The sequence below is a fragment of the Aegilops tauschii genome, chromosome 6 (genome assembly GCF_002575655.3).
Source record: "Aegilops tauschii subsp. strangulata cultivar AL8/78 chromosome 6, Aet v6.0, whole genome shotgun sequence".
Lineage (NCBI taxonomy): Eukaryota > Viridiplantae > Streptophyta > Magnoliopsida > Poales > Poaceae > Aegilops > Aegilops tauschii.
This window is the reverse complement of record NC_053040.3, coordinates 142890660-143034838: the sequence shown is the minus strand read 5'-3', so window position 1 is coordinate 143034838 and position 144179 is coordinate 142890660.

Here is a 144179-nt window from a genome sequence, read left to right as displayed (position 1 = left end):
CTATGCTCAGCTGAACCAGGTCTAGAGTTCTCCGGCTGAATTTTTGGACTTGCCGAAGAGTTCTTCCGATGCGGCGCAATTTTACCAAGCACAAGAGGGGTATGCAGCGGAGAAGCTTTTCTGGTCACAATTTGGCGCATCAAAGCGCCCTCTGTTGCTAAATGAACAGATGTCCCAATGGGCCGAGCTTCAGAGGATATCTGGCGACGCCATGAAGAACGTCATAATCCGGTTGTGGCCGAATGAGCCTGTTCCAAAGAGCTACTTTGGCCTGGTGCGGCGTCTTGTTGATGCGGTGCCGCGTATCGATGCTGCGAAGCGATCGGCGTGCATTGAAGGTGCACGGATGGCCTTTGCCCGAGTCAAGACGTTCTGGGGGAAGATGAAGGCCGTCGATGTTGCGGCGAAGAGTCCGCCCAAGGGCAAGGACCGTAGTGAGCCGGAGCATTATTTTGAAGACGTCCTGGAAGCTACCCTCCTGATAGAGGGTCAATGCTCGAAGAACATAATGTTCGAGTGAGGTGTATTAGAATTGTAAAAGACAATTTTATAATTGACCTATTTTTATATTTTTGCTCAAAAGCTTGAATTCCTCTTGTGCGGCCGTTTAATATAATCTGAAGGTTTTCCAGTCGTCGGCTTCAGCCCCCTCGTAGGAAGTACGGGGGTGTTCGGAAAAGCATTTAATCACTCTTTATCCAACTTCTTGGTCCGTGAAGGAGGTGATAATGCACCGAACCAGGCAATCGGACTATAAGGCGTTAACACTTTCACTTAGCCATAGGAGTTTTATGGTGGGACTACGACATAGCCCCTGGTATGTATGCGGCGTATAGTGCCTTACATATTTGATCTGAAAAAGATCCCTCGTGTGACATGGAGAATCGCTAAGGATTCCAAGAAGTCGTCAAGTGGTTGACCAGCTCTCGCCGCATCATGACAGTCAGTTTTCGGCTTTCTCTACTGAGGTGCTCATCCGGTTTAGACCAGGGCACAATCGCAGTAGTTCTCCCTTTACTACCCTAGCCGATAGAGCGGAACGTAGGGTAGCAAGCACAGGAGCCGGGCAACCCAACTATTGGCCCAAGACAATGATTCGGAGCTGATGCATATAAGGCCAAACTTGCGACGCCGAAGTATGCTATAGAGCTGTTTGGACTTTTGCTGGCAACTCATTCGTTCCCATACCGAGCCCCTGGCAGGGTATGCTGAGGTGCATCTGTAAAGCAGCCGTTGAGGCCGTACTCATTGTTGAAAGAGTATGAAAGATTAGTTCGGACGAGGTTTACTGTGAGCGGAGCAATATGCCAATGATGAATTTATGTATATATATATAAAAGAAACCACAAACCCGGCTATTTGACATGCTCGGGGTCGGGAACAAAGGAAAAAGGGCATAGTACAGGCTCGGAATAAAGTGTGCGGTCTACAAAAAGTTATTTTGGACCTCCTGTCGCACGTCTGCGCCGCCCGTCCTCGGGGAGGGGAATCCTTAACGGAAGTAGCCCCTTAGGTGAGTGTACGGATCCGAACTCCGATAGAGTCCGTTGTAGATGCTGTCGTGTTGGTCACCTGTTCTTAAGAGATGATACAGAAAAATAAGAAAAACAGATAAAAATGTTACGGGAATGCTTGCAGGGTTGTCCGTATTGTGCTTCCGCCGATGCCCATGGTATCTTGAGTGCGTAGTGTTGTACGCGTGGTGTAAATCTTGCCAGCATGTCAGGTGGGTGGCGGAAACCGAACTGCTCTTTTCGTTCCGGGAGTGATCGAACTTCTGAGGGAAACTGTTTCTGGCCCCTGGTGTTCGGCTGGCGAGCCGCTCCGTCGTCTTTATCGCCTGGTGGCCTCCTCCCCTTGTGATTGGCGTTAAGCTTGCCTGCCTGCTTGAGGACCCAACAGTTTTTGTTGGTATGATTAGCTGGCATATCAGGGTGACCGTGAATCTGACAAGGTCGGTCCAATATCCGGTCCAGGGTGGATGGTCCATCCTTGTCTGCCTTTAGTGGCTTCTTCCGTTGACCGGGTTTTGGATTGTGAAATCCGGCATTGATCGATGTGTCACGTAATCTTTCTGTATTATTGCGACTGTTGTGTTTGGTTCGTCGTGGCTTACCGTTGTCGTCTCAGATTTCGGAAGTGCCCGGGTCGCTGGCGCTGTTGCTTTTACGAGTGAGCCAGTTGTCTTCTCCCGCGCAGAAGCGAGTCATTAGAGCAGTAAGGGCTGTCATGGATTTGGGTCCTTCCTGGCCGAGGTGACGCGCTAGCCATTCATCCCGGACGCTATGTTTGAAGGCCGCGAGGGCTTCTGCGTTCGGACAGTCGACAATTTGGTTCTTTGTGACTAATAACCTAGTCCAGAGCTCCCTGCTGACTCGCCGGGCTCCTGGACAATATGATTCAAGTCATCGGCATCTAGCAGCCGAACATATGTTCCTTGAAGTTGTCTCGAAAGGCGTCTTCCAAATCTTCCCAGTTGCCAATAGAATTTTCTGGCAAACTATTTAGCCAGTACTGAGCTGGCCCTTTGAGCTTAAGAGGTAGGTATTTAATGGCATGAAGGTCGTCCCCGCGAGCCATGTGAATATGGAGGAGGTAATCCTCAATCCATACCGCGGGATCTGTTGTTCCATCGTATGACTCGATGTTAATGGGTTTAAACCCGTCTGGAAATTCATGCTCCATTACCTCGTCAGTGAAGCAGAGAGGGTGTGCGGCTCCTCTATGTTGGGCCACACTATGAAGCACCTCCGGCGAACTCCGTTTGCGGTGTTCGGACCGGGCATGGTCAGCTCTGTTGTCTCCGAATCGGTAACCATCATCACCGGTCGGGGCATGTCCCCGCGATCTGTATATCGGTTTTGTGTGTGCTGTTCTACCCTCCAGGTCTTGTTGGATGTCGCGAGTATTCCCCCGAGCTGTTTTGTTCTTGTTTTGATGGCCGGATGGGTTGGTATGGTGCTCTGCTTGGGCTGCTGCTTTATCCGGACCGAACTGTGGTCGGCCTGCCGCATTATTCGATGGTGGTGTGGGCTCCAACGCCCTGCCATCGTATTGAGGGAGCCACCTACTCTTGGGGTGGCTTTTGTCTGGGCTGCTAAGGCCGTATTCTTCGGCGGCCAAAACCTCGGTCCATCTATCATTGAGCAAATCTTGGCTCACTTGAAGCTGCAGCTGCTTCTTCCTTAGGCTCCTTGCAGTGGCTATGAGCCGGCGTTTAAAGCGCCCCTGCTCGAGAGGTTCCTTAGGCACGATAAAATCCTCGTTGCCGAGGATCTCCTCTTCCTCGGAGAGTGGGAGATAATTGCTATCCTCTGAATCTCCATATGTGGCCTGTTCATCATGGCTGTCTTGCCCGCCTTCCTGTTCCTCCTGTCCGGATCCTACCTCAACAGGGTCTTCATTGTCCAGAGTGTTATCTTCTTCGGTGCTGGTATTGTTTTCTCTTGAGCGACGTGACTTAGGGCGGCTTAGGACGCGCCGGTTTTCCGACTATGTACCAGGGGGTTTATCCTCGACTGGGTCTGCCTTGTCATCGTCGAGAGCATCGTTGGGTGTGTCTACCACACACACGTCGTACCATGAAGTGGCCAGCCCGCGTCTAGCGGGTAGTGAGTTCTGGCCTTGCCCCTCATCGTCGTCCATACCATCGATGTCTTCGGAGCCAGGGTCAAGTGTGTTGGTTGGGTCTTCGACAGTGGCTATGAAGTGGGTGGCGGGTGGGAAGCAAAATTCTCCATCACCCGCCGCAAGTTCGAACCGAACATAGTTCGGCGGCGAGTCATCTGCCAGGGATAGGTCTTTTAGTGAGTTTAGTACGTCGCTCATGGGCGAGTGTTGGAAGACGTCTGCGGCGCTGAACCTGAAGATCGATAACCGATTGAGTTCGGTATCCGCGGACTCGCAGGGTTTGGAACTTGTCACCGGAAACGAGTCCGGGGCTCCGTTGATGCAGATGTTATATGAAGTAAAATTTGTGTCCGGCTCCAATGCCGCGGGATCAGCAGCCTCCGCGACGGGGTTGAGCTTCCCATCTTCGGTCGACTTGATCTGCTCCAGATCTAAGGCCGGAGTTGTTGCAGGAGCTATCTCCTGGATGGGGCCCGATGACAGGTTTAGGCCATGTTCATCGGGGCGAAGGGGAGCGGTGGCCGTGGTTTTGAATCCATTGAAGATCAAGTCTCCACGGATGTCCATGATGTAGTTCAAGCTTCCAAATCTGACATGATGGCCAGGGGCGTAGCTATCGATCTGCTCCAGGTGGCCAAGTGAGTTGGCCCGCAGTACGAAGCCGCCGAATACGAAGATCTGTCCAGGGAGGAAGGTTTCTCCCTGGAGAACGTCATTACTGACGATCGAAGGGGCCATCGAACCTTTCATCGACGGCACAGTGGAACTCTCAAAGACCAATGTCGGTGTCAAAACCGGCGGATCTCGGGTAGGGGGTCCCGAACTGTGCGTCTAGGATCGATGGCAATAGGAGACGGGGGACACGATGTTTACCCAGGTTCGGGCCCTCTCTATGGAGGTAATACCCTACTTCCCGCTTGATTGATCGTGATGAATATGAGTATTACAAGAGTTGATCTACCACGAGATCGTAATGGCTAAACCCTGGAAGTCTAGCCTGTATGACTATGGTAATGTGTATATATCTATCCGGACTACGCTCTCCGGTTTATATAGACACCGGATAGATCTTGGGTTACACGGAGTCGGTTACATCAGAGGGAATCTACATAGTCGGTTGCCAAGCTTGCCTTCCACGCCAAGTAGAGTCCAATCCGGACACGGGTATAGTCTTCGGTCTTGATGTCTTCACAGCCCATCAGTCCGACCCAATGGATAACAGGCCGGATGCCCGAGGACCCCTCAGTCCAGGAGTCCCTCACCAACAGAGGCCCATTCCTGTGAAAAGGCCGGCCCGTGTGACTTGGTTGAAAGGTGGCGGGCTGGCCCACGGCAAGCCTGTTAACGGCCTGTTCGCATATAGCCCATTTACAGCCCGCTATCCTAGGGCCCGTTTACGGCCTATCCGAATTAGGCCCAGTAGCGTCATCTGGGCCGTCCAATATAATTCCAGCCCGTTTTAACTTCCGGCCCATGTATGGCCCATGACGTCTTTCGGCCCATATGAGGCCCTTAGTAACCCTCGGCCCTTAACGGCCCGTGGTAAAACTGGCCCGTAATGAATAGTGTATCACTTTATACCCATTAACGGCCCATTATTCCGTTGGGCTGTTTCCAGCCCATGATATCTTTCGGCCTTCTTAGGGCCCATTTATTCTTGGGCTCATTTCCAGCATTCGGTTACTTACGGCCCGTTACTATCATTGTCTGCTTGTGGGCCAAATTCAGCCCATGGTTACAGTCGGCCCGTTTGTGGCCCGTTAATACGTTGGGCCGTTTTCATGTCCAAAAAAACTCGTTGGGCTGTTTTCGTAGAGTTATCAAATACGGCCAATAAACGGCCCATTATTGTCCACGAATATTACGGCCCATGATTGGCGAAATGATGATACGCCCTGTAGAAGGCCCATGGATCCTACGGCCCGTAAAAGGGCCATGGATCGTACGGCCCGTAGAAGGCCCATGTATCCTACATCCCGTATAGAAGGCCAATGGATCCTATGGCCCATAGAAGGCCCGTGGATCATACGACCCGCAGGAGGCCCATGGTTACAAAAGTCCGTGTGTTGTCATGATTATTTTGGCCTAGTTTCCAAAAATAGGTTATTGTAGCCACTAGAAAAACACAGAAAAATAACTGCAATGACTACAAGCAAACAACTAAACAAGACAATAAGGAAATAAATAAGCAAGCAATTAACGCTAGCCTATTACCGCTATTACACATATTACATCCACTGGGCATCAAAGTTTGCCACCAGTGCAAATATAGGGAACAAAGCAGCATATTACATACACTGGCCGTCAAAATTGGCCACCAGTGCAAATAAACACGGCAGCAAAACAAGAGCATAACTGAAACAACTTCAGAAGAGCTCAAGAAACATGGTATCCACCATGCTGGCAATAAGCTTAGCAAGCTTATTAGCTTTGTCCTGTTTGGCGCTAAAATCCTCCAACGCTTGCTGTTGCACCAGAAAGTATGCATCTGAATGCTCCAAGGACTTCCGCAGTCCTTCCGCTTCTTGTCGCAGCACAACTGATCGATGTCTTTCAGCTTGTAGTTGAGACTCAAGAAACCGAACTGATTCAGACAGTGAGTTTGAATGGCTTGTGCAAGCGGTAGTGGCCAGTAACTCCAACACTAAACCAAGACAGGACTTTGGGGTTGTCTCACTGTCTTCGAGATAGTCTTCCTTAGCTGTTTTATCAGCTTTGTTGGAGACCAACAAGGATGTGTCACTATCCTGAACCTTATCTGCATTACTTCCTTTACCATTGCTTAATAAGGCACTCTTCCCCAATATTCTGTCAGCATTCTAAAAGAATAAACAAGCAGACACATAACAGTTTACCATGTACTAGTATATGAAACTTATTTCGGTGAACCAGTTCATTAGTAAGGTGGACAGGATTAAACTACCAAGTCTTTTATTGCCAAGTACTAGTACATAATAAAAGCATCAAACAAACATATAACTATGTCCTATGGTCACTGCATTGTCTTGCCAAATCAAAAAAGAGACACGGTTCAAATCATATCAGTTCAAGACAAAGCAGCAGTGAAAGAATACAAAGCGTGGGAAACTACACGGCACAACAAGATTTCAGATGGGTACCACGGGACTACATGTACAACAACACTATTGGCTCTCTTGAGATGCTAGTAATGTGCATGATATGAGAAGTCAACTGTATACACTATTGAAACTGAAATCAACAGAGCTATTTATAAGAGCAAGCCTGTTAAAGAAACATGCGTGAACATACCTGCTGTGCCATTGAAGTTTCGATTGGATCCTTCAATTTAAAAATAGGTTTGTATGAGTAAATACAGTGATACAAGAGCAAAGTAGTATGCACGATAGCAATCATAGTTAAAAAGGCGCGCCTAAGCGAGCGCTTAAGCGCTCCTAGGCTCTAGGCGCTTGCGAAACGCATTGCGCATAACTACGCTTAATCTGTGCATAACTGCGCATAAGCATGCGCTTTGGTCAGTAAAGCGCAAGGCGGTGGCAAAACGCACAATTAACGCCTAGCGCTTTTTTGAACTCTGATAGCAATGGAATCTTAAATTAGAACAATTGTTCTTCAGGGTTAGGCACTTGTTCTACATGAATAGAGTACAGTAAGACGCATGAATATAGTACTTAAAAATAGAAAATGAGCTCATAGACCTTACCACATTCTTGGTTCGGGACCAGTACAGAACAAGGCATTCCCAGTCATCGTCCAGTAAATGTGTCTCAGGAGAACGTAAGGGAATTTGATGAGTTTCTTTGCCGGTGAAGTACGTTTTCTTCAGGTAATTCCGATACTGCCACCAAGCATTCCTGAAGATAGCAGAGGTGTTAGCACAGGTTACCTCATCCTGAGTTTCCAAATCGGTCCTTCTCTATAGAGAAAAATGGGAAAATTTGTTGTATTATAACCATCATGGAGGTAGGATGTATGGGACAAAGCAAAGTAATTGCCATGAATAACATTACTTACACATAACTCCTGGACAAACACCTGCAACTGGTATTTTCCTTCATCTTCAGTATAGTATTTCCAAGATGGGAAGATACGCACATACGATTTAACAACATCAAATGCGATAGATGCTAAACTACGACTAGCTAGTTGTGCTTCCTCCACAGGAATAGGCGTACTAACTGGTGGAGTTGGGGTTCGCCGTGGTAGTACTGGCCCTTTGGGCACTGGAGCTGCCTTACTAACTGCTCTTGTTTGGGAGCTCTGTGGTGCTGATGGTGCTGTGTCAACAGGAACTGGGTTACTATCTGCTGGTGTTGGGGTTAGATTGGGTGAAGCTGGTTCTCTGTCCATCGCAGTAGGGGTACAATCTGCGGGAGTTTGGGTTATGTGTGGTAGGGCTGGTTCTCGTGCATGTACAACCGGGGTGCTATCTCCACCAAGAGGTAGCACTGTTTTATTTGAAGACCGTGTTTTTAGTCCACTAGATGCTGGCATCACCCGCTCCAATTCAAATGGCTGATAAACAGGAAATATAGTTGAATGTACACACATTGTATGAGAGACAGATGCAATAGATAGTGTGGAAAAAAGAGGGCATGAAATAGTTGACATGTATATTGTTTAACTAAAACGGATAGCATGACATAATTTCACATATATGATGTCTATCTAAACTGGATAGCATAGCATAACATAATTCAAAGATATGATGAATAACTAAATAAGACCGCATGACATAATTCACCTACATGTTATCTAAGTAATCAGGATCTCATCATTTAATTCACATATGTGATTTATATGCTAAACAGAGGGCATTAGATATGATGTCTGAACGAAGAACATGGTGTTGAATATTGTGTATATGATGTCTAATCTATGCAATGCAAGACACCATATGCATGATATGAGCAGTATAACCGTGCCAAGTTAGAGCATACACCTCGGTGGGGGAATAGGACTGGTCATCTGTCTCTGAATCCACCTCTGAGGAGCTATCGGAACCCAACAAGAGATCTCCTTCGACAGGTAGCACTGTCTGCGCTGAAGGCCTTGTTTTCACTCCAGATTTTTCAACTCCCACCCAAATGGCTGATTCACAGGAAGAGTAGTTTAATGTACAAACATTGTCGACAAATGGAAACGTAATGTCACATCCCTAGTTATGGTATGACCTAGGCTAGCCTTCATGTGTGCATCATGTTTAAATTTCAGTTAAATTTGAAATGGGGATTTGTGAAACCCTCAGAAATCATTTCTGGAATGACCCAAATAAAAATTGCTCCAAAAAGGTCCAAGAAAATGTTCATGTTGCTCTCTGAAAATATTGGTCATAGGTAAATCTCAAACCAATATTTTTAGGAGCTCATAAATATTTATCTTGGCCATTTGGAATTAATGCAATAATTATTTGCATTGGATATATATATGTTATATATTTTATATATGTCCAAAAATTCTGAATTTTGGTGAGGGGCTTTGGATTAATCCCTTAGGTCCCTGCAAATTGATAGAAGAAAATAAAATGATTTAGTATTTTACTAAATCAGAACAAATGTCAGAAAAATAGAAAAGAAACAAAAGGGAAGAAAACCCACCTGCACTTACCTCCCTGTGCAGCCTGGCCTGGCCCAGTGGCCAACAGGCCGGCCCAGCCGACTGGCACCTCAAGTCGTCGTCCTCCTGGCGCCAGGAGGACGAGAGGCACGCGCTCGCCGCCCGCGCGCATGGGCGCCACGCAACCTGCCTGCCTGGCCTCTCCCTCGACGCCCTGGCCGTCCCGAACGTCGCCACGTGCCGCCCCACATCTCTCTCTCTCTCTCTCTCTCTCTCTCTCTCTCTCTCTCTCGTTCTCCCTCCTCCCCTGGATCCCTCTCTCTCGACCCGCTTGAGCGCTGCCATCACCGCCGCTCGCCGTTGCCGTAGCTACCACCTCCCCCTCGCCTCTCCGACAAGTCCAACAGCTCCGCGTCGTCGTCCTCGTCCTCTCCGTCAAGCCATGCGTCGCCGGACGCCCCGTGGAGCCGTCACCGCCGTTGTCTTCATCATCGGCCGCCGGAGATCGTCACCGACATCCCGTCGCCTCCAAGCCATCCCCAAGCACGCTGAGATCACCGAAGGCCTCGCCGTGAGCTCCTCTACCGAACCCCTCTTCTCCCCCTCGTTTTTCCACGCTCCAGCTCCGTTCCCCGCTATGGCCGTAGCTCCTCGCCGCCGATCACGTCGCCGCCGTGGCCAGAGCCACCGCAGCTCGCTCCCGAGCGCGTCACCGAATTCGTTGCAGCCCCAGGAGCCAAACGCACCCGCTCGCAGCCCCTGTCGTGCCCCGTAGTGTCAAAACCACACGCCACCGAACTCCGGCCGCCACCGCGAGCTCTGCTCCGGCGAGCTCCGGCCACCTCCGTCTCTCCCGCTTGCTCCAGATGATGCAGACGAGCGCTGGCTCCTCGCCCGGGGTCTCCGCCGCCCAAATGGTCGCTGGAGCGACGATCCCGAGCCCCTCCGCCGCGTTCGGCCTCGCCGCCGGCTAAACGACGATGGGATTGACCGGGTCTAACCCCCCTGTTGACGCAGCTTTGACCCGTGTGTGTCAGTGACATGTGGGGCCCGGCCCTGCTAATTTTTAGTTTAGGATTAGTTTGACAATTAATTAACTCTATTAATTAACCATGACACTGACGTGTGGACCCCACACGTCAGGTTTGACCTGGTCAGCCTCGGTTGACTCGCTGACATCATGCCTCTGTAATGCTAACGCAATTATTCATTTTCTGGTATTAAAATAAATCAGGAAATTCCAAAAAATTAGTAAAATTTCTAAAATTCATAGAAATTCAACCGTAGCTCAGATTGAAATAATTTATATACGAAAAATTATCAGAAAAATGCAATCTATCCATCTGTACCATTTTCATGCATGGAAAACCAAGTTATACCTGCTGTATATGTGACAACACATTCATGGCATTTTAAGAGACTTAATTTAGAGTTGCATTTGAACCTTTGGTTCAAATGGACCTCTTCCAAATAGAATGCTTGATGCATTAGCACAAACAACATCACATATTCATGCCATGTTCATACATCAAATTGTTGCATATGCTTGTGTATTGATTGCCGACATCGTTCCTTCTCGATAGGTCCTGCTCCGGAGAGTGTTCCAGAGTACCTGTCTGAGAAGCAGTGCCCCTCTGTTGATCTATCAGGCAAGCAAACCCACCTTGTTTATTCCGATACAATCCCACTCTCTCGCCCCTGCTCTCTTTTATTGCATTAGGACAACAACGATTCCACTGCTACTTTATGCTGCGGTAGTTGAACCCATTCCTCTGCATGACCTGTCATTGCCACAGTAAATAGTTGAAACCCACTAGCATGTGTAGGAGTTGATTGAGCCTTGTTGTGTTCCTACCATGACATGCCTGCTATTGCTTAGAGTTGTGTCAGGTATGATTCATTGGGAATGAATTGGAGTGTTATGATATGTTCTGGTGCTGAGAGTTAAGTGTGTGAACACGATTTGGTAAAGGTAGCGGTGAGAGGCCGTGTAGGTGTACATGGTGGGTTGTCTCACTGGAACCGTCCTTAAGCACTGAGTTCTGTGTATGTTGTCCAATGACTAGCTACTACCACACATTGGAATGCTTAAGTGCCCCTCTCGACTTATTAACCAACTTGATCTCTGTCCAGGAGTTGCAATTAGTTTCTGGTGTTTGTAGGTAGTGTTAGTAGTCTACCAAGTGGCACCCGGCCAGGTGGGCTTGGGACAAACTAGGCACAGTGGCACGGTGTACCAACTGGCACCCGGATGGTGGGCATCCACATGAGGAGAATTATCCTACACATGATCTAGAGCTTGCATCCGTAGTCTATGCACTTAAGACATGGCGACATTACCTTCTTGGTAAGCGTTGCGAGATTTACACCGATCACCAGAGTCTCAAGTATATCTTCACCCAACATTTTTTGAACCTTAGGCAAAGACGTTGGTTGGAGTTGATCTCAGATGGTGGGCTTGGGAACCCTGCTCACATCGTTTGGGGCCGTGAGCGACACCCCGGCCGGATCTCCTTGCGGATGGAACCCGAATAGGCGATAAACCTGGACTAGAGTGTTGTGTGGTTAGTCAGGTCGTGGCCGACTCCCTCGCCAGGCTTCCGCTTGAAGGTTGCCGAGATACACGACGTGTACATGGTGGTAAGTGGCGAGAGCGTGTGTGAAGAAGTACACCCCTGCAGGGTTAACATGATCTATTCGAATAGCCGGGTCCGCGGTTATGGACTTCTTGGATGCTTACGTGGTACATAGACAACTTGAAGTGGATACTCTAAAATTCTCAAGATAAGTGTGAGTGCTATGGATGGCTTCTCGTAGTGAGATAGGAATGAATCCATAGTGGTGTATTGTGGTGGTGATTAGTGGACTCGTGTGCGCTTTCTTACCTCAAAGAAGTTACTCGTAGTCGTAGAATAGGTTAGCCACTGAGTCAAAGCTGGCTTGCTGCAACTGAACCCCACATTGCCTCCTTGATACTAATGCATGTATGATAGGATCTGATGTAAGTCTTGCTAAGTACCTTTGTACTCACGTTGCTTAATTTATGTTTTTGCAGATGAGACTTCTGTCTCAGTAGTAGTTCTGCATGGACTTCGACGACTAGCTTGTTACCTCAGCTACGGTCTTGTACCCTTGGGAGGGTCTTGTAGATAGTCAGGCTTCTCAGCTTTTTCTTTTGTAGTTGTCTGTACTCACACATGTAATGCTTCTGTTGCTTGTATGCTCAGAATGATGGGTCATGTGACCCCTGTTTGTATTTAATGCTATGTGGCTCTTCTGGGCCTTTATCTATAAGAGTTTGCATTATGCTGTGATGCCATGTTGTACAACACATACTTGCATGTTATGCGTACGTGTAACGTGTATTGCTATGTATGAGATCCGACAACCTAGTTGTCTATCCTTGGTAGCCTCTCTTATGGGGAAATGTAGTCTAGTGCTTCCACCGAGCCATGGTAGTCCGCTACAGCCCGGTTTACCGGAGTCCTGCTAGCCCAGCACTACTGCTCCGGAACAATTAGACTGGCCGGCATGTGATTCACTTCGTTCCTGTGTCCGTCCCTTCGGGGAAATGTCACGCGGTGACATCCGGAGTCCTGCCTAGCCTGCTACAGCCCGGGTTCCCGGAGTCCTGTTAGCCCAGTTGCTACAGCCCGGATTCACACGCTGTTGACCAACATGCTTGATGTTGTTTCATGTATGCCTGTCCCCGTAAGTTAGTGCCACTTTGGGTTCACGACTAGTCATGTTGGCCCGGGTTCTCTGTCATATGGATGCTAGCGACACTATCATATATGTGAGCCAAAAGGCGCAAACGGTCCCGGGCCATGGTAAGGCGACACCCGTGGGAATACCGTGCGTGAGGCCGCAAAGTGATATGAGGTGTTACATGCTAGATCGGCGTCACTTAGAATCGGGGTCCTGACAGCTTTGGTATCAGAGCCTCACTGCCTGTAGGATTTCCAAGCCAACCTGGTCGAAGTTGAGTCTAAAATTCTTTAGTTATATAAGGGAATTGATTGTGAAAGGGAACGTAAGGCTCTTTTTACTCCTTTTACCTCATGCCTTCTGATCTGAGTCATCCTATCTTTCCTACGGGGTTAAGGAACTAGGCTTCCTCTTCTATCTATCAGGATCACGTGTTACTACTCCGTAGTCTCTTAGGATTGGTTGATCAGAGTCATATTCCATTTTTCAAGTACTTCCGGTGTAGACTGTTTATTACTATCACAGAACCTTGAGTGATGATGTTGAGTATGGTACTACCCCATCGTTTGCGGATGTCTAATTCTGAGCATTTTACTGTCGTTATGCTGCCGGAATTGTCCTAGGAGTTCGAGAGATACTAATTCCCTTGTAGTACATTCTCCATCCTATAGTTGATGTTGATCCCGCCCTTGGTTTCGTTTCTCCGGATGTCGTCAGCTAACCGAAGTTCTATAGCTCTTAGTCGGAACCATGGAGATGGTAGGGATGAGGATCCTCGCGACCAGTCTTTGTTGGCAGAGTTCATGTTAGAGATGGAGAGGAACAAGCATGAGTCTAACCGCTTGTTAGCACGTATCGAGGAGAACACCGCACCCCAGTGCAAAGAGTCAGCGACCATCCATGATTTCATTGGTCTGAAACCACCCACCTTCCATCATTCCATTGAACCACTCGATGCAGATGACTGGCTCCGTAGTATCACACACAAGCTGCGTTCTACGAACGTAGCTGGAAGTGATAAGGTCACCTATGCTGCATATCACCTGGAAGGTCCTGCTAGTCTTTGGTGGCAGAACTATAAGGCTATGCTTCCAGCTGGCCAGATACCTACCTGGAAAGATTTCACTGAGGCTTTTCGCGAGCATCACCTTCCTCAAGCCCTCATTGATCGCAAGAGAGAAGAGTTCTGTAGTTTCAGCCAGAGTAAGATGGCTGTTGATGCTTACAGTAGAGAGTTTGAGAACCTCGCCCGCTATGCTACAGAAGAAGTGTCCACGGACGCCAAGAAGCAGGCTAGGTTCCGGAAAGGGCTAAACCCCAAGTTGCGTCGTGATCTCCACTTGCACCATTGCAATACATTCCAGGCTCTTGTGAACAAGGCCATTAATGCGGAGACAGCTCAGCTCACTTACGAGGAGTCTCGTAAGCACACCCGTGAATTGGGTTCTTCCTCCGGTTCTAGTTCTCAGAAGCGTCGGATTTGGGTTCCGAACTCCGCTCTTCCACCCGGATATTCACCGAGGCCATTTTATGTGGCGCCTCACTCAGTTCAGCAGTATGCTCCACCCAGGCCTATTGGTAGACCGCTTGTCAATGGGGGTCCACATCCATCTTCAGGGACTTGCTTCACATGCGGAAAGCCAGGACACTATGCACGTGACTGCTCTCAAGCCAATATTGCTCCACCCCAGCCCGAGAAGCCTATTGGCGATGGTAAGCCACCATGCAAGATGATCAGTGTCAGGTCAGCTCCCACTGAACGTGGACGTGTGCATCACGTCTCAGCTAAAGACGCTCATGATGATCCGGATGTCGTTCTTGGTACACTCCTTGTCAATTGTCATCCAGCATCGGTTTTGTTCGATACTGTAGCATCTCATTCTTTCATTTCTGAAAGCTATGCCAGCTTGCACAACATATCATTTTGTGATATGCCCTCTCCACTAGTCATTCAAATTCCTGGATCCAAATGGCAAACTTCTAGTGTAAGCCATGGTAATGAAATTCTTGTCAACAGACTTGTATTCCTTGCATCACTTATAGCACTCAAGTCTACAGATATTAACATCATCTTGGGTATGGACTGGATGAAAGCTCATTATGCCAAGATTGATTGTTACAACAGGTCTGTTCAGCTCACACACCCATCTGGCAAGATAGTCAGCGTCTCCACCAGAGTTGCAAAGCGTCAATCTACTCTCTTAATGCCAGCCCTCTTCCAGACCTTGAAGATATCCCGGTAGTCCGTGACTTTCCGGATGTCTTTCCAGAGGAACTGCCAGGTATTCCACCTGACAGAGATGTAGAGTTTATCATAGATCTTATCCCAGGAACCTCCCCAATTTCTAGGAGACCTTACAAGATGGCACCCTTAGAACTAGCTGAGCTTAAGAAACAACTTGATGAGTCCTTGCAAAAAGGTTTCATCCGTCCTAGTTCTTCTCCTTGGGCTTGCCCCGTTCACTTCGTCAAGAAGAAGGATGGTACGGACCGGATGGTTGTAGATTATCGTCCCGTTAATTTGGTCACGATAAAGAACAAGTATCCGCTCCCCAGGATCAACAACCTGTATGATCAGCTCGCTGGATCCTCAGTCTTCTCCAAGATGGATTTGAGGTTAGGCTACCACCAAATCAAGATTAGAACCGGGAACATTCCTAAGACGGCTTTTGTCACTCGTTATGGCCAGTACGAGTACACCGTCATGTCCTTTGGTCTAACCAATGCTCCAGCTACATTCTCCCGCTTGATGAACTCGATCTTCATGGAGTACTTAGATAAGTTCGTCGTGGTTTACCTCGATGATATTCCTATTTACTCGAAGAACGAGGAGGAGCATGCCGAACATCTTAGACTTGTGTTAGAGAAACTCAGGGAGCATCGCCTTTATGCCAAGTTCTCCAAGTGTGAATTTTGGTTGCCAGAAGTGACCTATCTAGGCCACGTGATATCTGGTAAGGGCATTGCTGTCAATCCCGAGAGAGTTCAGGCTGTTCTTGATTGGACTCCACTTGAAACAGTTAAACAAGTTAGGAGTTTTCTTGGTCTAGCCAGTTATTGTCGCCGCTTTGTTGAGAACTTCTCCAAAGTGGCCAAACCTCTCACGGAACTTCTCAAGAACGATAAAAAGTTTGAGTGGTCCCCACAGTGTGAGTACAGTTTTCAGGAACTGAAAAGACGCCTGAGTTCTGCTCCCATACTTGTGCCACCGGATTTCACTAAAGACTTTGTTATCTACTGCGAAGCCTCACGACAGGGACTAGGTTGCATTCTTATGCAGGATCGCCATGTGATTGCCTATGCATCTCGACAGTTGCATCCACATGAGGAGAATTATCCTACACATGATCTAGAGCTTGCATCCGTAGTCTATGCACTTAAGACATGGCGACATTACCTTCTTGGTAAGCGTTGTGAGATTTACACCGATCACCAGAGTCTCAAGTATATCTTCACCCAACCAGATTTGAACCTTAGGCAAAGACGTTGGTTGGAGTTGATCTCAGATGGTGGGCTTGGGAACCCTGCTCACATCGTTTGGGGCCGTGAGCGACACCCCGGCCGGATCTCCTTGCGGATGGAACCCGAATAGGCGATAAACCTGGACTAGAGTCTTGTGTGGTTAGTCAGGTCATGGCCGACTCCCTCGCCAGGCTTCCGCTTGAAGGTTGCCGAGATACACGACGTGTACATGGTGGTAAGTGGCGAGAGCGTGTGTGAAGAAGTACACCCCTGCAGGGTTAACATGATCTATTCGAATAGCCGGGTCCGCGGTTATGGACTTCTTGGATGCTTACGTGGTACATAGACAACTTGAAGTGGATACTCTAAAATTCTCAAGATAAGTGTGAGTGCTATGGATGGCTTCTCGTAGTGAGATAGGAATGAATCCATAGTGGTGTATTGTGGTGGTGATTAGTGGACTCGTGTGCGCTTTCTTACCTCAAAGAAGTTACTCGTAGTCGTAGAATAGGTTAGCCACTGAGTCAAAGCTGGCTTGCTGCAACTGAACCCCACATTGCCTCCTTGATACTAATGCATGTATGATAGGATCTGATGTAAGTCTTGCTAAGTACCTTTGTACTCACGTTGCTTAATTTATGTTTTTGCAGATGAGACTTCTGTCTCAGTAGTAGTTCTGCATGGACTTCGACGACTAGCTTGTTACCTCAGCTACGGTCTTGTACCCTTGGGAGGGTCTTGTAGATAGTCAGGCTTCTCAGCTTTTTCTTTTGTAGTTGTCTGTACTCACACATGTAATGCTTCTGTTGCTTGTATGCTCTGAATGATGGGTCATGTGACCCCTTTTTGTATTTAATGCTATGTGGCTCTTCTGGGCCTTTCTCTATATGAGTTTGCGTTATGTTGTGATGCCATGTTGTACAACACATACTTGCATGTTATGCGTACGTGTAATGTGTATTGCTATGTGTGGGATCCGACAACCTAGTTGTCTATCCTTGGTAGCCTCTCTTATGGGGAAATGTAGTCTAGTGCTTCCACCGAGCCATGGTAGTCCGCTACAGCCCGGTTTACCGGAGTCCTGCTAGCCCAGCACTACTGCTCCGGAACACTTAGACTGGCCGGCATGTGATTCACTTTGTTCCCGTATCTCTCCCTTCGGGGAAATGTCACGCGGTGACATCCGGAGTCCTGCCTAGCCTGCTACAGCCCGGGTTCCTGGAGTCCTGTTAGCCCAGTTGCTACAGCCCGGATTCACACGCTGCTGACCGACATGCTCGATGTTGTTTCATGTATGCCTGTCCCCGTAAGCTAGTTCCACTTTGGGTTAACGACTAGTCATGTCGGCCCGGGTTCTCTGCCATATGGATGCTAGCGACACTATCATATACGTGAGCCAAAAGGCGCAAACGGTCCCGGGCCATGGTAAGGCGACACCCGTGGGAATACCGTGCGTGAGGCCGCAAAGTGATATGAGGTGTTACATGCTAGATCGGTGTGACTTAGAATCGGGGTCCTGACAGCTTTGGTATCAGAGCCTGACTGCCTGTAGGATTTCCAAGCCAACTTGGTCGAAGTTGAGTCTAGAAATTCTTTAGTTATATAAGGGAATTGATTGTGGAAGGGAACGTAAGGCTCTTTTTACTCCTTTTACCTCATGCCTTCTGATCTGAGTCATCCTATCTTTCCTACGGGGTTAAGGAACTAGGCTTCCTCTTCTGTCTATCAGGATCACGTGTTACTACTCCATAGTCTCTTAGGATTGGTTGATCAGAGTCATATTCCAGTTTCCAAGTACTTCCGGTGTAGTCTGTTTATTACTAGCACAAAACCTTGAGTGATGATGTTGAGTATGGTACTACCCCATCGTTTGCAGGATGTCTAATTTTGAGCATTTTACTACCGTTATGCTGCCGGAATTGTCCTAGGAGTTCGAGAGATACTAATTCCCTCGTGCTACATTCTCCATCCTATAGTTTATGTTGATCCCGTCCTTGGTTTCGTTTCTCAGGATGTCGTCAGCTAACCGAAGTTCTGTTGCTCGTAGTCGGAACCACGGAGATGGTAGGGATGAGGATCCTCCTGACCAGTCTTCGTTGGCAGAGTTCATGTTAGAGATGGAGAGGAACAAGCGTGAGTCTAACTGCTTGTTAGCACGTATCGAGGAGAACACCGCACCCCAGTGCAAAGAGTCAGTGACCATCCATGATTTCATTGCTCTGAAACCACCCACCTTCCATCATTCCATTGAACCACTCGATGCAGATGACTGGCTCCGTAGTATCACACACAAGCTGCGTTCTGCGAACGTAGCTGGAAGTGACAAGGTCACCTATGCTGCATATCACCTGGAAGGTCCTGCTAGTCTTTGGTGGCAGAACTATGAGGCTATGCTTCCAGCTGGCTAGATACCTACCTGGAAAGATTTCACTGAGGCTTTTCGCGAGCATCACCTTCCTCAAGCCCTCATTGATCGCAAGAGAGAAGAGTTCTGTAGTTTCACCCAGGGTAAGATGGCTGTTGATGCTTACAGTAGAGGGTTTGAGAACCTCGCCTGCTATGCTACAGAAGAAGTGTCCACGGACGCCAAGAAGCAGGCCAGGTTCTGGAAAGGGCTAAACCCCAAGTTGTGTCGTGATCTCCACTTGCACCATTGCAATACATTCCAGGCTCTTGTGAACAAGGCCATTAATGCGGAGATAGCTCATCTCACTTACGAGGAGTCTCGTAAGCACACCCGTGAATTGGGTTCTTCCTCCGGTTCTAGTTCTCAGAAGTGCTGGATTTGGGTTACGAACTCCGCTCTTCCACCCGGATATTCACCGATGCCATTTTATGTGGCGCCTCACTCAGTTCAGCAGTATGCTCCACCCAGGCCTATTGGTATACTGCTTGTCAATGCGGGTCCACATCCAACTTCAGGGACTTGCTTCACATGCGGAAAGCCAGGACACTATGCACGTGACTGCTCTCAAGCCAGTTATGCTCCACCCCAGCCCGAGAAGCCTATTGGCCATGGTAAGCCACCATGCAAGATGATCAGTGTCAAGTCAGCTCCCATTGAACGTGGACGTGTGCATCACGTCTCAGCAAAAAATGCCCATGATGATCCGGATGTCGTTCTTGGTACACTCCTTGTCAATTGTCATCCAGCATCGGTTTTGTTCGATACTGGAGCATCTCATTCTTTCATTTCTGAAAGCTATGCCAGCTTGCACAACATATCATTTTGTGATATGCCCTCTCCACTAGTCATTCAAACTCCTGGATCCAAATGGCAAACTTCTAGTGTAAGCCATGGTAATGAAATCCTTGTCAACAGACTTGTATTCCTTGCATCACTTATAGCACTCAAGTCTACAAATATTAACATCATCTTGGGTATGGACTGGATGAAAGCTCATTATGCCATGATTGATTGTTACACCAGGTCTGTTCAGCTCACACACCCATCTGGCAAGATAGTCAGCGTCTCCACCAGAGTTGCAAAGCGTCAACTCTACTCTCTTAATGCCAGCCCTCTTCCAGACCTTGAAGATATCCCAGTAGTCCGTGACTTTCCGGATGTCTTTCCAGAGGAACTGCCAGGTATTCCACCTGACAGAGATGTAGAGTTTGTCATAGATCTTATCCCAGGAACCGCCACAATTTCTAGGAGACCTTACAAGATGGCACCCTTAGAACTAGCTGAGCTTAAGATACAACTTGATGAGTCCTTGCAAAAAGGTTTCATCCGTCCTAGTGCTTCTCCTTGGGCTTGCCCTGTTCTCTTCGTCAAGAAGAAGGATGGTACGGACCGGATGGTTGTAGATTATCGTCCCATTAATTTGGTCACGATAAAGAACAAGTATCCGCTCCTGTAGCGACCCGACCCGAATGGATCAAGTCTCTGTGCTTAAGTGTCATCCCTGGATCGGTATGCTGACACACACAGTACTCGAGGATTTATAACAGAGGTAAATCACATGTATAAAGTAACGTAAATACTATTACCTCAATCCAAATAGCGGAAGTAACAAGGTTGTGGATTCCCATCAACACCAACGGCAAACTTGAGTGTAGAAATCGTAACCCTAACGTATCACTTACTCGTCGTAAGAATCCTGCAACATGAAATGTTGCAGCCCGAAAACAGGTCAGCACAAGGAATATGCTGGCAAATTCACACCATAGAGAAATGATGAACAAAGGCTATCACTACATGCATATATGGCTGGTGGAAAAGCTCTATGGTTATAATGTTTTTGCGAAAAGCCAATTTTTCCCTACTGCAAAGAATAGATTTTTTTTACTATCATGGTGGTTGTTAAACATTGAGAAGGTACCTCCAACTCAATCCCAATTAAGAACGTGATTAACCCAATCAAATTAAATTAAGTAGTACGATGATGAGATTCACATGATAATCCAAGAACTAGATACTTAAGATGTCCATAACCGGGGACACAGCTAACCATGATTAGTTTGTACACTCTGCAGAGTTTTGTGCACTTTTCCCCACAAGACTCGATCTCCTCCGTTGGATTTCTCGCACTGCATGGTGTTTGAGAAACGGATGACCGAGACACAGTCTTTCAGAAGCATTAACTCTAACCCTGGGTAGACAGTACCAACCTACACCCCTACATCTACTAGCCTACCACTGGAAGAGGTCATGCAACATACTCAACTATGCTAGAGCCCATAATAGCCTGTGGATGCAGACGGAAGTTTCTAGCATGAATAATCTTATGATCCCTTTGAGTCTGGGTGGCGGTCCATAGGATGATCACACGGGTACTCCGGGATATCCAAAAAATACAGGCAACACTGGGTTCTCCAGGTGCCTCAATCCACCCAGATGTTTAGTTAAGTAGCCACCTTAAGTTGAACCATTAATTAACAATCTCACATCTGTCATGGAAATTCACTCAAACCCAATCCACGTCTACGAGCATAGCATAGCAATATAAGCAAACGTAGAAGTAACTCCCAAAGGTTTGATAATAAATAGGGCAATAGGTTCCTACCTCATCAACTACTTCCCAATACCCACGTGTTATCAATCCTACTCATGCAATGTTTGAGGGTTGAATCTAATGCATAAAAACTGGGTATGAAAGGGATATGATCAAAGTGTGAACTTGCCTGCAATGTTGATGAAGATGATTCGCACTCATAACTCTTGATAGATCTACTCGTCACACTCTGGTCAATCTATCGAGAGCAAGCAATAGTAACCACACATAAGCAATCACTCAAAAGATCAGAAAGAATGAGGAAAACAATTCGGAAAACTTCAAAACCAAGCAAATAACTCTTGCAACATAAAACAATTTCTAACAGTACCAAAATTATGTGAATTTGGCCTTATCAGAAAGTTTAGGTCAAGAGCTTTAATTTGCAAAAAGAATCAACTAAATCGGAGTTACGAAACTCAAGTTACGATCAAAAGAAGATTCAAATTCAAATCTGATCTAATTCAAATTTTAGAATTTAAAAAACATGTTTGAGTTGTATTACTGGATAGAGGGGATCATAACGAAGAAGTAACGTTGGTTTCGTTGGATTTGGACCAACGAGCAAAAAGTTGTGACCGTTTGAAGAACAGGGACTAAACTGTAAATAAAATCATCACAAATAGGTCCCTGGCGAAAAATAAACAGAAAAAGGAAAAAGCTAAATAATGAACGTTCGTTTATAGGATCTAAACAGTGGACGTTCGCTGTTTAGTAAAACCTAAAAAAACAGTTCTAGTCTAGGGTTTTTTTAAAACGAACTTGAAAAAAACCGGATTGGACCGGCGGGTTATACCGGTTCAGCAGCGGTTCGGCGCCGGCGGGGAAATTCCGGCGAGGCGGGGCAGTGGCGACGGCGAGCTCCGGCGTGGCGCGGCGAATCGGGCGGGGCGCGGCCTCCGGCGAGCGGTGCGGCGTTGGCGGGGAGCGACGCGGGGCGACGGAGGCAGCAGCGCGGGCGGCGCGGGGCTAGGCGAGGCGCGGCTGCGGCGGCGGTGGTTGGCAGCGGCGGCGGCGATGCGGCTCGAGGCGGCGGCAGGAAGAGAGGAGAGAGAGAGGGCCGGGGCTATTTATGGAGGAGGATGGCCTCGGGAGGCGTGAAGGAGGGGCAAGGGCAAAAGGCGGCGGGGCGCGGTGTCCGCGACGGACACGGCGGCGGCGGGAGTCCTGTCGGAGCTTGGGGACGCGCGGGCGTCGGGCGCGTGGGCCGGCTGGGCCGTGGCCTGGCGAACTGGGCCGGCCCAGTCCGGTCGGTCCAGAGGAAATTAAAAAAAAAAACAGAGGGAAAAGAAAAGAAAAAGAAAAGGAAATAAAATATTATATAGGCATATAATATATCAAAATTTTCAGAAAAAGATTTCCAACAACATGGACATTTTTGTGAAGTCAAATAAAATCCTCAAAAATATACATAAAGCAAAGAGTGCTACTGCCTTAATAAAATCCAATAAAAATCATTTTAAAAATACCAAAATGATTTCAAATTTATTTCTCTCCAATTTTCTGATGTAGGGAATCATGTTACCCTATTTTCTGTATATTTTTATTTTGGAGAAAAATAATTTGAATAAAACTCAAATAACTCCGATATTGGAAAATAATTTCAATGGAACTTTGAATTTAATCCTTTGAAACTCCCAACTCCTATTTCATGTGTTTTGAAGAAGTCATTTTATCTTCTCTCGTGAAAATCTTTGAGTTGCATAAAGTTTCAGAATTGGAAATATTTTCAAATGAAATTCAAATATTTTCAACACCCCTTGTCATTTAAATAAATGGAAGAAGTCATGTCATCTTCTCTCCAGGGTTTTGTGATGAAAAGAATTTGAATTCATGGGGATCATAAAAGCAAAATTAAAGTTTGGGAAAGTCCTTTTATTCCCTCTCATTTAACTTTCAAAAGATTTTGAATTCACTCACTTTCAGTCAATCAATCAAACAATCAATCCAATCTATCTGTTTATTATAACATTCCAAAATTTAGAATTTTGGGATGTTACAAACTACCACCCTTAAAATGAATCTCGTCCTCGAGACTCGGAGAGGCTAGCAAGAAATAGGTTTGGGTTTGGGGGTCTTCTCAAAATCCACCGATCATCACCGGGGTCTGGGGTGCTGCCACCCTTAGAAGCATGGTTACGTTCCATCAAAACTCATATACTCCATCCTTATTCTTGACAGGGTCGGTCTTCTCAGATTCTCGAGATAATTCCTACTCTGGGCTCTTCCGGTGGTGGCATAACCTTTACCAAAATTCTTCCGTCCTTTCATCTTGGTAAGGTTATTCCATGACTGGGTCTTCTTAGCTGACGGGTCAGGCGCGAATACTAAACAACTATTGACATCTCCTGGTGGTCAACAATTTATGGTTTTTCCTGCAGGAAGTGGGTCTGGTTGATCCTCACCGTATAACCTATGATTGGCATCAACTGCCGTGTACAAGGGAAACATTCTTATACCATTCTAAGGTTCAAGCAAGGTTTAATACCGTCGTCTCTCTACTATAGGTAGGTCACTCAGATTTACCAGCCCATATAGCAAAGCGAACAATAAGAGTAAGTCGGTATGGTGATCAATCCATCCCGCACCCAAATCATTACCTTGTATATGGTTTAGCGAATCTCGCATTCTAACACTCGGTCATCGTCGCAAGCATTGCAGAATTTCTCTTGTCAACGAACTAGGTTCGGATAAATCCATGGATTCTGCAAGCCAAACAAACATCTATCGTTCCTTCCCAACCCTCAGGTTTTGCGTAACTCCTATAAGATCGTCTGCTGATAAAATCGTAACTTCTTCCAGGGTTTTTCCTTCAGCAAGAATGTGCTTGCTTCTTGGCAGGTCCTGGGGCCTGCGGGTTATGGCCCATCTCATCAGTTGCAAACCTTGAACTCATCATCGGGGCAACTGATCATTATTCCAACATCCAACTTCCTAGTATTCTTAAATCCATCCAATTGTACTGTCTTCCTTCCTTCTATTGGCACCAAACTAGGACATGATTACTCAGACTCATCATGGAATTCCTTCGATCCATATTTCCAACATCATACCTCCTTTATATCCAATAGTACATCATATCTTCATCCTCGGGGAATATCCCACATACCGAGATAAAAAAAACTTATACTTATGAAGTCCATACTCCACTTCGTGGAACATCATTATCCTTTCCAGGGTCAAGCGTCCTTACAGGGGAATACTGGCCATCTCTGCATGGCACTTCTTCAACTGGGAAACGTGAAACACATCATGAACTCCTGACAGTCCTTCGGGTGACTCCAGCTTGTTGGCCACTTCTCCCATACGCTCCAAAACTCGGTATGGTCCTACAAATCTCGGGGCTAACTTTCCCTTAACTCCAAATAGTTTAACTCCTCGCAGAGGGACACACGAAGACATGCTCTGTCTCCAATTTCATAGACTACCTCCTTTACATCCAATAATACTCCATACCCTCATATTCTTGGGGTATCCAACATATCGAGATAAAACTCATACTTATTTTGTTCGAAATCCACTTCGTGGAATATCATTACCTTTTTCCAAGGGTCAAGTTTCCTCACAGGGTACTACCACCTTTAAAATGCACAATCTTCCATAGACCATATTTCTCATATCCTCGAAAATGGTCAAAATCTTTCTTCATAGAGTAACAACTCATAAAATCCAAATCAATACCAATGATGCTAACTTTATTGATTCTCAAATTATTACAATCTCCTGCATTCCATTAAATGCCTCAACCCGACACCTCACTAATAAAAGAAATGTCCACACTACTACTACTATTTTTCTCGTTGCACTCAACTATTTATCACAGGTCTCCGTCTCCTTGGGTCATTCTCTCGCAAAGTGCCCTGCTTCATCACAACGGAAACATATTACTTCTGACATATCTCGAGGTTTCCTTGTGATTATATAGCCTCCTGGGGTCCTCATCTTCCCTTTTGGGCAATCAATGAAGTAGCGTCCTGAATTTTTGCACCTGAAACATGTGATATGACTCAGGTCTTTCTTTGTAGAAATTGGGTCACACACTGGGGATGGAGCAGCAGATCCGGCTGGTATGGCCGCCGCCGCCGAAGGGGCCTCGCACTGGGGTGGAGATGTCGCCCGCGGTGCCGGCTTCAAGGTAGCCGCTCCATGGGGGTGCGGGATGGAGCACCGTCGGCGCCGGGAGGTCGAGCTAAGGAGAATGTGCGATGCGATGAGTGTACAATCTCTTTGGTGGCGCCGAGTAGGCCTTGGCTTCATCCGAGGAGTCGGTGAGGATGCTGCGGTTCTGATGGAGCAGGTTAAGGCGGTGCTGTGGGGATGGAGCAGCCGCGATAGACGAGGCGATCGTCGGAGCAGCTCCTTGGAGGTGGATGTCGGTGTCAAAACCGGCGGATCTCGAGTAGGGGGTCCCGAACTGTGCGTTGATACGTCTCCAACGTATCTATATTTTTTGATTGTTCCATGCTATTATATTATCTGTTTTGGATGTTTATGGGCTTTATTAAACACTTTTATATTATTTTTGGGACTAACCTATTAACCCAGAGCCCAGTGCCAGTTCCTGTTTTTTCCTTGTTTTAGTGTTTCGAAGAAAAGGAATATCAAACGGAGTCGAAACGGAATGAAACCTTCTGGAGAAGTTATTTTTGGAACGAAAGCAATCCGGGAGACTTGGAGTGCACGTCACGAAAGAAACAAGGGAGGCACGAGGCGGGGGCACGCCCACCCCCCTGGGCGCGCCCTCCACCCTCGTGGCTCCCCTGACGTATTTCTTCCGCCTATATATATCCATATACCCTAAAACCTTCGGGGAACAGAATAGATCGGGAGTTCAGCTGCCGCAAGCCTCTGTAGCCACCAAAAACCAATCGGGACCCTATTCCGGCACCCTGCCGGAGGGGGGGATCCCTCACTGGCGGCCATCTTCATCATCCCAGCGCTCTCCATGACGAGGAGGGAGTAGTTCACCCTCGAGGCTGAGGGTATGTACCAGTAGCTATGTGTTTGATCTCTCTCTCTCTCTCTCGTGTTCTTGATTTGGCACGATCTTGATGTATCGCGAGCTTTGCTATTATAGTTGGATCTTATGATGTTTCTCCCCCAATACTCTCTTGTAATGGATTGAGTTTTCCCTTTGAGGTTATCTTATCGGATTGAGTCTTTAAGGATTTGAGAACACTTGATGTATGTCTTGCGTGGGATACCCGTGGTGACAATGGGGTATTCTATTGATCCACTTGATGTATGTTTTGGTGATCAACTTGCAGGTTCCGCCCATGAACCTATGCATAGGGGTTGGCACACGTTTCCGTCATGATTCTCCGGTAGAAACTTTGGGGCACTCTTTGAGATTCTATGTGTTGGTTGAATAGATGAATCTGAGATTGTGTGATGCATATCGTATAATCATACCCACGGATACTTGAGGTGACATTGGAGTATCTAGGTGACATTAGGGTTTTGGTTGATGTGTGTCTTAAGGTGTTATTTTACTACGAACTCTAGGGCTGTTTGTGACACTTATAGGAATAGCCCAATGGATTAATCAGAAAGAATGACTTTGAGGTGGTTTCGTACCCTACCATAATCTCTTCGTTGGTTCTCCACTATTAGTGACTTTGGAGTGACTCTTTGTTGCATGTTGAGGGATAGTTATGTGATCCAGTTATGTTATTATTGTTGAGAGAACTTGCACTAGTGAAAGTATGAACCCTAGGCCTTGTTTCCACACATTGCAATAACGTTTGTGCTCACTTTTATCATTAGTTACCTTGATTTTTTATATTTACATCTTACAAAAACCTATATCTACCATCCATATTGCACTTGTATCACCATCTCTTCGCCGAACTAGTGCACCTATAAAATTTACCATTGTATTGGGTGTGTTGGGGACACAAGAGACTCTTTGTTATTTGGTTGCAGGGTTGCTTGAGAGAGACCATCTTCATCCCACACCTCCCACGGATTGATAAACCTTAGGTCATACACTTGAGGGAAATTTGCTACTGTCCTACAAACCTCCGCACTTGGAGGCCCAACAACATCTACAAGAAGAAGGTTGCGTAGTAGACATCAAGCAGTTTCTGGCGCCGTTGCCGGGGAGGTGAGTGCTTGAAGGTATATCTTTAGATCATGCAATCGAATCTTTTAGTTTCTTGTTTTATCACTAGTCTAGTTTATAAAAGAAAATTACTACAAAAAAATGGAATTGAGTTTGTCTCATACGCTTCATCTTTTTAATATCTTTCGTGAGAATGATGCAAAGGAAAATTGTGCCAAAGTATTAGAAGAAGAATGTGTTAGAATGTTTGGCACTAAATATGTGAATGATGAGCATGATTGCAATGTTGTTAGTATGAATTCCTTGAATATCCATGATGCTAATGATATGCAAAGCCACAAGCTTGGGGAAGCTATGTTTGATGAAGATGATAGTTTTTGTCCCCCAAGCTTTGATGAGCACATTTACTATGATGAAAGCATGCCTCCTATCTATGATGATTATTGTGATGACACGTATGCTTTAAAGAATAATGATAACCATGAAACTTGTCATCTTGATCTTAATTTTCAATCATATGATAGTTATTTTGTTGAGTTTGCTCCCACTATTATTCATGAGAAGAATTTTGCTTATGTGGAGAGTAATAAAATTTCTATGCAAGTAGATCATGAAAAGAATGCTTTAGGTGCTGGTTATATTGTTGAATTCATTCATGATGCTACTGAAAATTATTATGAGGGAGGAATTTATGCTTGTAGGAATTTCAATAATACCAAGTCTCCTCTCTATGTGCTTAAAATCTTGAAGTTATGCTTGTTTTGCCTTCCTATGCTAGTTGATTATTGTTCCCATAAGTTGTTTGCTCACAAAGTCCCTATGCATAGGAAGTGGGTTAGGCTTAAATGTGCTAGTCATATTCCTCGTGATGCTCTCTTTATGTTTCAATTCCTATCTTTTATGTGAGCATCATTGAAATCATCATGCCTAGCTAGGGGCGTTAAACGTTAGCGCTTGTTGGGAGGCAACCCAATTTTATTTTAGTTTCTTGATTTTTGGTTCTGCTTAGGAATAAATAATCCATCTAGCCTCTGTTTATATGTGGTTTTATGTTTTAATTAGTGTTTGTGCCAAGTAAAACCTATAGGATCTTCTTGGATGATAGTTATTTGATCTTGCTGAAAATTCCAGAAACTTTCTGTTCACGAAAACAATTGTTAAAAATCACCAGAACGTGATAAAATACTGATTCCAATTGCAGAAGATCAGTAAACAAATTATTTAGGTCTTACTATTTGGGTAGATTTTTCTGAGTTACAGAAGTTTGAGTTAGATACAGATTACTACAGACTGTTCTGTTTTTGACAGATTCTGTTTTCATTGTGTTGCTTGCTTATTTTGATGAATCTATGGCTAGTAAAATAGTTTATAAACCATAGATAAGTTGGAATACAGTAGGTTTAACACCAATATAAATAAAGAATGAGTTCATTACAGTACCTTGAAGTGGTATTTTGTTTTCTTTCACTAACGGAGCTTACGAGTTTTCTGTTAAGTTTTGTGTTGTGAAGTTTTCAAGTTTTGGGTAAAGATTCGATGTACTATTGAATAAGGAGTGGCAAGAGCCTAAGCTTGGGGATGCCCAAGGCACCCCAAGGTAATATTCAAGGATCACCAAGAGCCTAAGCTTGGGGATGCCCCGGATGGCATCCCCTCTTTCGTCTTCGTTCATCGGTAACTTTACTTGGAGCTATATTTTTATTCACCACATGATATGTGTTTTGCTTGGAGCGTCATTTTATTTTCTTTAGCTTTGCTTGCTGTTTGAATAAAGTACCAAGATCTGAAATCCTTAAATGTGGGAGAGTCTTCACATAGTTACATATTTATTCAACTACTCATTGATCTTCACTTATATCTTTCGGAGTAGTTTGTCATTTGCTCTAGTGTTTCACTTATATCTTTTAGAGCACAATGGTGGTTTTATTTTGAAGAAATAGATGAACTCTCATGCTTAAGTTATATTATTTTGAGAGTCTTAAACAGCATGGTAATTTGCTTGATCCTAATATGCTAGGTATTCAAGACTAGTAAAAACTTTCTTATGAGTGTGTTGAATACTTAGAGAAGTTTGATGCTTGATGATTGTTTTGAGATATGGAGGTAGTGATATTAAAGTTGTGCTAGTTGAGTGGTTGTGAATTTGAGAAATACTTGTGTTGAAGTTTGCAAGTCCCGTAGCATGCACGTATGGTAAACGTTGTGTAACAAATTTGAAACATGAGGTGTTCTTTGATTGTCCTCCTTATGAGTGGCGGTCGGGGACGAGCGATGGTCTTTTCCTACCAATCTATCCCCCTAGGAGCATGCGCGCAGTGCTTGGTTTTTGATGACTTGTAGATTTTTGCAATAAGTATATGAGTTCTTTATGACTAATGTTGAGTCCATGGATTATACGCACTCTCACCTTTCCACCATTGGTAGCCTCTTCGGTACCATGCATTGCCCTTTCTCACATTGAGAGTTGGTGCAAACTTCGCCGGTGCATCCAAACCCCGTGATATGATACGCTCTTTCACACATAAATCTCCTTATATCTTCCTCAAAACAGCCACCACACCTACCTATTATGGCGTTTCCATAGCCATTCCGAGATATATTGCCATGCAACTTTCCACCGTTCCGTTTATCATGACACGTTCATCATTGTCATATTGCTTTGCATGATCATGTAGTTGACATAGTATTTGTGGCAAAGCCACCATTCAAAATTCTTTCATACATGTCACTCTTGGTTCATTGCATATCCCGGTACACTACCGGAGGCATTCATATAGAGTCATACTCTGTTCTAGTATCAAGTTGTAATCATTGAGTTGTAAAAAAAAATAGAAGTATGATGATCATCATTTTCTAGAGCATTGTCCCAAGTGAGGAATAAAAAAAGAGAGAAAGGCCATAAAAAAAGAGAGAAGGCCCAAAAAAATGAGAGAAAAAGAGAGAAGGGACAGTGTTACTATCCTTTTTACTACACTTGTGCTTCAAAGTAGCACCATAATCTTCATGATAGAGAGTCTCTTGTTTTGTCACTTTCATATACTAGTGGGAATTTTTCATTATAGAACTTGGCTTGTATATTCCAACAATGGGCCTCCTCAAGTGCCCTAGGTCTTCGTGAGCAAGCAAGTTGGATGCACACCCACTTAGTTTGTTTTGTTCAGCTTTCATATATTTATAGCTCTAGTGCATCTGTTGCATGGCAATCCCTACTCCTTTCATCAACATCAATCGATGGGCATCTCCATAGCTCATTGATTAGCCTCGTTGATGTGAGACTTTCTCCTTTTTTGTCTTCTCCACATAACCCCCATCATTATATTCTATTCCACCCATAGTGCTATATCCATGGCTCACGCTCATGTATTGCGTGAAGGTTGAAAAAGTTTGAGATTACTAAAGTATGAAACAATTGCTTGGCTTGTCATCGGGGTTGTGCATGATGAGAGCATTCTTGTGTGATGAAAATGGAGCATGACTAAGCTATATGATTTTGTAGGGATGAACTTTCTTTGGCCATGTTATTTTGAGAGGACATAATTGCTTAGTTAGTATGCTTGAAGTATTGTTACTTCTATGTCAATATTAAACTTTTGTCTTGAATCTTATGGATCTGAATATTCTTGCCACAATAAAGAAGATTACATTGATAAATATGTTAGGTAGCATTCCACATCAAAAATTCTGTTTTTATCATTTACCTACTCGAGGACGAGCAGGAATTAAGCTTGGGGATGCTGATACGTCTCCAACGTATCAATAATTTTTGATTGTTCCATGCTATTATATTATTTGTTTTGGATGTTTAAGGGCTTTATTAAACACTTTTATATTATTTTTGGGACTAACCTATTAACCCAGAGCCCAGTGCCAGTTCCTGTTTTTTCCTTGTTTCAGTGTTTCGAAGAAAAGGAATATCAAACGGAGTCGAAACGGAATGAAACCTTCTGGAGAAGTTATTTTTGGAAAGAAAGCAATCCGGGAGACTTGGAGTGCACGTCAGGAAAGCAACGAGGGAGGCACGAGGCAGGGGGACGCGCCCACCCCCTAGGCGCGCCCTCCACCCTCGTGGGCCCCTCGTGGCTCCCCTGACGTATTTCTTCCGCCTATATATATCCATATACCCTAAAACCTTTGGGGAACAGAATAGATCGGGAGGTCCGCCGCCGCAAGCCTCTGTAGCCACCAAAACACATCAGGACCCTGTTCCGGCACCCTGCCGGAGGGGGGATCCCTCACCGGTGGCCATCTTCATCATCCCGGCGCTCTCCACGACGAGGAGGGAGTAGTTCACCCTCGGGGCTGAGGGTATGTACCTGTAGCTATGTGTTTGATCTCTCTCTCTCATGTTCTTGATTTGGCACGATCTTGATGTATCGCGAGCTTTGCCATTATAGTTGGATCTTATGATGTTTCTCCCCCTCTACTCTCTTGTAATGGATTGAGTTTTCCCTTTGAGGTTATCTTATCGGATTGAGTCTTTAAGGATTTGAGAACACTTGATGTATGTCTTGCGTGGGATACCCGTGGTGACAATGGGGTATTCTATTGATCCACTTGATGTATGCTTTGGTGATCAACTTGGGGGTTCCGCCCATGAACCTATGCATAGGGGTTGGCACACGTTTTTGTCGTGATTCTCTGGTAGAAACTTTGGGGCACTCTTTGAGGTTCTATGTGTTGGTTGAATTGATGAATCTGAGATTGTGTGATGCATATCGTATAATCATACCCACGGATACTTGAGGTGACATTGGAGTATCTAGGTGACATTAGGGTTTTGGTTGATGTGTGTCTTAAAGTGTTGTTTTACTACGAACTCGAGGGCTGTTTGTGACACTTATAGGAATAGGCCAATGGATTGATCGGAAAGAATAAATTTGAGGTGGTTTCGTACCCTACCATAATCTCTTCGTTTGTTCTCCTCTATTAGTGACTTTGGAGTGACTCTTTGTTGCATGTTGAGGGATAGTTATATGATCCAGTTATGTTATTATTGTTGAGAGAACTTGCACTAATGAAAGTATGAACCCTAGGCCTTGTTTCCACGCATTGCAATACCGTTTGTGCTCACATTTATCATTAGTTACCTTGCTGTTTTTATATTTTCAGATTACAAAAACCTATATCTACCATCCATATTGCACTTGTATCACCATCTCTTCGCCGAACTAGTGCACCTATACAATTTACCATTGTATTGGGTGTGTTGGGGACACAAGAGACTCTTTGTTATTTGGTTGCAGGGTTGCTTGAGAGAGACCATCTTCATCCTACGCCTCCCACAGATTGATAAACCTTAGGTCATCCACTTGAGGGAAAATTGCTACTGTCCTACAAACCTCTGCACTTGGAGGCCCAACAACGTCTACAAGAAGAAGGTTGCGTAGTAGACATCATGCATCTAGGATGGATGGTAACAGGAGACGGGGGACACGATGTTTACCCAGGTTCGGGCCCTCTCTATGGAGGTAATACCCTACTTCCTGCTTGATTGATCTTGATGAATATGAGTATTACAAGAGTTGATCTACCACGAGATCGCAATGGCTAAACCCTAGAAGTCTAGCCTATATGACTATGGTAATGTGTACCTCCCCATCCGGACTACGCTCTCCGGTTATATAGACACCGGAGAGATCTAGGGTTACACGGAGTCGGTTACATAAGAAGGAATACTCATAGCTGGTCGCCTAGTTTGCCTTCCACGCCAAGGAAAGTCCAATCCAAACACGGGTATAGTCTTCGGCCTTCATATCTCCACAGCCTATCAGTCCGGCCCAATGAGTAACAGGCCGGACGCCCGAGGACCCCTTAGTCCAGGACTCCCTCGGTAACCCCTGAACCTGGCTTCAATGACGAGGAGTCCGGCCCGCAGATTGTCTTCGGTATTGCAAGGCGGGTTCCCCTTTTCCGAACTCCACGATAGTCTTCGGATGCGATGATTGTATCTGGACCTGTAACGCATAACACACACAACCGCAGAGAGAATATATATATTTTTACATGAGTTCCATCCACTGACAACTTTTTCGCAGCACGACATTACGTCCGACCGGTCATATTTCTAGACCGCTTTTATGTTCGACGCCCCACGTCCCAAGACGCGGTTGCCATTGGCACATCTTGTCAAAGCAGAGATCGTGTCCCCTTATCGCGGGATTCTCATCAATGCGGGCATGGGTAACCCAACCGTGCCGTTTATACAGCCCTTGGGAATAGGCGAATCTTAAGGTGAGTGAGGAGGCGTTTAATATTTGCTGCCTTTATAAGGGGATAAGGATTCCCTCTTCCTCTTCCCTCGCTCTCTCTCTATCTCCGCCTTTCCAATCTCGAGCTCCAGCGCCCAAGTTCTCATGTCCTTTCCACTCAAGCAACCTTGTCCGGATCCGGTGGTCAGGGCAAGTGGATGGTCTCCTCCGTCAAGGAGGAGGACATTACTGAGCTTCGGGCGGCCGGATATTTGGTGAAGGAGATCGCCCACCGTCTACTGGCCGAGGGACAAGTCGTCCCCACGCCGAAGCCCACCGAGAGGGTAGTATTCATCCCCCATTTCTTCCGCGGGCTAGGGTTTCCACTCCACCCTTTCATCCGCGGGCTGATGTATTATTACGGAATAGATTTCCATGATCTGTCCCCGAATTCCTTCCTCAACATCTCGGCGTTTATCGTCGTGTGTGAGGCCTTCCTCCGCATCCAACCCCACTTTGGGCTCTGGCTCAAAGTCTTCAACGTGAAGCCGAAGGTGGTAGATGACCAGCACGCGAAGTGCGGAGGAGCCATGGTGAGTAAGCTGTCCAACATCTCATGGCCCAAGGGCACCTTTGTGGACACAGTAAAGGAGTGGCAGAAGCAATGGTTCTATATCACTGAACCTCGCGGCACCACCTGGGCCGCAGCTGCCGAATTCTGCTCCGGTGCTCCCATGCGACTCACCTCCTGGGTTGAGAAGTGTCCGGACTGGTGTTCACCTGACGAGCTGATAGCGCTGCAGACGCACGTTCAAAGCATGGTGACCAAGAATGTCAAGCTCGTCGATGTAGTCCAGGTGATGCTAGTTCGCCGGATTCTTCCGTGCCAGCACCGAAGCAGCCCTCTGTGGGAGTTCAATTCGAAGAAGCACCAGACTTTGGTAAGGCTCTTCGAGACTACTCACGAAGGCGCCTGGAAGTTGCTTTTTAAGGGCAACGAGAAGCCACTGACCACGTGTTCAGACCATGGTCACGATTGTAAACACCCCGCCAGCGAGGTATGTTATTTTTTATGTATCCCCAACTTAATTGCTTCGAGGATGATGTGTGAGCTTTTATTATTGCTCTTTCAGGACTGGATGGAGAGGGCGAAGCGGATCCAGTGTTCGGCTTCGCTGCCTGAAGAGCCAGTCATCCCGCGTCTAGCGAAAATGCTGGTGCCGGCGCCGTATAAGGCGCCGGAGAAGAGGGCCAAGAAGAAGGCCAAGGGGGCCAAGAGTGGTCCCCGTCGCAAGGGCATCTCGGACGTGACGTCCGAAGACGACGAAGCCCATTCCTCTGTCCCTGAAGACAATGAAGAGGAAGAGGAGGAGGAGGAGGAAAACAACCCTCCCCCCGAGAAGAAGAAGAAAAAGAGGGCGGCCTCGGCGCATCTCGAGGCGGAAGCGCCCAAAAAGGGGAAGGGCGCCCCAACAGTTAATACCGCGTGGGACGTTGACAGTAGTCCGGAATGACGCCCCTGCACTAAGCCCCAGGCCGCATCATAAGTGACATGGCTTATTCATGCGCACATCCAGCCCTTTATCTTTATTATTTTAACATAGTTAACTACACTATTGCAGTCCGGCCCGTGACCTTATCCAGCGATCCTCATCTGGAGGTTCGTTGGCTCCGTCGGAGATGGCGAGCATGTCGCCACCGCCTGCTTACTCCCCCGGGGCCAGTGACGACACCGAAGTGTTGTCTCGGAGGACCGCTCCGAAGGGAGGAGCCCAAGACGCTGTCCGGGAGGCGCCACAAGACGAGACCTCCACTGCCGGACACATGGGGGAGCCAATCCCCATGGAGACTGGCGAAGAGGGCCGTATCCAGTTCGGCCCTCAGCCGAATACAATTCCGGAGGCCCATATGTCTCCGGAGTCGGGCGAGCAGCCCCCTTTAAAGGAGGGGGGTGCGCCGCTTCCGCCGGTGGCCCCGTCCATCCGGGGGCGCCGGATATCCTGATGGAGGCGCTACAAGGTGCCTCCGTTATGGACGATCACCGTGTTCTTATGGGCGCGGTGATCGAGAAGGTTCAGTCCGCCAAGAGTGGACTGAACGAAGCCTGCAGCAACCTGTTGATAGGTTTCGAGGTAAGTGCCATAGAAAGAGAAAAACCCCATGTAGTCAGTAGCCCCTGAGACACTGTCCGGTGTTCGGCGAGGAGAACTAGACAGAGGATCAATCTTCTGTTGTAGGAGACTAACATAATTTGTATGCATAAGCAAGCGTCGCTGTTGGCCGCAACCTCGTATGCTGCCGAAGTCTCTGAATTGAGGCAGAGGCTGGAGCGGACCGAGAACTCAATCTAGGCCCTCTGTGGCACCCTGCCGGAGGGGGGTATCATCACCGGAGGCCATGGAGGAGGATCCCGGAGGGGCCATCATCACCATGAAGGCCAAGGACCAGAGGGAGAACCTCTCCCCATCCAGGGGGAGGCCATGGAGGAGGAAGCACAAGGGGAGAACCTCCTCTCTCTCGGTGGCGCCGGAGTGCCATCGGGAGGGGAATCATCGCCGCGGTGATCGTCTTCATCAACATCACCATCATCATCACCATCCTCATCTATTTTACGCGGTCCACTCTCCCGCACCCCACTGTAATCCCTACTTGAACACGGTGCTTTATGCCACATATTATGATCCAATGATGTGTTGCCATCTTATGATGTTTTGAGTAGATATCCTTTGTCTTTGGGTTGATTGATGATCTAGATTGGTACGAGTTGTATGTTTTATTTTGGTGCTGTCCTATGGTGCCCTCCGTGTCGTGCAAGCGTGAGGGATTCCCGCTGTAGGGTGTTGCAATACGTTTATGATTCCCTTATAGTGGGTTGCTTGAGTGACAGAAGCATAAACCCGAGTAAGGGGGTTGTTGCGTATGGGATAAAGGGGACTTGATGCTTTAATGCTATGGTTGGGTTTTACCTTAATGATCTTAGTAGTTGCGGATGCTTGCTAGAGTTCCAATCATAAGTGCATATGATCCAAGTAGATAAAGTATGTTAGCTTATGCCTCTCCCTCATATGAAATTGCAATGACGACTACCGGTCTTGTTAACGATTGCCTAGGACAATTCCGCACACCGATCCACCATTATTCCACACTCGCTATTTATAATATTTAGTAATATATTCTAACTTGATGATAACATCACCTACATTCATATTTTAGCTCTCCAACATCATACAAAGTTATCTTCTTCATACCCACAAGATAGTTTTATTTCTCGTTGCTAGTTGGAAGCAAACGTTCGGTGTACATAGAGTCGTATCAGTGGCAGATAGGGCTTGAGAGAATATTGATCTTACCTTTAGCTACTTGTGGGTTTGACACTCCATACTTATCACTTCCACCTTTGGAAATTGCTACGATGATTCGTTGCACTTGGGGATTATCAAGCTCTTTTCTGGCTCCGTTGCCGGGGAGCAATAGCGTGGGGTTGATACTCTCGTGTGTGCTTGTTTGCTTTCTTCACTAAGTAGTTTTTTTTAACCTTTTTGCTTCTGTTTAGTTGTGGGTGAAACATACAATTTTTTTTAAAAGAATGAAAATACCAAAAAAAATTACTTGTCTCTCATGCCTAAAAAGTTTTTCAAAAAGAGAAGTGATTGGAAAGTTATGCATTGAAGAAGTGAGGGTCGACCTTGAGCACTTGTGTTCATGCTCACGGAAACAATGTAGAATTTTTCATGGAAGTTTCTCTGTAAATAATTATCCCCTTGTATATATCCATTGTATTATAAAATAATGTGCCAAGCCTTGGTTTTAGGATGATTAGATTGCTTGTTTACTATGTGCAGAACAAAAACAGAAACTTTGGCTGTAGTGCATGAATTTACATTTTTTACTGGAGAATCAAATGGGTCTGAAACTTTTTGAAAATTACTTCTGCGCAAAATTTTCAAATTTTCAAATTTATTTCATAATTTTAGGATTTACAGAAGTTTACCAAACTTCCAGATTACTACAGACTGTTCTGTTTTTAACAGATTCTGTTTTGCGTGTGTTGTTTGCTTATTTCGATGAATCTATGGCTAGTATCGGGGGTATGAACCATAGAGAAGTTGTAATACAGTAGGTTTAACACCAATATAAATAAAGAATGAGTTCATTACAGTACCTAAAGGTAGTGATTTGCTTTATTACACTAACGGATCTCACAAGTTTTTGTTAAAGTTTTGTGTGGATGAAGTGTCCGAAGGTCGCGGAGCTATCAATATGAGAAGAATAAAGAGAGGCAAGAGTTCAAGCTTGGGGATGCCCAAGGCACCCAAGTAAATATTTCAAAGGATACTCAAGCATCTAAGCTTGGGGATGCCCCGGTTGGCATCCCATCTTTCTTCTTCAACAAATATCGGTATACCTCGGCTTTTGCTTTGTTCACATGATTTGTGTCTTTTGTGTTTTTGTTTTTCCTTTAAGAACCATGCTAGAATGAGATAGCCCTTCATTGATTTATAGAATACTTCATGTGCTTCACTGAAATCTTTTAAGTATGATCTTATAGAATTGCTCTTTGTGCTTCACTTAAATCTTTTGAGTATGGTTTTATAGAATGCTTCATGTGCTTCACTTATACATTTTGAGCTTGGATATTTGTTAGTCTATATTAATTGTAGAATGCTCCATCAACTTCAATTATATCTTTTTGAGAATGAATAATACTATAATTTAAAGTGGGTTTGGAAGAGTGTCAACTTTAGGAATTAGTGATCCCACTATTTTGGAGGGTGTTGAATCTTAGTGTGATATTTATGAAAGTGGATTTGGAAGAGTGTCAACTTTAGCTAGTAATGATTCCACTATTTCGGAAGAGGTTCCAATTGAGTATGAGAACAAAGTTGCTATCCATAATGCTACTGAAAATTATTACGAGGGAGGAATACATGCTTGTAGGAGTTGCAATAATATCAAGTTTCCTCTCTATGTGCTTAAAGTTTTGAAGTTATACTTGTTTTGCCTTCCTATGCTAGTTGATTCTTGTTCCCATAAGTTGTGTGCTCACAAAATCCCTAGGCATAGGAAGTGGGTTATATTTAAATGTGCTAGTCATATTCTTCATGATGCTCTTTTTATGTTTCAATTCTTATCTTTTATGTGAGCATCATTGAAATCATCATGCCTGGCTAAAAGGTATTAAAGAAAAGCGCATGTTGGGAGACAACCCAATGTTTACCCTTACTGTTTTTGTGTGTTTACATGATTAAGCTACTGTATTAATCATGTTTTATAGCTTTTGTTTCAATAAAGTGCCAAGTAAGACCTTTGGGAAGACTCGGGAGAAAGTTATTGTGATCTTGCTGTAAAAAACCGAAACTTTGCGCTCACGATATTAGCTGTCATTTTTTTACAGAAGAGTGCTTTTGAGTTGATTCTTTTTGAATAAGTATAATAGACATATTACTCACGTCCACGATTTATTTCATAATTTTTGGAGTAGCAGAAGTATGGTTTATGTTCAGATCATTACAGACTGTTCTGTTTCTGACAGATTCTATTTTCATTGCATAGTTTGCTTGTTTTCTAGTTTCTATGACTTATATATAAATTGTAGAAATGATATGGTACAGTAGGCATTGTGTGTGAACAATTATGAAACTTGTCCTTGACAGTACCAAAGTGAATGGTCTACTCTTTATCATACTAACCTATCTCACGAAGTTTTGTTAAGTTTTGTGTGATTGAAGTTTTCAAGCTTTGGGTGAGATATCGATGTGAGGAGAATAAGGAGTGGAAAGAACCTAAGCTTGGGGATGCCCAAAGCACCCCAAGGTAATATTCAAGGAAGACTCAAGTACCTAAGATTAGGGATGCCCTGGAAGGCATCCCCTCTTTCGTCTTCAAAACTATCGGTATACCTTACTCGGAGCTATATTTTTATTGGTCACATGATATGTGTTTTCCTTGGAGCGTATTTTCAATTTTACTTGCTGTTTGAATAAAATCTTTGGATCTGAAATATTGAATGAAAAAGAATCCTCCCATGGCTAGTTAATTATTTGACTACTCAGTGTTTTTCACTCATATCTTTTGGAGTAGTTTGTCATTTACTCATGTGCTTCACATATATCCTATGAGTAAATGGTTGAATAAATTGAATGTAATAAATCTGAATTTATATATGTTTCATATGCTTATAACATGGGGAGTAATGACTTCACACATAATAAGTATAGGTAGTAAACTTATTGAAAGTTAGCAAACGTAGAATTGGTCACTTGAACAATTCATGAAAGAATATTGAAGGAAGAGGGATTTCACATATAAATATACTATCTTGGACATCTTTTGTAATTGTGAGCACTCATTAAAATATGACATGCTAAAAGGTTGATGTTGGACAAGGAAGACAACGTAATGGGTTATGTTTTCTTATATCTGAAATAAAGTATATTGTCATGGATCGCCCAACACGTTGAGCTTGCCTTTCCCCCTCATGCTAGCCAAATTCTTTGCACTAAGTAGAGATACTACTTGTGCTTCCAAATACCCTTAAACCCGGTTTTGCCATGAGAGTCCACCATACCTACCTATGGATTGAGTAAGATCCTTCAAGTAAGTTGTCATCGGTGCAAGCAATAAAAATTGCTCTCTAAATATGTATGATTGATTAGTGTGGAGGAAATAAGCTTTATATTATCTTGTGATATGGAAGAAATAAAAGCGACAGACTGCATAATAAAGGCCCATATCACAAGTGGCAATATAAAGTGACGTTCTTTCGCATTAAGATTTTGTGCATCTAACCCTGAAGGCGCATGGCAACCTCTGCTTCCCTCTGCAAAGGGCCTATCTTTTACTTTTATCTCTTACCCTTATGCAAGAGTCATGGTGATTTTCACCTTTCCTCTTTACATTTTATCCTTTGGCAAGCACATTGTGTTGGAAAGATTCTGATATATATATCCAATTGGATGTAAGGCATCATGAACTATTATTGTTGACATTATCCTTGAGGTAAAAGGTTGGGAGGCGAATCTATAAGCCCTTATCTTTCTCTGTGTCTGATTAAAACTTTGAACCCATAAATATCGCGTGAGTGTTAGCAATTGTGAAATACTAAATGATGGTTGAGTATGTGGAGTTTGCTAAATCAAAGCTCTGACATAGACTCTTCCTGAAAATAAGATTAATTGTAATTGTTTGATGACTGATAACACGGTTTGTTAGGTTTCAAGAAAGTTTATGATCTATACTTTAACATGTGAATAGCTTGTTACTTTATCATGAGAAGTTTTATGAGATGATCTACTGTTATGACATATAATGATGCTAGAAAAGGTGACTGAAATTATCATTGATCAAACTTATGCACTTGCTAGCATGCACACTTCATAAATTATTTCTTTTATCATTTACCTACTCGAGGACGAGCAGGAATTAAGCTTGGGGATGCTGATACGTCTCCAACGTATCTATAATTTATGAAGTATACATGCTATTATATTATCAACCGTGGATGTTTTATATGCATTTATATGATATTTTATATGATTTTTGGGACTAACCTATTAACCTAGAGCCCAGTGCCAGTTTCTGTTTTCTCCTTGTTTTTGAGTTTTGCAGAAAAGGAATACGAAACGGAGTCCAATTGACGTGCCAATTTTTGATGATTTTTTCTGGACCAAAAGAAGACCACGTAGCATTGGAGCTGGGCCAGAAGAGTCCCGAGCTGCCCACAGGGGTGGGGGGCGCGCCCACCCCCTGGGCACGTGGGCCTGCCTCATGGACAGCTCGGGCACCTCCTTGACGTGAGACCGACGCCAAAAATTCCTATGAATACAGAAACCTCAGAAAATTAACCGAGATCGGGAGTTCCGCCGCCGCAAGCCTCTATAGCCACGAGAAATCAATCTAGGCCCTCTCTGGCACCCCGCCGGAGGGGGCCATCATCACCGGAGGCCATGGAGGAGGATCTCGGAGGGGCCATTATCGCCATGAAGGCCAAGGACCAGAGGGAGAACCTCTCCCCTTCCAGGGGGAGGCCATGGAGGAGGAAGCACAAGGGGGAGAACCTCTCCTCCTCTCTCTCGGTGGCGCCGGAGTGCCATCGGGAGGGGAATCATCGCCGCGGTGATCGTCTTCATCAACATCACCATCATCATCACCATCCTCATCTATTTTACGCGGTCCACTCTCCCGCACCCCGCTGTAATCCCTACTTGAACATGGTGCTTTATGCCACATATTATGATCCAATGATGTGTTGCCATCTTATGATGTTTTGAGTAGATATCCTTTGTCTTTAGGTTGATTGATGATCTAGATTGGTACGAGTTGTATGTTTTATTTTGGTGCTGTCCTATGGTGCCCTCCGTGTCGCGCAAGCGTGAGGGATTCCCGCTGTAGGGTGTTGCAATACGTTTATGATTCGCTTATAGTGGGTTGCTTGAGTGACAGAAGCATAAACCCGAGTAAGGGGGTTGTTGCGTATGGGATAAAGGGGACTTGATGCTTTAATGCTATGGTTGGGTTTTACCTTAATGATCTTTAGTAGTTGCGGATGCTTGCTAGAGTTCCAATCATAAGTGCATATGATCCAAGTAGAGAAAGTATGTTAGCTTATGCCTCTCCCTCATATGAAATTGCAATGACGACTACTGGTCTTGTTAACGATTGCTTAGGACAATTCCGCACACCGATCCACCATTATTCCACACTCGCTATTTATAATATTTAGTAATATATTCTAACTTGATGATAACAGCACCTACTTTCGTATTTTAGCTCTCCGATATCATACAAAGTTATCTTCTTCATACCCACAACATAGTTTTATTTCTCATTCCTAGTTGGAAGCAAACGTTCGGTGTACGTAGAGTTGTATCAGTAGCAGATAGGGCTTGAGAGAATATTGACCTTACCTTTAGCTCCTTGTGGGTTCAACACTCCATACTTATCACTTCCACTTTTGGAAATTGCTATGATGATTCCTTGCACTTGGGGATTACCAAGGGTGGACGGTAACTATTGTCCTCCGAGTCATCTTCTATGGCCTGTTCATTAGGGTTATCTTGCCTGTTGTCATGTTCCTCCTGTTCGGATGCAACTCTGACAAGGTCTTCATTGTTTTCGGCATCGCCCGGAGTAGTATTTTCTCCGGTGCCAGTGTTGCCATCTTTTGAGCGACGGGCCTGAGAACGGCGTTTGGGCCGCCGACGCTTGGACTACGTCTCAGAGGGTTTATTCGCATCTGGCTCTTCTTTGTCATCGCCGGATCCTTTAGGTGTATCAACCATGTACACATCGTACCAAGAGGTGGCCGTCCAACGTCCAGTGGATGGCGGGTCTTAGCTTTGCTCTTTATCGGCATCGTCGTCCATACTGTCGATGTCTTCGGAGCCAAAATCAAGCACGTCGGTTAAGTCATCGACAGTGGCTATGAAGTGGGTGGTGGGTGGGAAACAAAGTTCCTCGTCATCCGCCTCTAGGTCGAACCGAACATAGTTTGGCTGTGAGTCTCCCTCCAAGGACAAGTTCTTTAGAGAGTTTAGTACGTCACCAAAAGGTGAGCGCTGGAAGATGTCTGCGACGCTGAATTCGAAAATCGATAACCGATCCAGCTCGGTGTCCGCGGGCGTACATGGTCCGGAACGTATAGCCGGAGACGAGTCCGGAGTTCCATTGACGCAAACATGGCGGGATGTAGAGTCCGTGTGCGGCTCCAACGCCACGGACTTTGTGGCCTCGGAGGGCATGATCTGCTTCGGTTCTGAGGCCGTTGCAGCGATAGGAACCATCTCATGGATGTGATCCGATGACAGCTTTAAGTCATGTTCATCGGAGCGAGGGGGAGCAATTGCCATGGTCTCGAATCCATTGAAGATCAAGTCTCCACGGACGTCCGCGACATAGTTCAAGCTTCCAAATCTGACCTGATGGCCAGGGGCGTAGCTATCGACCTGCTCCAGATGACCAAGCGAGTTGGCCCGCAGTACGAAGTCGCCGAACATGAAAATCTGTCTGGGGAGGAAGGTTGCTCTTTGGACGGCGTCATTATCGACGATTGAAGGGGCCATCGAGCCTTTTGTCGACGGCACAGTGGAACTCTCAGTGAAAGCACCAATGTCGGTGTCAAAACCGGCGGATCTCGGGTAGGGGGTCCCGAACCGTGCGTCTAGGATCGATGGTAACAGGAGACGGGGGACACGATGTTTACCCAGGTTCGGGCCCTCTCTATGGAGGTAATACCCTACTTCCTGCTTGATTGATCTTGATGAATATGAATATTACAAGAGCTGATCTACGACGGGATCGTAATGGCTAAACCCTAGAAGTCTAGCCTGTATGACTATGGTAATGTGTATCTCCCCATCCGGACTATGCTCTCCGGTTTATATAGACACCGGAGAGATCTAGGGTTACATGGAGTCGGTTACATAAGAAGGAATACTCATAGCTGGTCGCCTAGCTTGCCCTCCACGCCAAAGAAAGTCCAATCCGGACACGGGTATAGTCTTCGGCCTTCATATCTCCACAGCCTATCAGTCCGGCCCAATGAGTAACAGGCCGGACGCCCGAGGACCCCTTAGTCCAGGACTCCCTCAGTGGAGGACGGGGTGGCTGAACTGGCGGGACAATGAGATGGACGGCGGATCCTCATCCGGGGAGGTGGACGAGGGACGTCGCGCTGTTGCGGTGGACGACGTCGTCGGGGAAGAGGCTCCGGCTGGGCAGCAGTGAGGTGGAGGAAGGAGGAGGGTGGGGTTTCGCGGCTGGAGCGGAGAGGTTATGGCGGCCTGGGATTTCGAATGGCGAAAAGGAGGCGATGGGAGGGGGTGAACCATGACTTAGGGACGTGCTTGTCCAAAATGTAGGGTGTGTTACAAAAGTACCCCCCACCGATTTGAACTAGCGGCCCTTTCGGCTCAGGGTTAGAAGGGGGATTTCGCGTGTCGGGATTTGGCAGCTGGAGGGAGTTTTCGCGCGCATTGTAATTTCGGGATAGCAAGGCGCGGGTTGTGAAGGCGCCAGATTTGGGAGCATGTATCTGAATTTTCGGGATATAACATGGCGCGGGTTGAATTTTAGGGACAAGCCTAACGTGTAATATTGTACTTGTACGTACCAAATCAATTCGCACTTCCCTCAACCAAAAAGAAAACGAAAAAAATAAAAGTATTCACACCACACAAAGAGAGAGTCTTGCCCCGTTTTACTAAAAAAATGCTATTTAAAGCTACTCATACCAACAATTTAGTGCAATTAAATGCTATTTGGTAGTATGAATCCATGTTATGTCCAATTAATTTTTTTCGCTTGCTGTATAATGCATGTAACCTAGTCATACCAACATTTTAGTGCATTCCAAATGTCTATACTACCGCTGCAATTCGAACTGAATTTGAACTCGTTTCTCTATTTCAATAACAATCTACAATCATGATTGTTGCCAACTTCAACCATCATTCGTGTATTACCTTAATAACACACCACATGATTACTATAGAGATAGATATGAACTATGTGTACTACATGAACTCGAATTCTATTTTTCAAATACACTTGATGTTGATTCCAAATAATAGTACATTTGATGTACTAACTATATATTCATAATCTAAACCATGTTCCACACGTGTACACCGTGTTTATCACACGTAGTATAGTGCCCCGCCCCCTACATTATGAGAAGTATTTAGACTTGAGCTGCAAAAGCCACACATTAGCCCAAATTATGATCAATGTTCTATATGTTATACGTAGTACTAGAAACATGCCCATGCGTTCCACAGAACATCAACATGATCAAGGGGAGGCCTAATTTGCAAATATGGAGAGGGGTGTGGGTATCTTTTTTCAAAATTGCCATAGTTTCCTTCCTATCCGTCAGATATAAATCGGACGGCCTATATTGCAGGATGGCACCATCATCAACAACTCCGTTTTTTATAAGAGTAGAGATAAAATATATTATATGTAGTATAACATGTTCATAACCACACCATGTGTATCACCGTTATATATATTCACACATGCGTCGATTTAAAACACCATGATAAATTCTTCAAATATCCGAATTCGCTTTTTATAATGAAGTATGATCTCTATTCGTCTTTTACACCCACACAATCCTCTTATCTTTGTAGCTAGCTGGCGCTAACTTTTTCTCGTGCATGGAGACGCCCGCATCCCTCTCACCCTCCATCAGCAATCTCTAGCTCAATCGCGCAAATTCGTCTTTTCACTTTAGGTCGTTCACCCACGGTGTGTGTAGGCCCCCCAGCTCCTTCTTTACGGCACACATCGATCGATATGCCTCTCTAGCCAGGTGTGCCTAGCACAAAACACAAGCTTCTCCTCTTCTCTTATCACCGTCCATGCCTCACTCCCACCACTCTTTTCATCGATCTCGTACTCGCACACTTCTCCCCCCTCGATATAGTATGACTCTCGCACCACCTCCTAGATGCATCCCTCTCTCTCTATCCTTCTCCCCGTGCCTCATTTGCTTCTAACACACACATGCATGTATACCGATCGATCTCCCAACATATACCTAGGTCGACTTTAACTATTCCTCCCCATCGATCGGCGTACCTCACAAGTTATGTCTCTCCTTTCTCTGACAAAGGATGATTGATCTTCCTATGTAGTTATGTCTGCTTACCACAGCCATATCGCCCCCTCATCATTCGTGCATGTCTCCTGACCCGTCTCTCACATGCACGTGCACAGACAGGCAGCCATCCCCTCTCTTATTGATATTGCAGGCGTGCCTTCGGTTGTCTAGCAAGCCTATCCCACCATTTGTTAGAAGCAACTCCGCTACCACCCCCTCCAACACTCTAGCTCTATCTCTCTCCCAACCTTATTCCTCTCCTACACATATGCATGGATGACGATCGATCTCCCTTAATACATGAGGTAGATCGATCTCCCTTAATACATGAGGTAGGCCTCTCTCCTCCTCCACACATATACCAGCCATTGTACCTCTATAGTTAATTAGGCCTCCCCCACCACACACCGATAGTCGAGCACTGTAGGTAGGTATCCATGCCACAGAGACAAACTGCACCTGTCCCCTCTCACGTTCCAGTAGGCCAGCCACTCTATATCTTTGACGTGGGCACACACAAATTCAATGGCACTCTTTATCGATCGCACGCGCGCACACACACACATCATCCCTCTCTTCGATTCTATGGACACCTCAAGCCGATGATACCTCCACTCTCTTCTCGTGGATCGCCCCCTCTATATATATGATATATCCAGGACTCTATTTCACACACATTGCATATGTTACATTTTTTGATTGACCCCACCCCCCCAAAAAAACTCTCACGAACCCACACACTATAGCTCTCTACGTTTGTATCTCTCTCACACAACCCCACGTAGGTGGTGTACGTATACAAGAAGAGAATAGGTGCACCACGCACGTACTCACGCTTCGTGCCCAGCCACACCCGCGTGGGTACACGGTGGAGCTCATTTCTGTACGAAATGGCAACCCATGTGCTAATTTGAACGCGTGTAGCGGTTGTTTACCTACGGAGGTCGTGTACCACGCGTGCATGAAACAAAGTTCGACTTGATGCGTTGGCGCGTTATTTTTAAATAAAGTTATATCGCTCAATGGCACGTACACAGAATATAAAACGATTTTTATGGAGAAAAAGGTAGTCCGCTCCACTATATACAATGGATCCTGCCTGCCTTGTTTGTCTCTCTTCTGAGTACCTCACACTAGGCTGCAGTGGCCTCTCTCTCTCTCTCACCGTTGGTCACTGATCTGGCCGCATCCCGTCCGCCGGCGGAAAGGGAGGACGTGCATCGTTTCTCCGTTCAACGGCGCCGAGGCAGCACATCCCGATCTGCGGTACACGCCGTTCTCTCTGACCAAGCTCCAGCGTGGTAGGGCCTATGCCACCTGCTCGCTGCCGCAGTATGGGCAGATTCCGCCCGCCGCCGCTCACCTAGTTACATCCCGATGACTTGCAGGTATCCCCTCCGGCCTTGCTCCACTGCCCGTCTTCCCATGTTGCTGCATGTGGATCTTCCATAGTTCTTTGCCTAAAACGTAGCTCGTCCGGCATACTTTCCATATTGCAATCTCGTCCTCACACCGTTTTAGACAAACACAACCGTGTTGTTATGTTCCCTTAGACAAGGAATATGCTTCTTTTTTGTCATCGCATGTGTCATCAACTGTTATTGGCCAGTAATTGTTTCCTTTCTACCTCTTTTTTGCAAACAGGGCTATCCATTTCACCTCGTTGCTATTGCGACCTTTAGGTGAACTGCACAAATCACTTTTTTCTTAAGAGTGTTTTGTGCAGTTCTGCCAAAATGTCACACGGGCAACGTCTCTACGTTTCATTGCGACTGCACAAAGGGAGATTGGTTTTGATCTATCCTCCTCATCCAACTCCGAGCCTAATCTTCTCCAACTAGTTAGTCTTAAGAGAGACTGCAAAGGTGACCGGCTTCTATTTGTGTGTGTATTGTTTCATCAGCAGTCCTCTATTATCATAATCACACTTATATCTTTGGAACAGGGACGCTCAGCTCTATTTTAGTGGAACTACACAAAATGATCGGAACGTTGCATGCTCCAGACAGCTACTTTTTTCCCAACATGCCTTGTTGATTTAGACAGAGCTGGGGGGACGTTGCTGCCAATGAAAGCATGGATCAATTTTAATTTAACACCTTCTCACAACTTTGTCTTCAGTTGTGATGTAAATATTATCTCTGATTAGCAAGGAAGTTAGTTTTTTATTGTTTTCCGAAAGAGCATCGATGGCAAGACACACGAATCAAAAGCTGAAAGCTCACACCATTGTACAATTTCATGTCCCTGGAAAATTATTTGTATAGTACGTCAATTATGTAAACAAATGCTGGAAGCTTGATAGCATTGCCAGAAGCCTCGTCGGCATCCAGGTCCATGTGCCATGCACAAGATTATACTCCTTCGTTCCTAAATATTTGTCTTTTTACAAATTTGAAATGGGCATATTTTAGAGTGTAGATTCACTCATTTTGCTTCGTATGTGTACTCCCTCCGTTCCTAAATATTTGTCTTTCTAGAGATTTCAACAAGTGACTACATACAGAGCAAAATGAGTGTATCTACACTCTAAAATATGTCTATATACATCCGTATGTACTAGTCCATTTGAATATCTAAAAAGACAAATATTTGAGTAGTCACTCGTTGAAATATCTAGAAAGACAAATACTCCAGAGTGTATTTAAGAAGCGAGGGGGTAGTGCACAGCCGCATGGGAGACTCAGACCGGTCGTTGCGCCGCATTAATAGTGAGTAATGAGCAGTCAAATCATAAGCCCCACCTTTCCCACTGTAAGTTGCTCGGAAGAAGCAACCATCAATACGCTCTTCTTTGAATCCGCTCATACTACTCCATCAGTCACTGTTTATAGAGTGCGCTTCAGAAAAAGAGAAAATCTCTGGGACCAAGGCGACTAGCGATCGGCCTGTAAAATAGCATTGGTAGTTATAGCACGGCGTCTATTACTAGAGGAAATAATGTGTACACACATGCATGCAATGCTTCCACCCCGGGTACACACATGCATGCACTTACTCCACTCCGTAGTACTACATCGAGAGAAAATTGCGGTTACCACGCCCTAATTAATTGAGCATTAAACCAAACGCGTCTAAAGTCTCTCTGGTCGTGGAAATGCATTGAGAGAAATGCATCAAAATGAAGCGCGCCCTGTAAACTGGGACGGAGGGAGGAGTAGTATGAAGGTGCAAAACCAAGTACGCGTACGGCCAGTCGGTCAACGCACCTCCTCTTGGCATAGCACTGACATGTGGGATTGGAGTGTGAGCAAACCGATCTCAATTAATGGCAAAATGGCCAACCCGGCGTTCCTTGAGAGAGACGAGGAGCGAGAACACACAGACGGGCTCGCACGGAGGCCAAGATATATTCGAGCATGGTTGATCGATATCATCATTACATGTTGGGCTGCCGTTTTCCGCCCTTCTCCGGAATAAATGTGTACTTTATCAGAGATTAAGAAAAATAAGAGTACAGAGGCTCCACCATGCGGTTCTAGTAGTAGTACTACTCATACTACTAAACCTTGAGCTTGGCTCTTCGCCTCTTTGTGAAGTCAAACAATGATGTGTAGCGACCCGACCTCAAACGGTCAAGTCTCTGTGCTTCAGTGTCATCCCTGGATCGGTAATACTGACACACACAGTACTCGAAGGATTTATCACAGAGTAGCAATCACACACTTATTACATCGAATGTCTCAAAAGAGAACTTATTACAATAAATATGGCTTAAGGCCATCTAATACGATAACAGCGGAAGACTTGGAAGATAAAGTGAGTCCATCAACTCCAACGGCATAGCTGAGCTGCACGGCAACGACCTAAGGTACCTTACTCCTCGTCTGAAAAGTCTGCAACATAATACGTTGCAGCCCGAAAACGGGTCAGCACATTGAATATGCTGGCAATATAACACAGTAGAGCAAGAATAGAATAATGCTATCACTACATGCATATTTGGCTGGTGGAAAGCTCTATGGTTATAGTTTTTGCGAAAAGCCAATTTTTCCCTACAACAAAGGAATAAGTTTTATTTTAACTATCATGGTAGTTGAAACATCATTGAGAAGGTTCCTCCAACTCAATCCCAATTAAAAGTAATTATCAACCCAACAATATTAATTTAGAGTGATGAGATACTTAGGATAATCCAAGTACTAGATACTCAAGATGTCCATAACCGGGGACACGGCTAACCATGATTAGATTGTACACTCTGCAGAGGTTTGCGCACTTTTCCCCACAAGACTCGATCTCCTCTGTTGGATTTCTCGCACTACATGGTGTTTGAGAAACGGATGACCGAGACACAGTCTTTCAGAAACATTAACTCTTTACTCCGGGCAGACCATACCAAACCTACATCCCTCTACCTGCTGATCCACCTCTTCAAGAGCTCATGCAACTTACTCAGCTATGCTAGAGCCCATAATAGCTTGTGGCTGCACATGGAAGTTTCTAGCATGAAAATTTCTCAGTTCCCTTTAAGCCTGGGTGGCGGACCTTAGGATGATCACACGGGTACTCCGGGATATCCTAGGACAACACTTGATTCTCCAGGTGCCCGACAAGCAATCCACCCAGATGTGTATTTAAGTTGCCACCTTAAGTTGAACCATTAATTAACAATCTCACATCTGTCATGGATTTACTCACCCAAACCACGTCTACGAGCATAGCATAGCAATATAAGCGATACGCAGAAGTAACTCCCAAGGTTTGAATATAACAGGGCAATAGGTTCTACCTCATCAACTACTTCCCAATACCCACAAGTTAATCACATCCTAATCATGCAATATTTGAGGATTGGAACTAATGCATAAACACTGGGTATGAAAGGAGTATGATCAATGTGTTACTTGCCTTGCTGACGATCCGCAAAACCTAGGGACTCGTAGTAGCACGCTTCGCACTCAGGGAATTATATCACAAACAAACAATAGCATGCATAAGCAATCAAGCAAGGATGCACGGGCAAAACTCAAATAAGAAGAATTGACCAGAAAGTTCAACTTAAGAACTCCGGTTTGCGAAAAGAATCAAATCAAACGGAGCAACGAAACTCAAACTGCGTAAGAAACAACATCCGTTTACTACTCTGAACTAAAGTCAAATTTTACAGTACCAAAATCTTTTTCAAGTTGGTTAAACAGAAAGAGGGATTCGAGACGAAGATCTAGGCGCTTGAATCGCCTGATTCCGATAAACGAGCGAAAAGAGAAACTAAAACGAAAATCGGATCAGAAATCGCGATAAAAAATAATCGCGGAAAATCCTAGAAAAAGAAAACTGACGAACAGGCTAACGAACAAACGTTCGTTGTCTGTAACTAACGAGCGAAAACCATTCGTTAAAATGAACCTACAGACGAACGTCCGCTATATAAACTAAACTGTGAAAACCGGCGAACCTATCTGAAAAAACAAAACAAGGGTTTAAAAAAACGACGGTTTTTACCTAAACCGAAGAAAACCGAACGGCGATATCGGATCGGCGGCGGCTCCGGCGGGGCGGGGTGGGGCTGCGGGCGGTGCGGCGGGGCAGTGGTGGTGCGGCAGGCGGCGGCGGGTGGCGGCTGCTGCTGCTGCTGCTTGCGGCGGCGGGGGTGGCGATTTGGGGGCGGGGCGGCGGCTTATAAACGGGAGGGGGCAAGGCGGCGCGGGAAGAGGAGTCCCGGCCGGACTCGGCTTCGGCGGCGGCGGCCTCCCGGTCTCCTGGAGGGAGACGAGGCGCGGGGCGATTGGGCCGGCTGGGCTGGGCTTCGGCCCAGTCGGGCGCTGGAGATTTTTTTTAAATAATTACGCCGAAACTTAAATAAATCCTAAATAAAATAAAAATCTATAAATGCCAAAAGAAATTTTCGTCGTCTAAGTAAAATATTTAGAACGAGATGAACATTTTCTTGGCCCTAAAATGCAATTTTGAAAACATGCAATTTTTCTAATGCAAATAAAATAGCAATAAAATCCAAATAAAATCAAATGTTTGATTTTTAATATTTTTCCTCCAATATTTCAATTATTTTGGAGAAGTCATATTATCTCCTCTCATATATTTTAATATGAAATATTTTTGGAGAGAAAAATACTTAAAACCAATAATCCTCGTTTCAATATTTGATAAAATTCAAATATGAAAACAATGAAATCCCCAACTCTCTCCGAGGCTCCTTGAGCTGCTTAGGATTTCGAGGATCGCGAAACGAAATGCAATAAAATATGATATGCATGGATGATCTATGTATGACATTCCAAATTGAAAATTTGGGATGTTACAAACCTACCCCCCTTAAGATGAATCTCTACCTCGAGATTCGGGCTGGCTAGAAAATAGGTGTGGGTGGTCTTTGCGAAGATCATCCTCTCGTTCCCAGGTGGCTTCATCCTCGGTATGGTGGCTCCACTGAACTTTTCAAAACTTGATAACCTTACTGCGGGTGACTCGGCTGGCAAATTCAAGAATCCTGACTGGCTTCTCCTCGTAGGTCAGATCACTGTCCAACTGAATCGCTTCCAAGGGTACTGTATCTCTTAACGGTATATCGGCCATCTCAGCATGACACTTCTTCAGCTGTGAAACATGAAACACATCATGAACTCCTGACAGTCCTTCAGGTAACTCCAACTTGTAGGCAACTTCTCCCATACGTTCCAAAACACGATACGGTCCTACAAATATCGGGGCTAACTTTCCCTGAACTCCAAAACGTTTCACTCCTCGCAAGGGTGATACTCGCAGATATGCTCTGTCTCCAATTTCATAGGTTACCTCCTTGCGTTTCGAATCTGCGTAACTCTTCTGCCTGGACTGAGCTACCTTCAGTCTATCTCGGATCAACTTAACCTTCTCTTCAGACTCCTTGATCAAATCTGGTCCAAACAACTGTCGGTCTCCAACTTCATCCCACATCAACGGCGTTCTGCACCTTCGTCCATACAGGGCTTTGAACGGTGCCATCTTCAAACTGGCTTGGTAGCTATTGTTGTATGAGAACTCTGCGTAGGGCAAATTGTCATCCCAACTAGATCCATAATCCAGTGCACAAGCCCTCAACATGTCCTCCAGAATCTGGTTGACTCTCTCGGTCTGTCCATCCGTCTGCGGGTGAAATGTTGTACTGAACTCCAATCTCGTTCCCAAAGTCTGGTGCAGTTGATGCCAAAACTTTGATGTAAACTGTGTTCCTCTATCTGATACGATGGTCCTTGGAACTCCATGCTGACATACGATCCTGGTCATGTATATCTTGGCCAACTTTGCACTTGTATAGGTTGTTTTCACTGGGATAAAGTGAGCTACTTTGGTCAAGTGATCAACTACTACCCATATAGAATCATATCCTGATTTGGTCCTCGGCAAACCGGTGATAAAATCCATGCCAAGTTTATCCCACTTCCATTCGGGTATCGGCATAGGCTGTAGCAACCCTGCTGGCTTTTGATGTTCTGCCTTCACTCTCTGACATACATCACATACGGCTACATACTCGGAAATATCCTTCTTCATACCAGTCCCCCAGAAACGTTCCTTCAAATCCAAATACATCTTGGTGTTTCCGGGGTGTATCGAGTATGGTGAGTCATGAGCCTCCTGAAGTATTAACTTCCTGATCTCTGTGTTATTAGGCACATAAACACGGTCCTCAAACCATAAGGTGTTGTGCTCATCCTCTCGAAAACCTTTGGCCTTTCCTTTGCTCATTCTCTCCTTTATCTCGGCAATCTCTTTGTCATCCTTTTGAGCTTCTCGAATCTTTCCTAACAATGTAGACTGAACCTCCATTGTTGCAACAAAACCTCTAGGAACAATCTCCAATTGAAGTTGCCTGAGATCCTCTGCTAACTCCTTTGGCAATCCCGTGCTCACTAGGGTGTTAGCATAACTCTTTCGACTCAAAGCGTCTGCTACGACATTGGCCTTGCCTGGATGATAGTGCAGCTTCATGTCATAATCCTTTATGAGCTCCAACCATCTCCTCTGCCTAAGGTTCAGCTCCTTCTGTGTGAAAATGTACTTCAAACTCTTATGATCCGTGTACACATCACAACGGTTTCCAATAAGGTAATGTCTCCAAGTCTTGAGCGCATGCACTACTGCTGCTAACTCCAAATCATGTGTGGCATAATTCAATTCGTGCGGTTTTAGTTGTCGTGAGGCATACGAAACAACTCTTCTGTCCTGCATAAGCACACTTCCAAGTCCTAGGCGAGAGGCGTGGCAATACACTTGGAAATCCTTGCGTATATCTGGCAGAATCAGCACTGGGGCTATAGTCAAACGTTTCTTTAACTCCTAAAAGCTTGCCTCACATTCTTCCGTCCATTTAAATTTGGTATCCTTCTTCAATAACTCCGTCATTGGCTTTGCAATCTTGGAAAAATTCTCAATGAATCTTCGATAGTATCCTACGAGTCCAAGGAAACTGCGGATCTCACTAAACTGAAGTGGGTGCCAACCATTCAGTGACTGACTGAACCTTGGTGGGGTCTACTGCTATACCTTCTCCTGATATAACATGTCCAAGGAATCCGACTTCCTTCAACCAAAACTCGCATTTGCTGAACTTAGCATACAACTGGTGTTCCCTGAGTTTCTCGAGAACTAAACGCAAATGCTCTTCGTGCTCCTCCTCATTCTTCGAGTATACCATTATATCATCAATGAACACCACAACAAACTTATCCAAATATTCCATGAACACTTTTTTCATCATGCTCTTGAAGTAGGCAGGGGCGTTAGTCAATCCAAATGACATGACCGTATACTCATACAACCCGTACCGTGTGGTGAATGCTGTCTTTGGTATATCCTTCTCTCGAATCTTCAGCTGGTGATACCCTGATCGCAGATCGATCTTCGAAAACACCTTAGCTCCTTGCAGTTGGTCAAACAAATCATTGATCATCGGTAGTGGGTATTTGTTCTTGATCGTCACTTCATTTAACGCACGATAATCAACAACCATTCTTAGAGACTTATCCTTCTTCTCAACCAAAAGCACTGGGGCTCCCCATGGTGATGAACTTCGTCGAATGTAACCTTTCTCCAATAACTCCTTGATCTGCTTCTTAATCTCCTCCAGATCATTTGCGGGCATCCAATTGGGTCTCTTTGATATGGGCCCTGTACCTGGCAATAGCTCTATCAAAAACTCGATGTCTCGATCCGGTGGCATGCCTGGTAACTCCTCTGGAAAAACATCCGGGTAATCCTTCACTACAGGCACTTCCTCCTGAACAACTCCCATGAGGGTATTTACTTGGCTCCTCCTAGGCGCATGCCTAGACACATACTTAATCCGTTTTCCCTCCGGGGTGGTGAGATAAATCGATTTACTAGCACAGTCAATGCTTCCTCCATACTTTGACATCCAGTCCATGCCTAATATCACATCCAATCCTTGTGACTCCAAAATTATTAGGTCTGACGGGAAAACATGGCTACCAATGGTTAGGGGTATCTGGTCGCACCATCGACTAGCCATATACTCTGCTCCAGGTGAACTCACTAACAGAGGGTTCCTAAGGGTTTGGGTTGGTAGTTTAAACTTATCCACGAATCCCCTTGATATGTATGAATGCGATGCACCAGTGTCAAAAAGAACAAGGGTGGTAAAAGACTTAACCAAAAACTTACCTATAACTGCGTCTGGCTGCTCTTCAACCTCCTCCACGTTAACGTGGTTCACTTGTCCTTTGTTGAATGGATTGGGCTTCTTCCCAGCGCTCCCATTGCCATTTCCATTCTTCGCTTCAGGGCACTCCGTGGCATAGTGTCCAGTCTTCCCGCACTTAAAGCAAGTAATGTGACTTAGATCTCTCTTGGCGGGTGTGGCTGGATTGGAGCGGTTCTGATTGTTGCTTGCTCCATTCCCATTCCCATTCTTAGAACCATTGTGGTTATGCGAACTTCCTCTGGTGTGGTTATGACCTCCATGGTTATGAACAAGTCCTCCCTAGTTCGGGGTTAGGCGAGGTTTCTGCTGAGCTCCTGAGTTATACCTCCCTTGTCCATACTTCCTCTTACAGGTCTCAATTTGCTACTGCTTCCCTTCAATCATAAGAGCCTTATCTACCAACTCCTGGTATTTGTTGAATGTTGCCACCATCAACTGCATGCTCATCTCATCATTCAGCCCTTCCATAAACTTCTCCTGCTTCGCAGCATCTGTGGCCACATCATCAGGGGCATAGCGAGATAACTTGCTAAACTCATCCACGTACTTAGCTACAGTGCGCTTCCCCTGGCGTAATTTGCGAAACTCACGGTTCTTCGTGTTCATAGCTCTAGTTGAGACATGGGCTATGCGAAAAGCTTGCTGGAACTGATCCCAAGTGACGTTGGCTATGGGGAAAGTGGCCGTATAATTCTCCCACCATGAGGCTGCTGGTCCATCCAATTGATGTGTGGCAAAGCGCACCTTCTCAGCATCTGTGCAACCTACGATGGTCAACTCCCTTCCAATACGGCGTAGCCAATCATCAGCAACTATAGGCTCGGTGCTACTGGAAAACACCGGCGGCTGCAACCTCAGAAAACGAGATAAGTTGTCAACTGGAGGCGGGTTGTTGTTGTTGCCTTGGTTCTGGACTAACAATTGCATCAAGGCATTCTGCTGCTGGATCAACTGTGTGAGCTTCGGCGGGAAGGCAAATGCGGTGTCACGTCTCGGAGGCATCTGGTGGGTTTAGAGGGGAGAGATTAGAATAGAAAAGGGGTCTAGTGAGAAAGCACTACCCATATGCACATGAGACAAACACAATCATTTCACTCAATCAATCAAGCAAGGGCACACAAACGGTCTAGAACTATCGTAAAAGTGCTCAACTACTACTATATACATGGGGGAATACTACTAGTCATTTGGTGGTCATCTAGAAATTTTGATCGGTGGTAGACTCCATCATGTCTGCTCCAGCTTCGTCTTCAAAGTCATCATCACTGGGGTCTGAGTCGGTGTCGTCGATGATGATGTAGTTCTCCGGGCAAGTTGAATCATCGTCCTCTCCTCCTTGCGCGGGATCTCCCATGAATACTCCGATCTTCTTTATCAGGTCGTCATTCTTCTCCAATAGTGTTGCAATTTCCTCCTCATATCCATCGCGTGTAGACTTAAGTTCTTCCTCCAACTCGATGATCCTTCTCTTCGCCTTCTTCAAATCTATCATGTCTGCGCACATCTGATTCTCATGGCGTCGAATGTGCTGGTTTAACTCCTGGATGAAAGCTGCAATGGATCTGTCCTTCTTGGTGCTAATCATCTCCCATTGCTCATCTCGGCGCCCGCATATCTGATAAAGTGTGTCCTTGGGATCCTTGTTGTAGACTTCTCCAATGCGTCCCATGGTAATGTGGGCTGCCATGCTCTTGCCTAGACTCCAGGTGGGTGCTTCAAAAGAAAATTCTATGGGCTTAGTGGTTGGCGAGAACGTCCTTCCTGGAACTTGAACTTGAATCATCCAGCGCTCCTCTTCTGGTAAGGTGGCGTTGTAAGTCCCAGTGAAGCTTGGCATTCTGATGTTCAAGTACCTAGGGACTTCCTTCAAGTGGCGTCCAAAGGGTGTGTCTTCATCCGGTTGTGCAAACTTGTTCTTCAATTCTGCCATCCTAAGGAGTAGAAAATGGAGAGGAGTCAGAAATGAGAAGAGAATAGTGATCTAGGGATTTTAGCTTAGTGGTCGTGTCCTACACTCAGCGTGTGCTCTGATACCATCTTGTAGCGACCCGACCTCAAACGGTCAAGTCTCTGTGCTTCAGTGTCATCCCTGGATCGATAATGCTGACACACACAGTACTCGAAGGATTTATAACAGAGTAGCAATCACACATTTATTACATCGAATGTCTCAAAAGAGAACTTATTACAATAAATATGGCTTAAGGCCATCTACTACGATAACATCGGAAGACTTGGAAGATAAAGTGAGTCCATCAACTCCAACGGCATAGCTGAGCTGCACGGCAACAAAGTAACGTACCTTACTCCTCATCTGAAAAGTCTGCAACATAATACGTTGCAGCCCGAAAATGGGTCAGCACATGGAATATGCTGGCAATATAACACAGTAGAGCAAGAATAGAATAATGCTATCACTACATGCATATTTGGCTGGTGGAAAGCTCTATGGTTATAGTTTTTGCGAAAAGCCAATTTTTCCCTACAACAAAGGAATAAGTTTTATTTTAACTATCATGGTAGTTGAAACATCATTGAGAAGGTTCCTCCAACTCAATCCCAATTAAAAGTAATTATCAACCCAACAATATTAATTTAGAGTGATGAGATACTTAGGATAATCCAAGTACTAGATACTCAAGATGTCCATAACCGGGGACACGGCTAACCATGATTAGATTGTACACTCTGCAGAGGTTTGCGCACTTTTCCCCACAAGACTCGATCTCCTCCGTTGGATTTCTCGCACTACATGGTGTTTGAGAAACGGATGACTGAGACACAGTCTTTCAGAAACATTAACTCTTTACTCCGGGCAGCCATACAAAACCAACATCCCTCTACCTGCTGATCCACCTCTTCAAGAGCTCATGCAACTTACTCAACTATGCTAGAGCCCATAATAGCTTGTGGCTGCACACGGAAGTTTCTAGCATGAAAATTTCTCAGTTCCCTTTGAGCCTGGGTGGCGGACCTTAGGATGATCACACGGGTACTCCGGGATATCCTAGGACAACACTTGATTCTCCAGGTGCCCGACAAGCAATCCACCCAGATGTGTATTTAAGTTGCCACCTTAAGTTGAACCATTAATTAACAATCTCACATCTGTCATGGATTCACTCACCCAAACCACGTCTATAAGCATATCATAGCAATATAAGCGATACGCAAAAGTAACTCCCAAGGTATGAATATAACAGGGCCATAGGTTCTACCTCATCAACTACTTCCCAATACCCACAAGTTAATCACATCCAAATCATGCAATGTTTGAGGATTGGAACTAATGCATAAAAACTGGGTATGAAAGGAGTATGATCAATGTGTTACTTGCCTTGCTGACGATCCGCAAAACCTAGGGACTCGTAGTAGCACGCTTCGCACTCCGGGAATTCTATCGCAAACAAACAATAGCAAACAGACAAAACTCAAATAAGAAGAATGGACCGGAAAGTTCAACTTAAGAACTCCGGTTTGCGAAAAGAATCAAATCAAACGGAGCAACGAAACTCAAACTGCGAAAGAAACAAGATCCGTTTACTAATCTGAACTAAAGTCAAATTTTACAGTACCAAAATCTTGTTCAAGTTGGTTAAATAGAAAGAGGGTTTCGAGACGAAGATCTAGGCGCTTGAATCGCCTGATTCCGATAAACGAGCGAAAAGATGAACTAAAACGAAAATCGGATCAGAAATCGTGATCGAAAATAATCGCGGAAAATCCGAGAAAAAGAAAACTGACGAACAGGCTAACGAACGAACGTTCGTTGTCTGTAACTAACGAGCGAAAACCGTTCGTTAATACGAACGTACGAACGAACGTCCGCTATATAAACTAAACAGTGAAAACCGGTGAACCGATCTAAAAAAACGAAACTAGGGTTTAAAAAAACCGACGGTTTTTACCTAAACCGAAAAAAACCGAACGGCGAGATCGGATCGGCGGTGGCTCCGGCGGGTTCCGCGGCGGCTCCGGCGGGGCGGGGTGGGGCTGCGGGCGGTGCGGCGGGGCGGTGGTGGTGCGGTGGCGGCGCGGTGCGGCAGGCGGCGAGGCGCGGCAGGCGGCGGCTGCTGCTGCTGCTGCTTACGGCGGCGGGGTGGTGATTTGGGGGCGGGGGCGCGACTTATAAAGGGGAGGGGGACTTGCTTGGGGGAGGGGGCAAGGCGGCGCGGGAAGAGGAGTCCCGGCCGGACTCGGCTTCGGCGGCGGTGGCCTCCCGGTCTCCTGGAGGGAGACGAGGCGTGGGGCGGTTGGGCCGGCTCGGCTGGGCTTCGGCCCAGTAGGGCGTTGGAGATTTTTTAAATAATTACGCCGGAACTTAAATAAATTCTAGAAAATAAAATAAAAATCTATAAATGCCAAAACAAATTTTCACCATCTAAATAAATATTTAGAACGAGATGAACATTTTCTTGTCCCTAAAATGGAATTTTGAAAAAACGTGCAATTTTTCTAATGCAAATAAAATAGCAATAAAATCCAAATAAAATCAAATGTTTGATTTTAATATTTTTCCTCCAATATTTCAATTATTTTGGAGAAGTCATATTATCTCCTCTCATATATTTTAATACGAAATATTTTTGGAGAGAAAAATACTTAAAACCAATAATCCTTGTTTCAATATTTTATAAAATTCAAATATGAAAACAATGAAATCCCCAACTCTCTCGAGGGTCCTTGAGCTGCTTAGGATTTCGAGGATCGTGAAACAAAATGCAATAAAATATGATATGCATGGATGATCTATGTATAACATTCCAAATTGAAAATTTGGGATGTTACATGATGGTACTCCGCATGTTCGGTACTACAGTGTATGCCTCTGGCAATCTAACACCGAATGAACGGATGCATGTCCACCGCCGGGGTGAGGGTACGTTGCATTAGTCAAAAGGCGTAAGCGAGCTTCACCTTGTCCTGCAAGCTTCTCCTCGTTCTGTGAGTTGACGGGACACACCAACAAGTAGTGCTAGTCCATACTCCCTCCTTTCCGGTTAATATGGCTTAATCTTTTTTTGCGGGTAAATGAGAGAGCTTTATTCATATATAAGCATTCTTAGGACGATCAGCCAAGACACTAGTCACTAGGAAGCGAGGTACCCTGCAAAAAAGGAAGTAGGAAGCGAGGTGTTTCATCAAGCTAGCTCTCAACCACATTCAAAGTGCAGCAAGCACGGTTCGCACAAAGATGTGCCGCAAGGTTTGCTGACCTGTTTACATGCTGAATAACAAAAAAAGGAAATATTACCGAGCCAGAATTAAGCGAAAATTGTGGCGAGTGTTCCATGCAATCAACTTCCATTATCACATGCGAGAACACTCGAAGAGAACCAAATGAGTTGAAGATTGCTTTATCACATTTTAAAAATATAATAAGAGTGCAGACGCTCCTCCATCCGGTTCCTAGTACTAGAATAGTACCTCTATAGACTATAGTAGTAGCACTAGTACTAGTGAACTTTGCGCTTGGCTGTTCGCCTCTTCGGGAAGTGCAACAATAATAGTACTAGTATAGTGTATGCTTCTGGCAATCTGACACTGAATTAACTGTTGCACGTCCACCGCCTGAGCGAAGGATAGCTTGCATTAGTCAAAAGTTTCTCCCGTCCTGCAAGCTTCTCCTCGTTCGGCAAGTTGACGGGACACAACGAAGTAATGCTAATCCATATTGCCTCCTCTCCGGTTAATATGGCTTAATTTCAAACGAGATAAATACACTGTCTGTCACTGTATATTTGTAAAAATACGGTCAGTGGACTTCATAATACGCTCATCGCGCTCAATATATACAGTTTCCGGTGTTTATGCGGTCACTAGCTCACCCTGGCTAAGTATGTGTGTGCATGCACGTGTAGGTTGAGCACTTGAGCATGACCGTGTGTGTTCCGTCGTGCGCTCGAAAAATCATGCATTAGGGCGTCGCACACGTTTTTGCGTCCATGTGTACGTGTGACTATTGCATACACGTAGGGGGAGTACGTGTAGGGGCCACTAAAGGAGCAGTCAAATCACATAGTAAGTTAGTCGGAAGAAGCAACCATCATTTCACTCTTCAATGACACGTATGCAATATAAAATGGTTGATATGGAGAGAAAAAGATAACCACTATATATACACTAGCAGGAGCCTAAGCTACAAGCCTGCTTGCTTGGGTTGCTCTCTTCACAAGCATAGAATGACGGTGGCCACACCGCTGGTCACATATCCGGCCTGATCCCGCAGCTGGGGAAGGGAACAATGTTCTGCGTAGATGCGGTCGACATTGGCGAGGGAGAAAATCCACAGTCGGTGCGTCCCAATCGGGCGTCACCGCGGTATGGGCCAATGTCGCGTCCCAACAGCCCTTCTAGCTACAGCCCGACGTCCCAGGTAGTCCATCTTCCTTTTGGAGCCGGCTTGCTCCACTGCCGCAGCTCCCCACGTAGCTCCATCTCCATGTCGATCTTTCTCTACTTCTACTGGCTTCTACTTGTGATGAGTTTATGTCTCATGAACTAGTGCCAGTACTATTATTCTAATCACACTTCTTCAATATCTTTGCCATCAGGGATGCTTAGCTCGAATTTAGTGGAACTGCACAAAAGCATCGTATGAGCCGAGGGTGCCAGCCGTCTTTCCTTCGACAGGTTCTACCTGGCCAGGAAAATAAATCCTATTTAGGGTTTAGGGTTTAAGTCATAGTGACCCCATCAATAGTTTTTCTTTCGTACATGCTCTCACAACTTTTGTCTTTAGTTATGAAGTAAATATTGGCTATGATCTGTGAATCATTGAGATGCATCAGCATGCGTGTTAGTTTTCCTTTGTATTTGATGGAATGTTGTAACGGGACAACCTTGGAGTAGGAATGAAAATGGAGTGGAAAGTTTCCGTTTTTCTGGAGAAAAAATGGAAACAGAGAAAAACCAACGTTTCGTTTCGTTGGATCGCGCCATCGAGCAAAACCAACGTTTAAATCACGTCTGTCGCGTTCGTGTCTCACCCTCCTCCATGGCTCGACCCCACACGGTCGCTCGGCATGCCACTCACCGCAAACTGAGTATACGATAACTTTCCCGCTTGCTTGTCGATGATCGCGCCATGGAGTACTAGTACTACTGGAAGAGATTGACGAGTTGGGGGAGGACAGCTAGCTGTAGCACGGACTCCCAAGAACTTTTTACATGCATGTTGTGGCTGACTATTGCGACCTTTGAACGCGGAGCAGTCGCGTGCACCAGGAAGCGGCCGGGTGACGCTCTCTCGGCCGGCGCGCCGCTTCAATGCCGGCGCCAGTGAGAGGCCGCGTCCGCTCTGGCCGGGCATGAATGAGGCACTGACCGTTTCGGGCGGGAAGCACGCTCGGGTGATGTAGCGACCAGACCTCAAATGGCCTGTGCTGCTGTGCACCAGTGTCATCCCTGGATCAGTAATGCTGACACGCACAGTACAAATGGAGGATTTATAACAGAGTAGCAATCACACACTTATTACATCGAATATCTCCAAAGAGATTAAGTATGAAAGCATGGCTTAAGGCCATCTAAACGATAACAGCGGAAGACTTGGAAGATAAGTGAGTCCATCAACTCCAGCGGCATCACTGAGTATAAGACCACGACCTAAGGCACCTTACTCATCGTCTGAGAAGTCCGCAACATGAAACGTTGCAGCCCGAAAATGGGTCAGCACATAGAATATGCTGGCAAAGTAACACATAGAGAACAATGAACAAAATAATGCTATACTATATGCTTTTATGGCTGGTGGAAAGCTCTATGGTTATAGTTTTGCGAAAAGCCAATTTTATCCTACTGCAAAGGAATAAATTTTATTTAACTATCATGGTGGTTGAAACATTGAGAAGGTACCTCCAACTCAATCCCAATTAAGTGCCATCATTAACCCAACAAAATTAATTATAAGTATCACGGTGATGAGATTCAAATGATAATCCAGGTACTAGATACTCAAGTTGTCCATAACCGGGGACACGGCTAATCATGATCAATTTGTACACTCTGCAGAGGTTTGTGCACTTTTCCCCACAAGACTCGATCGCCTCCGCTTGATTCTCGCACTACATGATGTTTGAGAAACGGATGACCGAGACACAGTCTTTCAGAAACAATCACTCTTTACTCTGGATGGACCGGTACACCTACTTTCCCCTACATCTGCTAGTCCACCTCTTCAAGAGATCCTGTAACCTACTCAGCTATGCTAGACCCCATAATAGCTTGTGGCTGCACACGGAAGTTTCTAGCATGAATAATCTTATGATCCCTTTGAGCCTGGGTGGCGGACCTTATACATACAGACAACACTGGGTTCTCCAGGTGCCTCAATCCACCCAGATGTGAGTTTTAGTTGCCACCTTAAGTTGAACCATTAATAAACATCTCACATCTGTCATGAAATATCACTCAAACCCAATCCACGTCTACGAGCATAGCATGGCAATAATAAAAGCAACGTAGAAGTAACTCCCAAGGGTTTGATAAGAAAACAGGTAATAGGTACTACCTCAACTACTTCCCAGATACCCACAATTTATTTAGATCCTAATCATGCAATGTGTTTGAGGAAATAGATCTAATGCAATAAAACTGGGTATGAACGGGGTATGATCAAAGTGTTACTTGCCTTGCTGATGATCCGCAAAACCTAACGAGTCGAAGTAACAAGCGGCACACTCCGGGTATTCTATCGCAAACAAACAAGCATACAATCAGTACTCATCTAATGCACAGGTAAAACTCGAATGAAAGATCCAACCAGAAAGTTCAACTTAAGAACTCCGGTTTGGAAAAAGAATCAACTCGAAAGAAGCAACGAAAGTCAAACGGCGAAAGAAAGAAACTTCGTTTGCTAATCTGGATCTAGGTCAAATTTTACTGTAGCAAAAACTTATTTCAGTAGGTTAAACGGAAGGAGAATTTCGAGACGAAACTCTAGGCGCTTGAATCACCTGATTCCGATAAACGAGCGAGAAGTTAAACAGAATCGAAGATTCGATCAGAAATCGAATCTGAGAAAATAACGAGAAAATCCGACCAAAAAGAAAAACGGACGAACGGTTAAATAACGGACGTTCGTTAACAGAGAAAAACCGACGAACGCGTTCGTTAAAACGAACGGTTCGGTGAACGCTCGCAAAATAATAAAATCGAAAAAAACCGATCTAGGGTTTTTTTAAAACAAAAGTGTTTTTTTTTACAGAAAACCGGTCAACGACGGAAAACGGCCGGCGGCAGTACCTCGATGGCGGGCTCCGGCGGGGCGGGGCTCGGCGGTGGGGTGCGGGGCTCGGGGAGGCGGCGAGGGGGCGGCGGCTCCGGGGCTGCCGGCGGCGGCGGCGGGCAAGGCAACCGGCGGCGGCGGCGGGCGAGATGCGGGCAAGCGGCGGCGGCGACTCGAGGTGAGGAGAGAAAGAGAGGGGGGTATTTAAGGAGGGGGGGCGGCGGCTTGGGGAAGGGGTCGGCCGGCGGGCGACGTGCGGCGGCCGGACTCGGGCGGCGATCCCGTGCGGGAGGACGAGAGGGCGCGGGCGGGCCGTCGGCTGGGCCTTTGGCCCAGTCGGCGCGGGCGCGTTTTTTTTTATAAATAAGTTCCACAGAAAATATTGTGTAGAAAAATAAATAAAAACCAGAAAAATATGAAATAAATTTTCCCCGTCTAGTTAGAAAATCTAGAATAGGGTGAACATTTTTAAAATCAAAAATAAATATTTTGAAAACATGCAATATTTTTAATGCAATAAAAATTGCAAATAAATTCCAAATAAATTCCAAATAAAGTTTTTAATATTTTTCCTCCAGTATTTCAATTATTTGGAGAAGTCATATTTTCTCCTCTCGTTTATTTAAAAATGAAATATTTTTCCGGAGAGAAAAATAATTAAAACCAAAATCCTCGTTGGAAAATTAATTTGAAAAATTCGGGAAAATCCCCAACTCTCTCCGAGGGTCCTTGAGTTGCTTAGGATTTATCGAGGATTTGTCAAAATGCAACAAAACATGATATGCAATGATGATCTATGTATAACATTCCAAATTGGAAATTTGGGATGTTACAGGTGATGAAGAGGGTTCGGACGCCCGCAAACAAGAGATGTTGTACGTTAATATTGCCGCGTATATAATTAACAACGTAAAGAATGTGCCAGTTGGACAAATATGATTGGAGATGGAGATGGAAATGGAATTTTACGTAAACATGGATATGCATGTCTTTGTCTATGTGTGTGTGCACGACGACTCTCGCGACCTGCAAGCGGGGGCGTGTTTTTGATCGAGTTTTCTTTCTTGGTACGTTAAAAAATTGTCCGCCAGTTTTCGTTTCTTTTTTCCGGGAACGGGCGTATTCTATTGAAAACCACTGCTATGGAGAGATTGTTTTACTCCATTATAGCCTCTTGTTTGATAGAGTTTCTTGCGTCTCGCTCTCTCACCCTCTCCATATCAAAACAAGATGACAATGTCCACACTATCTCTCTCCTCACCGGTGGTCACAGATCGGGCTGAATCCCGTCCGCTGCGGGAGGTGAGGAGGTGCAACATTGACGTTGTCGCCGTCGGCGATGGAGGAAGCCGATGCGCACCGTCCTCTCGGAGCCGGCGTTGGCGCGGACGAAGGTCCTCCGCGCCCTTTTTCGCTGCCGTCGTGTGGGCATATCCCGCCCGCCCGCCTAAGCGACATCTCGCCCACCTGAGGTATAACTTCTTGTACTGGTCCAGTTCCCCAGGTCGGTGCATGCGGGTTTTCTTCTATGCGACTACTCCCCAGCTCCCCATGTATAGTAGCTAGGGTTCGTCGGCTGGTCCAACATCACCTACTATTATAGAGGAAATGCCACTCGAAAAGTTGTCCTGATTTATGCCTCGATGGAGGTATACATTTTGTTTCGACAAAAAGTACATGGTGGTTGTGCGGTCATTGTCCATATGCTCCTATTGCTGCTGCTAATCTAATACTATCACTGGTTAAATGAAGAAATGCTTTTTTTCTCGGGTATCCTGGTTTAGTTCCCATCACGGTAATCATGATGCTTCTGTTTGTTGGTGTACTTTTCATAATTCTTATTGACAATTGAGATGTCGTTGTTAATCTTGTAAAACAAAGTAACAACACTATATCCCTTTTTTATATTTTTGGAAACAGCGATGCGTATCTCCACACCCGGGCATGTCTTCCTCAATTTTAGTGGAACTACACAAAATTGGATGGCCATTGTTGTTCCGCCTCATTGTCCTCTGCCACATGGTTCTTCCTTCCTCGAGCTTGACTACTAAGAAGAAATAGACCACAGTGAGGATTTGTCGAACTTCATAGGTGCCTCACCCAAACTTGATGCCAAATGGATGATGCATCACCACGATGACCTATCGATGCTCATGGTTGCGCCTCATGGTTGCGTCGGCTTGTGAAGCTGATCGATTTTCAATGAAAAACAAGCTGTCTTCCATCAGTGCTCTTTGCTTGTTACCCACAAAGATGATATCCTTCCTCAGTTCACCTTGGTTGCGTTGGAGACGCAGTCGTCTTTCACGTTGGTGCAATTTTATCACACAATTGGCTATGAACCAAATGTTTCCTCGAAGAAGGATCGACGTTGGTACTAAGAGCATAAGTTTTGTATTGATTTCTAAGCCTTCTCACAACTTTGTCTCCAGCTCCCCTGTAATTTTATTTGTCCAGCTATTAACTTTGATTAAAAAATGGTGTGGACTAAAAACCCGGATGGATGTAGTAGCCCTCCATTTTTATTTACTCCGCATATTAGATTTGACTGAAGTCAAACTTTGTAAAGTTTGACCAAGTTTAGGCCGAACACAACAAACCATAATTATTAGAGAGGGCAAACTGTACATACTCTCAAACCTTTCCGATAACTGAAATTAAAATTCTTTTTTAATACACACTCTCACACGTTTCCGATAATTTGGCGCATGTGTGGTTGTTCACTTAAGGGAGGGTAGAGTACCGCACGTGAAGGACAGGAAGTGGGACCAGGACGCGTGGATCTTTAGTTCATCGGAAGTACTCCCTCCATTCCTAAATATTTGTCTTTCAAGTGGTTTGCAATGGACTACCACATACGGATTTATATAGACATATTTTACAGTGTAGATTCACTCATTTTGCTTCGTATGTAGTCATTTGTTGAAATCTCTAGAAAGATAAATATTTAGGAACAGAGGGAGTAGTAGTTTTCTTCACTGGTACGTTAAATAAAGAGTTTCGTTTCGTACTTACATAATTTAAAACGATTGTTATGGAGAGAATAAGAAAACCACTCCACTATATATTAGTCGTATACACGAGTACTATATGGATGCAGCTTCATTGACTTTAGTGCACCTGCCTTTGGGTTTATGACAGGTGGGCCCAAAATGTGGCTGGCCCACCTGTCATACAGCCAAAAGCAGGTGCAGTTAAGGCACCGGAGCTGAGTCCGTACTATAGTATATATATAAGCTGGAGCCTCAGCGCTTGTTCGCTAGGGTTTGCACTCCCCACACTCTCGCCGCACTACATATATATATATACACGCTGGAGGCTCAGCGTTCCTTTGCTAGGGTTTGCTATATTCACTGTCTCACACCCTCTTCACCAGATCTAAACAAGACTGGGTTGTGGCCTCTGTCTCTCGCACCCCCTCACAGACAGCTGGCGAAGGAGGCGTCCGGATCCCGTCGCACCGGGAAGGGGAGGAGGTGCAACGGTCACTCTATCGCCTTCGGCGAGGGAGGCAATCCACTGCCGGCTGCGCTTTTCTCTTTCACTCCGCGCCTGTGCAGGAGGGCCACCAACCCCTTCTTCCTCGCTGCCGTACGTAGTGTGGGAAGATCCGACCTCCCGCCGCACACCTTTTCACATCCCGACGACCCTAAGGTATAAGTTTCTTTGAAACCGTCATTGGTCTAGCTGCATGCTGATCTTTTTCGATTCTGTAGTCGAATCTAGGTCTTGGTTCAAAGAGGAAAGAAGGGTGCGGTGGGGTGGAGCATGAATCTAGGATGTGGTTCAATGAGGAAAGGAGGGAGGGAAAGTAGTATAGACTAGCTATCCAGCCGCTTTGTTGGTTGAAAAGGGAAAAGGGGGTAACAAAGTACACACATCTGTAAGGAACCGAACTCTTTGTGGAAAAGGGAAAGAAACTGGGGGGTCGGGTAGTTTGTGCAGGACTAGATTTGCTGCCCTCACGTCGGAAAAACTTTCAAAGATAACAAATATGGGACCAACGCAGATATGCTGCTTGGCTACATACTCTGCATCACCCATTTATACGTGTGGACGCACATGGTGTTGGCATGTCCCACGTCCCATCCACATGATCGTGCAGTGTGTTTTGAGATGTTGTGCTACTTGTATTGGTACTGTTTTAAATAAATGTTGAATTGAAGCTATTGTATTTTAAGCAATGCCACTCTCAGAATTAACTACTGAACTATTTTAAGAGAATTTCTCTGTTAATATGAATCAATGCAACCGTTTTAGAAATGCTACTGTCCTATACTTTGTTTTCCATCAAGATAAGGTAGATGCTTCTTTTTGTGGCCACATGTTTCATCCTCCTTTATTGACAGTAATTTTTCCTTTTTGCCTCTGTTAAATCAGGGATATCTATTCAACTTGTTGCGATAGCAAACTTAAATGTCTCACCGGCGACTTTACCTGATTTCAGAGTAACTGCACAAAACGAGATTGGATTTCGTATTCGTGTTGGCCGATTTGTACGTGATCTTGTGTGTGTCATGACAGGTTGGTACGTGCCTTCATCCACATGATCGTGCAGTGTGTTTTGAGATGCTGTGCTACTTGTGTTGGTACTGTTTTAAATAAACGTTGAATTGAAGCTATTGTATTGCTGTCTTTTCCCATTAAGTAGTGAACAAAAATGACCAACCCAGACATTATGCTTGTTGCTTTGTTACAACAAACCCAGCATCACCCCCTTTATAAGTAGATGGAAGCACATGTTGTTGTTGTGCTCACTCTCCCCTGGAACTGTTTACGCTTTTTGTTAATCTAATGCCGCTGGTAAAATTAAGCAATGCCACTCTCAGAATTAACTACTGAATCTTATTTCAAAACTGTAACACTTGTTAGGGATTGGCGGGATTACCATTTTTGTGGCCGCAAGTTTCATCCTCCTTTATTGGCCAGTAATTGATTCCTTTTTTGCCTCTGTTAAAACAGGGATACCTATTCAACTTGTTGCTATTGCGACATTTTGCTTCGCTTAATTTTGGTGGAACTGCACAAAATGAGACCGGATTTTCATATATGTGTTGAGATCATTTTAGCTCCACCTCCGGCGTTGTTTCAAATCTTGGTCTTAAAAGGTCAGTACCTACTTTCCTCAGAATTAACTACTGAATCTTAGTTCAAAACTGCAACACTTGTTAGGGATCGGCGGGAGTACCATTTCTGTTAGGGATCGGCCGGAGTACATGTTTAAGAAATGTATTGTTCAGATAATGTCTCTGTTATTATATATCAGTTACAGTGTTTTACAAATGGTACTATCCTGCTTTGTAGTTCTTTCTACATGTTTAACCAAGGTATTGTTAAGATAATGTCTCTGTTAAAATGAATCCGTCGCATTGTTTTAGGAATGATACTTTTCTGCTTTGTCGTTCTTTATACATGTTGAAACAAGGCATTGTTAAGATAATGTCTCAGTTTATATGAATGAATCACACTAATTGAGAATTTCTACTCTCCTGCTTTGTTTCCCATTAAGATAAGGTAGATCAGTAGATGTTTTTCTTCTGGGAGTACAAGTCATCAACCGTTATTTCTCAGTAATTGTTTCCCTTATACCTTTTGTTGCTTACAGGGATATCAAAATTAAAGCTCGGTTTTATTCTGACTTTGATTTTAGTTGAACTGCACAAAAAGAGCCAATGTGTCTAAGGCAAACTGCTGCATTAGTGGGTCCAGTTGGTCTTACCACTTTGCAGAAAGAAGCAGTCACTGTTTGCGCTACATTACACAAGGAATGATCGAGAAGCTTTACAGAGTATTAGTAGACGCTGGTGACATGACCAGTCTGGAGAGATGGCTGCTTTACTTGTGGTTCGGAGGAACACTGGGCAAACAAGTGCCCAAACAAGTACCAAGAAGCTAGGACAGGAATCCAAGTCTGTCAATGTCACTCTAAGCAACAATGATGGGGCATCTGGGTATGGTAATCTGTTTACCGTACTTTCACTTTGTTAGTCCACCGATTGGTGGGTTGACACTGGGGCCAATATTCATGTGTGTGCTGACGTGTCTTTGTTTTCTGGCAGCATATAAATACGAAATCCACAGGGATGCTCAGTTTGATTTTAGTGGACTACACAAAATGTTCAGATGGTTCGTGTCCTCCATAATAATACTTCATCATGCACAATACATCGAATGGTTCTCTAATCATTCGTCATCACCTTGAGCCACCGGACTATAATATGACAAACTGATGACAAACCCTGCCCGTTCCACAATCATAGGCATTGCATATTTTGAATGGGAAAAGCTTGTCAAAGTTGACATTAGTTTAATATATTGGAATTGGAAAACCTTGTCAATTTTTGCTAATTGATGTTAGCCAGAAGACATGCATTTCATATTTTTGAGTGGGACGCCCTTTGCTGTGAGCAACGTCGATCGTTTTTTCCTATTCCTGTCTTCAGTTCAGAAGTAAATATTTACTCTGCTTAGATGCATAGTCACATGAATGTTGACTTATGTAAGATATTTTAAGAGTTTGTTCTGAATATTGTCTATGTAATGCCAGGCCTTGTGTTTGATTGCAAAGTTGAGCTCGGAATGTTGTGGCATTCGGCATCACGAGCTGTTCACCGTGCCTCCTGAGAATAATGCTTCGTATTGTTTTGCATGTCGATCTAATGCTAGTGATTTGCCTGTTAGGAAGATCACCCTCTTCTGTTGTTTCGATGCTTAAGAAGTTCATCGTCTTATGTTTCATTCATAGCCTATACGACAAGTCGGGTAGGTTAGACGTGAAACCATATGATCTTCCGACCAACTCATCATCTTAGGCCGTGATTGGATCGTCGTTTTCCAACCAAAACCGCTTGTAAAACTGACGCTTGTAAATAAAAGCAGATGGTCTCGGGCGAATCGCTTGGTGGTCGATTTTGACTAGTAAAATATACATCGGTCTCTCAAATTACACGCGTAACCCGCCGGTTTTACTTAGAGACCTCGGGCCCTCTGTTTCATTACGTCTGTATTTTACGCGTTGTTTCCGATGACGAGTAAATTACACTTGTATCTTAATACAGTTGTGAAATAAAGCAGAGCTCCCAAGCGCGGCCTTACCGTTTCATGCCGTCTCAGTCTCTCGAAGGTGCTCATAGGTGTCCGATGATCCTGGCTTCCTGAATGAGCAGCAGGCGCTGTATCAGACCATCCGTAGGGCCCACGAGGCCCTCTCCGTCGTCCTTCGAGTTGTTGCGCTCGCCGTAGCGCCAAGCATTGTTAACATGGTCATTGAACATGAGGATTCAGGAGATGACTTTATTTTGACTGGTTGACAGTAGGGACCCACTAGGGCCATAGCCGTACGTACGGAAGTGCCTCCTTATTATGTACAACTATTTTTTTTGCTTCCTCCTGGTTTCCTGACATCACGGTCCCACACCATTGTCAACCTATGTATTCAATAAATGAGAGAATTGCACAAGGTGCGGCCGACAGCTGGGACCAAGCAGCTCGAGCAGTATTTGTGTTTTTGAGGCGTGAGCACTGCAGAGTTTTTCTTGGCGATGTTTTCGTTGTTGTTCAGAGGAGAGCAGGGTATTAACTAGGCGGGCTATGGCCCGTCTAGCCCAGGACAGATATCCAGCCCAGATATTATTTTTTTTCAAGATGAAAATGGCTAGCCCAGCTATACGTTTTTTGAGGAATATCCAGGCAAGGTCAACTTGTCATTCTCCGCCCCGCCGGGCTGCAAATCTTTCCTAGGAGGGATGCATTAGGCTTAACAGGAAAATGGGCTTTAAAAAATAATAAATGGGATGTAATTATAAAAACTGGGTAGTAACTATAAAGAAATGCACCAAGCATGGAATTAGTTTATAAAATATTATTTATGGATTTTGATAATCTTAATTTTTAATTGTTGCGCGCGCAATGTTTCGTTAAATTTTTACGTAATACAAATTTATATTCAATCTGACTAGAAATTTCAGGATAAAAATATTTCGGATCCCATCAAAATGTGGGAAATTTTATTGAATTCTATTTTTGAATGGTTGGTTGAAATGGGCTGTACTTTTAACAAACTGTAAATGGGCTGTAGTAAATTCCATTAGAATTCAAAAATTGGCTGCACATTCTTACAAAGCTCAAATGGGCTATAAGTTCTTTTCCACACACTTGTGGCCTTACTAAGTTGACGTGTCCCCTAAAAAAAGAGAGTTGACGCGTATGCAAGGCTTTCTCAACTTATAGTCAACACATGTCCATCCAACGGATGCCGTGCTTCTTCTTCAATCTCGGATATTCTAGCTTCACCCGCCCAAAAAATGATTCCTCCCCCTGACATCTGGGGCGCACCATTTCGGTAGCTGACCTGTGGGCCTACTAAGTTGACGCGTACCAAGGGCTTTGTCAACTTAGTCAATATAAATGATTCTAGCTGCAGTGACCGTGCGATGTCCATCCAACGGCCGTCGTGCTTCTTCAACCTCTGGTCTTCTTGCTCCAGCCGCCCAAAGCAGCGTCGGTCGTGCCGCCTGCTCCTGCCTCCTGTGGCCGGCTGTGCTGCCGCGCATGCCTCACCGCCCCTACTACTCCCACCGCTGGCCAGGGCATCCCTCCACTCACCCACACCCCCTGTAATTCTGCGGCGACGGCAGCCTCACACCGCAGCCGAACCAGTGAACCCTCGTACTCCTCTCCGCGTGGGCACCCACTGTCGCGTCTTCTCCGGCTCCGCGTCGTCCCCTTCCTAGGCCTCGCCGTCGTACACCGCCCTTGTGCTCTCGGCGCGGCGTGTTAACGTGGTCAAGAACGACTTCCATCGAAAGAGTACTGTACGTGGAGAGGCTGACAGCTGGGTCGACAGCAGCCGCAAGGAAGTGCCTCCTTATTACGCGGAAAATAATTATTCCTCCACCTGACAGCAGGGACCCACCGGACGGGCCACCGTATTTGGCGAAAAAACGTTTCCCCCTGACTGCTGGGACCCACCGGACGGGCCAACGTATTTCTCAAACAAACGTTCCCCCCGCTGTCAGCTAGGACCCACCGGAGGTGCCTCCTTATTACGCAAAAAAATGAATACTCCCCTTGCTAGTTGGGACCCACCTTGGTGGGAGGCTGACTTGTGGTCCTACTAAGTTGACGGGGACGGAGTGCTTTGTCAACTTAGTCAATATGAACGATTCTAGCTCCAGTGATCGTACGATGTCCATCCAAGGGCCGTAGTACTTCTTCAACCTCTGGTCTCCTTGCTCCAGCCGCCCAAAGCAGCGCCGGTCGTGCCGCATGCTCTTGCCTCCCGTGGACGGCTGTGCTGCCGCAGAGGCCTCACCGCCCCCTACTATTCCCACCGCTAGCCAGGCCCTGCGGCGACGGCAGCCTCACACCGCAGCCGAACCATTGAACCCTCGTACTCCTCTCCGCGCGGGCTTCCACTGCGATGTCTTCCCCGGCTCCGCGTCGTCCCCTTCGTAGGCCTCGCCATTGTCCACAGCCCTGGTGCTCTCGGCGCGGCGTGGTCAACGTGGTGAAGGAACGACTTCTATCGGAAGAGTACTGTACGTGGAGAGGCTGACAACTGTGTCAACGGCCGCAGCAAGGAAGTGCCTCCTTATTACGCGCAAAATAATTATTCCTCCACCTGACAGCGGGGACCCACCGGATGGGCCACCGTATTTCATGAGAAAAACGTTTCCCCCTGACAGCTGGGACCCACCAGCTACATCTTCGCATGCAAGGAAGTGCGTCCGGCAAAAAAAAAACGATTCGCCCCCCGGACTGCTGGGACCCACCAGCTACGTCTTCGCAGGCAAGGAAGTGCCTGACAGTCGGGACCCAGCTGGTCAAAGCATATGTAACGTTGTCATTCTGGTCGCGAACGTGTACGTACATACTGGTCGATGTAGAGGCGCGCACGTGTCGTAGTAGAGGCGCGCACATAGCATGTACACGTACGTACAGCGGCCAGTGTGCAAGAAAGAAAATACGGCCACGTACGTACTTACGGGCAGGGTCTCGAACGCCTACTCGCGCATACGTATGGCCAGGGCTCGTGTACATGGCTGGGTCGGAACAGAGAAACAACGTCGTCGTCGTGTTCATGGGGAGCCAACCGGCTGGGTCGGAACGGAATGCGTCGTCATGTTCATCGGGAGGGCTTGGACGGAACAGCCGATGGAAACGAGGCCTGGCGTACCGCAGAACGGAGGAAACGTCCTTGTGTTCGATCGGCCACGTTCGAAACGGGCTCCTGTTCATCGGGAGGGGTCTGGCGTACTGCAAAACGGAGGAAACGGACCTCCTACGATCAAAACGGGGGTCCTGTTGATCTTGAGGGGTGTGTCGTACCGCAAAACGGAGGAAACAGATTTGTGTTGGAGCGCTAAGGTCGAAACAGGGGTCCTGTTCATCGGGAGGGGTGTGGCGTACCGCAAAACGGGACTGCACAGGATACTGTTCATCTCCACCGTCGACCCCTCCAGCCTCCATGGGCTACTATTCATCCACCGTCGGCCTCCTCCAGCCTCCACCTGCGACTGTTCATCCACGGGCTCCTGTTCATCCAGCCTCCACCGCGCGCTACTCCACCGGCTACTATTCAACTAGCCCTCTCCACGGGCTCCTGTTCAACCACCCCTCCACGGGCTACTGTTCATCTAGCCCTCCACCATCTACTATTCATCCTGCCCTCCACAGGGTGGTCCTGTTCATCCTGCCCTTCATGGGGTCCTGTTCATCTAGCCCCAACTGGCTCAATCGATCGGGGTCCTGATCATCCAGAGGAAACACCACGGGGTCCTATTCATCCACCCCCACCGGGAGCTGTTCATCCAAACCCCTCAGCAATGCTCACTATTCATCCAGAGGCAGCATCGATCAGCTTCAGTTAGCAGCAATAGCGAAGGAATCACTCGATCGGGTTCAGTTAACAGCCATCGATCGATCGCTCGGGTTCAGTAACGCGTAGCCTGCAGTGCAATCGCTCGGGTTCAGTTAGACCCCAACGCCTCGCTCGGGTTCAGTTAGAGCCCAACGCCTCGCACCCACGCGCGTGCGTGTACGAGAGAAACGCGCCTCGCTCGGCCCCGACCACCCACCCTAACCGGGAACACCCCGATATTTTCCTCGCCGTCAGTTCTACCACGGTTTTTTCCGTCATGGACGGCCCAAAGAATGTCATGCAGCTGCGTCTCCGCCCCGCCCAGGATGAAAAGCCCATTTTCTGTCATGATTTTTTGTCATAGAAGTAGGACTCCACCACATCTATGATGATACCGGGTTTTGTCACAATTATCGTCATAGAAGTGTCATAAGTATGACAATTTTTTTTGTTTGGCCCAAAATGACACGGATGTGTCTTTTTTTGTAGTGCTCACCGTCGCCCGGGGCCACCGCGGCCTCGCAGACTCCTCGGGCCCGCACGCCTGCATGCCAGGCCGCGAGGCCCGAAGCTCCGCACTTCTGAAGAGGCGCCGGGACTACGCCGCCGTGGACCAGTGAGTATCCCGTCCTGAGCTTGCCCTTGCTCCTGCTTCCGTTGCAGCTTCCTGATGCTTCCTCCTTGTGCCGCTAGGCCGACATCGTCATCGAATAAGAAGAAGGAGGGGCGGCCGCACCTCCTCTGGCACAGAAAGGCGGCGACGGTGCCCGCTCCTCTTCGGCCCGGTCGTCCTCGCGAGGCCTAGAGGAGCATCGCCAAAAGAGGGCGACCGCCAAGGCCTCGTCAGCTCCTGAGGCGCTCGTCCCCAGCCCGCCAGCCGAGGCCCCGCAGGCTGCGGAGCTCCTGGCCACTTCTTCCACCGGCATCAACCTGCAAGTCTTGGCGACGACGCTGCCTCCTTCTTCCACCTCACCATTAGTTCATAATCCTTCTGCCTTGCCTAACGTCCTGGAGCATGCTCGTTCTGCGCTGACCCTGCTACGGGAGGATCTTCAAGGCACCGACCGTCGCCTGGTGGCCGGGCGCCTGGAGCTGATCTCTGGCTGGCTCCACTCCGATGCGTCCATCCGGGCGGCGCTGAGCCAGGCTGCGGCGGCTTCCAAGAAGGACAAGCAGGCCGTCGCCCAAGCCGCGGCTGCCCGCGAGGTGGCGCTGAAGGATGCCGGGGCTGCCCAGGATCGCTGCCGGTCGCTGGAGGCCGAGCTGGAGAGCATGCGCAACGAGTGTGCGGCCGAGGCTCGAGACTGCAAGGCGGAGGAGGAGAAGATGAAGGACCGAGAGGCGCGACGCCGAGCTGGAGCAGTTGGCGAAGGCGCTGGCCATGGAGCGCAGCCGGCTGGAGAAGCTGGAGCAGGAGATGAAGGCAGAGAAGGCTGAGCTGGAAGCCAAAACGAAGGTCCTGGCTGAGGACCGCGTGGCCTTGAAGTCCCTTGAGGAGAAGTCCCGCGTGCCCTGCGGGCACTCTACGAGAAGGGCTTGGAGGAGCTACTGGCGACAGATGACGAGGGCCCCACCCAGCTGCTCCCTCATCTGGTCGCGGCGCTTGAGGACGTCGTGGACGGGATCTGCCCCTTGGTGGAGGGGGAAGCTCGCGCGCTCTCCTCGGCTGCACTGACGCGCGTCTTTGGCCACCTCCATCTTCGTGATCCTGACGCCGACCTTGACGAGCTGCTCAAACCCATAGATGACGAGGGCCGCGCAGCCGCTGCCGAAGTCGTGAAGAGCCAGGTGGAGGCCTTGTTGAAGAAGTTCCGCGCCTTCGACCTTGCGCCTTCGACCCTGCGCCTTCGACTAGTGGCGCTGCTGAACCCGCAACTCCGGTGGGCGGCACAGGTGAGGGCAACGTCGCCGTGGAAGGGGCACCCCTTGCAAGTGACGGTGGCGTCCCGGGATGAAGAGATGGCTTGCTGGCGGCTCCTTTCCTGCTTTGCTTCTGCAACATACACCATGCCTCATGGAGGCATTTAAACTTGTGTTTGGTATTCGGCGAACATTATGTCTTGTAATATTTGTTTGAGATTCTGCGATTTCCTTTCCGTTTGCTTGGTGTTCTGCATCGGCAGGGCCCGACCCCGCGCATACCTCGGCCGCCGTTGGATCGTCCGGATCGCCAGGACGAGACCAAGGGGTGAGGGGCTACATGGCCAGTTAGGCTCCTGAGGCGCGATACTCAGGAGTCCCCCTTGATGTGCAAACAACTTACGGAAAGGAGATGCAGGAGTAGGCCTAGTGTTCTACGTCGGCAGGGCCCGACCCCGCGCATACCTCAGCCGCCGTTGGATCGTCCGGATCACCAGGACTAAACAAGAGGTGAGGGGCTACGTGGCCAGTTAGGCTCCTAAGTCGCGATGCTCAGGAGTCCCCCTTGACGCCCAAACGACCTTCATACCTTGGCTCCGCTCAGGAGGGCGCATGACGGCCAGGTCCAAGGGACCTGGCAGGGTGGCGTACGCTTGGGGTGCGACCCTAGCACAGCCCCCGTGCCCAGCCCCCTCACGCAGCTCTCCCGAGTTGAAAGCGTTGCGGTGAGGCTGGACACTGAGCCGGGTGGCTCCCTGAGGTTGGTATGGCCATGGGGCCACCCTCAGTTGTTTATCACCAGCGCGGAGCGTAGCGCTTCCGCACTTGCACGGGCATAGCCGCTCCTCGACCGTGTCGACTGCCAGCGCGGAGCATCGTGCTTCCACTAGTGCATGGGTGAGGGCTCCCTCTGAGTGGAGCCCCCGGGGCGTGTACAGCCCCGCCCTGACACGTGGCTTGCACGGCAGGGCTGGACGAGGTGTGTCTGGGCACTCGTGAGCCAGTGCAGGACTCACGAGGCCCTACCTCAAGGCGGGTTGCGCCTGGTCTTGATTCTTGATGGCTGTAGCGGTCTTGCGAGATGGTTAGGCAACCTGCGCCGGGCGAATCTCCTGAGGAGATCACATGAGAAGGACAGACACCAACGACCCCAGGAGGTGACGTGAGCGGGACCGACCCGTCAGACAGAGCTCAGCCGTTGGGTTTATCGACGCTGCAGGGACGGACCCGAGCACAGACGCTGTGCCTAGCCTTCTCATGCGAAGAATCCTGAAGGAAGACGACCGGCGCACAGCTCCCACGGTGGCGAGGCACCAGGTTGCGCGACCTAGCCCGCCCATCCATGATTAGCTCATGCGAGAACAATGCACCAAGGGCCATGGGAGGTGACGTATACGGGAGCGGGCCTGTGAGCCAGAGCTCAGCCTCTTGGGTTTGGCGCCACTGCAGGGACGGACACGAGCACAGACGCCGTGCCAGTCATTCATCATGAGGCGGTCGTGGGAGGGCTTGCTAGGGCCTGTGACATTCATGGCATCGAAGTGCCGGGCAGGCAAGTGGTAATCATAGGTAACTCATGCGAGGGAACAAACTAGCTCAGATAGATGCAAGAACGATACATGCCACCGGGATGGACCGGAGCGGTCTGGGGATGATGCAGCCCGAGGGGTGCCCCCAATAGAGTAAGCTAAAGATGCAAAATGATACATGCCGCGGGGACATGCCCGTGTGACCTTGGAATCGTGCAGCCCGAGGGGCGCTCCCAGCTGAGTAAACTTGGAAAATGTCACCTGGTACCATTGTCGAAGGAGGGTTGAGGTAGCCGAAGGCGCGCGATGAAGGAGTCGCTCCTCCTGAGCCGCCAGGACCCTGAGCCTCGGGAGGCTCTGGGGCCCCGGGAGGGTCTTTGAGGACCGCCACCATCTCCGCCTGGACTGTGTGATGCCTGGCTTCCTGAGCAGACAGGACACTCCGCAGGTGGCGCTGGAAGGCGGCCGCCATGTTCGGCAAGCCAAATGGCATGCGGACGCAGCTGTGAGGTGGACCCTCGCACCGCCCAACGTGCGAAGGCCAGAAGCGCTCCTGAGACACGGCCTTGTTGAGCCCTGGAATGTCGATGCAGACGCGCAGCCGCCATCCTGGTCAGGATTGGGAGCTGCGCCAGGTGGTGGGCGGCAGTCGCCGCGCATGGTCCTTGCTTCTTGAAGCTCCTGGGTGGCCTTGATGATGAACTCCCGAGCAACGGGCGCTCCTCGCCCAGTGCCCTCTTGACGGAGACGTGCCACAAAGAACGCCTCCACGTGGTGTCTGAGCGCCTCCCTCGTGATGTTGGCTAGGTCTGAGGCCCTCCAGAAGAGGGCCCCCGAGCCCTGTCCGAGAAAGGCACCGGGTGCGCCTTCCTATGTGAGGGAGGGAGGCGCCCCAGGCGTGGGCGCTGATCCTGAGGCGGTGCCGCTGGAGACGCCGCTCTCCTGATGTCATGTGTCGAGTAGTTGCTTCTTCTTCTTGGGGATGGACTTAGGAGGGTACAGGGTACCCTCGCTGTAGGGGTCTTCGATTGCTGCGGCTTGGAAAGCGCGCTCTAGGGAGCACACCACATCTCTTTCTTCGTAGGGGACTGTGATAATTCCGCCGCTTCCTGGCATATTGAGGACGTTGTAGCCGTGGTGGGTCACCGCCATGAACTTGGCTAATGCTGGATACCCAAGGATGGCGTTGTACGGCAGACACATGTGGGCGACGTCGAAGTCGATGAGCTTGGTGCGGTAGTGGTTGCGCTAGCCGAAGGTGACAGGGAGACAGACCTGCGCTATCAGGGTGGTAGAGCTGTCGGTCACTCCTGAGAAGGGTTTGGTAGGCTGCAGCTGATCGTATGGCACTTGGAGGCTATCGAATGTCTCGACGGACAGGACATTGAGCCCTGCACCGCCGTCGATGAGGGTCTTGGTGACTTGGACATTCCTGATGACGGGCGAGCAAAGCATCGGGAGGGCGCCGGCAGTCGCCGCGCACTTGAGTTGGTCCAACGGGCTGAAGGTGATGTCGCATTTGGACCACCTGACCGGGCGCGTGGCCTCAAGCCTGGGAAGGGCGGTGTTCACCTCATGATCAAACTGCTTGAAGACGCACTGGGATGCTGGGGCCTGAGCTCCGCCCAAGATGCAAGCGATAGCGCGCGGTTCCTGGAAGCCCCCAGCCCCCTCGTCCTGACGGTGGTCGTCATTCCTTCTTGGTGGTGGCGGTAGTGGAGGGAGACCAGCATTGCCCTGAGGGCAGTCCTCGCGCGGCAGCTCCCTCCAGGCGCCCTCACGAGGCTGGTTCTGCCAGTGGTCCTCACGAGGCTAGTCGCGCCAGTCCTGGCGGGGGCCGTGGTCGTCCCAGCGTCCCCCACCTCGTCCTCCTCCTCGGCCGTAGCCCAGGTCGTTGCGCTCGGTGATGGGGCACGCCCACTTTTGCTAGAGGCTTTTTCAGCTCGACGTGTACCGCGACGGCAGGGCCGAGAGGTCCGGCAAGGCCGCGAAGGCCGGGAAGGTCGTCAAGGGGCCCTTGTTTGGGTTGCCGGCGGGGGTGGTCCCGCTGAGCAACAATTCTCTCCAAACCAACATCATCGCCATGATGCCGGACTTCTACGCGCATGGCCTTGACCCAAATTGGGCCGAGCCTGGGGCGGATCAGGTGCAGGAGTTCTTTGACAAGCTGTCGGAGAAGTACATTCATGCCGAGCCATTGCTCGTCCAGGACACCACCCAGGCAGAGCTAGAGTTCATCGCCGCCAGGGCGACGGAGGCGGAGCTCGCCAAACAGGCTGGCAGCGCCGGCCACGTGGAGGACGAGGCCGAGGCTGCCGCGGAGGAGAAGGAGCTTGTCGGATGGGCGGAGTCTGCTGGGGAAGCCTGCAGCCCTGACACCGGGGCCCCTCTCATCGAAGATGTGGTCGACGAGTCGACCAAGGAGGAGGCCGAGGCTGACAACCCTCCGGCCATGGAAAAAAGGCGTGTCATGCGGCAGGCCAATTCTGGCGAGCCGGTCTGGCCCGGCAGGACTGAGCAGCGGCAAGAGATCCAGGCGGAGTCCATGCGCCCGACGAGGGCCGCGGCAGCAAAGAAGGTGGTGAAGGCCGCGGTGGCGAAGAGGAAAGCGGCCGCCTCTTCTTCGTGCAAGCGTCCTCGGACTCCACCCGCTTCCCCTCCTCCCACAGATGTCGACACAGAGGTCGTGTTTGACCTTGGATCTCTCAGCCCGAGGAGGAAGAGGAAGGCAGCGGAACAGGAGGCGGAGGATGAGTAAGTATCTTGTCTTTCGTCATCTTCGTCCCCTCAGACCGTGCCGCTTTTCTTGACTTGTCTTCATCTTTGCAGGGATATGGAGACGCTGGCCCAGAGGGTGGCGAAGAGAGCCAGGGCCTCGACGGGCGGCCAGCCCCCAACGGGCACCTCGAGTACGCCGCTGGTGGTGGCGAGCAGCACGGACAGCAGCCCCCGGCACAACCCCCAGCGTGCGTTCATCACTTGCTCCCTATCAACGTGTGTTGGGGTATGATCTCTTGGTGCTAACCTTGCCGTTGTTGTAGGAGGAGGACCGCAGCAGGAGAAGCCACTGAGGGCCACCCCCAACACGCCGCCCCCATCAACCACGCCGCCCCGAGGGGCGTCCCCGCAAGGGAGCCAAGCACCGAGCCCATGCGCACGGAGGAGGAGGAGGAGGCAAACCTGGGCGCCGACGGCTCCGTCCCGGCACCGAATGTTGGTGGGGAGGGGGCCACTTTTCTTCCCCGCCTGGCACGAGTGAGTTATTTGCCTTTTGTCCCAGTTCATTCTTCTTCTTTTTTGAACTTTGATTCGGCTCTGCCTCATCCTCCTTCTTGGCATCTAGGCGCTCCCTCGGCGGACCAGGAGAACATCGATACTGTCATCGAGGAGGTCGCCAGGGATGCTGAGGCCGAGGCCAACAAGATCGCTGCCGAGGAGGCCACCAAGAGTGCTGCCGAGGATGCCGCCAAGGAGCCGGTCGGGGAGACCGGCAAGCCGCTGCCGAGGAGGCCGACAAGGGGCCTACCGGGAAGGCCGACAAGGCCGCTGCCGAGGAGGGGGTGGTTGACGACCAAGCTTCCTCCTTCGCTACCTCTGGCTCGGGCAAGTACCTGAAGGTGAGTGACGACCTGCTCGTCCACCTCCCAGGGACGGCGAGCACCAGGGCGCCCATCGAGTGTGGGGTGTTTGATGACGAGGTGCTCACCGCCGCCGGGCTCGAGGTTGTTCACGAACCGAGCGCCGGTGGCGGCGGTTCCCAGGAAGAGTGGCTCCTCCAGGTCATGAGCGCCAACTTCCAGAAGCTCCAGGCACTTCACCGTGCCCGCCTGGACAAAGCCAAGTCCAGGATGGCGGCGGTGGACAAGGCGGAGGCGGACCTCGAGGAGCATGTCGCCGAGACGCTGGCTTGGTTCCGCCACGCCCACAAGGAGCTGAAGGCCGCCCAGGATGTACTGGCTGAGCGTAAGATGGAGCTTGTGATGAAGCAGGCCGACATCGAGAAGGCCCAGGAGCTGGCAAAGGAGCAGGCCGCCAAAGACAAGGCCGCTCGGCACCAGCACCAGGCCGAGCTAAACTCCCAGGAGGGGGACCTTGCCGCTCGTGAGGAGAAGCTCGCCGCAACACTCCGCGGCAAGGATGAGGAGGTGGAGAAGCTTGTCGTGCAGCGGACCCAGGAACTGGAGCAGAGGCACGAGGAGGCACTCAATGCTAAGGCCCCGGTCTAGGCCGGCAAGGTGAAAGAACTGGAGGTGGAGCGTGACGGGCTGAAGGACCAGGCCCTGAAGCTGGCGAAGGAGAAGGACATGCTCAACAGTGCTCTGATTGAGGCGCAGGCCGCAGTCCTCGGCAAGGCTGAGCAGCTCTCCAAGGACAACGACTCCATCAAAGACCTGAAGCGGAAGCTGGAGGGTCTTGAGGGAACGCTTTCGGAGGTAAAGGCCCGGGAGGAGACCCTGACCAAGGATCTGGAGAAGGAAAGGCAGCTGTGGAAGAACGACGCCGCCAACCACGGGGATTTCGTGAAGGGCGAAAACCTCTGGATCAGCCGCCTCGCTGACGTCGCCGGGAGGACCACCATGAAGCTAGTGGCCATGGGGATGCCAAACGTGAGGTACGCCCCGGAGCCGAACGTGAGTCCCAACGCCAAGCTGACCCTGTTCTTCGAGGGTGTTCTCGGGGCCATGGAGCAGTTCTGCTCCAACAGGGCGGCCTCTCTGGCCGATGAGGCCCGGAAACTTTGCCGGGGTGTCATGACCAAAGTCCTCACCGAGGTGGCATACTAGAACCCCAACCTCGACTTCGACGCCGCACTAGAGAGCTTGCCGGAGGATGCGGACCTCGCGGCGCTCGCGGAGCGTATCGAGCCCATCATTAGCCGCGTCGACGGAGTTCGGAGGTGTAACACCCCGGATGTAACTTTCCATATTTGTAACTCCAACTCTTGCCATTTTCGGCTATGTGTTATGATTTTCCCTTCGTGGTCGGGTTTTGTTTTTCATTTTGCATTTTGTTTATGTCATGCATCCCATATCATATCATCATGTGCATCTCATTTGCATACGTGTTCGTCTCATGCGTCCGAGCATTTTCCCCGTTGTCCGTTTTGCAATCCGACACTCCCACATGCACCGGCGCACCCCCTCTTGTTTTCTTTTCGTGAGCGGGTGTTGACCGTTCTCGGAATGGACCGAGTCTTGCCAAGTGGCCTTGGTATACCACCGGTAGACCACCTGTCAAGTTTCGTTCCATTTGGAGGTCGTTTGATACTCCAACGGTTAACCGGGTAACCGCAAAGTCCTTTTGTGTGTTGCAGCAAAACCCCCCTCCAAACAGCCCAAAACCCCTCTAAGTCCCTTCCATTCTCTAGGTCGTTCGATCACGATCGTGTGGGCGAAAACTGCACTCCATTTGGAGTCTCCTAGCTCCCTCTACCTATAAAACACCTACCCCCTCCAAAAATCTTCGCAGATCAAACCCTAGCAAAAATCACCCCGCCACCACCAGACACGTCCGCCGCCGCCTGACGTCCCCGCCGCCGCGCCGCACCAGTCCCGTGGTGCAACATGGCCCCGCTCCGTTCCCCGCGCCGCCGGCCCGCCGGGCCCGTACGCCGCCCCCGCGGGCCCGTGCGTCCTCGCCCCGCGGCCCGAGCCGCGCCCCTCCGCCTCCTCCAGCGCGTCCGCGCGCCGCCGCCGTCCTCCGCCGGACCTCGCCGCCTCACCGCTTCCCCGTCGCCGGCCGCCGCACCGCCTCCGCCGCGCCCTCCCGCGGCCGCGTCGGACCCCGCGCCGCCGCGCCTCCACGCCGCGCCGACCCCGTGCCCCGTCTCCCTCCTCTCCATCTCCGGTCGCCGGCCCCGCCACCCGCCTCCTCTCGAGCTCCAGCGAGCAGCAACTCTGGCCGTCTCCGATCTCCGGCGGCCCGAACCCTAGATCTCACCGAAGGTTGACTTCCCCTCTCCCCGTTTTTCTCCAAGTCCCCGAACTATTGCATTTTGTTGCTCACTTCATTGCATCATAACTCTCTACATATAGCTCCGTTTCGTGCGTGTAATATATCCAAATGTTCGCCTCGAGATGCTCTTCATTTGGTTCCATTATGCCATGTTCATTTGAGTACATCTTGATGCCCAAATCTCTGGTGCAAGAGTGCTATATGCTGTTACCTGCTGTTACTTATCAGAACTTGAGGATTTGTTATTATTGTTGCATTTGATGTGTGCATATTATGGGCATGAGCTCTACATGTGTTTTGATCTATGCCATGCCATCTTTACAGAGGTGTATGCCATGTATTTTTGTGATCTCTGTGGTGACTAGCACAAGCATGCAAACTAGGCTTCGTGATGTTTCTGATTTCAGGGACTTAGTAATTTTACTGTCTGTTTCTGCTGTTATTTTGTTGCCATGCATCCATGTGTCTACAGAGAGATCCATGCTCCTTTTGGTGATGTTCACTAAGGATGTTTTGTAGATATAGTTGTGCTCTATCCACCCATGCCCTTGTTTGTAATTATAGTGTGACATAGCATGTCTTAATATTGCTCTACTTTTGCTACAAAATGTTCCTGGCAGATTGTTTACGTGTTATTCAATTTTGCCAAGCTTGTTGTAGTTGATCCTTTCATGTAATGTATTTGCTCTTGCCATGGTTAGCTTCATAAACATACCATCTTGCTTTAGGTATGTTTTTTTGTCATGCTTTGCTTTGTGATGAGTGCATCAAGCTCACCAAGGTGCCTTCATAATACTGTTTCTGCCATGCTCTGTTTTCTGCTAAGTCTGAAACCTGTTAACGGAACTTGCTATGTCTACATGGGTGCCATCATATCTTCGGATCCTTTTTGGCTTATGGTCAGTAAGGGACATTTGTTCTATGCATTTAGTAGATTCATTTCATGCCTTGTTTTGCTATGTTAAGTTCCTGTAGCATGTGTTTAGCTTGCTCTGAACATTGCTACCTGATGCTGTTTCAGCCATGTCCAGTAATATCACCAAGTCTGTGAACACGATATCTTTTGCACTTTTGCCATGCTTGTTTGAACCTGTTGTGTTGTGATCTAGCCGTAGCTCAGTGTTCATCTTTTGTCAAGCATCTCCTGTATATTACTGTTATATGCATTGTTGCTATGTTGGAGTGCTGTAGCATAGTTTCTTGTTGTATTCTAAGTGCTATCATGCTGTTAATCGCAGAATCATGTCATTCTTGTTTTGCTTGCCATTTGCAAACCGTGCATCCGTTTCCGGTGATCTTTATATCGATTTCAACCGAAATCATCTCATCTTTCCAGTGGCATACTTGGTTTGCCAAGTTACTGCCTTGTTCATTCGTTTTCTTCCGGAGCACGCATATGCATCGCATATCATATCTCGCATATCATGCATGTTTTGCATCATGTTGCTTGTGCATTTCCCGTGATTGATTGTGGTTCCATTGCTTGTGTTCTTGCTGTGGGTAGAGCCGGGAGATGAGTTCGTGAATGAGGAACCTGTCGAGTACGCTTACGAGGATCAAGCTTTCGACAACTCTGAGAACCTTGCAGGCAAGATGACCATACCCTCGAAATCACTTCTATCTTTGCTTGCTAGTTGTTCGCTCTATCGCTATGTTGCGCTACCTACCACTTGCTATATCATGCCTCCCTTATTGTCATGTCAAGCCTCTAACCCACCTTTCCTAGCAAACCATTGTTTGGCGATGTTTCCGCTTTTGCTCATCCCCTCTTATAGCGTTGCTAGTTGCAGGTGAAGATGAAGATTGCTCCATGTTGGATTATGTTTATGTTGGGATATCACAATATCTCTTATATTATTAATGCATATATATACTTGGTAAAGGGTGGAAGGCTCGGCCTTATGCCTGGTGTTTTGTTCCACTCTTGCAGCCCTAGTTTCTGTCATACCGGTGTTATGTTCCTTGATTTTGCGTCCCTTACGCGGTTGGGTGATTTATGGGACCCCCTTGACAGTTCACTTTGAATAAAACTCTTCCAGCAAGGCCCAACCTTTGTTTTACATTTGCCTCACCTAGCCTTTTCCCTTGGGTTTCCGGAGCCCGAGGGTCATCTTTATTTACCCCCCCGGGCCAGTGCTCCTCCGAGTGTTGGTCCAAACTAGAGCCCTTTACAGCGCCACCTCGGGGACACTTGAGGGCTGGTTTTAGTTGTACGGACTGCTCATCCGGTGTGCCCCGGAACGAGATATGTGCAGCTCCTATCGGGATTTGTCGGCACATTCGGGCGGCTTTGCTGGTTTTGTTTTACCATTGTCGAAATGTCTTGTAACCGGGATTTCGAGACTGATCGGGTCTTCCCGGGAGAAGGAATATCCTTCGTTGACCGTGAGAGCTTATAATGGGCTAAGTTGGGACAACCCTGCAGGGTATAAACTTTCGAGAGCCGTGCCCGCGGTTATGTGGTAGATGGGAATTTGTTAATATCCGGTTGTAGAGAACATGACACTTGACCGTAATTAAAACGCATCAACCGCGTGTGTAGCCGTGATAGTCTCTTTTCGGCGGAGTCCGGGAAGTGAACACGGCTTTTGAGTTATGTTTGACGTAAGTAGGAGTTCAGGATCACTTCTTGATCATTACTAGTTGACGACCGTTCCGTTGCTCCTCTTCTCGCTCTTATTTGCGTATGTTAGCCACCATATATGCTAGTGCTTGCTGCTGCTCCACCTCACTACTCTTTCCTACCCTTAAGCTTAAATAGTCTTGATCTCGCGGGTGTGAGATTGCTGAGTCCTCGGGACTCACAGATTCTACCAAAACAATTGCAGGTGCCGACGATACCAGTGCAGATGACGCAACCGAGCTCAAGTGGGAGTTCGACGAGGAACGTGGTCGCTACTATGTTACTTTTCCGGATGATCAGTAGTGGAGCCCGGTTGGGACGATCGGGGATCTAGCTTTTGGGGTTGTCTTCTTTTCTTTTGGTTCCGTAGTCGGACCTATGTGTATACTCCGATTGATGTTTGATTTTATGTATGTATTGTGTGAAGTGGTGATTGTAAGCCAACTCTTTATCCCATTCTTGTTCATTACATGGGATTGTGTGAAGATGACCCTTCTTGCGACAAAACCACAATGCGGTAATGCCTCTAAGTCGTGCCTCGACACGTGGGAGATATAGCCGCATCGTGGGCGTTACAGGAGGGTAGAGGGCCACCGCCGGGATCAGGCACCCCGTTTCTCATCGCCGCTGCAGATTCATGACCAATACAATTTTTATCTTTAGTTAGAACCGCAACAACAATTGATGTAATATAACTGTGCAGTACTTTGAAACGATGCATGTTATTGTCCTGCTTGATCTCCCTTTGTATGTTCACCCTACGTTAATCGGGTAGGCTTGCCGGCGCGTAAACCCAGGCCGCGGCGCCTTGAGGACGGATCCCCAATAGCCTGCCGGGTGTGCTTGCTGCCAGGCAAACCACCTCACTGCTCTTAACGCGGCCGCTCGAACTGTCGAGCGGACTCGAGACAGAACGAGAGCGTTGCCGATTGCAGAAGGTCACCCAGCCATTCTTGACGCAGCCACTCGAACTGTTGAGCGGACTCGAAATAGAGCAAGGGCGTTGCCAATAGCGGTAGGGCCCGATTGCGTGCAGGTTTTCCACACACAGGGCAAGATCTTCAAGGACGATAACCTTATATATAAAAAGGAATTGTTCAAAGTTTTGCATGACTTAGCTTTTCTCTCGCTACGTGAGCGTTCGTTGCATCCGCCGATGATGCCGCTTGTTTGGTCGCCTTCTTCCTTGGAGTGACGACCACGATGAAGCCACTGCCCCAACCAGACCAGATTTCCACAACTGCACCACATACCCCTACCTGGAGCACCAAAGATGTTGGTGGAAACGACACCTATGGAATCACTGGGATCCCTCCCATGGTTGGTGGGCGCGGGGTTGTGCAAAGAGCGGGTCTGGTAGTCAGCACAAGGATCGTTTACCCAGGTTCGGGCCGTGAAGATGCGTAATACCCTAGTCCTGCTTAGATGTATATTTGAGTGTTCTTGAGCTCCCCAACTAGCTACGGGGCGTGCGTAGTCCAAAAGATCCCAATCCCTGTCCACTACGCCTCGGGCCTCCTTTTATAGACAAAAGGGGTTGCCACAGTGGCACACAGGAGGTGGAAAGGCATACCGTGCATAAGCTTATCACCTGTCATTACGAGACAAGGCGCATTAAATGCGCTCCTTAGGTGTCCCGTTGCTTTATTGGGGACGACAACGAGGCCCGTCCCGTCCGTCGTCGCTCCGCCTCGCTCCAACGCGCGTCCAGGCCAACGAGGCATGCAACGCCACGTAGGCTGGCACGCTGTTGAGATGGCGTGGTGGTAGGGTCTTCACGAAGATCTGCATGCCACCACACAGGTGCTTGCTGAGTTGGCCTGGAGGCCGCACGTTGCCACGCAGGTGCCTGCCCAGCTGGTTGGGCTGGCAGCTGCACTGAAACGGCGGTGGAGTCTTGGCAGACGTGGGCCTGGCTGTGGCCCCGCGGGTGCCTTCGGCAAGGGTCTTGCCGGGGCCCCGCGGTCGTCGTCGGCAAGGATCTTGTCGGGGGTCTCGTGGATTTCCTCGGCAAGGATCTCATTGAGGGTCATCGTCTTCCGGTCCTCATCTGATCTCGTGTCTTTATGATTTTCACAAAGATCTGCATGCCACCATGGAGGTGCTTCCCGAGCCTTGGTTCCAATGTGGTTGATGGTGTTGGAACCCATGGGCTCAAGGGTGGCGCGCTCTGCTTGCATTGGGCAAGTTGCCCCGGCAAGGCTCTTTCCGGGGCCGTGGAGGCCGCCTCGGCAAGGGTTTTTCCTGGGGAGTCCACCTTGCCCTCTTGATCCTTGTGTCTCTGGTCTTGGCGTTGCTTTGCTTGTCTTACGCTTTTGGCTGGAGCACTGCTCTGGTATTCTTGCGCTTCTGCTCCCTCCCTTTGCCATGCTAAGTGTGGCCGTAGGTGCGTCTCTGACTGCCGGTGCACAAGTAGAGGGGTAAAAAGGAGAGCCCCTACTTTTGTACACCGACACCTACCCACGTATATAAAGGAGGGGGGATCAGGAGGCCGGCCCAAGGGGGCGCACCAAAGGGGGGAGTCCTACTTGGACTCCCGGTCCAAGTAGGATTCGCCCCCCCTTTCCTACTCCGACTAGGAGAAGGAGGGAAGGATAAAGAGGGGAGAAGGAAAGAGGGGGCTGAGGGATTCCTGGACTAAGGGGTCCTCCGGCGTTTGACCTGTTATCCATGGGCCGGACTGATGGGCTGTGAAGACATGATGGACAAAGACTATACCCATGTCCGGATTGGACTCTCCTTGGCGTGGAAGGCAAGCTTGGCGATCAACTATGAAGATTCCTTCTTATGTAACCGACTCCATGTAACCCTGGACCCCTCCGGTGTCTATATAAACCGGGGGCGTAGTTCGGATGGCAGATATTCATTAGCATAGTCATACATGCTAGACTTCTAGGGTTTAGCCATTATGATCTCGTGGTAGATTAACTCTTGTAATACTCATATTAATCAAGATCAATCAAGCAGGAAGTAGGGTATTACCTCCATAGAGAGGGCCCGAACCTGGGTAAACATTGTGTCCCCCGTCTCCTGTTACCATCGATCCTGGACGCACAGTTCGGGACCCCCTGCCCGAGATCCGCCGTTTTTGACACCGACATTGGTGCTTTCATTGAGAGTTCCACTGTGCCGTCGACGAAAGGTTCGATGGCTCGCCTTGTCCTTAAAGACAACATCACCAGCGGAGGAGTTCTGGTCCCAGGCCAAACCCTCCGGCTGGGCGGCTTTACTATGATCGCCCGTTCGGCCATTGAGCCGACGATGACCTCTCGGGCCATCGAAAACCCCCTTCGCATCAACTCCGAGCACTCCAAGCAGATGGATCCGGTTGGGTTTTCGTCCTTGAACAAACTCCTAGATCGCATCGCTGCTTTGGGAATCCCCACAGATTACGATCGGATCGGTCCTAAAACCGATCAAGGAGAAATCAAGACTCCACCGGTCACCCACCAGATTGCGGTAGTTGAGGAGCAGGACGGCGAGTCTTCTTCTGTATCGAAGACGGACTATGTTCAGATCACCGATCAGGAAGAGCCGGATACTCACCAGCGAAAGGGTGCGACCAGCCCTCCGAACATAGAATCGGACGACAGTCCTAAACAATCAGAATATATTCCGGAACCCGGACTGTTGAGTCCGGAAGGTCTTCGGACTCCGGATAATCATTCTGGTCAGGGTTCGGATTTAATTCCACCCACCCACACGGACATAGACGCCCTTATCAGCGTAAAACAGCAGTCTCAGGAAACGGTTCACCACTTCTGGGCCAGATTCCTGCTTGTCAAAGATAGGGTAAAAGATTGCCATGACGAGGATGCGATATCAGCGTTCCGCAACAATTGCACGGACGAAGGAATCCTCAACGCCATCAATCGCCGCCGCATACTGAAGTTCGCCAACTTAGCAACTATCGTACACAACTAAACTCCTTCTACAAACGAAGAGGGCGCGCCCCCGCGGCACGCCCAGTCCAACAGTCAAGAAACATAAACCCATTACGCGACACGACACCGTTCTGGAGGTATGGCTCGACGGCCCATGCAAAATACACGCAACGCCAGATACCGTGGCAAATCACAGCCTTAGAGCTTGTTGGATACTCCGGCAGGTAACCAAGAGCGGCGAGGACATCCTTATCAAAGACGCCCCAGAACAGCACCCTCCAGAAGACGGCGACACAAGAGTGTTGACGGTCTTCGAAACATTCACTTCAAACAACAAACGCAAAAGAGCACTTCGTGACCTCGCCGAAGTCTGCCAAATCGCTGCAATAAACCCTTGGAGCGACACGGCTATAACATTCAAAGCCGGTGACGAGCCGAAATACAGGACAGTCTGAGTGCCAGCCGCATTAGTCCTCAGTCCGATCGTGGACGGGTTCCGACTTACTAAGGTCCTCATGGACGGCGGCAGCGGACTGAACCTCATTTACGAGGACATGCTCCACAAAATGGAAATAGACAGGAGCCGTATCAAGCAAAGTAGCACAACCTTCCGAGGAATCATTCCCAGTCGGGAGGCACGATGCGCGGGAAAATTCACACTTGACGTGGTATTCGACATGCCTGAGAATTATCGGTCCGAAGAAATCACTTTCCATGTGGCCCCTTTCAGCAGCGGATACCACGCCCTGTTGGGGCGGGACGCTTTTACACGCTTCCGAGCCATACCTCATTACAGATATATGAAGCTCAAAATGCCCGGACCAAACGGTATAATCACCCTCGTCAGTGATCCGGACATAGCACTCCGCGCTAAAAACAGAACAACATCCCTCGCCCATGAGGCGCTATCCGAAGCCCTTGCGGCCGAAGAACTAACCGCACTACGCTCCACGATGGACAGGGACGATGTGATCCTCGACAAACGCCCAAATCCACCTCCTTCAAACCAACGGAAGAAATAGTCAAATTCCAGGTCCACCCAACGGACCCCAAGAAGACAACATCTATCGGAGCGCAACTGAACCCAACAGTCGACGCCACACTACGCGAATTCCTGCGCGAAAACTGGGATATATTCGCCTGGCACCCTTCAGATATGCCAGGGATCCCACTCAAGCTGGCCGAACATAGCCTCAATATATTAAAGGGATTTAAACTGGTTAAGCAAACACTGCGGCGCTTTTCCGAACCCAAGCGACAAGCCATGGGGGAGGAGCTGGCCAAAGTTATCGAGGCCGGATTGATTAGAGAAATCAAACATTCGGACTGGCTGGCAAACCTGGTGATGGTACCAAAGAAGGACAAATCCTGGCGCCTGTGTGTCGATTTCAAAGACCTCAACAAGGCTTGCCCTAAGGATCCCATCCCCCTCCCCCGCATTGATCAAATCATTGACGCCACAGCAGGACATGACTCTTTGTGTTTCCTCGATGCATATTCCGGATACTATCAAATCAAAATGAAGGAGTCCGATCAAGCCGCAACAGCATTTATCACCCCATATGGGCCATTCTACTTCAACACCATGCCCTTCGGGCTCAAGAATGCCGGCGCCACATACCAACGCATGATTCAAACATGCCTGGAGAATCATATCGGCAAGATGGTAGAAGCTTATGTCGGTGACGTCATCATCAAAACTAGGCACGTCGAAACACTAATAGACGACTTACGTCTTACATTCGATAACCTCCGTGCGTATGACATCAAACTCAACCCGGAAAAGTGTGTCTTTGGCGTCCCCGCTGGAAAACTGCTGGGCTTCATCGTTTCCAATAGAGGAATAGAAGCAAATCCAGCTAAAATCCGAGCTCTATCATAGTTGGCTACGCCAACAGACCTCAAACAAGTCCAAAAACTAGCTGGTTGCGTGGCAGCATTAAGTCGCTTTATCTCCAGATTAGGAGAAAAGGTACTGCCACTTTATCGCCTCTTACGGCGCACCGATAACTTCGAATGGACAGACGCGGCGACTGCCGGACTGGAGGAAATAAAGGCCCTCCTAGCAAGCAACCCAATCCTGGCCGCACCAAACGCTGGCGAACCCATGTTGCTATACATATCGGCAACACATCAGGTGGTGAGCGCCATGCTCGTCGTCGAACGAGAACAGGACGGACACAAATCTCCGCTCCAAAAACCGGTATACTACGTATCTACTGTCCTCACACCATGCAAATCCCGGTACCCCCGTTACCAAAAGATAGCATACGCGGTCTTCATGGCATCCTGAAAGCTACGGCACTACTTTTAGGAGTGTTCAATCACGGTGGCCTCTGAAGTCCCACTCAATGACATAATAAACAACCGCGATGCCACGGGAAGGATCGCCAAATGTGCCATAGAGCTACTCCCATTTGACGTAACATACAAGCCACGACGAGCCATCAAATCCCAAGTGCTGGCTAACTTCATCGCCGAATGGACAGATGCCGAAATCCCTAAAGAGTATGGCGCATATTCCAACTGGGTTATGTATTTTGACGGCTCCAAAATGCTGGTGGGGCTAGGAGCGGGAGTCGTGTTAACATCCCCCACTGGAGACGTCGTCCAGTTTGTACTCCAAATACTATACACAGACTCCAACAACTCAGCTGAATACGAGGCCCTGTTGCATGGTCTTTGGATGGCCGTGTCCATGGGCATACAACGCCTAGAGGTGCGCGGGGATTCAAACCTCGCAATATCTCAAATAAACGGAGACTTTGACGCCAAAGATCCAAATATGGCAGCTTATCGCAATGTCGTCTTAAAAATGTCGGCTCGGTTCGAGGGGCTTGAATTTCATCACGTCGCCCGAGAAAGTAACCAGGCGGCAGACGTCCTTGTTCGCATCGGTGCTAAGTGCGACCTCATCCCACCTAACATCTTCCTGGAAAAGCTTTTCAAGCCATCCGTGGTGTGGCAAGAGGAGGGCGGCAACAACAGTCCAGATCCGAACAGAACCCCAAATCCCGAACACACCGATAGTATCGGGGGCTCAGCCACCGAAATAACACCGTCGGCCCATCTCATTATGGCAGTCATTGCCCCATGGACCGAACCCTTCTTGGCCTACATTAATAGGAAGGAGCTTCCCGAAGACCAGAACGAGGCTCGCCGCATTGTCCGGCGTTCGAATGCCTACAAGGTTCACGACGGAGAGCTCTACAAGAAAAGTTCTACCGGAGTACTTCAAAGATGTATCTCCGAGGAAGAGGGGCGGCAGCTTTTAGCGGAAATTCACGCCGGTCTCGGCGTACACCATGCCGCAGCTCGGGCCCTTGTTAGCAAGGCCTTCCGTACTGGGTTTTATTGGCCGACAGCCTGAGCAGACGCGCAGGACCTTGTCCAACGCTGCGTCGGATGCCAACTCTTCGCCAACCAAAGCCACATGCCCCCAACTACCTTACAAATTATCCCCATTACTTGGACTTTCGCGGTCTGGGGACTGGATATGGTTGGACCCCTTAAAGGGGGAAGCCATAAGAAAAAATATCTGCTGGTCATGGTGGACAAATTCACTAAGTGGATAGAGGCTAAGCCGGTCAAAACGGCTGAGTCCGGCCCAGTGATAGAATTCATATCCGGTGTGGTGCACCGTTATGGTATCCCACACAGCATCATCACCGACAACGGCTCTAATTTCACAGCCGACGAGGTAAAAACCTGGTGTACTAATCTTGGCATTAAACTCGATTACGCCTCCGTCTATCACTCGCAAACCAACGGTCAAGTCGAACGAGCCAATGGTCTTATTATGAGCGGCATCAAGCCCAGACTAGTGCAGTCTTTGAAAGAAGCAGACAAGCACTGGGTTGAGGAGCTCGACTCCGTACTCTGGGGGCTACGGACCACGCCCAACCGCACTACCGGATACACACCTTTCTTTATGGTGTACGGCGCGGTGGCTGTATTGCCCTGCGATATTATCCATGACTCACCTCGAGTGCGTATGTACGAAGAGACAGAAGCCGAGCTTGATCGGCAAGACAGCCTAGATGCCCTGGAGGAGGAGCGCGATGTCGCAAAAGCCCGTTTAGCATTTTACCAACAGCAGGCTCGAAGATATCAAAGCAGAGAAGTACGGGCCAAGACTTACAACGTTGGCGAACTCGTTCTACGCCTGCCGTAGAAGAAAAAGGACAAAATCAAGCCCAAATGGGAGGGTCCCTTCATAATTGACGAAGTTCTCACCGGAGGGGCATACCGTCTTCGTGATGCATCAGACGATCGCCTCGAGCCGAACCCCTGGAACACGGCCAAACTCCGAAGATTCTATGCCTAGCGCCGAAGTCCTTGTTCGTCTCCTAATCCTTTGTAGTTTCCATTATTTCTTCTCTCTTTTCTGATTACTTTTTCTTGCTTGCTTTAAAGCTCTCGCACGGCTAGACCGTACAACCCTGACACATACATCTTTAAATATGTGTGCCCATTATACTTGGGCGCTTCCTTGGACAGAAGCTTTTTATTATTATTCCTCGAGCATCAAGCTCCTCACATATGAGTTTTTCCATATGTACCTTTTCTTCGCCATTATATGCATCGATATGACTTAAGTTTTGGCCAAGCTGGGTTGATTGGCTCCTGTGCTTATGCCCTACGTTCCCGTTAGTTCGGCTAGGGCATAAAGGGAGCACCTCTGCGATTGTTACTGCCGGGTCATCCGGATGTGTACCTCAGACTGGGTGAAGCCGAAAGCTAGCGTTCTTAAGGGAATATTCGGTCGGTGAATTAAAGACGTTTTTTGATTTACTCCGTAGAGAACCCCCAGAAGTTACATACACTGTGATTTTCTCATCACAATTCGGACATGTACATTAAATACATGCACACCCAGGGAAAGGAACCCTTAACGGAACTATTCTCTCTGGAAGATGTTTTTTATAATCTCAATGTAATATAACATAGCTAGCCGGATACAACTTGTCTGTTCAAGCAACTATGACCCCTACGCCTAGTTTTCCACGCATACCCCGGTCGATTCGGCCGCGAGGGTATTCGGAAACACTCCGCACCTTCGGGTCCGGAGATTGAAGCGAAAAGGTCTGCCATGACAAATGATATACAATTCAGCTAGAGTTCCACATGTCGAGGACAATACATAGTCACTTGGACCCAAACACTTTGTCCTCTACACAGTCCAACAGGCTGTCCAACTTACAATCCTATTGGGAATATTTGGCGGCCACCTCTACTTGGTCATATACTAAACTAACGGGAATTTCTTCCCCATTAGACCCTAGTGGTCCAACTCAGGCCATGTGATTAGGATCCAGCTTGGTATATCGCGTTTTCACCATGGCCCATGCCTCTCGCGCACCCTCTCGGTAGGACGATATCTTCCATAGTCGGATACGCCGCCGCGCTCCCTCGAACAGCTCTACAAGCTCCTCCATACTTCCTGGAGGGGAGGCGGATGGCCATAGGGCCTTGGTAACACTCCCCATCGCCAGCCGAGCATGTTCGTGCAACTGCGACATCCCTTGCAGTAGATCACTTGATGATCCGGACACCTCCTCTTCAGGACGGCCCGTCAATATACCTGCAATCATAACTATATCAGTTCCATTTATCTCTGAACTACTTTAACAATAGTTCAGATACATACTGAATATGTCGCCCCGCAGCTTCTTGTTCTTCACGGAGTCGGATAGCTGGGCTCGCACATCTTTCAACTCTTCACCCAATGTAGTGTTGGAATCCTGTAGCTTGTTTTTCTCGTCCCTGACTCGGGTCAACACACGCTCGCCTGTGGCATGTAGCCTTTTCGCCTCTTTTTCTCCCTCTTGGGCGATCTTCATCTTCTCTTCAAGTTGATCGGGCGATCCTATTATGCGATAAGCAATAGTATTAGTAAAGTTGGTATACACTTATTGTTCCTCGATAGAGGGGAATGTTACCCGATGACGCCTTCTTGAAGTTTTCAAGCTCGGCGGTAGCGGCACTCAGCTGCGCCCGACACTGCTCCAGCTCATGGCCTAGAAGGCCATTCTTCTCTGTAAGGACCTGGTTATACGACGATCCTCAAATCAGTTGTACCAACTGCTTCCAGTCTCGGGGGCTACGGGCATACAGTTACCCTTTTCAGACAAAGAAATAATTACCTGCACATCTGTCAAATGTTGCTTCGTGGCTTTTCTAAGCCCATCTCGAGCAGCTCTGATGTATGCGTCGGCTGAGCTGAAGGCATTGAATGCCTCCCCCAACAACTTGGGGTCCCGTAAGACAGCCCGGGAGCGCCGATGATTCATGGCGCTCTCTACTTCCGAGTTGGTAAGGGACATATCTTCCGAACCCTCGACTGAAGGACAGTCCGGTGTTGTCCCCATATCAGCCCCCACCCCTCCGGTGGGATCTAAATCCCAGTTGGGGGGAGTGCGACCGGCCGAATCCCCGGGCATAGTCTGGTGAACCTTTTTTCTGATACAGGACCAACATAACAATTATGGTTGGATACGACTGCCAAAACATATCTTCAAATCCATACCTCTTCGACGAAGGACTGGCCTTGTCTTCGCTGACCTTCCTTTTCGAGGCCTTGCTCGGTGCAGGAGCCGCTCTTTTTGAAGTCATCCCCGGCATAGCATGACATGCCGAACGCCTCCCCTTTGAAGCATGAGACAGTGCGGTGGGTGAGGCAGTGCGAGGAAACTCTTTCGAGGGGGATTTCTCCTGATTACTTACGTGGGAAGCTGGAAGAAGACCAGGATAATTGGCAATAATGGGCACTTTTGTGCCGTCATAGCTAGCCTGGTAAAACACCCCTTCCGCGAGTACCACGAATATGTCCGGGTCCTCTTCGAACCGAGGATCAAGCTCCCGGTTGTGGTTCTCCGGCTGCGGGGCAGGGCTACTAAGCCCCTCGGTTACCTTCCGCCAGTGCTGTTTCAAAATAAACGGATAGGGAATTCGTTAAAGATGGCTACAAGAGCTGAATGAATAAAAGCAAGGAGGTTAGGACTCACCCAGCTGGGAGGGTTGTACATGGAGTACCCTTCTCTCCGATTAATGCGGAGAAATTCCTCTTCCTCCCCTTTGAACAGCTCTGCCAGTATCTTGGCTAAAGCGGCGGGGGTGTCCGGACCTTTCCGACCGCAGTGGGAGGCGTCATCCTCCCCATTGTAGTGCCATATTGGGAGCCCTCTGTATTGAAGTGGCTGAACTCCCCGCACTATGGAGGTCGCCATTACCTCCACTATTGTAAAACCGGACTGGGCAAGCATCCTTATCTTGCCCAGGAGCTGACAAACTTCCGCACTGTCCTCTTCTTCAAGACTTCGGGAACGCCAGCTGTGATGTTTCTTCAGTGGAACGCTTGCAAATTCCGGGAGACCCCTGCGAACTGGATCGGGAAGAGCGACGTCTTCTATATAGAACCATTCGCAAGGCCATTCTTCGGACGCCTTCCTTGGTGTGCCGGATAGGTATCCGGTGTCGGCGACGCGCCATACTTCAGCTCCGCCCACTTCAAATATTGACCCCTGGTGGTTGCGCGGGACAAGGTAGAACAACTTTCTCCAGAGTTCGAAATGGGCCTCAATGCCCAGAAACAGTTCACGCAACGCGACATAGCCCGCAATGTGCAAAATGGAGGCCGGAGTAAAGTTGTGCAGCTAAAGGCCATAGTATTCCAGAAGCCCCCGAAGGAACGGATGGATTGGAAACCCGACGCCCCTTAGCAGATAATGGACGAAACAAACCCGTTCCCCCGGATGGATTGGGAAAATCCTCCGCCTGGGTCTCACCGTTAAGGGAGGCTTGCCCTGCTCGAACAGGGACCACATCTGCAGGGGGGAGGAATCCCTGCGTTTGCAGCTTCTTTAATTGGCTGTGGGCCACTGAGCACTTCTCCCACTCACCTCTCTCTGAGTCGAAGGAGGAACTGGGAATGCTGGCCATGTTGGAATGGCTTCTCCTAGCAGTCTTTGGGGATTTTTCTCCGCGAGATGTTGAATGGATCCCAGATCCAATCTCTTTAAATAGGCGCTCTTTCTGGCCTAAACAGGGTGTTATTTGCAAAAATACCCTGACCCTCCGCATTCGCTCGACACGTGGAGGACGAGGTTATTAAACGCGCAGAAGTCGAGGGGAGACATTGAATCTATGGCCAAATACACTACTTGGAAATCACTAAAGGAGGAACCCGCCTTGCAATGCCAAAGACAATTTGTGTGCCGGACACCTCGCTAATGAAGACTGGTTCGGGGGCTACTGAGGGAGTCCTGGACTAAGGGGTCCTCGGGCGTCCGACCTGTTATCCATGGGCCGGACTGATGGGCTGTGAAGACATGAAGGCCGAAGACTATACCCATGTCCGGATTGGACTCTCCTTGGCGTGGAAGGCAAGCTTGGCGATCAACTATGAAGATTCCTTCTTATGTAACCGACTCTATGTAACCCTAGACCCCTCCGGTGTCTATATAAACTAGGGGGCGTAGTCCGAATGGCACATATTCATTACCATAGTCATACAGGCTAGACTTCTAGGGTTTAGCCATTACGATCTCGTGGTAGATTAACTCTTGTAATACTCATATTCATCAAGATCAACCAAGCAAGAAGTAGGGTATTACCTCCATAGAGAGGGCCCGAACCTGGGTAAACATTGTGTCCCCCGTCTCCTGTTACCATCGATCCTAGGCGCACAGTTCGGGGCCCCCTACCCGAGAGCCGCCGGTTTTGACACCGACAGGGGCGCCCCCCTCCTAGTCCAATTCGGACCAGCCATGGCGGGGGCGGCCAACCCTTGAGGCCCTTCTCTCCTTTCCAGTAAAGCCCATTAAGGCCCACTACTTCCCAGGGGGTCAGGTAACCCCCGGTACTCCGAAACTCATCCGAAACAACCCGAACCATTCCGATGTCCGAATGTAACCTTCCAATATATGAATCTTTACCTCTCGGCCATTTCGAGACTCCTCGTCATGTACGTGATCTCATCCGGGACTCCAAACAAACTTTGGTTCATCAAATCACAAAATCGTCGTCGAACGTTAAGCATGGGGACCCTACAGGTTCGAGAACTATGTAGACATGACCGAGACACATCTCCGGTCAATAACCAGTAGCAGAACCTGGATGCTCATATTGGTTCCTACATATTCTATGAAGATCTATATCGGTCAAACCGCATAATAACATACGTTATTCCCTTTGTCATCGGTATGTTACTTGCCCGAGATTCGATCGTCGGTATCTTCATACCTAGTTCAATCTCGTTACCGGCAAGTCTCTTTACTCGTTCCGTAATGCATCATCCCGTAACTAACTCATTAGTCACATTGCTTGCAAGGTTTATAGACATGTGCATTACCGAGAGGGCCCAGAGATACCTCTCCCATAAACAGAGTGACAAATCCTAACCTTGATCTATGCCAACTCAACAAACACCTTTGGAGACACCTATAGAGCATCTTTATAATCACCCAGTTACGTTGTGAGTTTGATAGCACACAAAGTGTTCCTCCGGTATTCGGGAGTTGCATAATCTCATAGTTAGAGGAATATGTATAAGTCATGAAGAAAACAATAGCAATAAAACTAACCGATCATTATGCTAAGCTAACGGATGGGTCTTGTCCATCACTTCATTCTCTAATGATGTGATCTCGTTCATCAAATGACAACACATGTCTATGGTTAGGAAACTTAACCATCTTTGATTAACGAGCTAGTCAAGTAGAGGCATACTAGGGATACTCTGTTTGTCTATGTATTCACACATGTACTAAGTTTTCGGTTAATACAATTTTAGCATGAATAATAAACATTTATCATGATATAAGGAAATATAAATAACTACTTTATTATTGCCTCTAGGGCATATTTCCTTCATTAGTTAGGCCAACTAGATCGATTTTTCTTGCCATGGGAATAGGTGCTTTGTGATGGGTTCGATCTTGCGGTGTTCTTTCCCAGTGACAGAAGGGGCAGCAAGACACGCATGTATCGTTGCTATTAAGGATAACAAGATGGGGGCTATTCCTACATGAATAGATCTCGTCTACATCATGTCATCGTTCTTATTGCATTACTCCGTTTCTCCATGAACTTAACACACTAAATGCATGCTGGATAGCGGTCAATGTGTGGAGTAATAGTAGTAGATGCAGGCAGGAGTCGGTGTACTCTTGGACGTGATGCCTATATATTGATCATTGCACTAGATATAGTCATAATTATTCGATCTGCTATCAATTGCACAATAGTAATTTGTATACCCACAGTGTGCTATTTTCTTGAGAGAAGTCACTAGTGAAATCTACGCCCCCGGGGTCTTTTCTTTATCATATTTTCTTTGAGATCTATTTTTATTCGTTTTTATTTTCTGATCTATTATTCCAAAAACCCAAAAATACCTTGCTGCACTTTTTTATTACTTATTTTATTTCGTGTTTTAACGAGAGCTATTTATCCAATCTACCACACATTTATTTATCTTTTTACCGTGGAGGGATTGACAACCCCTCTTACGCATCGGGGTTGCAAGTATTTGTTCTTTATGTGCAGGTACCGTTTACATAGTGTTGCTTGGTTCTCCTACTGGATTGATACCTTGGTTTCATAACTGAGGGAAATATCTATCGTAGCTGTACTGCATCATCCCTTCCTCTTTGGGGAAATACCGACGTAGTTCAAGCGACATCAGGTACCCATGGCAATTTACTATTTATTTTCGAATTAAAATAATTTCAGAAAATGATTAAAACTTTGAAAAATAATCTAGAATAATCTGTAGCTCAGATGAAAAAAATTTATATATGAAATTTCTCAGAAAATTCCAACGAATTCGAATATGCAATCGGTTAATCTGTCACATGCCCATAGCGAATATGGAAACGTCCCCCTCCGTTTCAACTGTCAAAAAATACCAAATTTGGGGAACTTTCCTGGATGTTTTCCCCCTTCACCGGTATCGTGTAGCACTGCGTTAGAACACCCTTAGTTCTGCCTGTAGTATTGTCATGCATCTGTTTGCTTGTATTTATTGTTTCTTCCCCCTCTTCTTCTCCGGTAGACCCCGAGACCGCTGCTGAAGCCCGTATGATCGACTACGTCACCACGACCCTTCTTCCTTTTCAGTAGAGCTTCCAGGCGAGCAAACCCCCCTGATCATTCCGATATTGCCTAGTTCCTTCTCTCTCACGCTTGCATTAGATTTTGCTACTGTATTTGATTGCTCCTATTCTCATGCATTGCCTGCTTTTGTAACCTGCTCTCGTACCTTACCTGCTTAGTGTATCTTGGTTAGTGATCCATCAGTGACCCCTCACCTTGTCCCAGTTGCCCCGGCTTGTAGACCAATGACTCGATCAACGTGATCGACAACCAGAGACCGACACATCACACCACACCCCCTTTGTTGCTCGACTGTGCAGATCTACTATCGAGTGTCGAGAGTGATACCTCGTAACGCACTCCTAATGGTAACTCTGTAGGGTAGCTATTCGGTCATGGTCATCGAGGGTAATTCCTCCTTCACCACTCCCGATATGACTTTGTCGTGCAACACCTCAAGTGTGAACCATCAAGGGTGATTCCTCCTAGTTCGGCTTGATGATTACATTAGGTGGATTCCATCGAGGGTGATTCCTTGGATCCCCCCTTGATGTTATGGACACATGGTTACCTGGACTTTACTTGAGACCTTTGTTAAAGTCGGGTCGGCCCAAGGGGTACCCGCGAGAGATACCTGTGAAAGTCGGGCGGGGCTGGAAAGCTCCCGCGAGATAATTATGAGGCACGGCTGGGAAGGTAGACTGCCCCAAGAGAGAGAGGGTTGGGCCTGGCCCTTGCCGTATTTCCTCGAGATGGGGCGACGGGTTTAGATGATCGTGAGTCTCTGCTCGCCTCCGTGAGGTCCCAATACACTAAGGGTTTGGGTATTTGATCTGAGTTGGCCACTGGCCTATACGCACTAACCACCACTTGGGAACAAATATGGGCACTCGGCGTCGCACGTTTCTTCTGAAAGCTTAGTCAGATGTCCAATTCAGCATTGTGGGCCTGTCGGGACAGTGCCATCGATGATGAGGTGGTGCTCGTCCCGGCACGTCGCGTAACGACCCAGAGTACAAAGGGTGATGGGCCCAAGACCCCGGAGCGCTTAGGATGTAGACCAGCGAGGACCTCTCTGTGGAGCCTAGGTAGGATACGATGTGTTGATCTTCTGAGGCCGGGCATGACCCAGGAAAGTGTGTCCGGCCAGAGTAATCAAGCGTGTTGGGTAATGTGGTGCACCCCTACAGGGAAGTTTATCTAGAATAGCCGTGTCCACGGTAATGGACGCTCGGAGTTGTATCCCGATCTATTACAACTAGAATTGGTTACTTGAGACATGAGATGGATATGTTCGCTCCGGGATTGCTTTCTCGCAGGGACTCGAGGAAGGATATCTAGGCGTTAATAATAAAACATGCTTGTTAATTATAAACTGCTATTTTGTACTCTTCTGAATGCTGGAAGATGCTAGTATTTGATAGGCTAGGCTTTCCCTCTATTCTGGCATTCTGCAGTTCAATCCACAGATACATCCATTTCCTTGATACCAATGCATACTTAGTATAGACATGATGCTTGCGAGTACTTTGGATGAGTACTCACAATTGCTTTGCGACCCCTTTTCCCCATTCTTTCCTCTTTCCGGTTGTTGCAACCAGATGGTGGATCCCAAGAGCCAGATGCCATCCCTGTCGACTACTACTACTACCCCGAGGGTGCCTACTACTACCTGGAGACCGCCGACGACCAGTAGTAGTTAGGAGGTCCTAGGTAGGCGGCCTTGGCTTTTCGATCATTGTTGCTTTTGTGCTTGCCTTCTTAAGGCAGTCTTGTCTAACTTATGTCTGTACTCAGATATTGTTGCTTCCGCTGACTCATGTAATCGAGCTTATATTCGAGCCCTCGAGGCCACTGGCTTGTTATAAAGCTTGTATTATTTTATTTGTGTCTAGAGTTGTGTTGTGATATCTTCCCGTGAGTCCCTGATCATGATCGTACACATTTGCGTGTATGATTAGTGTACGGTCGAATCGGGGGCGTCACAAGTTGGTATCAGAGCCAACTGCCTGTAGGAACCCCCCTTTCCAACTCCTTGGCTAAAGTCGAGTCTAGTCCTTGGAAAACCTGTTTCACTAACATGGTTGTGTGGCTTATAGGCCCACGTCGCCAATGGATGGTATTAGGATCTTTTATTCCTCAGCTATACTCTTGGACTCTGATCTCTATTCTATTCGGGTTAAATGATTTTGTTAATTCTAACATTAGGATCTCATGATCACATCCACCCGGAGATTTGTATTACGCCTTTCTTGAATTGAGTGCCAAGATTTGCTTCACATTGTTCACTGACTGTAGGATCCTCATATCGAGGGCACACTGCATCGTCACTTGAAAATCCCTCGCTCCAGTGGTTTTCTACGACGATGATGTAGCCTTTAATATGTCCCGTTGTTGTGTCCCTCCATCACGTGCATGCGTGCCGCCTAGTATGTCTAGGATGTTTCTCTTGCCCAAACCCATACTAACAGCGTGTAATTGGCTGTATATATGTATAGGTATGTCTTTAATGACTACTCCTTTGTACATACTGCACCTTTGCTCCTTGTTCAGGTTACCTCATGAATGACTCCATACACTTACTCCACCCCTTTCTAAACTACCCCTTGTTGCATTTACGCGGGATGGTTAGACCCATTGGTCATGGCCGTGGTGGAAACAATCCACCACCTCCCGAATACATGGCCAAAATGATACAACAGTTGAGCTGAATCACCAGTTCATGGAAGGAGTCATGGCTCAGTTCCCGCGGCCCAATATGAATCAGCAGCCAACCCCAGTGACTCTGCAAGACTTTGCGTGTCTCAACCCTGTCATCTACCGCAACTCAACTCAGCCCCTTGATCTTGATGACTGGCTCCATGACATCACTTTCGAGCTAGAGTCTGTTGATGTAGCCCCTGTCAATTATGTCACCTTCATGGCTTATTACCTGAAAGGTCTCTGCTGCTCAATGGTGGGATAGCCACAAGCGTTCCTTACCTGTTGGAACCTCCATCACTTGGCCGAAATTCCAAGCTGCATTTCGCGGGCCAATGTCGAACTACCAGGGCTAGTCCCAAGGTCCCCGTTGAAATTAAAGGGTTGTAATTCCATGTTTCCCCCATTGTTTTGATGTCTTGCAATATTGACCTCATTCTGGGAATGGAATGGTTGAAGACACATATGACTTCTATCGTTTGCGCCACTAAAACCGTTATCTACTATATCCTTCAAGTGAGATAGTAAGCTGACATGCTCATTTTGTTCGAAATACCGAAGCACGGATTTATTCCTTGAATGCGTTAAACGCTTCTCCTCTTGTGAGAATTGACAACGCTCTAGTCGTTTATGAATTCCAAGATGTCTTTTCAGAATAACTACCCAATCCATGACCATGAACTTGGTGCAGTTAAATTTGCACTGAAGTTGTGGCGACATTTCCTTTTCGTACTCGTTACGAGATCTTCACTGATCATTAAAGTCCGAAGTATCTGTTACTCAGCTAGATTTGGATCTCCGTCAGTAGCGAAGTGTGGAAACAATTACAGACTATGACTACGGTATTTCTTACACCTCTGGCAAGGCTAATGTCATGGTCGATGCCCTGAGTCGCAAGTCATATTGCAACAACCCCATGGCTTATAAAGCTCAACCCCTGCACGATGATCTCACTTACAGAGAGCATCTGGGCCACATTCTCGATCAAGCTGAATGCCGCACCCATCAGAGGGCTATCAAATTTCTCAAAGTCGAGTGGTCAAATCGTTCTGAATACGAAGCCACTTGGGAACGCGAGGATCGTCTTCGTGATGAATACCCCATTTTCTTACCTTCTACCTCCTAAATCTCGGGACGAGAGTTCTTGTAGTGGAGGAGAGTTGTAACGCCGGGATAATTAAGCTACAATAATCCCATGTTAATGGTGCCATGTTATCATTTTCACTGTTGCTAAATCCCCTTTGATTCAATCCGGTTCAAATTTCAAATTCAAATTAAAGTAAAAAAATTAAATTTGTCAAACATCAAAACTAAATGTTCAAAGTGTGGAAAAAATACCATAAGTAATTATGGTGGTGAACCAACATTTTTACAAAGTGGTTTAATGGCCTAAACTAAGTAAAACAGGGGCTAAATCAATTATTAAGTGCTTTTTAGTTAATAAATAATTTCAAACTATTTAATTAAAGCATCAAATTATTGGCAGTAGCCTAATTGTAAATACTAATTTAGGTGCTAACATTATATTTTATAAAACTAAAAATAAAATAGAACTTATAAGAAAATAGAAAATATAAAAAGAAAAAGAAAATGTGAAAAAGGAAAGAAAAAAGGAAAAAGGCCCCTACCGCCCCACTAGGCCTAGCCCAACAGGCCGACCCAGCCAGCCCAACCCCCATCCCGGTCGATCGCCATGTTCCTCCGACCAGTCGCTACAGGGGCTCATGCCTCCCCAACCACCTCGCCGGCGTCGAGGGCGAGGGGATAAGGGCCACCCCCTGCCCCCTCGGTCCTCTATCCCCCAGGCTCACCCACTCCTCATTCCTCTTGAAACCCTAGGACGCCCCTTACCTTTTCCCTCGCCTCTCCCCCTTGTCTCCCTCAAAGCTGAGAGCCGCCGCTGCCATGGCTGTGGCATAGACGCGGCAACCGGCGTCCCCGTTCCCACCCGTCGAGTCCAACAGAACCGCCGCAGTCGTCCACGTCGACATCGCCCGCTGGATCAAGCCGGGATACCCCCGCAGCTTTGCCCCGACCTCATCTGTGATGTCGGTGCCCGGAGCTCGCCGGCGTCAATCCACTCCGCCCCGACTCCCTCCGGCTTCCCCCGGACCTCCTCGTGCTCTGTTGTGAGCATCCCGTCGACCCCCTCTCCTCCCCCTCGAATTCTCCCATGTAGTAGGACGACTCACCCCTGCGCTCGGGGTCCCGACGAGCTCGCGGCCGCGGCCCCCTCGCCGTGCGCCCGCCGCGCTATGTCCCTCCTGCTCGCGCTCGCTGCCCCCATGCCCGCGGTCCCACTTGATCCGGCCGCGCCCAACTGCACAGTCCCAACCGGCGCGCGCCCGCTCCCTGCTCGCCACTCACGCTTGCTCCTACTGTCGCCGCTCGCAGCTTCTTCTACGCTCGCCGAAGTGCCTCACTGGCCTCGTCCCTGCTCGCTGCCGCGCTGGCCCTGATGACCAACAAGTATAGGGGATCTATCATAGTCCTTTCATAAGTAAGTGTGTTGAACCCAATGAGGAGCAGAAGGAAATGACAAGGGGTTTTCAGCAAGGTATTCTCTGTAGGCACTGAAATTATCGGTAACGAATATTTTTGTTATAGGATAATTCGTAATTGGTAACAAGTAACAAGTGTAACAAAAGTGCAGCAAGGTAGCCCAATCCTTTTTGTAGCAAAGGATAAGCCTGGACAAAGTGCTCCCGAGGACACATGCGAATTATTGTCAAGTTAGTTCTCATCATGCTCATATGATTCATGTTCGTTACTTTGATAGTTTGATATGTGCGTGGACCGGTGCTTGGGTGCTGTCCTTACTTGGACAAGCCTCCCACTTATGATTAACCCCTCTCGCAAGCATCCACAACTATGAAATAAGAATTAAGATAAATCTAACCATAGCATGAAACATGTGGATCCAAATCAGCCCCTTACTAAGCAACGCATAAACTAGGATTTAAGCTTCTGTCACTCTAGCAAAACATGTTTACTCACGCCCTTGAGATCATTAACAGTTCTAAACATATAGTCACTCAAGCGTTCAATCATATAAGCATTTCATTTCAATTGTCTACCAAAATATGCATTGAAGTTTTCTTGTTTAACAATAAAGTTATCAAATTCATCCAAGCATTGACTAGCAGATTTAGTATAAGGAATATCACCCTCATCAAATCTGTAGAGAAAATTTACCTCTACTACCTATGTCGGGGTATTAATACCATGTATTTCTTCAATAGGTGGTAAATTCTTAACATCTTCAGCTCTAATAACTTTTTCTTTCATAGATTTCTTTGCCTCTTGCATATCTTGAGGACTGAGAAATAGAATGCCTCTCTTCTTCGGAGTTGGCTTAGGAGGTGGTTCGGGAAGAGTCCAATCATTATCATTACTCAATATATTATTCAATAATTCTTCAGCTTGTTCAATAGTTCGTTCCCTGAAAACACAACCATCACAATTATCTAAGTGGTCCTTAGAAGCATCGGTTAGTCCATTATAAACGATATCAAGTATTTCATTTTTCTTGAGAGGATGATCAGGCAAGCATTAAGTAATTGGAGAAGCCTCCCCCAAGCTTGTGGGAGACTCCCTTCCTCAATTTTCACAAAGTTAAATATTTCCAGTAAAGCGGCTTGTTTCCTATGAGCAGGAATATATTTTCCAAAGAAGTAATATATCATATCTTGGGGGCTACACACACAACCAGGAGCAAGAGAATTATACCATGTCTTAGCATCACCCTTTAACAATAAAGGAAACAACTTAATAATAGAGTAATAGCGAATTTTTCCTCATGAGCAAATAGGGTGGCTATGTCATTCAGTTTAGTAAGATGTGCCACAATAGTTTCAGTTTCATAACCATGGAGAGGATCAGATTGAACCAAAGTAATTAACATAGGATCGACAAAGAATTTGTAATCCTTATCAGTAACAAAGATAGGTGAAGTAGCAAACTTAGGATCATATTTCATTCTAGCATTCAAAGATTTTTGTTTCAACTTGACTAGTAATTTCTTAAGATCATCTCTATCCTTACAAGCAAGAAGGTCTCTAGCTACCTCTCCATCCATAACATAACCCTCGGGTATATCAGGCAATTCATATCTAGGAGTGCTAGGTCTAATAGGTGTTTCAAAGTTTTCAGTTTCAATAATTTCATCAGTTTCAGAAATATCATCAATTTCTACATTCTTAATTTCATTAACCCTAGCAAGTTGTTCATCAAGAAATTAACCTAGTCGCATAGTCTTATCAAGAAAAGTACTAATATGATCATAAGCATCATTCATAGCAGAAGTAGCATCAGCAGTTACTTGCAACATATCAGAATTAATAGCAGGTGTAGTTGTGCAAGCTTACTTAAAACAGAGGGTGAATCAAGTGTAGAGTGTGATGGCAGTTCCTTACCCCCCCTCGTCTTAGAGGGAACGATCTTGGTTATTTCATCTTTAAGATTCCTCATAGTGATCAACAGATGTAAATCACAAGTGACTCAGCAAATAGAGCTATGCTCCCCGGCAACGACGCCATAAAAAGGTCTTGATAACCCACAAGTATAGGGGATCACAACAGTTTTTGAGGGTTGAGTATTCAACCCAAATTTATTGATTCGACACAAGGGGAGCCAAAGAATATTCACAAGTATTAGCAGTTGAGTTGTCAATTCAACCACACCCGAAAGACTTAATACCTTCAGCAAAGTATTTAGTAGCAAAGTAGTATGATATTAACGGTAATAGTGGCAATAGGAACAGTAGCAGTTTTGTAGTGATTGTAACAGTAGCAACGTCGAAAGTAACTTAGCAAGGATCAATATTTGAAAAGCTCATAGGCCGATGGATAATTTTGTTGGATAATATTCATCATGCAACAGTCATAAGCAAGGGAAACACAGAACTAGCTCAAATTCATCAATGTAATGTAGGCATGTATTCCGTATATAGTCATACATGCTTATGGAAAAGAACTTGCATGACATCTTTTGTCCTACCCTCCCGTGGAAGCGGGGTCCATAAGGAAACTAAGGGATATTAAGGCCTCCTTTTAATAGAGAACCAGAACAAAGCATTAACACTTAGTGCATACACGAACTCCTTGAACTAAGGTAATCACCAGAAAAAATCCCAATTATTGTCTCCTTGTGCCGCGGGATATCCGCGGCCACCTATGGGACCCGGTGGCCCCTTGCTAGTTCGGCGGTGGGACGGCACGTTGCAAAAAGAGCAGATCAGTGCACGGCAGCACGACAGAAAGCACACGAGTGATTTACCCAGGTTCGGGCCGCCGCGAGGCGTAAAACTCTGCTCCTGCTTTTGGAGGATTGATGGTGGAAGGAATGTGGTAACGCATACTACACTTGCCCGGGAAGGTTTGCCTTAGGGCCGCAGCGTCCACGCGCGTATCGTGGCTTGGGGTTGTCAAATTTCTAACCCTCCAACCCCTCCTATGAGTGCCATGGGCCTCCTTTTATAGATTAAGGGGTCAGCACAGTGGCAAAGTGCTCATTATCCACCGATGTGATAGCAAATAATGCTATCATACCTAACTCTGCGGGCTGACAGGGTGCATTAAATGCACTGCTTAGTGTCACATCACTAGTTACCCTGCAAGGCCTAACAGGTTATCTTGCCAGCTCTGCACTTGTTCTCTTGACACGTCGCAGGACGGGTGTCGTTTGCGGGTTTCTTCTGTAGGGAATGGCTGCCATGTGGCGAATGGCTACCACTTAGTCAGCTTGCGGGTTGACACCGCACTGATTGATGACGTGAGTCGTGGTTGAGTTGTTGGCGGGGTGATTCTGCCCCCGTGAGCCCCGGCTGGCTCTGTCGGGGAGTCTTGGTCGCTCGCTTCAGTGGTGGCCTCGCCCCTTGCCGGGCTCGCCTGCCCGACAAGGGAGGCCCTTCTCTGTTGATGCCTTGTCCCTCTAGGTCAATTTTGGCCTTTCTGAGCTGCATGTTGGTTCTTCAAATCTTTTGGGTCTTCAATCCTTGGCTTGAGCTGGTGCTTCAACCTTGATCTTGTGCATGTGCATAGTTGGGCAACAGACCCAGGGTTTGTTGCACCGACAGAAGCCCTTGGGCCTGCCCCGAACGCGTTGTTGAGCATCGTCGGGGTAGGGCCTAATAAGTGGACATGCAGAATTGCTGAAGGGGTTGGCCCCTCGAGCTCACCTTTGCTGGTTCATTAGTCTTGATTTCGGGACAGTTTATGGTTTCCCCGCACGTTGCATAAAGCCAATAATGGTGGGGCCGCTCCAGTGATGGCTCGTGAATGGCTTTAACGCACAGGGTAGAAACTGCCAACTTACTCTTCCCACAGCGCGCCCTTATCCTCAGCCATGTATGCTGCATGCATCGCGCGGGGTAGGTAACAGAGGTGCGTGGCGCGGAAGAGCATCCAGGTAAGGGCCCGCACGTTTGAATTGGCGGAGGAGGGCAGTGGTCACCCGTCGATGGAGTAGCTACCCCACCCCACCCGGCCTATAAAAAGAGGGGAGGGGGCAAAGCCATCCATCTCTGCATCCTCCTTTTTCTTCTCTTGTCCTCTACTGGTGATGTTGAAGAGGAGAGCCTGGGGCCAGCCCCCGGGCTCCTGTTCGGGGTTATCACTGCCTCCTGCTGGTGTTGGTGTTCGGGGAGTGAGCCTGGTCCTTGGCGTAGTGTGTTTCTTGGTCCCTTCGAGGCTCGGCCGGGTGGCGGGGCTGGGGATCATTGGAAATCCCAGCATCGCCCCTCCTGGAGGTCTTGGGGCCATTGTCGATGAGGGGCGCACCTTCCTTCCCACCAAGGATGGGTGCGGTGCACCTCAGGTCCCCTGGCAGCCCCGGCTGCTTGCTGTTTCTTCGCTGGAGGCGTTGGGCCGGGCCTCTGGCGCTTCTCGGGAGCAGCGGTGGTGAGGAGAAAGCGAGGGAAGGCGAAGAAGGCGGGTGGCAGGGGGTCATGTCGGAGTACGAGGGCGCTGATTGTCGGTGTCAAAACCAGCGGATCTCGGGTAGGGGGTCCCGAACTGTGCATCTAAGACAGATGGTAACAGGAGGTGGGGGACACGATGTTTACCCACGTTCGGGCCCTCTCGATGGAGGTAATACCCTACTTCCTGCTTGATTGATCTTGATGATATGAGTATTACAAGAGTTGATCTACCACGAGATCGTAGAGGCTGAACCCTAGAAGCTAGCCTATGGTATGATTGTTGTTGTCCTACGGACTAAACCCTCCGGTTTATATAGACACCGGAGGGGGCTAGGGTTACACAGAGTCGGTTACAAGGGAGGAGATCTGCATATCCGTATTGCCAAGCTTGCCTTCCACGCCAAGGAGAGTCCCATCCGGACACGGGTCGAAGTCTTCAATCTTGTATCTTCATAGTCCAACAGGCCGGCCAAAGGATACAGTCCGGCTGTCCTAGGACCCCCTAATCCAGGACTCCCTCACTGATGCCTTTTCCTCCGACCGTCGACCTACCACCTCGTCTTTCTGCTCTTCCCCTCCCTCCCCGGCACCATCATCACCAGCCTCTTCGGGAGGTAGCCGGGGAGGAATGTTCTCTTGGTACCTTCTCCTCGCCTCTAGCAGTCTTCCGGCTGAGCTTTGGTGCATGACTCCACCGGCGCTCAAGCCGGGGCTTCTTGCTAGTTCTGGAGGTGGCGACCTGAAGGCGATGCCCCATCCTCTCAACTCATCCTTCGCAGCCTCCCCATTGCCGGTCTTGTCAGGCCATACCCGACGGGCCCTGACGTGGTCGGGGTGGGCTCCTGCTTGGGTGCTCCTTTTCTCATCTTTTCCTCCTTCCGCCGCAATGCCTGAAGGAGGGAAAACGAAAAGAGGGGATCATGGGGCACTTATCTTTTTTCAATCTTAAACTTGTAGGCAATCGCCAAATTTTAATTCAAATAATGTAATCTCTCGAGTCCATCTTTGTGTTCTGTGCTTGTACTTGTATTAACATGTGAATGAAAAAGATGAACCCTGCCGAGCAGGGCCCGGCAACCTCTGTGCCTTACGGGTAGAACTTACGGAGATGCTCAATATTCCATGAGCTTTGCAACGGTGTGCCATCTCCGGTCTCCAGACGGACTGCGCTAGGTCCGGTGACTCGTACCACCCGGTAAGGGCCTTCCCACTTCGGTGACAACTTGTTTGTACCCTTGGCGGACTGAACGCGCCTAAGGACAGGGTCACCTTCCTCAAAACACTGGGCATGAACCATGTGTCTGTGATAGCGACGGAGGGCTTGCTGGTAGCATGCAGCACGCGTAGCAGTCCGGAGACGGTTCTCCTCAGTAGCACAACGTCATCACGCCGGTGCTGAACTTGCGCTACTTCGTCATAGGCAAGCACCCGAGGGGACCCGTAAATGAGTTTTGTGGGGATAACTGCTTCTGCCCCGTTGACCAAGGAGAAGGGAGTCTGCCCGGTAGCTCGGTTAGGTGTCGTTCTGAGGGACCAGAGAACTACTGGCAGCTCCTCGATCCACCGCCTGCCGTGCTTCTGCAGCGTATCAAAAGTCCTTATCTTAAGCCCACGAAGCACTTCATCATTCGCCCTCTCAACTTGTCCATTGCTTCGGGGATGTGCCACGGAGGTGAATGAGATTGCATTTGAGGGTGTGAACATATTGCATGAAGGCGTGGGTCGTGAACTGGGTGCCGTTGTCTGTGGTTATCCTTGCCGGAAATCCGAAACGACACACCAATTCTTTCAAGAACTTGATAGCTGACTGAGCAATCACCTTTCTCACGGCAGTCACTTTCGGCCACTTTGTAAACTTGTCGATGGCAACAAACAAGAATTCAAAGCCCCCAATTGCTTGGGGGAAGGGGCCGAGGATATCGAGCCCCTAGGCCAAAAATGGCCATGATAGAGGGATTGTCTGAAGGGCTTGGGCAGGCAGGTGTGTTCTCTTGGAATGAATCTGGCAGGCTTCACATGTCGTGATGAGCTCAACTGCATCTTGTAGGGTTGTGGGCCAATAGAATCCTTGCTGGAATGCTTTACCAACTAATGCCCTTGATCCAATGTGTGAGCCGCACATTCCTCTGTGTATCTCAGCCAGCAGTTCCTTTCCATCCTCCCGGCAGACACACTTCAATTTCACACCGTTGGGCCTTCTTCTGTATAGAGTGTCATCGACAAAATGATACATACTGACCCTCCAGGCTACTTTCTCAGCTTCATCTTGGTCGCCGGGAAGTTCTCCGGTTTGGAGGAAGTGGACAATGTGCCTTGCCCAAGTTGGAGCCTGGGGCTCGGCAACGAGGACTAGAGGCACCTCCTCGGCTGCGGAACCACTAGCCTCATTCGCGTGGTCCATAGGCCCAGCTGGAGGGGGTTGTCCGGCAGGCTGTGAGGAGTTGTTTCTGGCAGGGTCTCTGCCGGGAGAGAATGGATCTGCCGGGAGAGGCTTACCGTAGTCCAACTTACTCCTTTTCCGGGCCATTGTGGCCAGTGATATGGAGGGCTCAGAGAGACGGAGAGCAAAAGTCCCTGGTTCCACAGGAAGCTTCTGTGCAGCACACTTTGACAGGTGACCAGCTATGCTGTTTTCTGCACGGGGTACGTGCTCTGCTTGCATCCCATCAAAGCGCTCCTCCAATCTCCTCACTTCTTCAACGTATGCTTCCATCAATGGACTTTGATAATCCTTGTTGACTTGTCCCAACACAAGCTGTGAATCTCCTCGAATGATCAACTTCTTAATTCCCAATTATGCTGCAATCCTGAGCCCGGCAAGGAGCCCTTCATACTCAGTTGTATTGTTGGTGGCTTCTTCCCGGGGAAAGTGCATCTGGACGACGTACTTCAAGTGGTCCCCGGAGGGGGCAACAAGAAGCACGCCAGCCCCTGCACCTTGTAGGGAAAAAGCACCATCAAAATACATAATCCATTCTTGGGGTGATTCCTTGCCGGGGAGAGCTGTTTCTGTCATTTCCTCGTCACGGGTTGGCATCCATTCCGCAATAAACTCTGCCAGTGCCCTGTTCTGAATGGTTGAAGTGCTCTCAAACTTCAAACAAAAGCTGGATAACTCCAAAGCCCATTCCACTATTCTGCCAGTTGCCTCAGGGTTTCAGAGTATCCTTTGCAACGGGAAACGAGTGACAACCGTGATCTCATGGGCTTGGAAGTAGTAGCGCAGTTTCCTTGAGGCCATGATGAGGCCAAAGATCAACTTTTGCACGCCAGAGTACCTCGATCTAGCCCCCTGTAATAAGGAGCTGACGAAGTACACTGGGCGCTGCACCACTTTCTTCTTACCGCATCCTTGGGGTTGTTCTCGTTGTCGTGCTCACTCCTGCTCTGATCCCTTTCTGACTCTGTCGTGGCTTGGCCATTTTCTGCCTCGTCCACCTCTCGCTGTGCTACCAAAGTTGCACTGACCACTTGGTTGGTTGCCGCCAAGTAAAGCAATAACGACTCTTGGGGTTTGGGTGCAACCAAGGTAGGCACAGACGATAGGTAGGCCTTCAATTCTTGCAAAGCTACATCTGCTTCCACTACAAAAAAAGACACATCCGTGACATTTGGGCCGAACGAAAAAAATTCTGTCATACTTATGACACTTCTATGACGATAATTGTGACAAAACCCGGTATCATGATAGATGTGGTGGGCTCCTACTTCTATGACAAAAAATCATGACAGAAAATGGGCTTTTCATCCTGGGAGGGCCGGAGACACAGCTGCATGACATTCTTTGGGGCGTCCATGACGGAAAAAGCCATGGTAGAAGCGAGGGCTAGGAAATATCGGGGTGTTCCCGGTTACGGTGGGTGGTCGGGGCCGAGCGATGCACGGAGGTTTGCACGTTTCTCTCGTACACGCACGCGCGTGGGTGCGAGGCATTGAGCTCTAACTGAACCCGAGCCAGGCGTTCGCCTAGTGAACCCAAATGATTGCACTGCAGGCTACGCATTACTGAACCCGAGCGATCGATCGATGGCTGTTAACTGAACCCGATCGATCGATTCCTTCGCTACTGCTGCTAACTGAAGCCGATCGATGCTGCCTCTGGATGAACAGTGAGCGTTGCTGGGGGGTTTGGATTAATAGTTCCCGGTGGGGGTGGATGAACAGGACCCCGTGGTGTTGCCTCTGGATGAACAGGACCCCGATCGATCGAGCCAGTTGGGGCTGGATGAACAGGACCCCATGGAGGGCTGGATGAACAGTAGACGGTGGAGGGCTGGATGAACAGCAGCCCGTGGAGGGGTGGTTGAACAGGAGCCCGTGGAGAGGGCTGGTTGAACAGTAGCCGGTGGAGTAGCGCCCAGTGGAGGCTGGATGAACAGGAGCCCGTGGATGAACAGTCGCATGTGGAGGCTGGAGGAGGTCGACGGTGGATGAACAGTAGCCCGTGGAGGCTGGAGGGGGTCGACGATGGAGATGAACAGTATCCCGTGGAGTCCCCTTTTGCGGTATGCCACACCCCTCCCGATGAACAGGACCCCCGTTTCGACCGTAGCACTCCATCACAAGTCCGTTTCCTCCGTTTTGCGGTACGCCACACCCCTCCTGATCAACAGGACCCATTTCACCCGTAGGAGGTCCAACACAAGTCCGTTTCCTCCGTTTTGCGGTACGCCAGATCCCTCCCGATGAACAGGAGCCCGTTTCGACCGTGGCCGGTTGAACACAAGGCTGTTTCCTTCATTGTGCGGTACGCCAGGCCTCGTTTCCATCGAATGTTCCGTCCAAGCCCTCCCGATGAACACGACGACGCATTCCGTTCCGACCCAGCCGGTTGGCTCCCCATGAACACGACGACGACGCTGTTTCTCTGTTCCGACCCAGCCATGTACACGAGCCCTGGCCGTACGTACGCGCGAGTAGGCGTTCGAGACCCCGCCCGTATGTACGTACGTGGCAGTATTTACTTTCTTGCACGCTGGCCGCTGTATGTACGTGTACATGCTACGTGCACGCCTCTACTATGACACATGCGCGCCTCTACATCGACCAGTGTGTACTACATGTTCGCGACCAGAATGACAACGCTACGTACGCTTCGACCAGGTGGGTCCCGACTGTCAGGCACTTCCTTGCGTGCGAAGATGTAGCTGGTGGGTCCCAGCAGTCAGGGGGAGAATTTTTTTTTGCCCCGACGCACTTCCTTGCGTGCGAAGATGTAGCTGGTGGGTCCCAGCAGTCAGGGGGGAATGTTTTTTTCATGAAATACGGTGGCCCGTCCGGTGGGTCCCCGATGTCAGGTGGAGGAATAATTATTTTGCGCGTAATAAGGAGGCACTTCCTTGCTGCGGCCGTGGACCCAGCTGTCAGCCTCTCCACGTACAGTACTCTTCTGATGGAAGTCGTTCCTTGACCACATTGACCAAGCCGCGCCGAGAGCACCAGGGCGGTAGACGACGGCGAGGCCTACGAAGGGGACGATGCGGAGCAGGGGAAGACGCGGCAGTGGAAGCCCGCGCGGAGAGGAATACGAGGGTTCACTGGTTCGGCTGCGGTGTGAGGCTGCCGTCGCCACAGGGCCTGGCCAGCGGTGGGAATAGTAGGGGCGGTGAGGTCTCCGCGGCAGCACAGCCGGCCATGGGAGGCAGGAGCATGCGGCACGATCGGCGCTGCTTTGGGCGGCTGGAGCAAGAAGACCAGAGGTTGAAGAAGCACTACGCCCGTTGGATGGACATCATACGGTCACTGGAGCTAGAATCGTTCATATTGACTATGTTGACAAAGAACTCCGTCCCCGTCAACTTAGTAGGCCCACAAGTCAGCCACCCACCAAGGTGGGTCCCAACTAGCAGGGGGAGTATTCATTTTTTTGTGCGTAATAAGGAGGCACTTCCGGTGGGTCCGAGCTGACAGCGGGGGGAACGTTTTTTGCGAAATATGGTGACCCGTCCGGTGGGTCCCAGCAGTCAGGGGGGAAACATTTTTTCGCAAAATACAGTGGCCCGTCCGGTGGGTCCCTGCTGTTAGGTGGAGGAATCATTATTTTCCGCGTAATAAGGAGGCACTTCTTTGCTGCGGCTGTGGACCCAGCTGTCAGCCTCTCCACGTACAGTACACGTCCGATGGAAGTCGTTCCTTGACCACGTTGACCATGCCGCGTTCCGTTCCATGCATGCGTTCATGGGCGTGGTGCGTCCCCACTGTCAGCCTCTGACGTACAGTTATGTTCTGATGACTCTTGGTTGTTGACCACGTTGACCACACCATGCCGAGCGCACCAAAGGCCAGTGGACGACGGCGAGGCCCCAGACTGGAACGACCCGGAGATGGGGAAGACGGGGCAGTGGAGTCGCAGATGGAGAGGACTGGGAAACTTGACTGGTTCGGGTGCGTGGCAGCACAGCCGCGGTGCCGCCCACGGGAGACAAGAGCAAGAACAGAGGTTGAAGAAGGAGCACGGCTGTTGGATTAACATCCAACGGTCGAGCTGCTAGAATCATTTGTTGATTAAGTTGACAAAGCCCTGCGTACACGTCCGCTTAGTAGGCCCACAAGTCAGCCACCAAATCTGACGGGTCCCGCTGTTTCTCCGTTCCGACCCAGCCATGTACACGAGCCCTGGCCGTACGTATGCGCGAGTAGGCGTTCAAGACCCCGCCCATATGTACGCACGTGGCCATATTTTCTTTCTTGCACACTGGCCGTTGTACGTACGTGTACATGCTACGTGCGTGTCTCTACTACGACACTTGCGCGCCTCTACATCGACCAGTATGTACGTACACGTTCGCGACCAGAATGAGAATGCTACGTACGCTTCGACCAGGTGGGTCCCGACTGTCAGGCACTTACTTGCGTGCGAAGATGTAGCTGGTGGGTCACAGCAGTCAGGGGGGCGAATCGTTTTTTTTGCCCGGATGTACTTCCTTGCGTTCGAAGATGTAGCTGGTGGGTCCCAGCAGTCAGGGGGGAAACGTTTTTTCGCGAAATACGGTGGCCCGTCCGGTAGGTCCCCGCTGTCAGGTGGAGGAATAATTATTTTACGCGTAATAAGGAGGCACTTCCTTGCGGCTGCCGTGGACCCAACTGTCAGCCTCTCCACGTACAATACTCTTCCAATGGAAGTCGGTTGTTGACCACATTGACCACGCCGCACTGAGAGCACCACGGCGGTGGACGACGGCGATGCCTAGGAAGGGGACGACGCGGAGCCAGGGAAGACGCGGCAGTGGGTTCCCACGTGGAGAGGAGTATGAGGGTTCACTGGTTCGGCTGCGGTGTGAGGCTGCCGTCATCGCAAAATAACAGGGGGTGTGGGTGAGTGGAGGGATGGCATGGCCAGCAGTGGGAGTAGTAGGGGGCGGTGAGGCCTCCGCGGCAGCACAGCCGGCCACGGGAGGCAGGAGCAGGCGGCACGACCGGCGCTGCTTTGGGCGGCTGGAGCAAGAAGACCAAAGGTTGAAGAAGCATGACGGCCGTTGGATGGACATCGTACGGTCACTGCAGCTTGAATCGTTTATATTGACTAAGTTGACAAAGCCCTTGGTACACGTCAACTTAGTAGGCCCACAGGTCAGCTTCCGAAACGGTGCGCCCCAGATGTCAGGGGGAGGAATCATTTTTTGGCGGGTGAAGCTAGAATATCCGAGATTGAAGAAGAAGCACGGCAACCGTTGGATGGACATCCAAGGGCCACTGCTGCTAGAACCGTGTGTTGACTATAAGTTGACAAAGCCTTGCATACGCGTCAACTCTCTTTTTTTAGGGGACGCGTCAACTTAGTAAGGCCACAAGTGTGTGGCAGAGAACTTATAGCCCATTTGAGATTTGTAAGAATGTGCAGCCAATTTCTGAATTCTAATGGAATTTACTACAGCCCATTTAGAGTTTGTTAAAAGTACAACCCATTTCAACCAACCGTTCAAAATGGAATTCAATAAAATTTCCCACATTTTGATGGGATCTGAAATATTTTTATCCCGAAATTTCTAGTCAGATTAAATACAATTTCAACATAAATTTATATTACGTAAAAATCCAACGAAACATTGCGCTCGCAACAATTAATGAAATTAAAATTTTCAATATCCAAAAATAATATTTTATAAAGTAATTACGTGTTTGGTGCATTTTTTATAGTTACTGCCTAGTTTTTATAATTACATCCCATTTATTATTTCTTAAAGCCCATTTTCTTGTTAAGCCTAATGCATCCCTCCTAGGAAAGATTTGCAGGCCAGCGGGGCAGAGAATAACAACTTGACCTTGCCTGGGTATTCCTAAAAAAAAGTATAGCTAGGCTAGTCATTTTCAGCTTGAAAAAAATTAATATCTGGGCTGGATATCTGGCCTGGGCTAGACGGGCCACAGCCCGCCCAGTTAATACCTTCAGCGATGTTTTCGTTGTTGTTCAAAAAGAAAAAATAATATCTGGGCTAAATATCGCTCAAGAAAAACTCTGCAATGCTCACACCTCAAAAACACAAATACTGCTCGAGCTGCTTGGTCCTAGCTGTCGGCCGCTTCTTGTGCAATTCTCTCATTTATTGACTACATATGTTGACAATGGTGTGGGACCGTGATGTCAGGAAACCAGGAGGAAGCAGAAAAAATTATAGTTTTATATACTAATAAGGAGGCACTTGCGTATGTGCGGCTATGGCCCTGGTGGGCCCCCACTGTCATCCTCTCCATGTAAAGTCATCTCCTCATCCTCATGTCCGTTGACCACGTTGACAAAGCGAGACGGCGGCGCTACGGCGAGTGCAACAACTCGAAGGACGACGGAGAGGGCCCCACGGGCCCTATGGATGGTTTGATACAGCGCCCGCTGCTCATTCGGGAAGCCAGGATCATAGGGCCACATGTCCGCAACGGCATTGTCATTCGCTTGTTCGCCGGTGCTCGTTGAGGGGATGGAGGTTGCAGCACAGGTCCTCCTGCGCTGGTAGCTCTTCCGCCATTAGGGCGTCGAAGTGCGGCCGCACCTGCTCTATGGTGAACACGGCATGAACCGGCTTGGACAGTGGCGCCGACTCCTGGTCGGAAGCTACGTCCATCGTCTGATTGTTGTCGCTCAGCTCGGCGAGCTAGCTGGCGAGCCAGCATGTCCGGCTGCTGGACCGACCCGCTGCCAAGCACGACTCTGACTGCCCTGGCCCACCCAGACCGCCTCCCTCGCCCCCGCGCGCTTTCCGCCCGAAACGGTTAGCGCCGCCCGCCCCGCTTCCCGGCGCAGGCGATTGCTACGCCTTCAGACGACACAAGTACCGTCCGTCCATCCTTCTGCCGCCCACATTAATGATACGCGGTTGTCGAGGTGGCTACTCCGGCGCCACACGTCCGTCCCTCCGCCGCCCACCATTGCTATAAACTGCTGCGCCGGCCATAGCCGCAGTCATCCGCATCCGTTCCCTTTCTCCTGTCCACACCACTACTGCCCACCATGGCTTCCTCGTGCTCCAGCACTCTTCGAGATGGGCGGACGACAGAACACAAGGAGATGGCACCCATTGCTGCCGACTGGCTGGCCGGCAAGAAGCCGGAGGACGACGATGTCCCAATGGGGAACATGTTAGTCGACGATCCGGCGCCAACCCCCTCCTCCGCGCTATCCTCGCCGGTGCATTGCACCATGACCATCGGCGAGGCCCGTGCCCAATATATGGATACAGTGAGGCAGAAGTGTGAGGAGCAGTTCCGGGAGGCGTAGGCCGACACCACCTACAACCACCATCTCTACCAGGAGCACCTGCAGGCAGAGGAGCATATCGCCGCGGAGCGGGCGGAGCAGGAGGTGCTGCTTGACTCGTACCGCTCCGCCCGCGAGGGCCGCCTCGAGCGCTGGCGGTACCGCATGCGGGTGGCGGAGGCTGCGGCCGCCTACAAAGAGGGCGATGAAGCGGGCGAGGTGCTGTTTGGCGAGACCGAGGACGAGGCAGAGGACAATGCTGGCTCCGACGAGTCCCCGCTCCAGTAGCGTCGACGAGGCCCTGCTGGACGTACACTTTCAGGTCCGCGCAAGCGCTCCCCCTACCTGGCGCGCCAAAGATATCACGGGATATCCATGGCCACCTATGGGACCGGGTGGCCCCTTGCTGGTTCGGCGGGGGGACGGCGCATTGCACAAAGAGCAGACCAGCGCACGGTAGCACGACAGAAAGCACACAAGCGATTTACCCAGGTTCGGGCCGCCGCGAGGCGTAAAACTCTACTCCTTCTTTTGGTAGATTGATGGTGGAATGAATGTGGTAACGCATAGTACACTTGCCCGGCAAGGTTTGCCTCAGGGCCGCAGCGTCTACGCGCGTATCGTGGCTTGGGTTTGTCAAATTTCTAACCCTCCAACCCTCCCACGAGTGCCATGGGCCTCCTTTTATAGATTAAGGGGTCACCACAGTGGCAAAGTGGTCATTATCCACTGATGTGATAGCAAATAGTGCTATCATACCTAACTCTACGGGCTGATAGGGTGCACTAAATGCACCGCTTAGTGTCACATCACTGGTTGCCCGGCAAGGCCTGCCGGGTTATCTTGCCAGCTCTGCACTTCATCTCTTGACACGTCGCAGGACAGCTGTCGTCTGCGGGTTTCTTCTGTAGGAAATGGCTGCCATGTGGTGAATGGGTGCCACTTAGTCATCTTGTGGCTTGACACCGCACTGATTGACGACATGAGTCATGGTTGAGTTGTTGGCGGGGTGATTCTGCTCCCGTGAGCCCCGGCAGGTTCTGCTCGGGAGTCTTGGTCGCTCGCTTCAGGTGGTGGCCTCCCCCCTTGCCGGGCTCGCCTGCCCGGCAAGGGAGGCCCTTCTCTTGTTGATGCCTTGTCCATCTGGGTCGATTTTGCCCTTTCTGAGCTGCATGTTGGTTCTTCAAATCTTTTGGGTCTTCAATCCCTCGCTTGAGCTGGTGCTTCAACCTTGATCTTGTGCCTATGCACAGTTGAGCAATAGACCTAGGGTTTGTTGCACCGACACCTTGGGGTATGCGGATTATAACTCATAATAGGTGCCTACAACTTGCTAGATAGGATCAAGAACACACACATATTCATGAAAACATAATACGTGGTCGCCGTCGATGAGGTCTGACTTGGAAGTTGTGGATCCCAAGCCAGTGTCGCAGAACGTGTCCTTCAGAAATGGCAAAAGGGGCTCGATGGCGATGTAGGATGGTAGACTGTTGACATCGAGCCAGAGGAGATCAGCAGAGGGGCCATGGATGAGATCGACGGCGGTTGAATGCGAGGGGTTGGGGTGGGCCACTTAACCTGTGACATAGCCCGCCTCAGGCTGTTGCTGTCGATGACCTCGATGTCGTAGACGGCGGCCGAGAGATGCCCGCATACTCCAGCCCGCTGCTTGAGTGCTTGCCGCCAGTAATGGTCACCAGCTTCCTCGGGGACATCGGGCGAAGAGACCGCGATACACCTCTTTTGGGCCAGTCGCTCCTCGAGCTCCACGGAAGCGTAGCCGGGCTTAGGCTGCGACGCTCTGGAGTGGGGGATGGGGATCTGTGGGACAGGGGGCGTTTGGCAGGCGTCATCTAAGAAACTTAGGGCGGCCTGGGTATGGAGATCGGTGGGTAAGCTGCACGGGCAAACCGGCAGATGTTGGAAATGGAGGCCTTGCGGCGGCGGCGGGGACCTTGCTAGGGTTTTGAGCGAGGGAGGGTGTGTGTGTGTGCGCGCGCACGCCCGAGGAGGTCTTGGTGTGTGTGTGTGTGTGTATGTGTTATGAAACAGAACAACCCTCGAGGCGAGCAGATATTTTCTATGGATGCAGGTGGGATTGGGAACAAGAAACATTGCACACGGTCCGGAGATAACAACCGTGTGTTATGAAACAGAAAAACCCTCGAGGCAGGAACATATTTTATAGGGATGCAGGCGGGATTGGGAACAAGAAACATCGCACACGGTCCGGAGATAACAACCGTGTGTTATGAAACAGAAAAACCCTCGAGGCGGGCAAATATTTTTGAGAGCGGGAGCCTCGTGGAGCCCAATGTACTGTGCAGATGTGTGCGTGACAGGGGCACCCGCGTGGCACATGGTTAGTTTGAGTGAACCGTGTCTGTTGCGTCATCCCACTTGTCTAATGTTCATAAATTTGGCGAAAAATGATGCGGGAGAGGGTCAGAACACGAACACACTTGCATGTGGACCAAATTTATGTATGAAAAGGGTGGTTTGATTTTCAAATACCAAATGCAACTCCGATGTGGCACCTATCTCGCAAAGTGCACGGTATTTCTTGCCCCCACCCCCCTCGTGTCGGTACGAAGGGAATGCTAAGCTATGAATGCATGCCCCCTCCCCCCAACTGAGGTTCGCCTAGAAAAGTGCAAAGTAGCTAGCAGCACCCCTCCCTCGTGTCGGCACGAAGGGAATCCTAAGCTATGAATGCATGCCCCCCAACCGAGATTCACCTAGCAAAGTGCGAAGTAGCACCCCCCCCCACACACACACACTTTCAGTCGGCGGGCCAGAGAGGCATATCTCACCAAGATGGATCGTAAAATGGACCAAGAATAATCCACCTTGGTTGTACAACCTCTCTCTTGTTGTTGGTCAAAGTGATGGCCGTCCATGCAACCCCGGAGATGGGCTAGCTCGCCAATAATCACACAAGTAGCTAGACCCCGAAGACAACCACTGCATGCGTGTGGCCCAAACATATGTATGGAGATGTGTGTTTTTGAGTAACAATGGAACAACTTTGATGTGGCACCGTGATTTCAAACTAGAAATCCCCACACTGAGTGAGGGTTAGGTTGACGATGCATATGTATGTTACACCACACTTCAAGCCAACGACGGGGATTCATGCATGCATGCGTGCATAGTATATGCGCTCAAACTTAAGGTCTGAATCTCACCATGACCTATACTACGATAACACAAACCAAATGAAGAATCCGCCATGGTAACCTATCTTGTTGTTGGTCAAGGTGATCATGGATGTCCATGCGGGCCCACGAATATATAGGCTTGTCGCCGATAACCATGCGAGGGAGTTGATACGTCTCCAACGTATCTATAATTTTTGATTGTTCCATGTTATTATACTATCTGTTTTGGATGTTTAATGGGCTTTAATATGCTCTTTTATATTATTTTTGGGACTAACCTATTAACTGGAGGCCCAGTGCCAGTTTCTTTTTTTGCCTATTTTAGAGTTTTGCAGAAAAGGAATACCAAACGGAGTCCAAACGGAATGAAACCTTCGCGATGATCTTTCTTGGACCGAAAGCAATTCAGAAGACTTGGAGTCGAAGTCTGGAACTCCACGAGGCGGCCACGAGGCAGGAGAGCGCGCCCAGGAGGGGTAGGCGCGCCCCCACCCTCGTGGGCCCCTCGTAGCTCCAGCGACGTACTTCTTTCGCCTATATATACTCATATACCCTAGATCGACCAGGGAGAGCAACGAAACCACTTTTCCACCGCCGAAACCTTCTGTACCCGTGAGATCCCATCGTGGGGCCTTTTCCGACGATCTGCCGGAGGGGGAATCGATCACGGAGGGCTTCTACATCAACACCATTGCCTCTCCGATGAAGCGTGAGTAGTTTACCACAGACCTTCGGGTCCATAGTTATTAGCTAGAAGGCTTCTTCTCTCTCTTTGATTCTGAATACAAAGTTCTCCTCGATGTTCTTGGAGATCTATTTGATGTAATACTCTTTTGCGGTGTGTTTGCCGAGATCCGATGAATTGTGGATTTATGAACAAGATTATCTGTGAATATTATTTTGGTTCTTCTCTGAATTCTTATATGCATGTTTTGATATCTTTGCAAGTCTCTTCGAATTATCGGTTTTGTTTGGCCTACTAGATTGATCTTTCTTGCAATTGAAGAAGTGCTTAGCTTTGGGTTCAATCTTGCGGTGTCCTTTCCCAGTGATAGTAGGGGTAGCAAGGCACGTATTGTATTGTTGCCATCGAGCATAAAAAGATGGGTTTTATATCATATTGCTTGAGTTTATCCCTCTACATCATGTCATCTTGCTTAATGCGTTACTCTATTCTTATGAACTTAATACTCTAGATGCATGCTGGATAGCGGTCGATGTGTGGAGTAATAGTAGTAGATGTAGAATCGTTTCGATCTACTTGACACGGACATGATGCCTATATTCATGATCATTGCCTTAGATATCTTCATAACCATGCGCTTTTCTATCAATTGCTCAACAGTAATTTGTTCACCGACCGTAATACATGCTATCTTGAGAGAAGCCACTAGTGAAACCTACGGCCCCCGGGTCTCTTTCTTACTATATTGCATCTCTTTTATTTACATCGCATCTCGTTTACTATTATGCAATCTTTACTTTCCAATCTATACAACAAAAATACCAAAATATGTACCTTACTATCTTTATTAGATCTCACTTTTGCGAGTGACCGTGAAGGGATTGACAACCCCTTTTTCGTGTTGGTTGCAAGGTTCTTGATTGTTTGTGCAGGTACTAGGTGACTTGTGCGTTGTCTCCTACTGGATTGATACCTTGGTTCTCAAAACTGAGGGAAATACTTATGCTACTTTGTCGCATCACCCTTTCCTCTTCAAGGGAAAACCAACGCATGCTCAAGAGGTAGCAAGAAGGATTTCTGGCGCCGTTGCCGGGGAGAACTACGCCAAGTCAAGAAATACCAAGTACCCATCATAAACTCTTCTCCCGCGTATTATATTATTTGCCATTCTCCTCTTGTTTTCCTCTCCCCCATTTCTAAAACAATTTTCGAAAACGTTTTCCTTTTCTTCGCCCCTCTTCCGTTCGATCTTGTGTTACCATGTGCCTTCTTTTTGCTTGCATCTTCGCTTGCTAACAGTTTATGGATCCTCATCCACTTGCCAATATTTTAAAGAGATCCAATTATTATGAACCAATTGCTAGTGATTTTTGTGCACTAGATTATCTTCATGAAGTTTTGCTTGAAATTCGTGAATCTGAAACTTGTGATGAAGTACTTTATGAAGTGATTCACGATAGATCTTTGAATAAAAAGCATGATTGCAATGATGTTATTATAAATTCTATTAATTTAAATTGTGCTAATAAAATGCAAAACCCTAAGCTTGGGGATGCTAGTTTTGCTATGACTACTATTTGTTGCAATGATCATGATTGGGGTGATTCTTCTTACGATCTTGAAAATTTATTTAAGCCCCATGATGAATATGAGATTGATAATAATATTTGCAATAATATTGAAAGTGGGTTTGGAAGAGTGTCAACTTTAGATCCCATATATTTGGATAATGTTAAATCTTATGAATTTTTTTTATAAAAGTGGGTTCGGAGACGTCATGACTTTATTTTATGATGATCCCACTATTTCGGAAGAGTGTCAACTTTGCATACATGTGGATCATGTAGAGAATATGCTTTGTGATAGCTATATTTTTGAATTTGAGTATGATCCCACATGCAATTACTATGAGATGGGAAGATATGGTTGTAGAAATTTTCATGTTACTAAATTACCTCTCGTTATGGTGAGATTGATTTTGTTTGTTCCTTCTTCCTTGCATATGCTAGTTTTTGCTTGCCTTAATAATTTGTTTGCTTATAAAATGCCTATGCATAGGAAGTATGTTAGACTTAGATTTTATTGTCACATGTTTTATGATTCTCTCCTTGTTTCAATTGCTATCTTTCATGTGAGCATCATTAAAATTATCAATGCCTAGCTAGCGGCGTTAAACGATACCGCTTGTTGGGAGGCAACCCAATTTTATTTTTGTTCTTTGCTTTTTGCTCCTGTTTAGTAATAAATAATTCATCTAGCTTCTGTTTAGATGTGGTTTTATGTTTCAATTAGTGTTTGTGCCAAGTAGAACCTTTGGGAAGACTTGGGTGAAGTCTTTGCGATCTTGCTGTAAAAAACAGAAACTTTTGCGCTCACGAGATTAGCTGCCATTTTTTGTTGGAGAGTGCTTTTAGGTTTATTATTTTTGCAGATGGTTAATAGACAAATTCCTCACGTCCACCAATTTATTTCAGAATTTTTGGAGTTAGAGAAGTATTCGAACAAGGCAGATTACTACAGACTTTTCTGTTTTTGACAGATTCTGTTTTCGTGTGTTGTTTGCTTATTTTGATGAATCTATGAGTAGTATCGGGGGATATGAACCGTAGATAAGTTGTAATAAAGTAGGTTTAACACCAATATAAATAAATAATGAGTTCATTACAGTATCTTAAAGTGGTGGTTTATTTTCTTATACTAACAGAGCTCATGAGATTTTCTGTTGAAGGTTTGTGTTGTGAAGTTTTCAAGTTTTTGGGTAAAGATTTGATGGATTTTGGAATAAGGAGTGGCAAGAGCCTAAGATTGGGGATGCCCAAGGCACCCCAAGGTAAAATTCAAGGACAACCAAAAGCCTTAGCTTGGGGATGCCCTGGAAGGCATCCCCTCTTTCGTCTTCGTCTATCGGTAACTTTACTTGAGGCTATATTTTTATTCACCACATGATATGTGTTTGCTTGGAGTGTCTTGTATGATTTGAGTCTTTGATTTTTAGTTTACCACAATCATCCTTGCTGTACACACCTTTTGGGAGAGACACGCATGAATCGGAATTTATTAGAATACTCTATGTGCTTCACTTATATCTTTTGAGCTAGATAATTTTGCTCTAGTGCTTCACTTATATCTTTTTAAAGCACCGTGGTGGTTTTAATTTATAGAAATTATTGATCTCTTATGCTTCACTTATATTATTTTGAGAGTCTTTTAGAACAGCATGGTAATTTGCTTTGGCTATAAAACTGGTCCTAATATGATGGGCATCCAAGATGGGTATAATAAAAACTTTCATATAAAGTGCGTTGAATACTATGAGAAGTTTGATGCTTGATGATTGTTTTGAGACATGAGGATGGTGATATTAGAGTCATGCTAGTAGATAATTGTGAATTTGAGAAATATTTGTGTTGAGATTTGCATGTCCCGTAGCATGCACGTATGGTAACCGTTGTGTAACAAATTTGAAGCATGAGGTGTTTCTTTGATTGTCTTCCTTATGAGTGGCGGTCGGGGACGAGCGATGGTCTTTTCCTACCAATCTATCCCCCTAGGAGCATGCGCATAGTGCTTGGTTTTGATGACTTGTAGATTTTTGCAATAAGTATGTGAGTTCTTTATGACTAATGTTGAGTCCATGGATTATACGCACTCTCACCCTTCCACCGTTGCTAGCCTCTCTAGTACCACGCAACTTTCGCCAGTACCATAAACCCACCATTTACCTTCCTCAAAACAGCCACCATACCTACCTATTATGGCATTTCCATAGCCATTCCGAGATATATTGCCATGCAACTTTCCACCATTCCATCTATTATGACACGCTCCATAATTGTCATATTGCCTTGCATGATCATGTAGTTGACATCGTATTTGTGGCATAGCCACCATTCATAATTTTGTCATACATGTCAGTCTTGATTCATTGCACATCCTGGTACACCGCCGGAGGCACGCATATAGAGTCATATTTTGTTCTAAGTATCGAGTTGTAATCCTTGAGTTATAAATAAATAGAAGTGTGATAATCATCATTATTAGAGCATTGTCCCGTGTGAGGAAAAAAAGAGGCCAAAGAAGCCAATGAAAAAAGGAAGGCCAAAGAAGCCAAACAAAAAAAAAAGAGAAAGAGAGAAGGGACAATGCTACTATCCTTTTTCCACACTTGTGCTTCAAAGTAGCACCATGATCTTCATGATAGAGAGTCTCTTATTTTGTCACTTTCATATACTAGTGGGAATTTTCGTTATAGAACTTGGCTTGTATATTCCAATAATGGGCTTCCTCAAAATGCCCTAGGTCTTCGTGAGCAAGCAAGTTGGATGCACACCCACTTAGTTTCTTTTGTTGAGCTTTCATACAATTATATATCTAGTGCATCCGTTGCATGGCGATCCCTACTCACTCACATTGATATCTATTGATGGGCATCTCCATAGCCCATTAATACGCCTAGTTGATGTGAGACCATCTTCCTCCTTTTTGTCTTCTCCACAACCACCATTCTATTCCACCTATAGTGCTATGTCCATGGCTCACGCTCATGTATTGCATGAAAGTTGAAAAAGTTTGAGAATAATAAAGTATGAAACAATTGCTTGGCTTGTCATCGGGGTTGTGCATGATTTGAATATTTTGTGTGACGAAGATGGAGCATAGCCAAACTATATGATTTTGTAGCGACGAACTTTCTTTGGCCATGTTATTTTGAGAAGAAATGATTACTTTGTTAGTATGATTGAAGTATTATTATTTTTATGTCAATATTAAACTTTTGTCTTGAATCTTTCGGATCTGAATATTCATGCCACAATAAAGAAAATTACATTGATAATTATGTTAGGTAGCATTCCACATCAAAAAATCTGTTTTTATCATTTATCTACTCGAGGACGAGCAGGAATTAAACTCAGGATTTATAACACTCATCCCAAAAACCAGTCACCGGAGACTGCTAATGATTTTAGGCCCATCACGTTACTTAACTGTTGTTTGAAACTGATAACTAAGTTGCTGGCTAACCGCTTGCAGAAACTTGTGCTCAAGATCATTCATTGGAACCAGTACGGATTCCTCAAAGGGAGATCGATCTAGGACTGCTTGGCTTGGGCCTTCGAGTACATTCACCAATGCCAAGCATCGGGAAGAGCTTGTTGTATTCTGAAACTAGACTTCGCGAAGGCATTCGATACCATCCAACATGAACCGATGATTGAGATCATGCGTCATATGGGTTTTTATGAGAAGTGGTTGGGGTGGATCAAATGTATTTTTTCCTCCGGAAGCTCTTCGGTGCTGCTTAATGGCGCCCCAGGAAAACAGTTTGACTGCCTCTGTGGGGTGCGACAGGGAGATCCACTGTCGCCTTTGATCTTTGTACTTGCAGCGGATCTATTACAGTCAGCGATTAATGATGCCAGTCGGAAAGGTTTCCTACAGTTGCCCCTGCCCACTTCTGACAGTAGCTATCATGTAATTCAGTATGCTGACGACACGATCGCTGTCCTCCCTGCTTGTACCTCGCAAGCGCACGTGTTGAAAGCTATTCTGGTAGACTACGCGAAGTCGGTGGGCCTTAAGATCAACTTTCACAAGTCAATCTTGGTTCCCATCAATCTTGATAATTTGCAGGCGGTGGAAATTGCAGCCATTTTTGGTTGCTCTATTGGCAACATGTCGTTTACGTACCTGGGCCTGCCCATGGGCACCACACGCCCGAGTGTGACCGACCTGATGCCGCTGGTGACCTCGGTTCAGAGGAGAGTCCCGGCAGCAACTTCGCTCCTGGATTACGGCTCCAAGCTAACACTGCTCAACTCAGTGGTCACCTCCCTAGCCATTTACGCCATGTGCTCCATCAAGATAAACCCTAAGATCATCGAGCACCTTGATAAGCTGCGCAGGTCATGTCTTTGGGTGAGAAAATCAGATGATGGGTATAAGGTCAGCTCGCTGGCAGCATGGGGAATGGTATGCAAACCTAAGAGCAAGGGCGGTCTGGGGATCATTGATCTTAAGACCCAAAACCAAGGGCTGCTGTTGAAACAGCTTCACAAATTCTATAACAAATGTGATGTTCCATGGGTCAGCTTGATCTGGGACACCTACTATATGGGCAAAATACCTCATGCCTCTGATCCGTGTGGATCTTTCTGGTGGAGAGACCTCATGCAGCTATCTGACATATATAGAGGGGTCACAAAATCGGAGGTAGTGGCAGGGGACACGATCCTATTTTGGAAAGATAAATGAAAGGCTGAGGTTTTTCAAGGCAAGTACCCAAGAGCTTTTTCCTTTGCCAAGGAGCCAGATATCTCAGTGAGGCATCTCCTGTCTTCAGAGCGATTGGGTGATGTGTTCCACCTGCCTCTATCTTTGGAGGCTAGGAGTGAGGTTGCTGGGCTGCAGTCAGAGACCTTTGATACTTCACTGGCGGATGTCAAGGATGTGTGGTCTTGTGTTTGGGGGGAGATGCATTTCGATCCTCACAATACTATGCCCACTGTTTCAGCCAGATACAAGTTGATGAGGCTTTCGGCTGGATCTAGAAAACCAAATGTACAATGTAGTGGAAGGTATTCTTGTGGTTGCTGATGGCTGATAGATTGAACACTAGAAATATGCTCCGGAGAAGACATTACAAAGTCCAGAACGATGAATACACCTGCCTTCTCTGACACCACCCGCCCGAGGAAGACATGGTTCACCTCTTCTTTGCCTGCCCCGTCAGCCAGAGATGCTGGGATGCTTTGGGGATACATTGGCCAAATGACACCAACTGGTTCAGAATGCTGCATGAGGGCAAGGCCAGATGGGCTCGACCGATGTTCTTGGAAGTTTTTGCAGTGGCAGCCTGGGGGATTTGGAAGGAGAGGAATGATAAACACTTCAGAGGAATCCAACCTTTGTTTGAATCTTGGAGGAATAGATTCAAGCTGGACTTTGCCATGTTGGTTCATAGATCAAAGAAAGAGCGGGGCCCTTACATTTTATCCATAGCTAGCTCGATTTGATTTTATCTTCTGTTTGTGTTAGTCACTATACCTAACCCCTCCCCCCTCTCATTATGTAACTTGTAAAGTTCTGGACACTCTAACCCCCCAACTTTGTTTTATTAATATAAAAGGCAGTGAGAGAATCTCACTGTCATCAGTTCTAAAAAAATGTATCTATAATTTTTCATTGTTCCATGTTATTATATTATCTGTTTTGGATGTTTAATGGGCTTTAATATGCTCTTTTATATTATTTTTCGGACTAACCTATTAACCAGAGGCCCGGTGCCAGTTTCTGTTTTTTTTGCCTATTTTAGATTTTCGCAGCAAAGGAATACCAAACGTAGTCCAAATGGAATGAAACCTTCGCAATGATCTTTCTTGGACCGAAAGCAATCTAGAAGACTTGGAGTCGAAGTATGTAACTCCACGAGGCGGCCACGTGGCAGGAGGGCGTGCCCAGGAGGGGTGGGCGTGTCCCCCACCCTCGTGGGCCCCTCGTAGCTCCACCGACGTACTTCTTTCGCCTATATATACTCTTATACCCTAGATCGACCAGGGAGAGCGACGAAACCACTTTTCCACCGCCGCAACCTTTTGTACCCGTGAGATCCCCATCTTGGGGCCTATTCCGGTGATCTGCTAGAGGGGGAATCGATCACGGAGGGCTTCTACATCAACACCATTGCCTCCGATGAAGCGTGAGTAGTTTACCACAGACCTTCGGGTCCATAGTTATAAGCTAGACGGATTCTTCTCTCTCTCTCTTTGATTCTCAATACAAAGTTCTCCTCGATGTTCTTGGAGATCTATTTGATGTAATACTCTTTTGCGGTGTGTTTGCCGAGATCCGATGAATTGTGGATTTATGAACAAGATTATCTATGAATATTATTTGGTTCTTCTCTGAATTCTTGTATGGATGATTTGATATCTTTGAAGTCTCTTCGAATTATCGGATTAGTTTGGCCTACTAGATTGATCTTTCTTGCAATGGGAGAAGTGCTTAGCTTTGGGTTCAATCTTGCGGTGTCCTTTCCCAGTGACAGTAGGGGCAGCAAGGCACGTATTGTATTGTTGCCATCGAGGATAATAAGATGGAATTTATATCATATTGCTTGAGTTTATCCCTCTACATCATGTCATCTTTCTTAATGCGCTACTCTGATCTTATGTACTTAATACTCTAGATGCATGCTGGATAGCGGTCGATGTGTGGAGTAGTAGTAGTAGATGAAAAATCGTTTCGATCTACTTGACACGGACGTGATGCCTATATTCATGATCATTGCCTTAGATATCTTCATAACTATGCGCTTTTCTATCAATTGCTCGGTAGTAATTTGTTCACCCACCGTAATACGTGCTATCTTGAGAGAAGCCACTAGTGAAACCTATGGCCCTCCGGGTCTCTTTCTTATTATATTGCATCTCGTTTACTATTTTGCAATCTTTACTTTCGAATCTATACAACAAGAATACCAAAAATATTTACCTTACTATCTTTATTAGATCTCACTTTTGCGAGTGACCGTGAAGGGATTGACAACCCCTTTTTCGCATTGGTTGCAAGGTTTTTGATTGTTTGTGTAGGTACTAGGTGACTTGTGGATATCCTCCTACTGGATTGATACCTTGGTTCTCAAAACTTAGGGAAATACTTACGCTACTTTGCTGCATCACCCTTTCCTCTTCAAGGGAAAACCAACGCATGCTCAAGAGGTAGCAGGGGTGTACCGTTCGAAGGCAACCACTAGATGCATATGTATGGAGGTGATGCATGCATGCATGTTTGAATACCATTTCACAACATTGATGTGGCGCGTGCGTCAAAAATCGTGCACTAGCTCCCCACACAGAGCGAGTTCGGTTCATGACGTGTCATTGTACTAGCCACTTTGACTCGATGGGAGGGATTCATGCATACACATGCATGTGTGTGTGCTCTTACTGTATCATGCATGTCATCCCAGAGCATGACCTATATACATATATATATATACCGTATTACAAGCAAAAATAATAATCCCCTCCTAAGTCAAATTAACCACTCTTGTTGTCAGGCAAAAAGTAGTGATGGACCAAGCGGGCCCACAGATGGAAAGCATCGATATCGCTGATAACCGCTTAAGTGGGTGCGAGAGGATAACCACCACCGCTTTGAATGTGGGCCAAACATATATATGTTGAATACCCAAAATGCACAACTTTGATGTGCCACATGCCTCAAAAACAGTAAACCATGCACCCACACAGAGCGAGGTTCATGAAGCGTACTACATATGATGGTCCCCTTCCCCCCTCTTCACCGCATACTATACGCTCCTACCGTAATATGTACAACTCGAAAGAATCCTCATCGATGGAGAAATTAATTAACCTCTCCCGATGTAGGTCAAAGTGATGCATGCATGCATCGACGATGGCCTCGTGGGCCCACAGATGGAAGCGTCACACGTGAGTGTACTAGCTAGGATAACCACCGTGTGCATGCATGTGGCCCAAAAAGGTGTTGTGTGATGTTTGAATAGCCAATTTCACAATTTTGATGTGTCACGTGCCTCGGTAACAAAAAAAGTCCCAACACTGAGTGAGGTGTACTTGTTCACGGACGCGTACGTATAGTAAATATGCTAGTCCCCTCCCACCTCTTCAACGCGTACTATATTCCACCATAACACAAAAAGATTCTACCTTTCTGGTCAAATTAACCTCACTGCCGGCTGTTCGTCAAAGTGATGGACGATGACCTCGCGGGCCCACAAAAAGCATCACACGCGAGTATCGAGTGTCGTGTAGGACAACCATCGACTGCATGTGGCCAAAACATCTATGTATGAAAGGGTTGTGTAATGTTTTAAATAATGATTTCACAACTCTGATGTGGCACCGGCCAGCCTTACAAAACGGCATGTGTGTCATTTGCAGCTTACAACTAAATATCGAACAATCTAAACAATACTATATATCGAACATTCTCACATTTTATTTGAATTTGTGGTAATGTCCATCTAAATACTTGTAGGCGTAGGGGGAGGGGCACCGTACATAATGTGATAAACACATTATACATATGAGACATGGTTTAGATTATGAAGATCTAGCTAGAGCTTGAAATGTACTGTGATTTGAAATCAACATAAAGTGGATTCAAAAAATCGAGTTCGAGTTCATATAGTACACATAGTTCATATGTAACTCGAGACTAATCATGTGGTGTGCTGTGAAGATAATACACAAATGATGGTTTAACTTGACAATATTGATGATAGTAGATCTTATTAAAAAAGAGAAACAAATTCAAATTCTTTGACTTCACAACAATCATTATTTTATATCTTATTCAAATAGAGAAACAAATTCAAATTTAGTTCATATTGAAGCGGTAGTATATACGTTTGGAATGCACTAAAACATTCATTTGAGTAGTAGGTTGCATGCAGTATACATGTAGCAAAATATTTTAATTGAACATAACATGAATTCAAAGTTTTGAATGACATTTGTAGTGCAAATTGATTTGGTACATGTCAGGACCCCGATTCTAAGTCACACCGATCTAGTATGTAACACCTCATATCACTTTGCAGCCTCACGCACGGTATTCCCACGGGTGTCGCCTTACCATGGCCCGGGACCGTTTGCGCCTTTTGGCTCACGTATATGATAGTGTCGCTAGCATCCATATGACAGAGAACCCGGGCCGACATGACTAGTCGTGAACCCAAAGTGGCACTAACTTACGGAAACAGGCATACATGAAACAACATCGAGCATGTCGGTCAGTAGCGTGTGAATCCGGGCTGTAGCAACTGGGCTAACAGGACTCCGGGAACCCGGGCTGTAGCAGGCTAGGCAGGACTCCGGATGTCACCGCGTGACATTTCCCTGAAGGGACAGACACAGGAACGAAGTGAATCATATGGCGGCCAGTCTAAGTGTTTCGGAGCAGTAGTGCTGGGCTAGCAGGACTCCGATAAACTGGGCTGTTGCGGACTACCATGGCTTGGTGGAAGCACTAGACTACATTTCCCCATAAGAGAGGCTACCAAGGATAGACAACTAGGTTGTCGGATCCCACACATAGCAATACACGTTACACGTACGCATAACATGCAAGTATGTGCTATACAACATGGCATCACAACATAACGCAAACTCATATAGATAAAGGCCCAGAAGAGCCACATAGCATTAAATACAAACAGGGGTCACATGACCCATCATTCAGAGCATACAAGCAACGGAAGCATTACATGCCTGAGTACAGACAACTACAAAAGAAAAAGCCGAGAAGCCTGACTATCTACAAGACCCTCCCAAGGGTACAAGACCGTAGCTGAGGTAACAAGCTAGTCGTCGAAGTCCATGCAGAACTACTACTGAGACAGAAGTCTCAGCAGCAAAAACATAAATTAAGCAACGTGAGTACAAAGGTACTCAGCAAGACTTACATCAGATCCTATCATACATGCATTAGTATCAAGGAGGCAATGTGGGGTTCAGTTGCAGCAAGCCAGCTTTGACTCAGTTGCTAACCTATTCTACGACTATGAGTAACTTCTTTGAGGTAAGAAAGCGCACATGAGTCCACTAATCACCACCTCAATACACCACTATGGATTCATTCCCGTCTCACTACGAGAAGCCATCCATAGCACTCACACTTATCTTGAGCATTTTAGAGTATCCACTTCAAGTTGTCTATGTACCACGTAAGCATCCAAGAAGTCCATAACCGCGGACCCGGCTATTCGAATAGATCATGTTAACCCAGCAGGGGTGTACTTCTTCACACACGCTCTCGCCACTTACCACCATGTACACATCGTATATCTCGGCAACCTTCAAGCGGAAGCTTGGCGAGGGAGTCGGCCACGACCTGACTAACCACACAAGACTCTAGTCCAGGTTTATCGGCTATTCGGGTTCCATCCTCAAGGAGATCCGGCCGGGGTGTCGCTCACGGCCCCAAACGATGTGAACAGGTTTCCCAAGCCCACCATCCGGGTGCCACTTGGTACACCGTGCCACTGTGCCTAGTCTGTCCCAAGCCCACCTGGCCGAGTGCCACTTGGTAGACTACTAACACTACCTACAAACACCACAAACTAATTGCAACTCCTGGACAGAGATCAAGTTGGTTAATAAGTCGAGAGGGGCACTTAAGCATTCCAATGTGTGGTAGTAGCTAGTCATTGGACAACATACACAGAACTCAGTGCTTAAGGACGGTTCCAGTGAGACAACCCACCATGTACTCCTACATGGCCTCTCACCGCTACCTTTACCAAATCGTGTTCACACACTTAACTCTCTGCACCAGAACATACCATAACACTCCAATTCATTCCCAATTAATCAGACCTCACACAACTCTAAGCAATAGCAGGCATGGCATGGTAGGAACACAACATGGCTCAATCAACTCCTACACATGCTAGTGGGTTTCAACTATTTACTGTGGCAATGACAGGTCATGCAGAGGAATGGGTTCAACTACCGCAACATAAAGTAGCAGTTGAATCGCCATTGTTCTAATGCAATAAAAGAGAGTAGGAGCGAGAGAGTGGGATTGTATCAGAATGAACAAGGGGGGGGGTTTGCTTGCCTGATAGATCATTAGAGGGGCACTACTTCTCAGACAGGTACTCTGGAACACTCTCCGGAGCAGGACCTATCGAGAAGGAACGATGTCGGCAATCAATACACAAGCATATGCAACAATATGATGTATGAACATGTCACGAATATGTGATGTTGTTTGTGCTAATGCATCAAGCATTCTATTTGGAAGAGGTCCATTTGAACCAAAGGTTCAAATGCAACTCTAAATTAAGACTCTTAAAATGCCATGAATGTGTTTTCACATATACAGCAGGTATAACTTTGTTTTTCATGCATTAAAATGGTACAGATGGATAGATTGCATTTTTCAGATAATTTTTCATATATAAATTATTTCAATCTGAGCTACGGTTGAATTTCTATGAATTTTAGAAGTTTTACTAATTTTCTGGAATTTCCTGATTTATTTTAATACCAGAAAATGAATAACTGAATCAGCATTACAGAGGCATGACGTCAGCAAGTCAATCGAGGCTGACCAGGTCAAACCTGACGTGTGGGGTCCACACGTCAGTGTCATGTTTTTTTAACAGAGTTAATTAATTGTCAAACTAATCCTAAACTAAAAATTAGCAGGGCCGGGCCCCACATGTCACTGACCCACACGGGTCAAAGCTGGGTCAACAGGGGGGTTAGACCCGGACAATCCCGCCGGCGTTTAGCCGCCGGCGAGGCCGAACGCGTCATAGGGGCTCGGGATCGTCGCTCCGGCGACCGTTTGGGCGGCGAAGACCACGGGCGAGGAGCCTGCGCTCGTCCGCGTCATCTGAAGCAAGCGGGAGAGACGGGGGTGGCCGGAGCTCATCGGAAACAAGCTCGAGGCGGTGGCCGGAGTTCGGTGGCGTGCGGTTTTGACACTAAGGGGCATGGCAGGGGCTGCGAGCGGGTGCGTTTGGCTCCTGGGGCTGCAACGAATTCGGTGACGCGCTCGGGAGTGAGCTGAGGTGGCTCTGGCCACGGCGGGGAGGTACCACGACGGCGCGACTGCTCGGGTCCGGTGGCTAGCGTGGCTACGGCACGAAATCGAGCGCGGGGAAGCGGAGGAGAGCTCACAACGGTCTCGATGGCGTCGTGCGCGAGCTCGGGGAAGCACTGGCGTGGCCGGAATGTCATCGGCGATCTCGGGCGGCCGGAGGTGAAGACGACGTTGGTGGCGGCGATGCAGGCCGTCCGGAGGTGTGTAGCTCGACAGAGAGGATGAGGGAGATGCGGCGAAGCTTCTGATCTTGTCGGAGAGGCGAGGCCGTGGTGGTGGGCGCGGCAACGGCGAGCGGCGGCGACTGTGGTGCTCGGGGGTCGCGCGAGAGAGCGAGGGAGAGGAGGGGAATGGGCACGGGAGAGTGAGAGGGGTACGGGGCGGCGCGTGGCGACGTTCGGGACGACCAGGGCGTCCAGGGAGAGGCCAGGCAGGCAGGTTGCGTGGCGCCCATGCGCGCGGGCTGCGAGCGCGTTCCTCTCGTCCTCCTGGCGCCAGGAGGACGACGACTGGCGCTGCCAGTCGGCTGGGCCGGCCTGTTGGCCACTGGGCCAGGCCAGGCTGCACAGGGAGGTAAGTGCAGGTGGGTTTTGTTCCCTTTTTGTTTCTTTTCTATTTTTCTGACATTTGTTCTGATTTTGTAAAATACTAAATCATTTTATTTTCTTCTGTCAATTTTTGCAGGGACCTAAGGGATTACTCCAAAGCCCCTCACCAAAATTCAGAATTTTTGGACATATATAACATATATATATATCCAAAGCAAATAATTATTGCATTAATTCCAAATAGCCAAAATAAATATTTTTGAGCGCCTAAAAATATTGGTTTGAATTTTACCTCTGACCAATATTTTCAGAGAGCAACATGAACATTTTCTTGGACCTTTTTGGAGCACTTTTTTATCTGGGTCATTTCCAGAAATGATTTCTGTGGGTTTCACAACTCCCCATTTCAAATTTAACTGAAATTGAAACATGATGCACACATGAAGGCTAGCCTAGGTCATACCAGAACTAGGGATGTGACGGTATAGTACACGTTAGGCTTGTCCGGAAATTTCAACCTGCGCCTTGTTAGCCCGAAATATTTAAGATATATCTTTGTCTCATTGTGCTCCGACAACACCCTCCATCTCAACCCGCGCCTTGCTATTCCAAAATTACAACGCGCGCGAAAACTCCCACCTCCTGTGAAATCCCGACACGCGAAATGCCCGTGATACCCCTGAACCGAAAGAACCGCCTCAAATTGGTGGGGGTACTTTCATAACTTACCCCACATTTCGGACAAGCGCGTCCCTAAGCCATGGTTCCCCACTCCCATCCGATCCGCCCACCCATTCGTACACCGAGGCCGGGAAAACCCGCGAAGCCCCAGACCCTCCTCCGTCCGCCACCCAGCCGGAGCCTCTTCCCCGATGACGTCGTCCACAGCAACACCTCGACGTCCCTCATCCACCGTACCATATGAGGATCCATCGTCGATTTGGTCGTCCCGCCGGTTCAGCCACCCCGTCCTCCACCTCCAAGGAGCTACCCGGACGTTCCCCTCGTCTTTCGTGCCACCTCCATTCCCACATCGTTGTCTTCACCTGCACCATCGGAAGAGCATCATCATCACTGTTTCCTCGGATGAAGTTGCGGCCTAATCGGTGGCACCAAAGAGGTTGTACACTAATCGCCACATTTTCTTCTTGATTCGATCTCACGGTGCTGCCCGCGCTCGGTCCCGAGCCGACACGGCGCGGCTCCATCCACTGCAGCATCGCCAGCCACTTCCTCAACGGCGGTGCTCCCTCGGCGGCGACGTCCACATCAGTAGGAGCTGCTACTGCTTTAGCTCTCACTCGTGCTACTGCTCTGTGCTTGCTCTCGGTCCCCTGCCTTGTCTGCTCTTGCTCTTGCTCGTGCTCACGCAGCTGGTCTCACTCTTGCTCTTGCTTGCGATGCTGCTCCGATTTAGCTACACTTCAGTCGACTGAATCGACTTTTGGGTCAGTCGATTTTCAGGGGGTGGGGGGGGCTCGCCGGAGTTAAAGAAGAACCAGCCGCAGCGGGGAGGGGGGCTTGTCGGAGAGGTACCCCACTATCTATCTTAGGGTTTAGGGTGGGGGCGGTGGTGGGGCAGTGGCGTGGGGATCGCCGGAGAAAAAGCTCGGCACGGGAGGCCTAGAGGGATGGGCGGCGGACCAGCGGTGGGGAGTGTTTTCTGGGCGGGCGGGGCGGCACACCACCGACCGCGGGCGGCGGGGGGCGGCGGTTTGGCCGGTGGTGGATGGCGGCTCAAGTGGGTGGAGGTTGAAGATGAACTGCACGGCCTTGATTTCGTATCCAACGGCAGCAAAATCGACTGACCAGAGATGAAAAAGTCAGTCGACTGACGTGTAGCCTCACCTCTAGTGCAATCAGTTTCAACAGTAAAATTCAGTTTCGACAGCAAAATTCAGTTTCGACAGTTAAGTTCAGTTTCGACAGTTAAATTCTGTTTCGACAGTTAAGTTCAGAGATGAGCGGCTGATGTATTTTACATCTAGCACTTTGTGGTTATGTATTTTACGTCATCTATTGGAGATGCTATTAGAATTCCACTCAGGTTAACGTTGTCTCTCTTGTTCTGCTTCAGCCTCGGCGTCGTACAACTCACCGGAGCTGCTCCAATGACGAAACCCTCCATCACAGCGGAGCAGTACCTCGGGCTCCATCTCCAGACGCCTAAGATCTTCTTCCCCTCCTCTAACAACCAAGTCAGCCGGAGCTTCCTCACCGGCCAACCCAATCACGCTGAGATCGACATGGCTTCGCCAAAGAGGTTGTACACTTGTTGCATCTCTTTTTTACTCTACATGTTAAATATATTGTCCACTGAGCACACGGAGTAATGGGAAATACGATTATTTTATCCTACTATATGACAAGCAGTGAGGTACCAGGCAACTTAGCTATCCGTGATGGACTCTCTTGAATGCCATCATTATTTATCTCTGTGCGTTTGAGCTGTGCATTTGTCGATGGCCCTAGGAGCTGAGCTAGTAGGGCAGTGGCCTGGGTCCAAATTAATAGAAGTAGCATAAAAACATTTTTTTAGTGTAGGCTTTTCCTTGCTCAAGCCTGCCTCCTAGAATCGCCAGTGCTTGAAAGGAAAAGTGAATGAAAAACATAGGAATTGGAAAGTTACCTATGGTACTACTTTTCATGAATTTGGTGCAAAGGAAAACTATAGGATTTGTTCCTTTAGTGTCTCCTTGAAAGAAAAACCCGTAGGAATTTTAATTTCCACTTGTCCTCCTTTTCAAATTCCTATTCATGAAGCACAATACTAAGAGATAGTAGCATAATAGCATTATAACCGTACATTTTCTTGTGGTTTGACTTAATCTCACCATGCTTCTTTGCATCCTGTGATCTTCCAATTCTTGTGAACCAAACACCCAGATTGGCAGAAATCCTGTGTTTTTAAATTCTCTGTTTTGCACGTGCATTCCTATCCTATTCCTGTCTATTTCCTATCCTTACATTGTTTGAATCCTCAAATTCAAACAATCCCTTACACAATTACTTCTGTTACAGATGTGTGTCAAAGAAAACCTTGTGTGGTTTGTCCTACTCCCGCGGTGTTGTGTTGCACCCCAGCTCAGCTGCTCCAACGACGGAAGGGTTCACCACAGCAGGGATCCGCTCTTCAGACTATCTTTCGCCATCTCAGATCTTCTTCCCTGCCGGCGGCAGCCACGACAACTTCATTACCATCATCAACTGGGTAGATGATCTTGAGGACTACACGGGTCCGCAAGAGAGGTCGCACTCTTCCGTGTCTGCTTACGTTATGCATCGCTTAATATGATGACATGCTACTTTATCATCGTGTTCACCTATTAGACTCCGAGTCATGTCCAAACTTATGCTGAAACTTGAGTTTTTAAATGGTTGTGGGGTACATATTGGGGCAGCAATCAGTACTATCTGTCTACTATCTGGTTAATCTCGGGTGTCTACTATGAGTTTCATGTTGGGTGCAAACAAACATTAAAGGAGCCATTATCTGTATTTTTTAACTAAAGCTATTATCTGCCTGCTATCATTGGTTTTGGGTCTATCCACAGTTTGCTACCATCACTCTGGATTTGTGCATGCACTCCTTACATAATCTCACTATGTTTTATTCCTATGCATGTCAGTTATTGTACACAATGGAACTGAACATGTAGAGCAAAAGAGACGAGCCTTGTGTGGCAATAAAATTTCGTGCAGACGTCGCTCCATGGTGGGCGCAAAGGCAGCCCCCCTCCACCCGTTTCGGATCGTAATCAAGAGGAAGATAACTATTCTGAGGGGGATTCAGAAGCAGAAGACCACTCCTATTTACCCCATGAGGTCTTTGCTCTAACTTGGCATGCTGATGTTGGTAATATCATGCATATGGTGCCTTGCATTGCTTACTGTATACATCAAAGATGTCATCTGCTTAGTTTATACATGATTTGTGTCAATGCCATCTATTTAGTTTCTTTATCGTATATGTGAATCATGCAATG